The 122,918-nt window shown below is 41.1% G+C and overlaps 1 protein-coding gene across 3 annotated transcripts; it reads right to left on the reverse strand.

The window, feature by feature from the left end:
* Positions 1 to 22,022: 22,022 nt before the first annotated feature.
* On the reverse strand, positions 22,023 to 110,459 carry Tgfb2 (transforming growth factor beta 2). 3 transcript variants are annotated; one of them, XM_070041478.1, is made up of 8 exons: positions 108,705 to 110,454; positions 92,915 to 92,998; positions 57,654 to 57,817; positions 33,374 to 33,506; positions 33,137 to 33,247; positions 31,588 to 31,765; positions 29,331 to 29,484; positions 22,023 to 25,249 (listed from the first exon to the last, which is right to left on the reverse strand). In XM_070041478.1, the coding sequence occupies exons 1-8, from the start codon at positions 109,051 to 109,053 to the stop codon at positions 25,091 to 25,093; spliced, it is 1,332 nt and encodes a 443-aa protein (XP_069897579.1). In that variant the 5' UTR covers positions 109,054 to 110,454; the 3' UTR covers positions 22,023 to 25,090. The 3 variants fall into 3 exon arrangements, with proteins under 3 accessions (XP_069897579.1, XP_069897580.1, XP_069897581.1); XM_070041480.1 differs by having other exon boundaries at positions 25,082 to 25,249; positions 31,588 to 31,650; positions 108,705 to 110,459; XM_070041479.1 differs by lacking the exon at positions 92,915 to 92,998 and having other exon boundaries at positions 108,705 to 110,449.
* Positions 110,460 to 122,918: the final 12,459 nt, after the last annotated feature.

Below are 122,918 nucleotides of genomic sequence, written 5' to 3' on the forward strand. Positions count from 1 at the left end.
AAGGTAAAAGGGGAAAGAATTTCTTTTATAAAGAACTTACCAAAGACTCAGTGCAAATATGGTGAGGGACCAGCATCATGTTGATGTTGCTGTCACTATTACAAACATCAAGGACTCAAGAAAGACTTCCATGAGCCTATAAATGATATGTCTATGCCTGAACAGAAGCTAGACATGTCAACATTGTTATACACAATACTAACAAAGCTTGATTTCCTTCTAAAGATCTCTATCTATTGGATTTGCAATGGTGAACATATTAAAAGAGTCTTCTTTCAGTTTTTCAAGTGACTTTTCCTCCTTGAGTTTCCCAGTACTGAGGGCAGGCAGCAAAGTCTTGCTACAGCTAGCTAGAATTCTGACACCTTAAGGATTTCTCTAGTTCTTCTTGGAGTATTGGTCCTACTCTAATGACTAGTTAACATAAACAAGAATATTGAAAAATGTTATCACTGTGAAGGCAAATAATAATAATAACAACAACGATAATAATAATAACTAGAAGGGACAAGGGTAACGCAGGAACTTGCAGTACTCTCAAATGCAAGAATGATCTAAGAATTGCAGTGGAGTCAATGAACATGAATACTTAAGATGGGTTAGTAAATTTAGAAAATGTAGTAAATGTAAAAACCAGTCTTCTTGAACTTGAACTTCAACAAATATTAAAATATATCTGTACCCTGGAAGCTATCGATTTAATTCTGGGAAGTCAACACACGCATTTGATATTTTTGTTTTTATTTTGTATTCTTTTCTTTCTTTCTTCTTTTTGTACCAACACTGGATCTTAAAATCTGAGCCTGACTCTGTCTTGTTTTTTGTTTTTTGTTTTTCCATCTAGGCCGGCAGTCTACCATTTGAGGTATACCTTCATTTCCATCTTTTTGCTGCTTAATTGGAGATAAAGAATCCCACAGACTTTTCTGCCCACGCTGACTTCAAACCATGATCCGCAGATCTCAGCCCTCTGAATAGCTGGGATTACAAACATGAGCCTATCATCACCTGGTAACATTTTTCTTCAGTTAAGGTCCAAAGTGGGAAATCCATGTAGATCAATGGAGAATTGATTGTATATGACGAATAACTGAGAAATCCCAGTGGGATGAGAGAAGAAGGAGAAGACGAAGCAAAGAAGAAAGGGCCTGTTTCACATGTACTGAGGCTTATGTTGCCTCTAATCACATATGTAATTTTATCTACCATACCGTAGAGGATGCTTACAATAGTCATGGATCACAACACCGGAGCTTTTATTCCCATGGCAAATAGTATTTGAAAATGGAGCTTTGTGCGATTAAGGTTTGTTGGGATTTTTTCCCCCTTTTCACATATGGCAATGTTTATCTTCAAAGTTCTCCTCTTTGGCTCATGGGATCTTTTGTAAAGCAGCTGGTCTTGTGTGGCCTAATTGTGAGATGATTTGTTGTGTGATTCAGTAGCGTTGTTTATTTGTACAGTGGTTCAATGGAATTTATAAACTGCATAATATTGTTCTAGACTGTTTTCTTTTGCCTAAGAAGCCACATTTTCTCCAGCATTCATGACTGCGATGATAATTAGGTGGATCACTCAAGATATTTTCATCCCAACTTCTGTTAATTAATGACATTAAACTAGAAACTCTTGAAAATAAATGGAGAGCATGGTAAGCAGGAGATGGAAAGAGAAGTGAAGAACCAAGTTGAAATCTATCTTCTTTGTTTTGCATTCATTAACCAATGCTCAAATACCACACGCTGTAAGTTATTTCTAATTAGTCCATGCTGTTCTTGCAGAAAGATCTTTCTCTCTCCCTCTCCCACTTTCTCCCCTCCTCTCTCTCTGTGTGACAATACTGTCTCTCTGTCTCTCTATCTCTGTGTCTCTGTGACTCTTTGTCTCTGTCTATCTCTCTCTGTGTCTGTCTGTCTGTCTGTCTGTCTGTCTGTCTGTCTGTCTGTCTGTCTGTCTGTCTGTCTCTCTCTCTCTCTCTCTCTCTCTCTCTCTCTCTCTCTCTCTCTCTCTCTCTCTCTCTCTCTGGGCATATCTGCATCTCTCTGTGCCACTACTGGTACTAGAACTCAGGGCTTTGGTAGCTTCCATTGCTTAGATTTTTCACCCAAAGCACTCTACCACTTGCGCCACATCTCTACTTCTGGCTTTTTGATGGTTCATAAAAGTCTAACAGACTGTCCTGTGAAAGCTGACTTTAATACTCAGATCTCAGCCATCTTAGTAGCCATGATTACAGGTATAAGTCCCTGGCACTAGGCCAGAAATGATCTTGTGCTCTTTTTGGTCAGTCCTGGAGAAGCCATCAGTAAATGGTCTCAATAACTTGTCACAGTCTTCCTATGATACAGTCCTACCAGTGCTTCCATACTTCTAAATTTTCTGACCTTTCCACTCAATTGCTTCTATGAAAAAGAAGTACTGTGTGTTTTGTTTCTGTGTTTTGTTTTGCTTGACTTTCTCCAGTAAGGATATTTCTAAATAAAATGGGAATAGGATTTTTAAAGACTTTTGGAGTTGAAAAAAGAGATAATTCTGGGATCTGAAACCTCATAATGTTAAGATATGCTGAAGCTGGAAAGAATAGTTAGGAGAGAAAGGAATATGTACGTTCGTCCTTTGGTCAAGTGGTTCCCAGCATGCTACTGCTTTAGTGAATGAATCACTGAAACCAAAGTCTGGCCAGATGACTTTTCAGTCCAGTAAATGGTCCTTATCAATAATACCAGATATGGTCAGAAGTCTAGGGCAACACTCACAAGAATTACGTTCTCAGGAATTTTAACATGCAAACTAAAAGTTCAGTTTAATGATTTATTATAGGAGAAAAGAAATCTATGTCCCATATCTTGAGTGCTTGCTTCTCTTATCTAGGATATCCCTTGCCATATACAGACAGAAATGTTCCCATCTACCCAGCTAGTAGACTGAATGATGTTTGGTTGGCATGAAATTAAAACAAAAGGAAGGGCTGGTAAGGTGGCTCAGTGGTAGAGCGCTAGCCTTGCATGCCTGAGGCCCTGGGTTCGATTCCTCAGCACCACATAAGCAGAAAAAAAAAAGCCAGAAGTGGCGCTGTAATTCAAGTGGTAGAGTGCTAGCCTTGAGCTGAAGAGCTGAGGGACAGAGCCCAGGCCCAGAGTTCAGGCCCCATGACAGGACCCCCCCCCAAAAAAAGGAAGTAAATACCTGCAAGATTTTTATCATTTGAGTAAAGATAGGATCAATGTAATTCTCAGACTCTAGCCGGAAACAGCACACTACAGATAGCTCAATCCCAGATTCATCTAGTTTGATCCTTTAAGGGTAAATCTGGAACATCAATCTGTTATTCTTTTTTTTTCCTATGCAACAAACATTTATTTTAAAAGATTAAGGTTATTGTTAACCAACAATATTCTGTCTACTCCCATTACATGCTTATTTGATTCTGTTAATCTTTATGTCTCTTAGAGCATGTTTTCTTAGCCTAACTATATCTAAATTTCCTGGAAAGTTTTGTCAACATCACCCACCTTCAAAATTTACTGAATTACTTATCATTCATCTGGAATGGGTTGAATATATGTTAAGGTCAGAACACTGGGTTGGGTACAAAGGAAGAGTAGATAAACCCTCCTGTTGAAAAGCTTTGGATACAATTCAAGAGATGATGAGCTGTACAAACACAAATTTTAAAAAGGCAATACCATACAGAACATGGCTAACTGGCAAATGCACAGGAGAGTTCAAAGGTCAGATTTTCTGTATTGAATCAAGAAATTTTAATGGATCCAGGGCTGGTGGCTCATGCCTGTACTGTACTGTGATTTAAAGTCAGCCCAGGCAGGAAAGTCCAGGTGATTATTATCTCCAATTAAGTACCAAAAAGCTAGAAGTGGAGCTCAAGTGATAGCACAAGAGCTTTGAGCAAAAAGAGGCTCAGAAAAAAAAAAAAAAAAAGAGGCTCAGGGACAGCGATCATGATGAGTTCAAGCCCAAGGACTGGCACAATAAAAGAAAGACAGTGAAAGAAAAAGAGAGAGAAAAAGAAAGAAAAAGAGAGAAAGATAGGGAAGGAAGGAAAGAAGGAAAAGAAACTTTAACAGAAGAAGGGAGATTTAGGAGAAAGCCTTCATAAATACCATCAGGTTATGGTAGGATTTCTCGTGTAGGAACTATTGACATTGCGAGTCACATAATGTCTTGTGCCTTCAACACTCATTCATTGTAGGATGTGTTTCGTAGTACCCCTGGCCCCTACCCAACATGCCACAGGCACCTCCCCAACAAGTTTTGACAACTAAAAATCTCATCAGATATTATCATATATCCTCTAGGGAGTGAACGCGCCCAATGGGAACCTCTGGGTTATTGCTGCCAATCATCTACATGAATTGTTCAACTGATCCTTATAGATGAGTCATTAAATCCTGTTCTCTGACCTCCCTCCTGAGTATCCCAGTTTTGAGCTAGTAGCATAGCACATGAGTAGACAATGTCAAAGATTGGGTAGGAAAGAATCTAAGAGAACCAGGGGGCCCATACACCAAAGCACATGAATGTGGGTTAGAAATTGAGTTTTCATATTTAGGCTGATGTCTCCAAATTGCTTTAAATGTTTCTATTTGTATTCAAAATTGAGGATTAAAAAAATAGGTTCCTCTTTGAAAATATTACAAATAAAAGGAAAGGGTTAGTCACGATCTACTAATTATCTCACAAGATATCCAAATTTGTCCTATAGGACCCAATAAATTAATATGGGCATGCACCCAGAACAAAAGGTCCTTCGAGTCGGAGTTCACCCCTTCCTGTATTGCCTCAAAATTTGAAACCTAACCTGAGTGCCTGAAAGATGTTATTACATAGCACATTTCAAAATAACAATCACCATAAACAGTGCTTTCACAATCCCTTATATAATCCCTTTCCAGAATGTTCTTTTCCCAGTAGGGTTGCACATGAGCAAAGTCCTAATCATCACCAGGAACCACCATTTTCCCAAAATGCCTACTGGACAAGTCAGCTTGGGAGAAGAAACGGTTATGTACAGAAAGTTGGTAATTTTTCTTAGGATTCTGGAGTAGGTGCCAAGGAAAGAGCCAATGGTAGAATCCCTAACACTCTAGTACCCCATCTAACAGTCCAGGGGGAAAAGTCCCCTTCTGAACACTCATTGTCTCTCAGATACATCTTGTAATAATCCTAAGAGGAAAGGAGAAGGCCCAGTGAGTCATGCAGAAATACATTCTTTAGCAACAAAACAAAAACTGGAAAAAAGAACCTAATTGACCTTTCCAAGTTATACACTGGATTTTTTTTTATTTAATTTGCTTTTAGCTTATCAAACAAACAGGTGCTGTGAGGAAACATGATTAGGTGTTAGTCAGGGCTTCCTTCAGCCTGGAGAGTGTGAGTATCCTGGGGCACTACGGGGCATAGAGGAAGGCAGTCAATTCAGAGAGCAAATAGGATCTATTTGAAGCCTTCACCAGTCTTAATGAGTTTGCTTCCATCCTTTTTATTTTGCTCTTTGCCTAGGTTACTGCACAATGAGGGCAGTGGTGCAGAAACAACGCTGATTCAGAAAGCCAGGGTGCCAGGCAATTCTTTGAGAAACAAAAAATAAAGTAGGATTCTAGCTGTGTTGAGAGAGCAGGCTGGATAGGGCCAATGCCTGGTACTCATGCAGAGGGAAAAGAATCAGAATCTCTTGAGTCAAATAAATAAATAAATAAATAATGCAGAGTACAAAGCAACTTTTTTAAAAAGTGCTTACTTTCCTCTGATTTCCAGTTTCCAGTTAGCCTACAGTCAGAAAGGCTACAATATCTTCTTTTTTCCTCTCTCAAGATAAAACCATTTATGTATAAGGGTTCTTTTAAGCTACTAACAAATGTTAAGAATGATTCTTCAGTTCTTCCTTGCCTAGATTTTTTTATTCATCTATTCCTTTTCTTCTTCTCAATCTATCATTACTTTGAGAGATAGAGAAACACACACACTCATACACACAGACACAGACACACACAGACAGATGCACACACACATACACACAGAGAGACAGAAAAACAGAGACAGATACAGAAACAGAAACAGAGAAAGATCACTTGCATTATAGCATACTCCAAGACCTATTCTTAGATTGATATATAAAGAATTTATTCACCACTCCCTCCAGGATTAAGGAGCATTAACTTTTGGAATACAGTCTTATATGTATTTAAGAGTATTTTTAAGAATGGGAAAACCCGGGATACAGATAAACAACACTGTTCCAAATGAGTTATTTTAAGACCTGAGATTCTGAAGTATATAAAGTAGCAGACACCAAAATGGTTCTCATTCTGATGGATGTGTGCTTTCTGTCTCCTTCATACACCAATCTATACCCTTAGTCTAGTGAGTTTGTGAACACACACACATACACACACCTGATCTATTCATAAAATCCTACTCTCATAATCTGTTTTTATAGCATAATTCAAACCATAATTAACAGTGAAAGTAACTCAGTTTTTCTCAGAGGAAAGGCTATATTTCCATCATGTTTGCATGATAATGCATATATATATATATATATATATGTACCTTGAAATGCTGGCTGTTTCTCCCAGCCCATCTTGAACTTTTGATGGTGTAATGGGGAAATTATGTGGCTGTGAACCTTCTACCATTACGATCAACAACCAATCTCTGCAAAAAATGGACAGAGAGGCCATTGAAAAGAATGGAAAAAAATTCCCTTACATCATATTGCATAAAAAAATCTGCAATGGAAAAGCAACTAGTAACATTTGAAAGTTGAATTCATCTATGTGGATCAGGCGCCACTTGGACATGCAAGAATTGAATACTTATTCCCAAGCAGTGAATCAAGCTAAATATGAAGTAGAGTTTCATGGATCTCTTGCTTTTCACTAATCTAGGACATGCTACCCCTAAAGATTCTAATAGGGTCTGAGATAACAGGTTCTATCAGCTCCATTTCTCTACAACCAATGGTAGCAGACAACTCTGGCACTCAAGGGAATTATTTTTGAGCTGGTTTTATCAAAATTATCTGAGCATGTTACATGCGTGTTACATTAATGCTTTCTTAAAATCTTAGTGAATTATTAAAAATAGCTGGGGTTTCTTTCAAACCAATCCAGAGGAAGGAAGAAGAAAGTGAGTAGAAATGTAGATTAAATAGTTGTAACCCAGAAATGGCTACAGAGGAGTTCTGTGCTATTTTTGCATATGAAATTTTCCATAATAATAAACTTCAAAAAAATTTATGTAGTCATTTGCTTATTCCCAGAATTAACTCGTTTCATCTGCTCCTTCATAAAACACACATTTTCCCACTGCTAAAGGGTACATTGAGCAGCTAACAACCCAGTCTTGGGGCATCAAAGAACAACATAAACAATAAGACACACAGCACCCCAAATCTGGTTTTACCATTTACTGACTAATAGATTTTATGCCAAATTACTTAATGTTCATGAACTGGATCATTTCATCCATAAATGGTGAGAATCATGACCACTTTATCATACCATTGTGAGTATTACAGAAGTTAAAATGTCTAACAGGGTCTTGACAGAATAAATGACTAATAAACAATTTATTTTTCATACGAACTATTGACAGAAAACAAAAGTTAAAGTTACCTCAACGACAACTCATTTAAGCATGTATTTAGCCTACACATATTAAGCACCATTTGTAGGCTTTGAACTGTGCTGGCCACATAGCTGACTAATGCATGACCCTTGCTTTAGAAGATTCCGAACCCTAGTGGTAGACAAAACTTCATGTTTTTAAAAACATTTGGGGAAAAGCTAAAATCAGGGTATGTATGCACAACTCTTGGAGGCCTGGGAAGGATACTGCCAGCTCAGCTCAGAAGGGGTCAGTGATTGGTTAATCAGGCACTAAATCAGAACATCCTACTGACCACTAAGCCCTGTTCCACAGCCTCCTTAGGGACTCCATCCAAACTTCCAGCCAATCCCTTGCCTCCCCTAGCCATATCCAAGGTAACCAATGGACAGCCACGGAAACGGAGCATACACAGTGGAAGGAAACCAGAGCAAATAACCTCTGGCATTTCCACTCATTTCAAGACTGTACATCTGAATTGTTAATAAACAGAGACCAGAACTGTGGAGCAGAAGCATAGCAGATTGGAGGGTCAGGCTTAAGTGGGGGAGTGGGGGAAGAGCGGGCTCTAAGGAGAACCCTGGAGAGGCTGTTTATAGTTAGTGAGAGGGCTTGCCATTGCAGACCTCCATTAGGTATCAGAAGGCTGGCTCTTGCAGTTTCTGCCTTCAGTCAGGGGACAAAGAAGACTTAGAAACTGGAGGGCAGGGGAGGGAGGGATGGAGGGAGAGAGAGAGAGAGGGAAAGAGAGAGGGAGAGAGAAATAGCTGGCAGGGAGGCAGGGCTGCTCAAAGAAAGGCAGTGCTCCAAATAACTGGCCCCTCCTATTTTCTATTGGCACTATAAATACCATTCTAAAATGTTACGGTAACTTAAGGAGTCTCTTTTAGGAAGCATTTGGTGGTGAGTCATCCCACAAGTATGTGTACTGCTGGACACCCTGCTGTGACTCTCCAAAGCTCCTCCACTGGGTTTCTGCAGGTCTAGTGGGAGATAGTAGTGTTGTGGTGGCAAAGGAAGGACGCACAAGGTCACCCTTGCCGCCTTGACCTCACAACTCGCACTCCCCCATTGGTGTCTTGGTCAGGGGACTAATTGGAGAAGAGGAGGAGAGCCAGAAATCTGCAGGTCACAGATCCAGTTTTAAGGGGGGGGGAAGAGATCAGGAACTAAATATGATGAATAAACCATTTGCAGAATAACAAGACCCTCTGGAGATGAGCAGCAACAGACCAAAGGGTGCTCCGTGCAAAGGGATTTGAAACCACTGAAACTTATCCCCAAGTATCCTAGATATGCATTTTCATATGAAATCATTGCTGCAACCATGGCCAAGCTGCCACATTGGCCCCCTGCCTACATAACCTTGACACACGTCCCTTTCAGAGCTCATCCCCACCAACTAATGGCCTTCAATGTCAGCAATAACAATCAAGGGAACACCTTCTGGGTACATCATCCTAACATTTTCTTACACGATCTTACCTTACATGGAAGAGGCTTCCCCCTCTCCCCCACTGTAGTATAAGCAGGGCTTACTCATTATGTAAAGAAATATAAAGCCAAAAACAATAATAACACAGAAAGATAAGCATTAGGTTTATCATGTATGGAGGCAAGGTCTAGTAACCTTTTGGTATACTTCTGTGCTGAATTGCATAGTGAGTAAGGTATGAACTCTGGAGACCATTGCCTGTTTTTATCATCTTAGTTTCTCCTTTAAGACCTTAGTGACTACTCAGCCTCTTATCCTCCCCATCCTTCTGAAACCTAGAACCTATCTCATAGGTTGTTGTAAAGACTGTGCATTAATAAATATACAGTACTTGACAATAGGACCTGATGTTCAAAAAGCAAGTATTTGCTCTTCTCAATATTCAGTTATTCATATGCATATTTATTCACACATATTTTCTTTTGGTCTGAGACCCAGACTTGAACTCAGTAGCTAATGCTTGCTTTTTGCTCATTGTCCAGGACTCCAACCCCTATTCATGCACTTTTGTATCCTATTTGTCACTTAAAATTTAACTAGGCGTAAATTTTTTGTACTATACCGGCAATTTTGCATAAGTATAATTTGTGATATTTCCACTTTTGTGTGTAAACTAATAAATAACATTACAGAAAACACAATGAAGGGCTGGGAAGGTGGCTCAATGGTAGAGCGCTTTCCTTGCATGCATGAGGCCCTGGATTCGATTCCTCAGCACCACATAAACAAAAAGAAAAAAGCCAGAAGTGGTGCTGTGGCTCAAGTGGTAGAGTGCTAGCCTTGAGCTGAAGAGCTGAGGGACAGCGCCTAGGCCCAGAGTTCAGGCCCTACGACCGGACCAAAAAAAAGAAAAAAGAAAACACAATGAAGTACAAAAAGAAAATAATTGTATCATCAACTCTTACTAATATCAGATACAACTGTTAAAGGTTTCATGTTTGTTTATTTATTTATTTATTTATGTCAGTTGTCGGGCTTGAACTCAAGGCCTTGGTCCCTGAGCTTTTGTGCTCAAAGCTAGTGTTCTACCACTTTGAGCTGCAGCACCACTTCACGTTTCCTGGTGGTTAATTGGAGGTCAAGAGTCTCGTGGACTTTCCTACCCAGGCTGGCTTCGAACTGTGATCCTCAGATCTTAACCTTCTGAGTAGCTAAGATTATAGGCATGAGTTACTGGTGCCAGACCATGTCTTTTTATTTTATGTGTAGAAATTTCAACAAAATTTGAGTAATTGACTGTGTACATCTAACATCTATTAAATATGTCTTTGTAAAATGTGAAGTTTGAGACATATAATTTATATAGTATAATTTTCACCTACTATAAACAACAGCTGGGTAATTTTTATATTTTGGCACACTTATCCCAATGTGCAGCCATCAACCAAATCTTAGCTTTATGATACCTTAGTCTTTAATAAGTTATTTGAAGCACTATACAATATTACCTTATATGGTTATACTGTGCAATATCATTACACTTGTAATTTATTTAATTCATTCCATATTGTTAAAGCTAAAACTATTTTTTATTTTTCTGCAATTATAAAGAAAACTGTAATGAATATCATGTGCTTAAAGCAATTCTGATTATTTCCTTAAGATAATTTCTTAGAACAGCATTACTAGATGTGTGCACATATTTATAACAATCTTGGTAAATATAGTCCAAATTGGCTCTAAAAAATAAGTATGCGAATGGGGTCACTCCCACTTAAAAATGTTTTTTACACATTATTAGTAATGTTGAGTGTTATTGAGAAATGAGAAATTTTAATTATTTTTAATTTTTTTGGAGACAAAAGCCTTATTATCTTGCCCACACTGGTCTTAAACTCATAGCTGGAACTGAAGATAAATGCCACCATGACTGGGTCTGTCATAATCTTTTCTTTGCAATGCCAAGGATCAAACCCAATAGCTCACTGAGCTACATCCCAGCCTTGTTTCTGTTTCTTAGTACAGGAAGCAGAGGCTTGAGTTCTATGCTAGCCAATATGATAGCCATCAGCCAACTACATGACTGGCTATCCGTGCTATGTGACAAGTCTGAACTAAAATATGCTTTCCATGTAAATTTTACACTAGGTCCTGAAGATAGAAGTTTTCCAAAAACAAGTGCAACATTTCTCAATCATAAGATGTCGTATCAGTTTTTAAGAGACAGTATTTTTGATGTTCTATGTTAAAAATCCATTAGTTTGAGCGAGGTACCTGTGCCTGTGCTGTTTATGTATAATGTCTTCTGGTTTTGAGTCAAAGACTTTACTGACTATATCCCTTGAACAGAAAATAAGCTAAATTAATAGTACTTTTTATAAATGTTGCTATTTTTTAGGACTCATTATCACCCTTTCCAGGAACTATTCTAGATATGTTATAAATGTAACCTATAAGTTGCAAACACATGTTTTCTTTTTCTTATTTTACAGCTGGAGGAAGACAAACCCAGTGTTGGCTTTCTACAAACAAAAGTGTAGCACATGGCATGGCCTGAATATGCCATGCTAATGCTTATGATTGAGTCTCTTACTTGATTGTGATCCCAAGGATCACAATAGGAAGCAAGCTTCCTAGTGCCCTAGCACAAAATGATACTTTATTCAGCAACTGCCTATAAAAAGAATCGTTTACTTATTATATCTTCTTTTACATATGAGATCATAAAGAATATAACATAGGGTATCTTTTAAATCATCTAAGTCACCCATGCTCCCGTAGCAACTGTTTTTAATCAGTTCTTTATGCTACTTAAATTCATAATCATTTGCTTTTAACATTGAATAATATGGAAAGCACAAATTTAAATCACCCCATATATTACAGGTTGTCCTTGTGTTATCAATGTCTATTGCTTTGTCATATTCTGTCTTGTAATGTAATGTGCTACTGCTGTATATAATAATTGGGCCTTATCCTAGGTTTTTGATAGAATGCACAATAGAGAGAATATGATTTAAAAACAGTGCCAACACAATGCATTGATTATACTATCAAAAACAATGTATTTTTCCTACAAAGTTTAAAGAATGGAATAGGAAAGAATATATTGTACTGTTACAATAAGCCAAAAAGGTTTCATAAGCTCTTTACCAAAATGAATGACAATAATGAATAGTTCTTGGTGTTACATCATTTTCTGGGGTTTTGTGTAGGGAATAGGAAAGACAAATATTGTACTGTTATTAAATGTATTTTATAATAAGCTAAAAAGGTTCCATAAGCTCTTTACCAACATGGACGACAGTAACAAATAGTTCTTTTTGTTACATCATTTTCTGGGGCTTTGTGTATATTTGTGCATCATTCTGTGTTGTTTTTGTGTGCACATCATTTTGTATGAATCTCCCAGTGCCTGTATGATGTAATACTTTCTGTTAGAGTTGCTGCATTTTGAATATTTTAAAATATTAACAAGGCATCTTTAAAAGAGTTCAGACTTGACATTATTTATGTCACTCAGTTAATACATTCCTACAGTTAAAGCTACATAGATACTGAGAGGATCAATATATGTCAGTAGTCAGAATTGGGTCCTTAAGACTAGGGAAATTTTCAAACTTGTGTAACAAAGTTACTGTTTAACTGTTAATGTTGTCAGTAATATCAGTAGCATTGTGTATAAAAGACTTGAACAAGAGTTAATGGGGGGACTGGGAAGGTGGCTCAGTGGTAGAGCGCTTGCCTTGCATGCATGAGACCCTGGGTTTGATTCCTCAGCACCACATAAGCAAAAAGAAAAAAAAAGCCGGAAATGGCCCACAACTGGACCAAAAAAAAAAAAGAGTTAATGGGATTTGTAGTTAGGATGTACTGTGACAACATCTGGGCTGAAGTAATTTTGGTTTACTATATAATTAGTGCAGCATCAGTGTACATGATGATGAATAGAGGGTCATGAAGTAGGAGCAGATACTTTTTATCCCAACCTTCATTTGTACTTCTATAAAGTAAGGGCTGTGCTCAGATTGACTGACTTGACTGGATAGGACTTGAAGCTTTCTTTCCTTCCTTCCTTCCTTCCTTCTCTTTCTCTTTCTTTCTCTCTTTCTTCTTTCTTTCTTTCTTTCTTTTTTTTCTTTCTTTCTGTTTTCTTTCTTTCTTTCTTTCTTTTTCTTTCCTTCTCTTCCTTTTCCTTCTCCTCTTTGTCCTCCTTTTTCTTCTGTGTGTGTGTGTCTGTGTGTCTGTGTGTGTCTGTGTGTGTCTGTGTGTGTGTGTGTGCACTAGTCCTAGAGCTTGAACTTAGGGCTTGGGCACTATCTTTGAGCATTTTTTACTCAAGGCTAGTACTGTAACCACTTGGGCCACACTTGTACTTCTAGCTTTTTGGTGGTTAATTGGAGATAAAAGTCTCACAGACTCTCCTTCCTGGGCTGGCTTCGAACTGTGATCTTCAGCTCTCAGCCTCTTGAGTAGCTAGAGTTACAGATGTGAGCCACTGGAGCCTGGCTGTTTCTTCTTTTGAAACAAACAAACAAATAACACATGCTCTTACTATGCAGCCTAGATTGGTCTCAAACTCATGTGCCTTCTGCTAGAACACTGTGATTCATGACTGTAACCTGAAGATTTGAGCTACTCTATGTTTCGGAAGCAGTCACTGAGCTTGGAAAGTTCAGCCCCAGCTGAGGCACGTCCTAACATTGCCATACCAAAATTACCCAAATTGAGCCATATGAGGTAGCACTCTATACATTACCATGTCCCAACCAGCTTTGTAGGGGACTAGGCAGAGAAATGGTTAAGATAGTAAAAGATCCAGCAAGAAATAAGAAAGCAGCTTCCACTCTAAGGCTCCATGCATGACTCCAATTGGTTCCCTTCCTTGGTAGAGTTTTCCTTTGTGGGTTTTCTTTCTGGTCTGTCGAGGACTTGACCAATAGCCCGTGGAATGTGTCAGCTCTAATTGCCTGTGTGGGTTGGCAGAAGTCATGCCTCAAAACTGGAATGGTGTCACATATAACATAGTGTTTCAGAGGGATAAAAGTGGCCTGGAAAAATGTTTTAGCCAAACATTCCCTAGAAATAATTGTGTTCTGTATGGTGAGGGGCAGACAACTGCTATAGAACCAACTGAGTAAATTTGCAAGATACCCAGGTTTTAGCAGGTGTCAGGACACTGCCAGGCTCTCTCCAGCCCTAGAAAAGCAGGTTGTCTCCTTCCTGCAAGGACATTAAACAAGGTCTACTTGCCCTCTGGGCTACTCTAACACAGTCGTAGCCAGAGAAGCTTTCCAGAAGAAAAGGATACTTGGTGAGTTGAAGACAGGTAAGGGACATAGGCTCGCTTTGGCCTGCACCTCCTGGTTGCTGAGCCATTTACACCAGTGTTGCCTGAATATCAGGCAGTCACTGTCAAGCAAACCTCCCGGGTTAGTGAAAACACGGAGATTTGCCACTATGAAAGATGCTATGCGCTATGGATGGTGTGGGATTAGGGAGAACAAAGACAGTGGTATTTATAGAGCACCTCTTATGTTCCAGGGTTTATGAATTGACATTTCCACACATTTAGCTTGGGAATCTATAAGGCCAGCATTCACATTTTCATGTACTGTCTCTTCCTTCAGAAATAAGTAATGGTCCTCTGTCTCTAATGTACCAAAGCAATGGTTAATTTTAAAAAATATATCATCTTGGCTACCTTAGTCCAATCAACTAAGTAGTTTTAGAGGGAAAAATTCAGGATTCAGTTTCCTTTATACCATGAGATTGAGTTCCTAGACTAATTACAAAGCCAGACCTCTCCAACAGTTTGGGAAGAGACAATCAAAGGCTGCCCCCAGGGAAAGAAGGAGTCTCTTCAAGAGAAACTTTCAAGAAAGTTCCCATAGAAAAACTCAGATCACAGGAAATGTCTAGTTGAGATGATGGATCACAGAGAGTCCTCTTTCCAAACTTCCATTACAACCCTTCAGGCACCATCCTGTGAAAGACATAGTTCTTTTTGCCCTGGGGTACATCTTTTGGGGGAAAAAATAACAAACTGGGATCTTTTAAGCTTCTCATGATTGAGAGTTGACGTTTTCCCAAGCAATCTAACCAAGCCCTTACCATGCAAGGCATTAGGGTTAAAGATGCTTTTTTTTTTATTTTATAGAGAGGCAACATTGCTTTGGAGAGCTCATCTGATATACAAGCATCACTAATCAAAGAATGGAGCCAGGAGGTCTGGGGCTCCTGCAGAATTTAGTACGAGTCTGTTCCCATATGACCTGAAAAGTAACTTTTCTGAGTGAGTCTTTCAAATACCTGCAGTAAGTTACCCACAAACTTTCATCGAGATGGTCCCATATTTGTTAACTTAAATGCAGCTTAAAAAATAATAGTAATTTAGTAGTAGTAGCCATAGTAGTAGTGGTGGTACCTTCTGTGGCTCTTAGAATTGAGTAGGCTCAAGTAGGAAATTCATGCCTGAAGTCTTCTCAACAGTTTCAGGAAGTCAGTGGATGTGACTGGCGTTCTCTGAATGCTTTACTGTTTATTTGTTTGAGAATTGAGGATTGTCAGGTGGGACCTTAGCTGGATGGTAAGTGGAAGACTTCTGTGTGCTGGTTTCTATTATTAAGCATCTTAAGGGAATAGACAAAAGCTAGATTAGTGTGTGTGTGTGTGTGTGTGTGTGTGTGTGTGTGTGTGTGTGTGTGTGTGTGTGTGTGTGTGTGTGTGTGTGTGGCGCGTGCATGCGCCAGTGCTGGAGTTTAAACTCGGGGCCTAGTTACTGTCCCTGACCTTTCTTTTATTTTTTTATTTTTTTGCTGAAGGGTTGCACTCATCACTTAAGCCACAGCTCCACTTCTGGCTTTTTGGTGGCAATTAATTGGAGGTAAGAGTCTCATGGACTTTCCTGCCCAGGCTGGTTTCAAACTAAAATCCTCATATCTTAACCTCCTGATTAGCTATAGGATGGGCCCACCAGAGCACAGCTATATTATCTTCTATTACCTAACTTAGATATCATGGAGTATCTGTTCCACTGTAATCTCAAGCTCTATCAGATATAAGGATGAACACTGTAATCTCAAGCTCTGTCAGATATAAGGATGAACAGATTTAATACATAATGCGGGGCAAGTGTTGGGGATGTCAGACAGGCATATACGATGGACTACATTATGGCAGCCATCTCTGGAAAGTTAAATTTTCCAGTGACTTTCCTATGACTACAATATTTCATTTTCCTCTTAAATGCCATGAACACTCACCCTCTCTTTCAATTCTTCCAATGTCTTATGCCATAGGCTTGAAGCACAGAATCCTGACATCTAAAATATATCCAAGTATGGACAAGGCACAGGTGAAATCCCTCAGGCACAGTTCTGTGAGAACTGTTTCTGACCTGAAAAGGAGGAAAGAGTAACACAAGTAAGGAAGAATAAAGGGATTGGAGTCAACTGGCTTAGGGTTCTTCCGTTAATAAGACGAGAACCAAGGTCTCATTATGATCACAAGGTTGAAGAGTTTCTCTTTCCGTAATTTCTCAGGATACATTCAGAAATTATTTGTGGCATAAATGAATTAATAAAAAAGGAAACAAAAGCAAACCACAAAGGACTTTATGGGTCACCTACTCTTGTGCTTTTGTTTGATTGAAGAGGTTACCAAGAAAGTCAGATGATTTCATTGGGCTCCTCTGGCTCATCATCTGCAGAGTTGGAACTACAATCCTATCTGTGCCCTCCCTTGACTTACCATTTTTGTCCTATCATTACATAAGCTGAACTATGTATTAGGTGCTGGAAACACACATGTCCAGAATAGGAAGCCCTACATTAGGGTAAGAGGCTCTGACCATTCCCAAAATCCAGCACAGCAAGTACAGCAGGGAAGAGACAGAACAGGACAGGAGTCCCATGCTGGTCAAATCATTTATGGACCAACATTTTAGCTTTCCTTCTGAAAAACAGTGGTACAATGGCACTTTTTGTCAGGACCTTGTTCTGAAGCTGAGCCCAACTGTCTACTTTCTTCTGTTCTCTCCATACTTTGTTGTGATTGTATACATGCATTGAGATCTTGACTAAAGGGGCAATGCACATAAACTCAGTGCTCAGTGCCCCTCCTTCCCCGACTACCTCCTGTTCTGCCCCTTTCATTTCCATACTGCCCTGAGGTTCTTCTCTGGTCTCCACTATTCCAGATCCCCATAAGGAGTTAACAAATCAGAATCAACTCCAGCAACTTGGAGTTGGGCTATGTAAAGCTTCACACTCACACACACACACACACACACACACACACACACACACACACACACACACACATTTATATCTCCTTAGGTTTAAAAAACAACCTACAAACCCTACACAAGTACTTCCTTGTGGTTAGCTACCAGAGCCTGTAACAGGGAAAACACTATCTACGATACAATGGAACCTCCCTGTGGTCCACGTCCTAGCTTATATCCATGTGGTCCTTTTATAGGAATCAGAATGCATTTCTAAACACCAGGCTATGAACAAACAACCAAGATATACACATGGCGATGTGATATTCGATACCTCACTAAAGGAACCACCACTATTTGATTTAACATACTGTTCAGTTTTTCTGTACTGTTTAATTTTGTTTCAAATGAAGAAATTAGTGTTACACCCATACTTGGGGGCAAGCCAAGCTGCATGACTTCACATTGCTTTCAGAGCAGTATTGGATTACATAACTTCTCAGCTTGTTTGCTCCCAGTATTCTTTTTGGATTTTTCTATATAATTCAGAATGGAGATTTGGGCCTATGGTGAGGATTTCCATTTCCAGCTCTGGCCAGGAACCTGGTGATGTCACCTGAGGAACACATCTGTATTCTTTCCATTCAGTTGGCATCTACAGCAGAGAAAATCCTGCTTTTGGGGGTGGAGGTGGAGGGGGGGTGGAGAGAGCATGAGATAGTCTATTGGACCTTTTTCTTTACCACTACTACTTTTTTCTTTTCTGTTTAATTATGCCTGTTCTCTTAGGGTGAATGATTTTCCTCATTGTGAGCCCACAACACAGTCTCCCTCAGTACATTCTGTTCCTTTTACTAAGTCTCTGCCCAATTACAGGAACACATTCATCCTCCTCCAAACAGCCATTACTTGCTGAAATACAGAAACCAACTCAAAATGAATGGAAGGAGGAGGAGAAGGAGGAGGAGGAGGAGGAGGAGGAGGAGGAGGAGGAGGAGGAGGAGGAGGAGGAGGAGGAGGAGGAGGAGGAGAAGGAGAAGGAGAAGAAGAAGAAGAAGAAGAAGAAGAAGAAGAAGAAGAAGAAGAAGAAGAAGAAGAAGAAGAAGAAGAAGAAGAAGAAGAAGAAGAAGAAGAAGAAGAAGAAGAAGAAGAAGAAGGAGAAGAGGAGAAGGAGAAGGGGGAGGGGGAGGGGGAGGAGGGGGAGGGGGAGGAGGGGGAGGGGGAGGAGGAGGAGGAGGAAATAATGCAACAAATACACCATATTTACAGGGAAAGAAAAACTCAATCAAGGAAAAACTGAAAACAATCTAGTCATTAAAAAAAACCTCTTTGCCATCTCAAGTTGAATTGTTCATATATATTAATAATATACCCTCATGTTTGTATTAATGATTTGTTCGACTCCATGGGATCTGGTCATTTTGTTCCATAATAGGTAGAAAAAATAACCTGTGTGGCCTCGAACCTGAAATGTTGGCAATATTAGGGGCTTATCTTTTCCTTGCTGAGAACACAGGCTGAAACAGCTGAGACAAAGTAAGAGTCTGAAAACACAGTGACCAGATTTGAAAGGGGATTTTTTTTTCAGTGATGAGATGTAGATTTTATTCGAGTTACAAGGTCATAAGTAGTCTTTGATGGGTACAGAGGAATTTGTTGCTAAAACCAAGAGGACAGGTTTGCCAGGATGCTCTGAAAACTTACATGCCCTGGCTTTTCATTTGCATAAGCCCCTTCCAAGACTCTAAATATCATTTTAGATTTGGGAGAGGGGGGATTATTGCTCCCTTTATATTAGCTGCAAGAATAAAAGGCCTGGATCTGCCCCCTTCTAAGATTTGTTAGTAAGAGACGTTTAGTTCAGCTTATGTCTGGAGAGAAAAATCAATGTCATTTCAAGATCTGTGACTCAGACAAGCACAGTCAGTTTTCAGCTTAAAAAAAATTCCCTGAAGCAAGTTTCTTAAAAATGTCACAAGCGCAATAATGAAGGTTTCTGGGAGCTGCCAACATTTGATATGATAAGGCAGATCATCTTGGAGTAAGTTGCACTGTGCACCTCTTATCAGGGCATTGCTTCTAGGTAATCATCAATTTTTACCTAGGCTTTGCCAATGAAGTTTCTAAAGTGCCTGTGTTGTCTTTACCACCTTTGTGAGTCAGCACAATTGGTAGGTTGAGCCCCATGGCACTGCCCAAATTCAGCAAATGTTGACCCTATAAAAACAGGCTTTCCTGAGCTAGGACCTAAGGTTGTTCAATCATATGTTAATTACAAAAACAAACACTGATTCTACAGCTTATTGGAATTGTAGCTTAGCCTTTATTTATGTAATAGACCTGCTTGTAAATTTCACACCGGTACCAGGCATGGTGCTGTACAATACACCTATAATCTCAGCACTCAGGAGGCTGAGATAGGAGGATATGGGTTAGAGGCCAACCTAGCCTGTATGAGGAATTCCAGTCAGACTGCCCAGTGAGACCTTGTCTAAAAAAACAAAATAAAACAACACCAAAAATTATACCAGAACTGATAGAACTAGAAATCAAGGCGTAAACGAAGGCACATATGTAATTTAAAAACTAACAACTCATGAAATAAGTTTAAGAAATTGGGAAATGACTTTAATAATATACTTCATGTAATCCCATGTCTATCCCATATATAAATATATATATATATATATCACTTAGTCAGATAATGATTATAAAAATGATTATTGAAATATTTTATGCTTCACATATTTTGCGCCAAGTTTTCAAAATTTGGTGGATATTTTATACATCTAGCACATCTCAATTTACATTACAAAGCACATGGTTTGGAGGAGGTCATTTAACCATTGTGATTCAACTCACTTTCCTGTATAATGAAGATGTATAAAAACCCGCTCATATCATGGGATGAAGGGCGAAATTACGTCCTTCAGCAGAGAGCCATGCTTATAGGTGAAGTGTCCACTTATGACCATATTAGGGAGAAGGTCATTTGTCTAGCCACTTTGCATCTTTGAATTTTTTAATTTTTTAATGTTTTTTCTTTTAATTTTAATTGTTTTTTGTTGTTGTTTATGTGGCACTGAGGAATTGAACCCAGGGCCTCATGCATTCTAGGCAAGTACTCTGCCACTAAGCTACGTTCTCAACCTCTCTGAATTGTTTTTGTTGTTGTTGAGAGATTTAAGCAAAACTTAAAATGAACATTCCCTCCCTTTTCAAGCCATTTTTGGCCCATTATAGAGTCAAAAGGTTAATATAGAGAGTTTCAGAATAGTCTCCCGAAGTAGCGATGACTTGATGGTGCTCTGTGATAAGGTTCTGGAGATCTTACACATTAATGTCAAGATGGTGAAGAGCCCCAGACTGCAAATATATCAGCTCATCGCAGCACGATCACCTAGAAACCAAAGCCAGAAGAGGCAGAGAAGTACTGTTAAGACTACCACTTACTGATGAGCAATTATAGAGCAAACACCACGCCACGTGCTTTTCCTAGGTTCATTCACTTAATGACAGGGGTGCCAAACCAAACAGGCAAAATCCTGCAGAGCAGAAAAAGATCCGGTGAGGGGTATAGCTTGGTGGTATAGAGTATCATTAACAAGCAAGCAGGAGGCCCTGGTCCGACCTTACCACCGCCACTGACAGCGAACGATTGAAATGGAATGAATGAGGGATTTTCCAAAGTTGGTAGTAGTGATGTTGGTGGTTCTTTTCTTTTCCTTTAATGCCTTCATGTTGTGAGCTGCATTAACAGGCCTGCTATATCTGATACACACACACACACACACACACACACACACACACACACACACACACACACACACACACACACACACACACACACACACGGACTAAGTTTATTGTAAAACTCTCCCTTTGCCTTTGTGTTGAGTACAAAAGGTCAAAGACAAGACTTAGAAAAAGGAGCTATTTTCTATGAGACTTCAACCCTCCATAGATGCCTTGTTTCTATGTGATGTTTGATGAAACAGCAGGCTCAAACTAGTTCTTTCATTTCACAAAGCAAAAAAAAAAGTCCAGACTGAGTCACAACTACTATTTTTTTTATTAGTTCTAGTTATTAAGAGACTGGAAACTCACTTGAGAAATCTAGTCTTAAAGGTAAAAGCCAAGGAAATGTGCAGGAACAAAATATTGTGTGAGCATGTGTGGTGTGCATGCATGTGTATGTGTTTGTGCATGTGTATGTATGTGCACACAATAGTACCAGGGTAACGGAGAGAGGAGTAGCTGCTCGCAGAGCAACCAGAGCACGTGGCTCTTGTTACATCTGGCTGTCTCAGCAACTATCCGAGTTATGGGGCTTCAGGGGATACTGTCTAGACCAGTGCTTTTGGCCTTGGGGTTGGCAGCATGTAGAACCAGAAAGCCAAATCATGGTACAAATGTCTCTCTGATTTTTTTTTTTCTTTCTGGTAGACAGTCAAGCTGGAAGGAGACTGAATTTCAAACAATTACCAAATCCCAAGAAGATTAATAATAGTAATAAGACGCATAATATAATAAATACTTCTCAAGGTTTTTCTTCAGTTCTTGATAGACATGTTCTGGGAAGCTTAAGCATGTCATTTCAGAAAGGAGCAAAGGGCAGGTTTATGATGCTCTGCTTTTCCAGTCAGGTGTTCTTTTGTTTAAAAGCCTCCAAGATGGTAGTATGTCAGGAAGAACACAGCCACACATAATTGAAATAATTTATTTACCACTAGAGCACCACAAAAAAAACCCAAACATACATAGTGTTAAAATACAGCATAATTGGTCATCAAGATACAAAATGGCTATTCTTATGTTCCGTTTTTTAAAACCATGCCAACCACAAAATTGTACTGCTGCAGAACATAGACAAACTGCTATCCCACCCAATCCTAACGCTTCCTCTTCCCCTCCCTCTCCCTCTCCTCCTGCAGCAATATTCAAATTTTACTTATGGGAAGTAAAGATCTTACAGAACCCTCAAAAACAAAAAAGACTCAAGAGATCTTAAAATAGAGCATTTAAAATATTATCAGTGCATTCATAAAGAAAGACAAAATAATACAAAACAAAAATGTCATTTTATCCAAGAGGAAAATACCTGCAGAAATCAAAGTGATCTACACAGAAATATTTTTTTTAAACATTGAAAGAGAATAAAAAAAATCAACACGCTCAAATCGGGGTTTGAGTTACATCCAGCAAAGGGTTATTCATGATTTTGGCATTTTATCTCTGGCTTTTCTAGTCTACTAACTAGCCAGTCAAATTCTCCATTTTCACTAAGAGCCAGGAAATTTTAAAAACCAACAAAAAAGTATTCCATATCAAATAGTTTCTCTTTGCATGCCTTACTATGCTGTCCTTTAGGTGAAACTGCAAATATTCTATTGTCTTATCTATTCTTTTGTATTTTAATAAGTGACAAGCATCTCCTACCAAACCTGGAGACGCAGAACTTCCTCTACAATGATCTTGTCAGATTATTCTTAAAGCAGAGTAAGTGCTAGCCACAGCGCTAAAGAACCCACACTCCAATGAATCAGAGAATACTTTGCTCCTGGGAGAATTTAGCTTGTGCCCTTTCAACCTTCAAAGAATGTCTATGCAAATTTTAATTCCAAGAAAATAAATGAAATAATTTTTATGCTGACCTGGAATTTTTCCCCTTTTGGGGGAAAATCATCTAAAATGGGTTCTTTTCAATCCTCCCCAACACTGAAAATTTTTAAAAAGATGTTTCAGAGTCTGGTACCAGTGGCACATGCCTGGAATCCTATTTACTCAAGATGTTAAGATCTGAGGATCATGCTTTGAAACCAGCCTAGGCAGGAAAGTCCTTGAGACTCTTATCTACAATTAATTACCAGAAAGCTGGAAGTGGAGCTGCGGCTCAAGTGGTAGGGCATTAGGCTTGAATGAAAAAGGTAAGAGACAGTGCCTAGGCCCTGATTTCAAACCTCAGTACCAGCATACACACACACACACACACACACACACACACACACACACACACACACACACACACACACACACACACACACACACACACACACACACACACACACACACACACATTCACTCACAAAGTTTCCTTTGTGCTGTCTGTTTTTAAACAATACTCAGATTCTGTGAAATATTAATTAAATCAAGTTAGATGAGCCTGAGTTCAAATGCTAAGCCTTTCCTACACTACATGTTGCATACTTGTCTGTCTCCACAGTGTCCCCGTTTCCCATACAGGATATTTTAAATCTGACTTGATTAGGAGCAATGCTTAGAAGATGAAGGAAGACTTCTCAACTCAAATCAATCTGCTTTTAGGCAGTTAAGAAAGAAGGAAAAGTGGACCCACATAACTTGTCATAAGAATGGCAAGAACGGATACTAGACAACGCACAAGAGAAGGTACTGTGAAAAATGTATTTGTAGTGCAAGTCAAAAAACTCAGGATTTTACTCAATAGGACTGGCTAGCAAAAAGAAACATTTTACAATTGTGAATAATTATTTTAAGAGCCCAAATTTTAAGTCCAATCTAAATCATACTTGACATTATTACAGAGTACAAAAAATTAAGGTAAGAATTTACACATTACATGCAGTTAATATTTTGATTTAATAGTTTCCAACAGAGATCTGTAGATGTGTTTTCAATTATACTACCTTTTATGCCCATCTATTTGAATAATACAGTTGAGGCTATATATATATATATATATATATATATATATATATGTATATATATATATATATATATATATATATATATATATATATATATTCCCAAAGGAAAATCCTGTAGCATAGCTCTACTTTTAAGGTCCAAAGTTTGACCAATACATGTCAAAATATCTCCATATTTCATTGGTTTGCTAAACTGCAAAAGAACCATTTACAATTAAAAGGAAGAAAAAATCTAACAGACTTATTCTGACAGAAAGTTTTCTTTATTAACATAGGCATTGTAGTGTTTGAACCTTACACAAAATTTCCTTTGCCAGTTGGTACAAAGCAGGTGGTCCAAGTATCTTCATCTTACTGCAGACCAGCTCTGGTCATGTAATAAGTCACTTGGATATTCCTGCCATTAATGTGACCTCTTTTTTTTTCTTTTCTTTTCTTCTTTCTTTTTTTTTTCTTTTCCTTTTTGTTTTTTTCTGGCTCATTTGAGTTCAAATTCCTTCAGCCAGCCATACATTTCTGGTCTCCACTTTATACACCTGTTTTATTTTCCAAGGGCAATGAAACGTTCATTATATAGTAACACACAATAAATAACTCACGCTTAACTCTAAGGCTGGGAAGGGTGGCTGCTCATTTCTCAGCAATATAGAAAAATCAAGTGAGGTGTGGGATAGCAAAGGTATGGACAAGAACTCCACTGAACAGGTTTTCCTGGTTTTTGTTTTGTTTTTTGATTTTTTGTTTGTTTTCTTTCACATAATTAACACTTACAAATTCTTCCAGTGTTTATTTTTTCTTTAAAAAAAAGATTTTGCTTCTTGTGTCTCTCACTTAAAAAGGAGGTGAAATGTAGAATAAAGCCTTCCATTTTGTTTTTGTTTTTTTTCAATGCCAGTTTTAACAAACAGAACACAAACTGGTACCGCTTTTTCTAAACATTTTTAACACTGATAAACCAAGGCTTTCTTGTGTTTTCTTGTGGTGAACATCATTGACATCATCATTATCATCATTTATCATCATCATCATCATCATCATCATCATCATCATCATCATCATCGTTGTCATCGTCGTTGTCACTGTGATTTTTGTCTGGTCACTTGGCCGGGAACCTTAGCTACATTTGCAAGACTTGACAATCATGTTAGAAAGCTGTTCGATCTTGGGGGTTTTGCCGATGTAGTAGAGGATTGTTAGTGGCTCCAAATCTTGGGATACACAGCAGGGAGAAGCAGAAGCTTCTGGATTGATGGTGTTATACAGGCTGAGGACCTGAATGGACACCACAGAGCAGACATGATATAGCGACAGACCAAATACAAACAAAAAAACAATACTTTTAAAGAAGCATTTCAGATTGCTTTGTAAATCAGTCACAGCACTGAACAGACAATTTTAATTATTTGGCATTAAATTTTTTTGACTTAACTTTCTGGTCAGAATGGTATGTGTCTTACACAATCACCAATTTGAGTCTTTCCCCATAGATTGCTTGTTTGCTTGCCTGCCTGCCTGCCTGCCTGCCTTCCTTCCTTCCTTCCTTCCTTCCTTCCTTCCTTCCTTCCTTCCTTCCTTCCTTCCTTCCTTCCTTCCTTTCTTCCTTCCTTCTTTCCTTCTTTCTTTCCTTCCTTCTTTCCTTTCTCTGTCTCTGTCTCTGTCTCTGTCTCTGTCTCTGTCTCTGTCTCTGTCTGTCTCTGTCTCTGTCTCTGTCTCTGCCTCTGTCTCTGTCTCTGTCTCTGTCTCTGTCTCTGTCTCTGTCTCTCTCTCTCTCTCTCTCTCTCTCTCTCTCTCTCTCTCTCTCTCTCTCTCTCTCTCTCTCTCTCTCTTCCCCCTCCCCCTCTAGTATATATTAAACAAATGATTCTGTAAGAATCAACTTGGATAAACTTGCTGATTCAGTGATTTTTCTTCTTTTTATTTTCCTTGGTAAGTCTACTCTGATTATTGCTCTACTATACCCGCTTTCCAAGCCTCTTAGTATTTTATATTGTTTCTACCCAAATGTGTAACTGAAGTTGTTTAGTGAGGACTCATTTTAAATGGTCACCTATATGAAGAGCTCCCTTGTTACCCGGGATTCTATAGTCTTTGTACTCTGTAGTCATGGTAAGTCTTCCAACAAAACAACTCAACAAACATGGGAGACCCAGAAAAAAATGTGCATGGAAAAGTAGAAAAATAGGATGCTGTATTCAAGTCCCATTAGAACTTTACCCTTGGGTACAGGAAAAGGCACCTGTGTGCAAAAATCTAATCTTCCTGTGTTAAGAATCTTCAGTGGCAGTATAATGTCACCTAAATTTAAATTAAAAGATAAAAAGAAAGAAAAAAGGAAGGAAGAAAAGAAGGAAGGAAGAGAGGAAGGAAGGAAAAAAGGAAGGGAGGGAGGAAAGAAAGAGCTCATATCATGTAATCCAGACTGAGAAAGGTAGGATTGCCATTCAAAACTAGTTTGGGCAAAAATTTGCAAGAACCTATCTCAATCATGAAAAAGAGTGTATTCAGGTCCAGTCCAGTGGAAAAAAAAACAAGACTGTACTCAAAGGGGCTGAAGGCATAACTCAAGTGGTAGAGTGCCGGCTTACCAAATACAAGGGTCTAAGTAAGTTCAACCCCCAGGATTCCCCTGTCCCTTCCCCAAATAATCATTGATCATTTTTCATCCATTGCTTCATAATTATACGGTACGAAGAATGACATACAAAGCAGTGCACATTCTGAATTGTTTACTTTGCATTTTCTTAAAGCCATAATAATATTAACCTTCCATGTGGTAAATGGTAGTGGTTAGACTGAAGTTAATATTCTATCATTAATCTTGAACCTTTATCTCCATCTGTCCCAGAGGGATTTGTGAGTTTGACTAATAGAGATATAGAGCCAGGCACTGGTGGCTCATGCCTGTAATCCTCAGCAGGCTGAGATCTGAGGAATTCAGTTCTAAGCCAACCTGAGCAAGAAAGCCCATGAGACTCTTATCTTCAATTAACCAACAGAAAACCAGAAGTAGAGTTGTGGCTCACAGTGGTAGAGCACTAGTGTTGAGCGAAAAGAGTTCAGGGAAAATGCCCAGGCCCTGAGTTCAAGCCCTACAACCAAAAACAGAAGTATGGACGTTCTCCACTGACATTTCCAAGGATGCCATTAATGTGTTAGTCAAACAACAAGTGACCTTTTCCTCGAGATTCACTGCAATTTTTCAGCCTAAGACAGAAGATCTGTTCAGCGCAGCAACACTGACTACTTTATAAAGCTCCCCTGGCTTCTTGGGTAACTGTCCAAACCACATATTTGTGACCATCATACTTATTCTTCCTCTCTCCTTGAAAAACAAGCATGGTCTCAGCTTCCACACACTCCCTCTGTGTTTCACAGAGGAGAATTAGGTTTCTTCTTGGCAACTGGGCCCTGCCCACATTACAGCTACTGCTGCCGCAGCCCAGATAAAGCAGCCTGGCCAGAGCGTGCAGACAAAAGGACAAGCCTGCGCAAGTGCTCCTCACGTGGCCAAACACATGGTAGTCCAGAGTGCCAAAGCCTACGGGGGACCTGGGAGAAGGGCTGGAAGAAGGGGAGCCATATTCGTCAATTTCAACTCCAGCCTCCGCAGGCATTTCTAAATAAATATACTTCGTATTCTACTAACACATGATTTTTCATAAGAACCAGAGAGTGATTTTTATAACTCAGATTGTCTAAAATAATTGATAACCCCCAAACTCTTGAATCCAGCTGAATGCATTATGTGATCTTTTTGGCCGGGATTCATTTTCCTACCCTGCAGTGAAGGCAATTTTTTTAATGCCTCTTTAATAGGGAGATTTACAGAGGCATAAAGAACAAAATAGAAACCTCACATGCAGCCACATTTTAGGAATTAAACTCAGTACGATCGGGTAAACCAGGGCCTGGCTATAAAACAAGACATCTGAGCCCTGGTTTGTCACTAATTTTCTTCTTTGATCTTGGGTAAGTCATCCACATCATCTAGACACAAAACTTTTACTCTTTTTCTTTTTTTTAATGAAAGGTTTGAACAAGAAAATGTGTGAAGGCCTTCCCATTGGTAAGATCCTAAATCATGAGCCACCAAGAGAAAGCATATGGACAAGTATCACTATTATTTTGCCAATCTGGGCTGGGAACCCATAACACTCAACCTGGAACTTGCCTTCTGAATTCAGCCTTCTATCCTGAGCCTCACTGATTAAACACTCCAATTCTTGTGTACGTTGAATTATATTAAACATGACAAAAACACTAATATTCCAAGGCAATTTCATATATATCAGATTTCTTGTATGGCCTTATTATTTCAAGGATGGTTTTTAGTATAGATATTCCTTGGGGACAGGAGAGAAGAGTGTGGCTGGAGAGATTCAGAAAGATTAAACGATTTTTTAATTGTGATACACTAGGAAATCCGTATCACAAAGAATCAGCTGCAGTCCCCAATATTCTTTTTTTTTTTTTTTTTTTTTGGTCAGTCATGGGGCTTGAACTCTGGGCCTGGGCACTGTTCCTCAGCTCTTCAGCTCAAGGCTAGCGCTCTACCACTTGAGCCACAGTACCCTTCCGGTTTTCTGGTGGTTTACTGGAGATAAGAGTCTTTGGTCTTTCCTGCCTGGGCTGACTTTGAACCCCAATCCTCAGATCTCAGTCTCCTGAGTAGCTAGGATTACAGGCGTGAGCCACCAGCACTTGGCTCCCCAATATTCTTTCTAGTATGACAATTGCCAAGCTTTTTTTATACAGATCTGAGTCTCTTCACATCTTCACTATACACACAACCATGATGGGTATCTTGATTCAGAAAGGGATATTTTTTAAATTTCTTACCTATCTGTGCTTTTAGCTATCAAGAATATAAAACAAGCCAGGCTCCAGTGGCTCATGCCTGTTATCCTAGCTACTCAGGAGACTGAGATCTGAGGATGGCAGTCTGAAGCCAGTTGGGGCAAAAAAAAAAGTCCATGAGACTCTTATTTTTCAATAAACTACCCAGAAAAAGGCAGACGTGGTGCTGTGGCTCAAGTGATAAAGCACTAGCCTTGAGCGAAAAAAGCTCAGGGATAGTGCCCAGGCCCAGAGTTAAGCCCCAGGACTGGCAAAAAAAAAAAGAATATAAAAGGAAGAAAACTTAAAAATCCTTCCAACTTGCTTCTGACCTACAGCTTTAACTGACCACAGTGTTACATTCCTCTTATTCTTCATCAATAGAAACTATGTCCAGCACCCATTCAGGTGACAAGGCAGGAAGGTACCATTTCAATTGCAATTCAGTTAGAAATACAGCCAAGCAGGTATACCTGAAAACATAAGAATGGAAGAGGTAAGTTAACCAAACACTTACCCTGCTGTGCTGAGTGTCTGAGCTCCATAAGTATGGGCATGCACCAGCACAGAAGTTGGCATTGTACCCTTTGGGTTCGTGTATCCATTTCCACCCAAGATCCCTCTTGAAATCAATATAAAGTGGACGCAGGCAACAATTATCCTGCACATTTCTGTTAAAAGAAAAATCAATGCAGACTTTTAAAGATGATTTCCTATCCACCTCACCCCAAAGTAAAAAAGAAAAAAATACAAACTAACAGAAGGATTATTCACATATGCAAGTTACATCTAATGAGCAAATATCATGGGCCACATGTTGATGGTTTTATTGTAATCAAGGGACCTTCATGGTAGAAAGTTGTGGAGATTCACTAGACTACGTTCCCTTATGAGTTCTCTACCCTGATTGCGTTGTCTGTGAGTAAGAAAGTCAACCTCACCCTCAAATAATTAGACATAAAGAAGAAGGTGATGGAAAGGGACTAAATCCTTTCAAAATAACCTTGTCTCCCTTGCTACTTTACATTTAAGAAATTCAACAGCTATTTTCAACCTGATATTTTCCTTTGAGAATATATCCTGTATTTTACCATCTGCTAATTGGTCTAGGAATCACAAAAATCAAAGATTAAAAAAAAAAAATGGGGGCTGAGGGAAGTGGCGCTGTAGCTCAAGTGGTAGAGCGCTCGCCTTGAGCTGAAAAGCTGAGGGACAGCGCTCAGGCCCAGAGTTCAAGCCCCACGACTGACAAAAAAAAAAAGACTTAGTAACTCAGACCTGTGTGAGCCAAAAGCTTTCCCGCTTTCACTATATTTGATGTCAGTATAACATGTGGAGGAGATGGGGACAAACAAGTCGTTTAAGGATTCAGGTGGACCTGTTGCAACAATGAGAAGTACAAAATGTCATGTCAAAACCAGCTTTACAATGTTGGTGTGTGGGGGGGAGGGGGGTATGATTGGGTGGGGGGGAGGGGGGAGGCTGGGAAGGGAGGTGAAGGGTAAACAAAGGAGGAGGCTGCAATGCTTGGTAAGAAATGTATGCATTATCCTGCCCATGTAATTGTAACCCCTCTGTACAGTATGTTCTCAAATAAAATAAAATTAAATTAAAAAAAAATGGGGGCTGGGAAGGTGGCTCAGTGGTAGAGTGCTTGCCTTGCATGCATGAGGCCCTGGGTTCGATTCCCCAGCACCACATAAGCAAAAAGAAAAAAGCCAGAAGTGGTGCTGTGGCTCAAGTGGTAGAGTGCTAGCCTTGAGCTGAAGAGGGACAGCGCCAAGGCCCAGAGTTCAGGCCCCACGTCCGGACACCCCCCCCCCAAAAATGGAGTCTTGCAGCATCACAAGTGGCTCTGACAACCAAACAATGCCATTCTCTTAGCTGGATGCTGGTGGCTCACACATGATATCCTGGCTACTCAGGAGGCTGAGATCTGAGGATCACAGTTCAAAGGCAGACCAGGAAGGAAAGTTCATGAAACTCTTAACTCTCATGAACCATCAAAAAGCCAGAAGGAGAACATGGTTCAAGTGGTAGAGTGCCAGCCTTGGGTGAAAGAGCTAAGGGACAGTGCAGGCCCTAAGTTCAAGCCCTAATACTAGTGCACATTCACATACACACACAATGTCATTTTCCTTATGGCCTGTAGTAGCCTGAGCACAGAAGACCCTGCACTGCCCAGGACTCTCAAAGTAAAGATCCTTCTCACCAAGCTTAATAAGAAAGAATTTTCTCCCTCCATGAATTCGTGTGGGAAGAAGAAATAAGTTCTTCCTCTATTTCCTCATTTCTGTCTAATCCTGTAGCCTATGGCATGGCCAACAGGATTCTGCTGCTGTCTCATTGCTGCTATTGTGAAGATCAGACCACAGACCCTCTAAAGAGTGGGCAAAAGTCTCAGAAAATGCTGGGCTTTCCTGTCTTACCACATCAGTGCCACAGATCTCAATAAATACTGACTTGGTAGGCAGAAAGATGCTGAGAGCTCATGTTCTTTTTCAATACCAAAGTACTTTTGAGGAATTACCTTTGGGAGGTCTCGTTTGCTCCCATCATGCTTGATTTAATACTAGAAAGCTGAGGAATATAACAGTAGAACAACTGTTTTTAACCTCTGTCTGGAGGGTGATATTACAAGACATAGGAGCTTTGCCATCCTATACCAGGCCTTGAGCAATGAGTACCATCCAGGACAATGGCTAGAAGAAGAATGCAAAGGCAGAACAAGGGCAAACCGATGGAATCATTTGGTTGTATTTTCATTTCTTTACCTAAAGCAATAGGCCGCATCCAAAGCACGCTTCTTCCGCCGGCTGGATTGTTGTGACTCCAGTCTGTAGGAGGGTAACAACATTAGCAGAAGATGTGGGGTCTTCCCACTGGTTTTTTTCCTAGTGGACTTTATAGTTTTCTGATCACCACTGGTATATGTGGAGGCACCATCAATACCTTGAAAAAATGCATGTGGGTAATCAACATTTAGCTTTACCTTCATCATACATCATCAGCTACATATTTTCTTTTCCTCTATTGTCTATTGTCACAAATAGCAGTAATGACAACATAACGGTGGCTGGCTAGAGTCATTTCCCCCATGGCAACAGACATGGTATAATAGGACTCCTGCAGGTAGTAATGAACACCTTTAAATAGGGCTTTTGTTGGCAGGCAGTTCAGGGTCCAAGGCAGAGTCAAAGGTCTTCTATAGGTTCTATGGAAGAAGACTTTGACCCCTGGTCCAAGGGCAATGTAGGCTGTTTCTTTTCATCAGTCCTCAGTGTAGGCCATGTCTAAACTCTGGACACCAAAACACAGCCATAGACCATGCCTTGTGACCTGCTGGTTCATGCTGGTCCTAAGACTGCTAAACACAGAAGACTTTCCTAAGAAACACACACTGAGACTCAAGTCAAACAGAAGTCACCCTTACCTCATGCTATTTTGGGAGAGCTAGGAAGAAAGGGCTTTTTCATTTATATTATGGCAAGCCCAACATTTTCCCTGATTCCATCTGAGATTGAGAAACTAGAGCTCCCCAAAGCATGCTCAAGAGACTGCCAGTTTAAGCATTTAATCTCCCACTCAGGAGAATTGTGGCTTGGTTGGAGACTGAAATAAATCTCTCAGCCACTGGGAGTATTTTTCCATGACCAAGAGCTACGGTAACCCTCCTAAAAGTACACTGAGGTCATGAGTGATAGAACTGGGAGAAGAGAAACCCATGGCTTCACCTGACAGCATAGGTTGGTGCTACACCAGGCATGTGGCAAAGAAGGGACTTCCGCTCACCTCTCCTCTCCCAGCCACCACTGGACACAGCGAGTGACTGGAACCCTTTGTCTTGTCTCATTTTCCCTGCATTTTGGCTAATTCCCTTGAAGGAGAGCATGGGGAAAACTGAAGGCTTGTTGGACATTGTTTAAAAGCTATTATGAAAATCCAGTAGGAAAGCCACTTAAACTATTGAGTGTAGGCTACAAAAAGGCGGGGTAATCTGATCGATGAAAGGTGAGCTACAGAACCTAAGGAATGAGAAGACTCCTTCTTTTTTTTCTTCAATGAAATCTATTTTTCAGGTGAATGAGCCAGTTAGTATTGACCCATTTATCATCCAGCATTGATAGAGGAAAACTGGAAGCTCAATTTTCTCTAATCTTTTCTATGGTCTTCCTCCAAGCATATCATGACCCAATGAATGACATCCCATGCCTCACCAACCAATCCTACTTGGACATGTGAATTAACTTTATCCAACAAGACATTCTCATCATTCACCTCCCTCCCCCACCACACTTTGGCAGATGACCAAGTTTCAATTACCTGCGAATCTTGCTTCTAGTTCTTCACTTTTATTTGGGATGATGTAATTATTAGAAGGTACAAATGTACAGCATGGACAGTGTAAACTTATTTTAAATCCCAGGTTCCTGTCTGAAAAACAGTAAGTCAGAGAGACCATTTGTATGTGTGTTCACACCCTGAAATCTGTCATTGATATACAATAACTTTGGGCTGCTGATCACATGACCAGGAGAGGAAGAGAAGATGGTTTGCAACCTTTATGGTGAAGCCATTCATGGACAGCATCTGTTACGTCGAAGGAGAGCCATTCTCCCTCTCCTCTCGTCTTTACCACTTTGCTGTCAATGTAGCGCTGGGTTGGTGATGTTAAGTCCTTGGATTTGAGAATCTAGAGCAGAAAAGAGCAAGGACACAAAGCTCAGTTGGCAAACTGACACCATAACTAAACCCAAACCCTTACCATTATTCCAGTTCATTATCTAAAATTAGTCACCTAGTGTATCTACATATTATTATTCACGACTATATACATTCTGACATAACCCTAGGTCATTGGACATGAAACAATGAGCCACTAAATCAGCTGAGTGTTATGAGAAAGATGACAGGAACTATAAAGAAAGAGACAGTAATTATTTGACTTTGCCTTGTAGGATTATAGCCGTAAATCCAGGCTATTAAGTTAATGGTCTTGTCCTGATTCCCTATTTCTTTAATTTGGGGGACTGGGTACAGGGGACGGGCAAGAGGGACGGACCCATGCTCACCCGCTGAAGTGTTTGAATTGTAAATCTCCCTCTAATAAAGAGAGTAAAAGGTCCTGATCTTGTTTCCCAAATCTACAAGCATTAAAATATGTGACCTACCTTCTCTTTGGGGGTAAGCCTCTAAGTGGGAGTTTTACTCTCAAAATGACTTGCTGTGATTTATAAAGATATTCCACATCCTGTAGTCTAAGCGTGACTTTGGGCAGAAGTCTGGCACAGTGGGCGGATGAGAGACAGAAAGCAAATCAGCCTGAGCACTGACATTGAGACTTTGGAAAGATACCTCTAGTTCAGGCAAATAAAGAACAACTGCAGTATGTTCTTGGGGAGGGAATATTAGAAGTCGATTTTAATAATTCTATCTTGGAACAATAGTGTTTTCTAAGAGATCATGACCCTAAGACTCCTGGAGCTACAGTAAATCCATTCCCAAACCCAGGAGCTCAAGCCCTGGCATTTCACATGCCAGGTTCACATGCCAAGTTCCAGGGGCTCAAGCTCTGGCATTTCACATGCCCTCCCCAACCCTTTGATGATTCTCTGGCTTTGAGGCTTGAACTCATGCCTCACATTCTCCCCACCTTGCTAGCTCACAGCTGGTATTCTGCCACTTGAACCTTGATTCCAGTCCTTTTGATTTGGGTGCTAGTACTAGGGCTTGAACTCAATGTACCACACTCTTGCTTTGCTAGTGCTCCTCACTTGAGCCACACCTCCATTTCTGCTTCTTGCTGGTTGATTGGAGATATAAGAGTCTTGTGGATTTTTCTGCCCAGCTAGCTTCAAACCTGGGTCTTCAGATCTCAACCTCTATGAGCCACTGGCACCCAGCCAAACATTTTCTTTTAAGTATAGGAAAAAATATTCATAGAATTGGACTCTTGGTGTCCTTGTTAATTTCAGACAAACTCCTCTACAATGCTGCCTCTAGTCTGAATGAACCCCACCAAATGACAAGAAACTAGGGCAAATCATGTCCTGTAGAAGACAAGAGTTTCCTCTGTGAGTTAAAGCAAAGTTGCATGACTCAAGGGCTATGCACAATGGGCTCTGGGCTTGATGCACCTTATTTCACTTCATTTAATCCTTATAACATTCCTGTAAGGCAGATTAAGGAAATGGAAATGCAGGGAGGATGTGAAGCCACCCCAAGTCATTTTCCCACTTGAGTGCTGGATTTTTGAAGACCAAAAACATTATGAGAGTCAGAGCTGGATCATGATTCACTCTGACCCCTTGCCAGATGTCATGAAAGCACTCAGCAACAGAGCAGAGATCTTCAACTAGATTACAGCCAGCATTGGTACAAGATGAAAATGAACACAGTGGAATGCATGCAGTTAACACTGACATAGAGCTGCAACTTTAAAGACTCAGCTTAAAACCAAACCAAACAAACAAAAAAAGACTCAGCTTCATGTCAGTCAATCCTCTGAGAATCAAAGCTTGCCCTGAAAAGAATCCCTAATTGGACAAATAAGTCGCCATTTACTCGATTCAAAATAAATGGACATAATTAACATAGTAGGGAATAAAAATGGAACAATGGTAGAGAAGAAATTTCTGGACATTTCCATCTGCCTTACTGGCTACAAGTTAATAAAATACCCACAACTTATGTTTCTCATCTTTAAATTTTTCTACCTGACCCCTAATCACAATGCTTTATTACATAAAGCTGTGTATATTGGATATGCTCCTAATTCATATCATATTTGTCTTATCCTTCTTTAGAACTAACATACTAACTAGAATTTTAAAACATTTTCTATAGTGAATTACATATGATTTTATAAATTATATATTCAAATTAAATATACATACTATATCAGTGACTATGGCATATATCAAATACACATAGTATTCAGCCTCACTGAAGACAGATTTTAAAAAAGAACTCATGATTAGACCTGGTGCCAATAGCTCACTTCTGTAATCTGAGCTACTCATGAGGCTGCAATCTGAAAATTGTGGTTTGACACCAACCCATCAGGACGGTTCCTGAGATCCTTTAAAAAAAAAAAAAAAAATATATATATATATATATATATATATATATATATATAGTAAAAATACTGTACAGAATGGTTACAATTACATGAGCAAGGTAATGAGTACATTTTTTATCAAGCATTGTTGCCTCTTCCTTTGTTTCCCCTTCCCATCCCTTCCCATCTCCCTCCCACCCCCCCTCCCCCTCCCCCTCCCCCTCCCCCTCCCCCGCGTCCCCCCCCCCCCCCCCCCGCACCAAAGTTGTAAAGTTCGTTTTTCAACATATCGTCTTGTAGATCTCATTGTTGCAATGGGTCCACCTGTATCCCTATTTAAACAATTTGTTTTTTTCCCTTCCCTTCCACAAATTATACCAACATCAAATACAGTGAAAACACGGATTATACTGTGGGGGAGGGACATACAAAGCAACAAAGAAATCATCTTATAAATATATTTGAAATAATAGTAAGAAAGAGAAACCACTTGAGTCCTTATCTTGGAGTTCATTTCACCTAATATCAACTTATCTGACCGTTTCTGCTTGTCTCAAACATACACTAGTTATTGCAAATAAGGGAAACCATGGGACCTATGTTTTTTTGGGCCTGACTTACTTCATTTAATATAATTTTTCCAAGTCTTTCCACTTCCAAACAAATGTGGCAATGTCATTCTTTCTGATGAAGGCATAGAATCCCATTGTGTATATATACCACATTTTCTTGATCCATTTGTCTACTGAGGGGTATCTGGGTTGGTTCCATATCTTAGCTATGGTAAATAATGCTGCAATAAACACAGTTGTCCTGGTAGCTTTAGGGTGGTCTTGCTTGTGATCATTTGTGTAAATGCCCAAAAGTGGGATTGCTGGGTCATAGGGGCGCTTTATGTGGAGTCTTTTGAGGAACCTCCATACTGCTTTCCAAAGTGGTTGACAAGTTTACACTACCACCAACAATGAATTTTTCATCTTTTTGTTGGAGTCAAGGAGATTCAGTCTTGCCTAAGAATACAGTTACAAAAACCAAGCTGCAGACTAGCATTGAGACTTTGGAAAAGATACCTCTAGTTCAGGCAAATAAAGAACAATTGCAGTATATTCTTGAGGAGGGAATATTAGAAGTAGATTTTAATAATTCTATCTTGGAACAATAGTGTTTTCTAAGACAGATTGTGACCCTAACTAAGGCTTCTGGAGCCATGTACGGTCATGTCCTTCAGCTACATGATTTTACTTATTGTTCTTTATTTTTAGATTTTTTTTAAACTTCATTATAAAGGTGACATACAGAGGGGTTACAGTTATATAAGCAAGCTAATAAGTACATTTCTCTTTGACCAGTGTTACCATCTCCCTCATTTTTCTCCCACTTTGCCCCACCCCAAGTTGTAGTTCATTTCCAACATAGTGTCTAGTGGGTATCATTGTTGAATTGCTTCACCCATTGTCCCACCATTTCTGCAATTCCCCTTTCCTGCCCCAAATCAGATAAACTTTATAAGAAAAGTGTACAGAACCAAAAACTGACAACAGCAAATAAACCAATTGAGAAAAAGAAAGAAAAAAGAAATAACTGTAAACAGTACAATTTAAAAACAAACATAACTCTTGTTTCCATTTCTTGGAGTTCAGAATGTTTACACTGCTGTTCAATTAATCATGTCCAGGTATAATCCATTGGGTTTACATGTAGATTTATTGGCACATTTTAATTATTACAAATGAGGGAAAACATGGAAGAATGACACTCCCCCATTGGTAAGGAAATGGAAAGACTTGGAAAGCATTATCCTAAGCAAAGCATTCAAGACCCAAAACCACATAGGCTGCCTGGTTTCCCTCAGATTCTTATCTCCAATTAACCACCAGAAAAAAAAAACTGGAAGTAGAACTTGGTTCAAGTGATAAAACACCAGCCTTGAGCAAAAAAAAAAAAGCTAAAGGCAGCACCTAAGCCCTGAGTTCAAACCCCAGGACCAACACACACACACACACACACACACACACACACACACACACACACACACACACACACACACACACACACACACACACACACACACACACACACACACACACACACTCATCATGACTACACTGACCAAATAGGTGGAAAGATACAAACTACCAAAACTATGGGAATGATCTTTACCTCTTAGAGAAAGAGCGAAGCTGAGTTCTCTTGCTTTCAAAAGAAAGCCAGAATCAAGGAAAAAGACCCCCAAGTTTTTTCAGTTTAAATCTCAGTAAAGACTCAAGAGCAGGGAATTCTCTTTATGGAGCACTGGAAGGCTCAGAGGCAGGACAACCTCAGACTCTTTCACCCGGTGAAAGGTTTTTATAAAAAAATTCATTTAATATTCAAGAATAGCCTATGCATAAACAACTCCAAAAAAGACAGTAAGCCTCACAATTGTGAAATAGAGAAATGACTTTTGTCTCGTGGGTTTATTGTCTTGAACTTTATGAGCAGAGAGTTCTTAAACCCACTTGTTGCAATTGAACTCTATTCTTCTTATCCAGCTTTTGGTGGAGACAGGAAACAGCTGCTTTCTATCACTCAGAGAGTATCCCTCATAGTCTCAGAGACTATTAATAAGTCCTCTTCACCATGCTTGCTTCTTCTCTCTAAGCTAAAGAAACCCCATACCTTTAGACCTTTATTCACAGGGCCACCTCCCCAAGCCTTTTATCACAAAGGAAATTGCTGTAAGGTAAAAGGATTCCTCCTTCAGCTATGTGATTTCACTTCAGAACTGTCTAGTAAACCTTCTCATTGCGGGAGAGGGGAATGAAGTTATAATGGTCAATGCATAACCCCTGAAACTGGAGGGTTGGGAGGGCTGGAAAGGAACACTGAAAGGGATGCCATTGATGAAGACACACTGTGTGCACTGTACTCGTAAACTGGCAAGTTGACCTGAAACCCCATTATACAACTACTTAAAGATACTAAATATAATGTAAGAAAATACTCTAATCACATCTCAACCCAGAATATTAACAGCCACCTGAGAGCAGGTGCAGCCTCCCGCATCCTGTACACAGGGTTTAGCTCCTGTGTACCACCCCAGTGACGTGAGACTGGAGGACATGGAGGGGGCCGAGCCTGCTGCCAGACTCCTGCTCCTTTCCTACATTCAAGAGGTTGCAGGAAAAAGACATCAGCTGGGCATCAGTGAATCACGCCTGTAATCCTAGCCACTCAAGAAGCTGAGATTGGAAGATGGTGGTTGAAAGCCAACCCTGGCAGGAAAATCCATGAGATACTTATTTCTAAATAACCAACAAAAAAACTGCAAGTGGAACTGAGGCTCAAGTGGTAGAGAGCTAGCTTTGAGGGAAAAGGCTAAGCAAAAAAAGCTAGGGAACCATGCCCAGACCCTGAGTTCAAGCCACAATACCAGCATAAGAAAGAAAAGAAAAAAGAAAAGGGAGAGAGAAATGGGAAAAGAAGGTAGGAAGGAGGGAGGGAGGGAGGAAGGGAGGGAGGGAGGGAGGGGAAGGAAGGAAGGAGGGAAAGAAGGAAGGAGGGAAGGAAGGAAGGAAGGAGGGAAGGAAGGAAGGAAGGAAGGAAGGAAGGAAAGAAGGGAGGGAGGGAGGGAGGGAGGGAGGGAGGGAGGGAGGGAGGGAGGGAGGGAAGGGGAAAACACCATTAGACCAAGTGACTTTCCATTTTGTTTTAGCCTCTGCTGTCCACTGTTCTTGAAATACGAGTATTGAAAGTTAACAGGTTTGAAATAAGAGTATTGAAAGTTAACAGGTTTTTCCTCATTGCTTCTGTCTGTCTATCTATATCTGATCAAAACAAAGATAAAAAGTTTCTACTATTTGTAGTAGAAACTCTCTTCCCTGGCCTCCTTTTGACCAACCATCCCTGTCCTCTAGCTTAGTGTTCTGGTGTCTGTGCTGGGTGAGCCCACAGCATGCCAGAGCTCCTGGCTGGGAAGTCAGGCTCCAAGCTTCTCTCTGGTCTTGCCACGGAGTGGGAAGCAAAGCAGATGCCAGCTGTTTGTATGCAGCTCACGGCACTGAAGACTTCTTATTCAATTGCGCAAGTGAATTAAACAGAAACTGATGAAATTGCAGGAGCAAAAGTAAAGAGCACTGTTACTTCTGTGAATGGCTAAATGTCTTGGAAAGTCTTCACAAAGATGAGTCGCTTTGAGGGGAAAAATGGTTTTAGGGGAAGGGGGAATAGTTTGGCAGTTCCACAAAAGAGTAAATAGAATTACTTGTGCGATCCAACAATTCTACTCCCCAAAGAATCCAAAGCCAGGCCTCCACGTTTGTACAGCAAAGTTCATAGCAGTATTACAATAGCCAGAAGAGGGGGAAACGAAGCAGATATCCATCAATAAAGGTATGGGTAAGCAAAATGTATTACATACACACAGTGGAATATTAGTCAATTGGATGGATTTGAGGACATTATGTTAATTAAAAAAGACAGACATAAGAGGACACTAGAGGACAAATGTACGGTTTCACTTGTATCAGTGACCTGAATAGACGAATTCACAGATGGACAGCAGAATAAAGCTTACCAGTTGTCAGAAAGATGTTAATGGGTACAAGGTTTTTGTAAAACCCTGGAAATGGATAGCAGTGTTGGCTGTACAACACTGACTACACTGGAGGCCACTGGGTTACGTAAAGCAGAAACTCTGCATACATTTCACCACAATGTTTTCACAATTTTACCTGTAAGAGAGACAGCTATCAAATAAATAACCACAAAACAAGATGCTGAAGGTCTCGAAGGGTCCTGACTTCAGATCACTTAGAACTTGCTAAACTTCCTCACTCCAAAAATAAAAAAGGAAGAAAGAAAAAAGAAAAACAGAAGTCATATACGATCCTTAATGGATGTTTTATGCAAAACATACTACACAGATAGGCGACTGGAATAACGATGTCAAAGAAAAGCCCTTGGCCTCTCATTAGCTATCTCAGCTGGAGTCATGGCTCAAGTGGAGAATGCTTACCAAATCAGGAACCAGGCTCTGAGTACCCAACCTTAAAATAAAAATTTTTAAGCAAATAAGCAGAACACTTGCTGGGCACAGTAGCTCATCCCAGCCATCTGAAAGGCACAGATCCAGAGGATCACAGTTTGAGACCAGCCCAGACAATAAGTTAGCATGACCTCAATAAATGAGCCAGGCATAGTGGCTCACATTTGTAGTCTCAGCTATGAAAGAGGCTTAGGTAGGAAGATTGCCATCTGAGGCCAGTCCTATTCAGAAGTAAGAACATACCTTAAAAATAAAATAGAAGCAGGGCTGGGAAGGTGGCTCAGTGGTAGAGCGCTTGCCTTGCATGCATGAGGCCCTGGGTTCAAGTCCTCAGCACCACATAAGCAGAAAAAGCCAGAAGTGGCGCTGTGGCTCAAGTGGTAGAGCCCTAGCCTTGAGCTGAAGAGCTGAGGGACAGCACCCAGGCCCAGAGTTCAGGCCTCATGACTGGCAAAAATGAATAAATAAATAAATAAAATAAAAGCAAACAAACAAACTAGAGGGTAGGGCGCCTGCCTAGCCAGCCTAAGGATTTCAAGTTCAAATTCAGTACTGATCACACATATAAATTTCTGTTTCTGTACCTAGAGTCACATAGATTGATTTCTCATATGTCTTTAAGATCTTCTACTTTAACTCATTTTTTTCTTTAATTCAGGAACAACAGCTCCTGGCTGAATTAGAAGAAAAGAGGGCTTCTGATGCATAAAGGTTACAGCAGCCAGGAGCTGGTGGCTCACACCTGTAATCCGAGCTACAGGAGACAGATTTGAGGATCACAGTTCAAAGCCAGCCAGGGCAAAAAAGTCCATGAAACTGTTCTCTCCAATGAATCACAGAAAAAGCAGGAAGTGCCACTGTGGCTCAAGAGTACTAGACTTGTGCAAAAGGAGCTCAGGGACAGCACCCAGGTTCAGAGTTCAAGCCTCAGAATTGGGGCTTGAAAAAAAAGTGACAATCAGCTATCTGTGACCGAGACACCCCACAGAGGTATGGAATGCCACCTTCCTGCATTACCTTGTGCCAATGGATGCACTCTAATGTAACACCGGGAAAAATACCCACAGAGCACCCCTGGCAAAGTGCTAAGCTCCTTGCTGACCTACAAAAGCCCTACATAAGAGTATTCATTCATTTCCCTCACTGAAATGCAGCCCACCAGGGAGGAGACAGAGGTGAAACTGGTTCGTTTTACCCAGTACTTTGGGGGTTATGAAAAAAAGAAGTAACAGTCTACCTATAGAAAATTATAGCCAGAGGGAAAAAAATTAGCCTTAAAGCAATAATGCTGTAAAAGCAAGTCAGGATTTGGCTTAACACCAAGGTGTGACGTGTCCTATATCCTATGAGACAGGGCAGCGCCAGAGGAAAACACCAGAGTTGAATGTTACCTTCCATCTTCAGATATAAGTGGCTACATGGGAGAACCAAGTGGCCAATCCAATCAGACTTCTTATGGAAGGAGAATTTGATAATAGGGAGGGAGAGAAGAAAAAAAAGTCCCAGGTTAAGTGGTGTTGGTCCATCCTGGTTTGAAATGTACTTCGTGTTATTGTTTGTTCTTACTATTGTGTTCTTTTATTCTATTGTTTTTGATAGTATTGGGGTTTGAACTCAGGGTCTCACACTCTCTTGGCTTACTTGCTCAGGTGGTGTTCCACCATTGGAGCCATCCCTCCAGCTCTGCTTTTGGCTGGTTTATTTTATTTTATTTTTTATTAATAAGGTTTTAAAATTGTGAAAATACCATACAGAGCGGTTACAATTACATGAGCAAGGTAATGAGTACATTTCTTATCAAGCATTGTTGCCTCCTCCTTTGTTTCCCCTAACCATCCCTGCTCTCCCATCTCACCCCACCCCTGCCAAAGTTGTAAAGTTTGTTTTTCACCATAATGTCTTGTACATCTCATTGTTGTAATGGGTCCACCTGAATCCCTATTTAAACAATTTGTTTTTTCCCTTCCCCTCCCCAAATTATACCAACATCAAACCTTATCTGCAATAACTAGTATATGTCTGAGACAAGCAGAAACAGTCAGATAAGTTGATGTTAGGCGAAATGAACCCAAGATAAGACTCAAATGTTTTTTCTTGCTTATTTTTGTTTCTAACATATTTATAAGATGATTTTTTGTTGCTTTGTATGTCCTTCCCCCACGGTATAACCCCTGTTTTCACTGTATTTGATGCTGGCTGGTTATTTTAAAGATGAGATCTCGAGGATTTTACTGTCCTGGCTGGCCTGGAACTGTGATGCTCTGTACCTCATCTTCCTGAATTGCCTAGGATTACAGGAATATCTAGGATCACCAAGGCCTGACTTGTACTTGGTGTATTTGATGTTTAAATGCCTTCCAATGCTTCAATGTTTGTAGTGACTTGAACAGAGCCATGAGCAAATGCTGATGTAAATGCTCACTTATCCTGGCTCACTTGTGAACATTACCCCACTAATCTGCCTGGCCCCAAGTTATTCCCTTTAGTGTCTTCAAGCATGGAGAAGACATGTCGGAAAGCCATCTGTTCCAGTCCAACCAACTCATTCTCTCCTCTCTCTTTGTCTAAAGGCCTCTTGTGACAAATGAACTCATGACTTTACAAGAAAGGTTACTTTGGTCACTTTTGGACAATCCAAATAGTTCAGATTCTTCTTTATCTTAGACTTAAAATTTCCATCAAGTAGTCCCAGCTAATAATAGTTGTCTTTGTCTCGCATTTGTACAATCAGTTTAGCTTTCCAAATAAACATTTTTGTTTCCCTTACGGGGTAGACATCATGGCCTCATTCCCTACCTTCTATAACAAAAAGACAATAAGGCTGACATGCGATTTCTCACTACCAAAGCCCTGCAGGAGAAAGCAGGACTCAGAGAGGACAGTTTTCCAATGTTGCCTTTTGCAAGTTGTGAAATCCTTTCCTATCCATGGCAGTCCCTATGACAAGATACAGTTTACCTAAGCATCTTCCCTCAGGAAAAGTCCATGGTGCTCCATTATTCCTGTCACCCCATCCCACCCCTTTTCTTAGTCCTTCTCAAAATTAGTTCCTCCAAAAATTCCACCTCAGGTCTAGCAGAATATGGAGAATTCATGGGAATGTGAGCTAGGAGGAACTGCGCTTCCCTTGCTCTGGTCACTATATGCTTTTCTTTACCATCCTGGAGTTTGAACTCAGGGTGTCATACTTGCTAGGTAGGCTCTCGCACTGAGTCAGCCTCCACTCCATCTTTGCCCAGCCCCAAGCCTAGACCATAATCCTCCTTTGTTGCCCTTCCCATTGTGGGTGGGATGACAGGTGTATGCCACCACACCCAACTTCTTCCACTGAGATGAAGTTCTGTGAGCTCTTTGGGTCCAGGCTGGCTTGGGAACATGGTCTCCTGACCTCAGCCTCCCCTGTGGCTGGGATGGCAGGCATGTATCACTGCACCTGGCTGGCCACTACTTTTAATGCAAATAATTTGATTTGGGCAGGAGTTACATTATACCATCACGTTGACGCAAAAGGGTTTTCTTTCTTTTTTTGTAAAATAAAACTTTTGTTCTTATACACAGACTGTTGTTAAATCCAATTTTCCATTCCCATTCCTTTCTGGAATGATGTGGAATGAAGAGAAAGAAATAGAGAAAGGCAAGGAGGAAGGAAAGATTGTTCTCCAAGTTCAGCCTGCTTCAGAAACATCTTAAAGGTTCCAAACACAGATTACTGGGCTCAATCCCCATAGTTTCTGGTTCACTAGGGGAAGTTGGGACCCCAGAATTTGCATTTCAGACATCTTCCCACATGATGCAGAAACTGCTAGCTTAGAAAGCACTTTTGACACTATGAATGTAGTGTATACTGATGAAATTCACTCTCTAAACACAAATTCAAATGACTTATGTGCCTTTGACAATTTTGAATTCTATTTTTGATTCAGGTTTCCCCCCCCCCTGGAACTTAAGCTTCCTTTTTTTGTGTCAGTTGTGGGGCCTGGGCACTGTCCCTGAGCTCTTCACCTCAAGGCTAACGCTCTACCACTTGAGCCACAGCACCACTTCTGGCTTTTTCTGCTTATGTGGTGCTGAGGAATTGAACCCAGGGCCTCATGTATGCAAGACAAGCACTCTACCACTGAGCCACCTTCCCAGTCCAAAGCTTGTTCTTTGACATATTAAGTTAGCCTTGCCTACTACATGGTACCAGCAATTCAACATCCATTGGCTTCCTCTGGGCAGTGATCATATTAAACCATATTAAACACCACAGGGCCCAAACCAGACCCTAGATTTTTACTGGCTTCTTGGCTGGTTGGCTGTTTCTTCTATCGACAATGTGGTGTGTGTGTTGGATACACACAGATGAGAAGTCAGGAGTCCTTCTCACCTAGGCCCCCGCCCACCCATTCCCCTTTCCTCAGTGGTCCCTGGGGTGATCCAAGTATCCATGGGGCTGTGTTAAGTGTCCTAGAGAATTACAGGTGTACTGAAGACAGTCAGAGGTTCTGGAGTCAGGCAAAACCCATGACACTCCTTCCTGGAGTCATGATTTTCAAGACTACCTTGTATATTTGTTGAATGGATTGAATAACATAGGAAAGTCCAGCCCCAGTCAGAGTGCTTGTATTCAATGATGGTGAACTAATGTTGTAATTACACTCCTTATCTGGCCAAAAATCATTTTCAAAAGATTCCAAATAGATTCAGGATTTCTTACTTTATGATATAACACATGCCACCAACCATCCTGTCATCCTGGATTCACCTTCCATCCTGGGAAACGTAAGCTAGATAATATCGCTACAACAAATTCTCTAACTATCCTAAATCCTTGTCTTCTTTTTTGCTGGCACTGGGGTTTGAACTCAAGGTCTTGTGTTCATTCAGCTTGCTCACTTGCTCACTTGGCTGTCACTCTAACACATGAACCACATCTCCAGTCTGGGTGGGTGTTGATTATTTGGAGATGGAGTCTCTTGGCCATCTCTTCCCAGCTGCCCTCAAAGCCTTGTCTTCTGTATCTCAGCTTCCTGAGTAGTTAAGCGTCCACCAGCACCTGACTCTAAACTTTTGTCTTTAATAACCACATCAAAAAGCCTTCCTTCCTTCTCTCTCTCTTTTTTGCCTTTAAAAAATTGTTATTATGGGGCTGGGAAGGTGGCTCAGTGATAGAGTGCTTGCCTTGCATGCATGAGGCCCTGGGTTCAATTCCTTAGCACCACATAAGCAGAAAAAGCTGGAAGTGGTGCTGTGGCTCAAGTAGTAGGGCACTAGCCTTGAGTTGAAGAGCTAAGGGACATTGCCCAGTCCCAGAGTTCAGGCCCCATGATCTATAAAACAGTTATTCTAAAGGCAATGTACAGAAGGGTTACAGTTACATGAACCAGGTAAAGAGTGTATTTCTTTTTGGACAATGTCACCCCTTCCATCACTCTCTCCCAGTTCTTCAACCCCATCCTTATTCTCTTCTCTGTTTTTACACCAAAAACAAATGAACAGTCCTCAGACCAAAGGACAAAGGACCTTTTTTATTCTTACGTTTTAAACCTGGAAGTCCAGCTTTTCAATGAAATGCTCACTTTCCCTGTAAAGTCAGATTTCTTTATCTGCATTCCCTGTATGATTCCTGGGTAGGCTGGGCCGCTGGCCCAGCATACAAAGGGGTTTTAAGGATGACCATGGAATGGGAGTAACTGTCCATCTCCTCCCAAAAGACAGAGAAAGCAAAGCAAAACAAAACACAACCTTCTTTAACTCACCACAAACCCTTATAGTCTAGTTTTACTGGAACTAGCAGATACACAGGAATCAGGAATGCATCTCCATATCTATTGATTTATCGTGGAGGAATCTGTCTCTCTGGGTTGAAATCCTGCTAGTACTCTTCTTCTCTATCACACAAATGAACACACACAACTGCTCCTGCGGTGTCCAGTGGTTCTCCATGAGAACAACTCATTCCTTAACACACCACTCAACAGCCACACTCCAGAAAGCTTTCATGGACTGCAGATGAGTCTTCAGCCCTCCATGCCAAAACAAATTCCTGCTAACTAGAGGTAGAGATTATCTCCTAGTTAACTCCTTCACCAAGCAACTGCAGAAACTCCAGCATGCTTCTGAGGCTTCTTTTACTTATGTTTTCATGTATTTTATAGTTTATCTCCTCCTGTGTAGTTCAACAGATATTAAGTACCAGCTGTGGACATCGTGAGATGGTCCCTGTTTATCCATGAGTTCCTTGCACAGTCAGGAGACAGCAATGTCTCAACAAAGATTAGAAGCAGTATGTTCAGAAGGCACAAATGAAGGGACAGAGGTGGGGCATTTACCCTAGCCCAGTGAGGATAAAGTGCCCCAGAGAACAGAGAGAGTTAGGAGATAATCATTAATATCTGACAATACTGGTAAGGATACAGGACACTCAGCACAGTTCAGGTGATGGAGATGTGTTGACTCATCAGAAAGAAGAACAAGTACACCTTCCCCTTTCTCTTCCATGTCTTCTTGCCCTGTCTAAATGTGTGGATCTGAACACATGGAGCAATTGTTTGCCAGGTTTACTGGCACTGCACTAGGTACTGACAACTGGATAGCAAAATGTATCTGTGGATACAGAACTTTGTATCCAAACATCTGAAAGCTAGATGTGTGTAATCAAGGTTTGGCTAGGTCCTGCTTTCTTGGAGGCCTCTGGAAACAGTCCTTTCATGACTCTTGCAGCTTCTAGAACTTGCTAGCAAGCTTAGAGTGAACTGGCTTGTAGTGTGTGTGTAATGTCAGTCTCTGCCCTGGCCTTTGCATGGTATCTTCCACGCATGTCTCTTGGTAAGCATACCTTCAAGGACCTACCTTGTACAGGATGATGTCCACTTCACTAATTACATGTATGGTGACTCCATTTTCAGAGGATTAAACCTCCAACAAAGCTTGGAGGACAGGAGTCAACTCTAACAGCGAGTATTCAGAAACTCTTCCGTGTTCAACCTGACTATGAAATCCTTTAGTGCAAAGAATGTTCTTTCTAACTCTTGCTTGTCACTCCTGCCTGGTAAAATTCTCCTGGACTAACAAATTCTACCAGAGGCACACATTTCACCAATGGACAAATAAGCCCCTGAACAACCCATTCAAACATCTTTGACAAATTAAAAACAAAACAAAACTTCTTAGGATTATGTGCATACTAGCACACCTACCAGAGATTATCAATATCAACTGTCAATATTTTTAGTGGCACTGGGCTTTAAATTCAAGGCTTCTCACTTGCTAGGCAAGTACTCTACTGTGGAACCAAGCTCCAGCACTGATTTTTGCTGGTGATTTTTAAGTAAGTCTCTTGCTTCCTGCCTGGGCAGGTGTTTTGACCCAAATCTGCCTATTTTAGGCTCCCCATCTGTAGCTAGAATGGCAGGTGAATGCCACCATCCTAGCTTCTTCTGTTACACCACACCTAGTTTATTCTGTGGAGATGGAATCTCACAGACTTTTCTGCCCAAGCTCACTTGGAACCATAATCCTTACAATCTCGGCCTCCAGTGTAGTTTAGGATGACAAGAGTACACCACTGCACCCTGAGATCTTGCAAACTGTCTTTGTCTGGATGGGTATCCAATTTGCAACTCTCCCATGCTCAGCCTCCCAAATTAGCAAGTATTACAGGCCTGAGCCATCAGCACTCAGCCTTCCCAATCTTCAGTGAAGGCAATTTTATACTGTGTTTTATCCTTTCTACTTATTACATTTTATCAGGAGAATGTAAACCAGGGAGAAAAGAACAAGAGAACTTCCAGGAAACAAGTGGGTCTTTCTAGAAACTCAGAACCGTGTGAGGTGAGTTTTTTCCTACAATGCACAGTTGTAGGTAGCTCTTTCTTTCTCTCTCTCTCTCTCCTGCTCAGCTCTCCTTTCCTTGAGCACAACAGACCACTTTGGGGCTGCCTAACACACCACCTCACTGTGTGATTATCCTGAAGTGGCTCAGCAGACCCGTGCTTATCCATTACCTACCATCGCTGTGTCTTGTAATTGCCATGTCAAGACAGGTCATTGCTTGTTTCTGAGAGTAGTGGGTACCTGTAAAAAGCCTGCACAGCTGGCTCCCATGGAGCACACATCAGTTTCAGAAGAAAGCAGCAAGGGAAAACACAGATAGCTGCATTACTGTGCCACTGTATTAACTCTCCTTACAGCTCAAAGACATTCCCACAGATAAGCCCCTGTGTAACACACATCCATATGTAAAGACAGAGTAGGGAATGCATAGATCTTTTATGACCTTTATAGAAATGTCAGGAGATATGCCTTCAAGACACACACACACACACACACACACACACACACACACACACACACACACACACACACACAGCACCAAGGCTCTCCTCCCGATGAAAACACCTTATAATTCTCTATTGTTACCCCATCTCTGTTTCATTCTCTACAGATGGGCCTTTGTGCTGACTGTACATGTGCATAAACAAGTAAATTCATTCCTGCAGGTCTAAGGGATGAAGGACTCCTTTGTGCAAAAAGAGGGGTGCAGATGCGGCAGCTCCACTGAGCTCGTGAGACAGAGCCTCGTGTGGGAACTGCATAGTAGAGACCTGAACCGAATGGAGTCACACCAGAGCCAGCAGGAAAAGAGATCATGCCGTGCACATATGATGGTGAAGTCTGAAGGGAAATGAAGTCAAGACCATAATAACCCTTTCTTGGAGGAAGTCCCTCAGTCCTTAAGGACAGCCCACAGCCTGGTGCTGCGGATTCTCACAATTATTCCGCTGTTTGCTGTCCACGGAGGGACAGAGCCTTGGCAGCTAGCCTGTGTTCTCTCCACGTAGCTGTGTCTTCTGATTTTCTTAGATGACTTCCCCCCTTCAATTCCATTCTAACGACACTAACACACAGGTATTTGGGGAACACAATTCCAACACCTTGTTCCTATTTCCTGGCACCTATAAGATGCATGGCCTGTACAATAATTTAATTCCCAACTTGTATTCAGTTAAATATTTTAATGTAGGGGGTATAACTATACAACAATGATTCTAAGTAAATAAGTAGATAGCCTGTTTTATTTGCTAGAAAGATATAGATCTTTGTTTTACTCTGTTTTGTGTTGTTATATCAAAGTACTTGAGGCTTTTTAAAGGAAAGAGGTTAGGTTGGCTGATGCTTTTGGAAGCAGAAAGTGGAAGGTCTGGTCATCACACTTGTCTGGAGTCTGGTGAGGGATTTCTAGCTGTATCACAACATGACAAATGCTATCACATGGTGGTAACATGTTGAAGAGCGGCAAACAGGTGAATAGAAGAGTATGTGGGGTGGATTGCTTTAAAGCAACCTACTTTCAGGGAAGCTTGCTCAGTCCTGAAAGACCAAACTTGCTCCCACAACATAGGAAGCAATTATTTTACAAGGCGGCACCACCAAGGACGTAACTACCTCTTCTGAGGCCTACCTTTTACAATCTGTCACCTCTCCAACACAGGAACTTTAAGTGACAAACCATAGCAAGTGCCCAAGAATATCAGTTATTACATAACTTCCTTTTATTGAACTTACATGTGATGTTATCTATACCACCAAAATTAGCCCTAAGTAAATAACAGAAAATGAGTAGGTATGTACATTTTATTTTCCATATTTAGAGAGATATCTTTAAAACAAGTGTAAGAAAGTCCCCAAATCTAAATAAACTACTTTTATATTTTCTGTCAGCCACGGGTGGCTCACATCTGTAATCCTAGCTACCCAGATAGGCGAGATCTGAGGATCACAGTACAAAGCCAGCCTGGGCAGAAAAGTCTAGGGACTCTTATCTCCAATAAACCACTTAGAAAAAGCTGGAAGCAGTGCTTTGGCTCAAGCCTTGAGCACAAAGAAGGCCAGGGACAGTGCTCAAGCCCTGAGTTCAAGCCCCAGGACTGGCAAAAAAATCTCTTTCTGAAGTTAAATATTTACTTTGACAACATCTCTGGTACTTGAATCTTAGTTTGAAATTTTTCTTCAATTCACCCAAAAGGTACTGCTAAACTCCTATGGAGTAGGCAGGGCTCTAAGAATTTATCTTTAGAAAAGCAAGGGACACCACAAACATCAGGAAGGAACCGGAGATGAAGGGCAGCTCGTGCTTAAGAGCATTCAGGGCAGTACTATAGAGTGGACCATTTAGGGAAGATGTTTGACAGGGTAGCCAGGAAAACCTCCCCTTCCCCCAAAGCAAGAGGCATTTGAGGAAAGATGTCAAGGTCTAAAAAGAGCCAGCCTCATGTATAGTCAGGGAATAGCATGCTGGGTAGGCACCATAGCTCTCAGTCTTAGCAGGAAGGAATGTACAGGGTTCAAGAAATAATAGAAGTGCCGGGCGCTGGTGGCTCACGCCTGTAATCCTAGCTACTCAGGAGGCTGAGATCTGAGGATCTCGGTTCAAAGCCAGCCCGGGCAGGAGAGACCGTGAGACTCCTATCTCCAATAAACCACCAGAAAACCGGAAGTGGTGCTGTAGCTCAAGTGGTAGAGCGCTCGCCTTGAGCTGAAGAGCTGAGGGACAGCGCCCAGGCTCAGAGTTCAAGCCCCACGACCGACAAAAAAAAAAAAAAAAAAAAAAAGAAATAATAGAAGTGATCCATATGAGTGAAAGAAGTGATGGTCAGGGATGTTGGATGAGGAACAGGTTAGAGACAACTTCATCACACACAGTAAGGACAGTTGCTGAGCCTATGAAATAAGAAACCATGGTAGGACTTTGAAGACAGACTTTTTAAAATTTTTATGTTATTTTAAAGAATGTCCATGGGGTAGGTACAGTGAGATGTTTTCCTACACTTGTCCATTGTGTAGTAATCAAGAGGGTGTGTTCATCCCCTTGAGCATTTACCATTTCTTTGTGTTGAGAACATGGAAAGTCTTCTCTTCCTGATACTTAAAAAATATACAACTATGGATCTCATGGGAGTGGAGGGTAGAATAATGGTAGTCAGAGGCTGGAGAGGGAAGGGAGGAAAAGGGAAAGAAGAGAAGCTGGTAGATGGTACAAAGTTACACCTAGACAGCAGGAGCAATTTCTAGTGATCTATTGCACAGCTAGGCAAGCAGGGGATTTTGACCAATGTCTTACCAGCAGCTGCTCTGACTGCTGTGATGCAAGTGTCTGAAGGAAACACAGAGATCCACAGAAGGCCATGCATAAACAGCCCAGGGAAAGGACAAGAGCTGCGTGAGCGTGGGAAGGAGCAGCAAAGAGGTGGGAAATGGCCCACTTCTGATAGATAACTAATAAAACCTGAGAACATATCAGCTTGGTTATCTGAAACACTTGATTAGAACTTTGGCACTTTTCCAAAACTAATCAATACGACCTTTCAAAGATTCAGGTTTTGTCACTGGTGAACGAATTCCCAAAGAACTCTGTTCTGAAATGCGGTTCTACAGCAGTGTCTGCGTATCATTTGTATCAAAAACGTATATATTCTCTCTCCACCAGCAAAAAAATACACTGTCCCCAGAAAAACATGGAACACGTTTTGCTCTAGTAAAGGAAGAGTTGCATATGGAAAATTGGCCACATGGGAAGAAAGACATTCTTATTAAAAGTTCTTCCACTATCCCACCTCCTTCTGTGGTAAAATATAGTAGAATGGAGGGGTTAGGAGAAGAAGTAAAGACATCACTGCAGTAATTCTTCCAAAAGAGAAGCCACTGTGGTGGGAAGGGCCTAACCTGCTATAGTTGTTCATAGAAGACTGGGTAAAGCAAATAGAGCAGGAAGATGATGGTTGTGCCCCATAATTGGACTCTGCTCCATTGCCAACAGGAGATGGGTCAGGCCTCCTCCAACAAGGCATGATGGAAACCTCCATGGAATAGCTGTGGAATCACTTGAAGGGAAGTGCAAAGTTCATTCTTGCACCCACTCCTTCTTCATCCCACGTGGCACATTTTAATAATAATATGTGGTCCTCAGAGGAAAACTCATTGGGCAAAACTTTACAGGACAAAGTTTAGCTGCAGACCATGATTTCTTAGGACTAAAAGCTACGAAATGAAAGAAGACAGAGAGCAAACTGAGGGGCCGACTGTCTGCGAAGTTTCTACTCTGAGATGCTGGCTAGAAACTGACTGAGACCTCCACACCGAGTGAGAGCGGAAATCGCCTTTAGGAGACCCCATAATAAACTCTTGGAAGAGCAACCATGAACCTGGACCCTGAGACAGTAGGGCCAAGGGGGAACTTTTATGGTAACAGATTTTGAGCCAATTTGTAAATTGAATAGACTTATTTCTTACAAGAGTTCAAACTCAATGCCTTGGAAATTGAAAGAATAACAAGAATATAACCTCGGAGGGGTGGGGGGAGGTTCTGGGCTAGGAGTTCGCACCACTCACTCCATGCCTTATAAAATCTGAGCTAAGAAGGTGCTTCTATCTGCATTTTACTGATGTGCAAAGAGCCTCAGTAGGAGGAGGCCCTCAGACTCTGAAAAGGGGCTAAAGCAAAATTTTGAACCTACATAGATCCAACTCTGTGGTAAAGGAGCCAAGAGCATTCCTAGGGTGGGGCCTGGGAGTGGAGGGCAGCAGACTGCCTAGCTTGCAGTCCTGACTCTGCTCTTCCCTAGCTGCATGGTCTGGGTAAGTTATCGAACTTCACAGGGCCCCAGAGTACTCATTTGTCTAATAAGGTAAAAGTAGCAGCCACCACATAGTAAAGATTAAGCAACTCTTCATATAGGTGAAGAAAGCACTTACCACAGTTCCTACTACACAGTAAGCACTGTGTTTGTTAGCAGTAATTAGCTATTATTATTATACAATCATTAAACTTTCTTTCACCACAGCCACGTCACATTACTTTTACGGCCTCCTCTGCTCACATTAATAAGTAGACTCTGGTGATACCACAACTTTGTGCAAATAAGTAAATTTCCTTATGAGGCAAGCATGCCTTTTGACCAGTTTGGAAAAAAAAAACCCAGAGATATCAATAGTCTTTGCAAACCAAGTGTTCCTCACACCTCATGGATATCTTTGTGAAGTGGTTACTGGTTGTTGTGCTGTGTGTGTGTCCACCATGCCTCCCAGGCTGGGTCAGTATGAAAAGGGTTGTTGGTCGCAGAATTATTTTCAACCAGAGCACAGCATAACTTCTTCTTCATTTTTTTTTTATCCAGTAGCACACTTTTTGCAAGTCTAATTTAACAGACAGCTTTTTTGGCTGACCTCTTTTTATTTCACACCCCCTTGGGCAATAGAAGAAATGAAAGCTGAACTGTATGTGTATGGGACAGAGAGAGAGAGAGAGAGAGAGAGAGAGAGAGAGAGAGAGAGAGAGAGAGAGAGAGAGAGAGAGAGAGAGAGAGAGAGAGAGAGAGAGGGAGGGAGGGAGGGAGGGAGAGAGAGAGAGTCAATATCATTAACTCCACTCGTGCTGTATTTCCTGCAATGATAATTACCTTACTTTTTAGTCTTAAGACACTTGGATCTCTTAGAAAGCAGGTCTAGGCTATTTACCTTAAACCTGCACCAGAATGACTTAAGATATTCGTTTCAGAATCTTTTCCAGATGTGAAACATACAGAATTCCTATACAGGAGTTCTATAAAGAGTGAATGATCCGCTCTTCGAAATTATTGTTTACTTATTTAGCTTCAGAAACAACAATTTACTCTTTGACCTTCAAATCACAAAACAGAATAATACACATGTTCAAAGCAAATTAAATAACTAAACAAATAAATGCATATAAATGAGATCAGGATTTAGCCACTATTTTATATATTTGCAACTGATCTGGTCTATATACAAGATATCATCACATTTGACCAACTAGTTACTTTTGAAAGTAGAGTTCACAAATCATTAAAATCCAAGAAAGGAGTCAGAGAAAGCAGAATGACAGCTGTGTTTTATTGGACTCTGCTCAGTCAAGCTTTGATAAAGCACCACGCAGCAAAGAACTTCCCTTGCTAAACTATTGTTTGGCCCTCATTCTCTATAAAAATGACCCAGACAAGGTCTTTGACAGACATGGTCAAGAAATGTAGGTTCCTTTTCAATCCACTACACATATTTCACCTCAATCCATTCATCTTCCTCTGGTTGACAAAGACCCACAATCTATTAAGCTGACAACCAATATTAGTGGTTTCTCATTAAAACCCCCTATAAAAGGTGACAAATTTGGTGGATTTTTTTCCTCTGATGCTTTATGATAGATAAACCTAATACATTGTCCTGCTTCCCCAGAGTATTATTTTTACATGCTGTTATTCTGGAGTTAACAAGTTTGTCAGAAAAAAAAAAAAAAACATGGTAACTGAACTGACTTTCACAGAGAACTTAATGCAATGTTCTTCCCCTTAGATGTGTCCAAGATAAAAATTCAAATCTAAGAGGTGGAAGAAAGGGAATTAACCTTGTTGGGCACCCACTCTCCCCTGAATTCATTTCACTCACAACACACACACACACACACACACACACACACACACACATACAGGAAGTCAGGAATTACTAATGCAAGCTTGGTTCATAAAGGGTGGATGCAGGAATGACACACCCAAGTCCCAATGTGTGACATTAATTAACCAAGCATAATGGAGGCAACTCCCACACAACACTGTGTACACCATTTAGCCATACCCATTCCTTTCTCTGTCTAATCTTCCCAGATATCCCTAGAATAAGTATCACTGGGCTCAAAGGATTCTCTTTGAGTCGGGCAGATGACTCAAGACCCTCAGATTTATGTCTTTGCCCATTCAAGGAGCCAAAGGGCCAGATGACCCCCAAATTCTCTTAACTGTTGCTATTATGTTGACACAGTTTGAATGTGTCATCTAAGGGTTTATTGTGAATTAGGAGCTTGGTCCCTACTTTGGCAGTGTTAAAAAGTAGTGAGTAAATTAAGAGGTAGACTCTCCCCAAGGATGAACTAATTCAGGCACGGTCCTCAGCAGACACTAGAGGAAAAATGAACTGTGCAACTTGTGTGCAGGGAAGGGGGAAGAGAAACTGGGAGAAAGTGAAGGAAGAGGTGACGTTGTCCAAAAAGAAATGTGCTCATTACCTGACTTATGAAACGATAACCCTTCTAATAATGACAACAAAATAGTTTTCTAAAAAAGAGGTTGAGTCTCCTTTTCTGCTCAGTGCTCTCCTTTGGGATTTCCAGGTGCAGTGACAACAAACTAAAAGCACAATCTTGCACCTTCGGCTGCATCTCCCCAACAGACAGATTTTTATCCCGGCTGAACTTGTTTTCCTGTCATACTGGCTTTATGTTAGCCTAAGAAGATGCATTAAGAGTGAAAGCTTTCCAAGCAGAGGTTCTAAAGGACTCATATACAGAGAAATTAATTTTCATCTGTATACATGTTGACTAGTTAAAAACCTGACATGTATTCTCCAAGTCCCCTACACAAAGTTCATTTATGTAATAAAATTGCCCGTTTTCATAAATATAAGGAGAATTTTCACCCTATTCATTCAAATTTCCAAATAAGTATAATCCAGAGCAACTAGAGCATATGGGTATCAATCCTTTTCTTATTTCAAAGTACATCTGCTTTTCAACCACATTGTCACACATGAACATCAACATCAAGTTCCCAGAAGTCTAAGTCCTCTTTAGTGTCCCTCTCATGTCCTCCCTGGAGATCTGCCTTCTTCTGATCTCTTCTTATCTTTTGGCAGTGAGTTCCAAGTCACTGATACTCTCAATAAATCCACCATTGACATCCATAAGAATACAGGGATACAGTGTTTGCCAAGCATATACAAGGCTCTGGGTTTTATCTCCAAAAGTATAAAAAAAGAATCTGTCATCACAAAGCTGATTCTTCTGCCAATAGTGACCCCTACATCCTGCCTTAATATATATAAAGATACTTCAAGTATCATTTCCCTGGAACCATCTCTCCAGCTCTGCCCTTATACCAACACAGTGTTCACAAGACATTATAAGGTATCTGGTTGTGTGTTTGCATATCTGCCTACCTCCCCAGAGTCAGGGCTTTTGAACAGTGTTTCAGTGTGCTCAAGAGCTGCCTGGGGAGCTCTTTAAAATGTAGATTCTGATTCTGTGGGTCTGGTATGGAAGCTGAGATTCTGTATCTCACATAGCTTCTAGGGGATACTGAAGCTGCTATCTTAAAGATTCCACTTGAGTAATAAGCTTTGAAGAATGCATGTGAAATGTTCAGAAACTACTGGGTACATGAGAGAGGGCAGAGGTCAGGGCTGCTGCCTTCATAGAGGACAGAAAGTGTGTCGGGAGAAGATGGATTAGATGGAACAGAGAGTGTCTGAACAGAAAAGGAAGGAGGAGAAAATCAGTGAAGAGATAGGAGGAAGCAAGAAAAAGGGAGGAAAAAACTTTCAAAGGCCAGGGAGGCAGAAGAAATAAGAAGGAAGAGAAGAACAAAGGAAAGAGATGAGGAGAAATGGGTCAGATGACTTCTATTGGTGGAATCTTGCCTACAGTTTATGTCTTTGCAGATGAAGAGTTTGACTTCTGAACAAATGCTCTCCAACCGTGGGTTCTCCAGCCATCCATGCCACAGAAGAGAATATACACATAGCTTCACTGTTTTGTTCTAAGCTCTCCCTTCGTGAGGAATCAAGGACAAGCTACTACTGTAAGTAATAAATGAGGGCCCACAGCATGACTGTGGATGCACACAATAGTTTCTATCAGCTAAGAGCATCTGCAACAGCACAAAGTCATCTAGCTGATGACCCCTCAGAAAAGCCCCAACAAAAGTTACCTGATACAGTTCAATCCGTTGTTCAGGCACTCTGGCTTTGGGATTCTGCAAACGAAAGACTCTGAACTCTGCTTTCACCAAATTGGAAGCGTTTTTCTCCATCGTTGAGACATCAAAACGGACAATTCTGAAGTAGGGTCTGTAGAAAGTGGGCGGGATGGCATCTGTAAAAGGTTAGGGCAATGGTTGAAAAGGATAAAAATCCACAGTATAACCCCCCCCCCAAAGAAAAGATCACAGCAGGAAAGCATCCTGAAAAAATCAGAAGGGAAATATCTACAGAATGATTTCATTTCCAATGGTCAATTTAATACCATTAACAATTTAACCAAGGGGGAAAAAAAAGAATGAGCTAACACAAACATGTGCATTTGGTCACAGGAGTAGCAGATTAACAGAGATTAACAAACCACTTGTAACTACATTTGAGGGCAAGCAGTTAACCCTGTCCTTTGAAGGTTGACAGAGGGTGTAGAAAATCCTAGATGGTTAGAAACTGGAACAAGTTCATGACAGTTGATGCCTGCAGAAAGCTGTCAAGCTTGCATACACTAATCAGATGTGCCAAGAAAATAGCTCCAAATGGCAAGCAATTCACCGGGTTTTTTTTTCTTTTTTCCCTTGAAAATTTGGTATCTAAATACTTTATTTTTATTTGGGCACCTTTTTGTATCTTTTCTGGCTTCAATAGTTTGGGGTTTTCACACACAATGCATATGATCAAATGAGAGCTAGGAAATCTGGATAAACTGGTTCTATTAGATCCAGTGTTAAAACTCTCTTTCTCTGTCTCTCTTTCTTTCTCTTCCTCCTCCCCCCCCCCCATCCATGCAAGTACTGGGACTTGAACTCAAGGCTTGGGAAATATCCTTTAGCTTTATTTCTCAAGGCTTGTGCTCTACCACTTGAGTCACAGCTTCATGTCCAGCTTTTTGCTGGTTAATTGAAGATAAGAATCATGGACTTTCCTGCCCCAGTTGGCTTTGAACCTTGATCCATAGATCTCAACATTCTGAGTAGCTAAGATTATAGACATGAGCCAGGGCTCTTGGCTAAACATCTGTCATTCAGGATAATGGCTGCTGGTAGGATGCAATCCTAACTAATAGAGTCAACACAAATTACTTCAGTTACAAAATGATGTCGACAGAGTTCAAGACAACTTCAAGTTCATGGGCTGCTTAGTTTTGCTTTTATTTTCTAGCGATCTGAAATTACCCTTGAATATTCAAGTGAGGGATATCCAAAGTCTACCCCAAGACAAAGGCAGGTTAATACTATCCTTCTGCTTTTATATTTTATATCTAATATCCACCTCTGGTGCACCAACACTGGACAGCCCCTTCTACTACAAATATACTTGTACAAATCTTCTTCCACATCTCCTGCAAATTTACCTTCCCCATTCCAGAAAATTCCATCTAATCTGGTGGCTCCATATCTTTCTAACTTTTGTTCTATTATGCTTCATTACACGTAATCATTCACAGTTGTTTGTTTCTCTACAAATGTTTGTATTACTTTTGTACTCTGCTTGTTTATTGTGTTCTCTCCTATGCACATTTAAGCATATTGAAACTGTTTTCTAATTCTCCCTGATTCCTCTCCCAGACACCAACACACACACACACACACACACACACACACACACACACACACACACACACACACACACACACACATTCAGGACAAGACTCTATATAATAGTTCACCAAATATCTACTGTTTGTGTAGTTGGTCATTAATGGGAATCTTGAAAGACTCGGGTATTCAGCTATGGGCAAGGCAAACTTCTTATTAAATAAGCAATCTTGCTGATCTTAAACTCGAAATAAATACCTTTCATGATTTCTTAGGAAATTCATGGCCTGACAATTACACTAAGAATAGAAGAAGAGGAAAAGAGGAAGGAAAGAAATAGGAGGAGAAGGAAGAGAAGGAGGAGCAGCAGCGGCAGCTAGAAACATGTGGCCTTTTCCTCATCTAAAGAGCTCTGCATTTTTATTTTTCCTTTGTGTAGACTTTCTTCCATCCTTTTCCCATAGACTTGAGACTCCAAATCCAGGCTCATAAAAAGCTGTGAATTCCAACTCATGGTGTGCTCCATGCTGGTTTCATAAAACAGCTGTGTTATAGTTGATGACTTTGTAGATGGTGAACCGTTACGTTTCAGAAATCTACCAACAAACCACAAGCCCCCTCCCCAGTCTAAAGCATCCAGATTCTGGAGAAAAAGAATAGTATTCATGCCCTTCCAGTGATGACCCCATGATGACCCACTGCCTCTCAACCCTTGGAATAGCTGGTGGGAAGTTATCAGGCCATTAAACGTCAGTACCAACGTGGAGGTTTATAAAGTCCCTTAGCACAGCAGTCTGAGAGGAAGCATCTTTTTCTCCTTTGGAATATGTCCATCCCAGTGATTAGAAAAGCTGTTCCCTCCTAACCATGTGCATCTAAAACCAACCCAGGTGCCCAGAGTGGTCTAAGCAGGACTGGGGCCAGGTTCTCTGGCTTTGGGTACTTTTTTAGCCAGAACTTTCCACGGGCTGAGTGGCTCCATTCATCTTCATTTATCTTCCCCATTAGACAGTAGAAGCTTCTAACATCCTTTGTCGGGGGGCGGGGGGGGGAAGCATCCTGGGAAGAGCAAGGCTACTTTAATGTATTTCCTGTCATCAGCAACAGTAAACAACTCATTCAAGCACCCCCATTTCTGTCATGGAGGTCCCATGGTCTGTTCTGCTTTTGCAGACACCCCTTTTTCACACCCACCTGCCTCAACTGTATCCTTCCATCAAGTTAGTAAATAAGTGCTCTGGAGATTTATTTTCATTCTCTTTGGTGTTTATTAAACTGTGAACGAATTTTTTTTTGCCCCTCTCTGGTTTTCTGCCCATACACTCTTCCTTTTTACGGCTGCCTTAGGCCATGGGGTCAATTTTGTTTCTTCTTCTTCTAAGCAAATGGTCCAATGATCCTGTCATAGGCTTTTGAGCTCTGGAGGGGCATGTGCAAATATTTACAAGAGTAGCTTGATAGTTAAGTCATTGTTCTGCTCTGCTCCTCTACATGGCAAGCAGTGCTCCGTTGCACTGTCTCTTCAGAACTATTTAGGAGGTTTATATTGTAACTGTCTGATCAAAACAAATCTGCATTTGGGTTCTTGGTTTATAAATAGAAGCAGGACAGCGTGCTGTGGAACAGCCCTGACCACTGACTCTGCGCTGGTCCCATCACCCCAGGGAAGTGACCAAGCCTGGAGAAAGCACCATGTCAAAAGCACAACAGAACCTGCTGACTGAACAACTTGCTATTTTCAAAGGCCAGTCCCAGCTGTCCCCTGCTGTCATCTGCTATGGGTCACAAGCCAATGCCCCCACCCTGGATGATGGGCTTGAGCAACCTGCCACATGTCTTCCCAATTGGGAGGGGAGAAACATTGCTGTGAATTGCTCTGGCAATTCACCCTTCAGTGCCTTGGGAGACATGGTGCAAGAAGCTGAAAGGAGCCCATCCGCAAGCAGCCAGGATAGGCTATGGGCTCACTCTCTCAGCTCTGGGCGCCAGAGTAGCAGGGTAGGTGTTTGATGGTTTGCACAGCCCTGATCCACCCGCTTAAGTCTTGGAGGGATGGAGCTTTTTTCCTCTGCTTCCTCCAAGAACTCATTCCCCACCCCACCCCCTCCATTCGGAATGGGAGTTTTCTCTGAAGTTTTCTGTAATTCCAATCCCAGTTCCTACTCCAGTGCCAGGTGGTCAGGTACTTGTGCCTGACCTTGGCCAACTTACCCACACTCATATCCTGGCCCTCTCCTTCCTCTCAATTTCTGACCCACTTTTTTCAGTTCAATCAAATTGATTTTCCTTCCACCCTTCTCAACCAGCTGGCCAGCTCTGTTCCTGCCCCATGCTTTCCCTCTCAGGGAAAATCTTACACAGAGAGATTCCATGTGTCAGTAAGTGAGTGGTGTCCTCCACATCTCAATTTCTGGCTTCATACCCCTGCTAAATCAAAGTTGGAGAAATGGAGCGGGGAGAGGGAGGAGGGATTCTAACTTCTTATTGATTTCCAAAGTAACAGTGTACAGAGAACTGAAATAGAGTATTGAATCATATACAACTGTATGAACGTTATATGTTGATCTGAATCTGTTCCAAACTATTGATTCACTTATACATTTTCTCTTCCCTTTGTAAGTCCCTTGAGCTCAGAGAATTTTGCCGACTGTTCTTTGGGTCTTAGGTAGCACAAAGCTGGGTTGGCAGTCATAGGCCCAGAGCAGGTGCAAAAAAAAGATTCCCCATGCTCATCAAAGCCTCATTTTTTTAGTTTGTAATACTCTGTGATCACCCTCTTGAAATCTTTAATAATTTTCTCTTCAAATTCATGCTTCATAAGGTCTACCAGAGAGGAAGGCTGAAAACGCAGCTCTTGTGCTAATCCGCCTCCCCATAAGTCTTCGCCTCCTATCACTTAGCCTTGAGCGTTCCTCATCTCATGCAGTCTTTCCTGGTTCAAACACCTAGTGACCATGACTATCCTCAAGAACTAGGGATAGGCATATAACTAGTGACATGTCAGGGCAGGACATGGTGGCGGCTAGCTGTTTCAACCGAAAGCTGGCAGTGACACAGTGTATTCAGTGGGGATGACTTGGTAGACTTCCAATCATGGATCAAGTACATCTCATTGCACGGCATGCAATCATATGGGCTGGAACAGTGGCTTTATGAGAAGACACATGCCTGGTTCTAGAAGGTATGAATCTACTGGCTGGTGTCCGGGTCACCCAGCAGCTGGTGGCTGTACATTCTCAGCTGTACAACAGGGTCCTTAATTAAATGCTTCTGAGAGTCTCTTTCAGTCTGGGGGTATCCTTGTACCCAAAGGAAAAGAATTGCAAATAGCCCATTAACACACACACACACACACACACACACACACACACACACACACACACACACACATACCAGCACACACCAGATATGGAGGGGGAAGAGAGATAGAAGGATAGAGCAGAAAGGCATGAAAACAAACAAAAAGTTGTACATGTATTCCAGAATCTTCAACAGCCCTATATTATTGAGTTTTGAACAAGAATCTTTCCCACTATTTCCATTTCAAAGAAAGATGCTGTGAATCCTGCACAGAGCCTGGCTACAATGATGATGATACACAGATCCCAGTATGTGCAGCTAAAGACCTTTAAGGCCATCTCCCTTCTAACTCTAAACCAACCAGAGCTTGGCTGAGTGACAACAAGGACATTCTGTGGTTCCCCAGAACTTCTTCCTTCATCTATATAATGAGGTAAATACACAGTCAATGATGCTGTCAGGACTGCATGAAGAAACAGAGGGGAAAGTCGGAGCCCTGAGCCCAGCACAAATTTCCACTTGGGTTCCTCCCTGTCGCCATTCCCATAGTGCAGCAAAGATGCCAAGTGGCCACTGGGCCCTCATGCGTGCCCTGGGAGAGAAAGTGCTCCTGCTGCCTGACAGACTTCATTAGAGGATCAGAGGATGAACAGAAGCAGCTGAGTGTCCTGGGGCAGTGAATGAAAAGCTGTGTGCTCCAGTTCCTCTCTGCTGCGTGGAAACAAATTAGTCACCGAAGCGCTCTTGCAGGCTGGTCACCACCTCCCACTTGTACTGAAAGTGCTGACCGTCAGAAAGGCAAGACAATTCCACCACCACCACCAGCCCCAATAGCTCCAGATGAAGCCATTCCACCTCCCACCGCAGGGCTCCTGTGAGGACATCTTTTAAATGAAAAAGCTCAAAACAAAAACAAACCCTAAATCGAAGAAAGGTCTTTTAACTTCACTGGCATGCGCCCCAACAGAAAAGGTAGTCATGGAAGCAATATGCCCAGGATTTTGAGTACTCAGCCCCTAGGCTGGGCTGGGCATCGGTCACGTATCTACTGCATGCTCTCTGTTGAGCTGACTGCAATGTTCGGGTCTATGATCTCCATATCTGGTACATTGGCTAAAGCAGTGGTTCCTCAATTGAAGTTCTAGAATCACAGCATTGGCTTGGGATGTGAATCATGCAGATGGTGTTGACACCCATCCTCCCTGAGAACCACTGAGATACAAGATGCTTACTGACACCTTGCTGATGAACCAATATTAGTTAATAATAACAAACAGATTGGGAGAGCCAGGGAATAAGAAGAAAGGAATTTTAGTGTGTGACAGTCACTTTCTTGGAGTCAGCACTGACTAGATTTTCCCAATGGAAACTTGTTACTGGTCTTATAATCCTTGTGGAATTTACAAAAGCCCAGAAAGGTCAACCAGCCAAGGTGAACCATGGAAAGTGTGGGTATGCAAAGGTTTTTAGGAGCTGGAGGAAATAGTGCGTCCTGCCTGAGATAGTCACCATCCACTTGAACTTCAGATCCAAGCTAGTCTTCCTGTGAGAGGCTTGAGTGACACCTGGGTCTTTATGTAAGTGTTCTCAATGAACAATGATGGGGACGTGTTGAGTGTTCGGCCAACTCGTGGGGAAAGTCTAGGTACTCTAAGATTAGAGAACTGCTAAAATACAGGCTAAAAGAAAAGAAAGCCACAAGAAACACAACAAAACAAAGGTGAAGCTAAAGTTTTCAACCAGGTATGACCCATACAAAACAACACAAAAAACCAGACAGAAGACTGCTTAGGGTAGGGCCCCTTGCACCCTGGCTGATTGGACAGAGATGGGCTCTTCTAAGCTTACTCAAGTGATTCTACTCCCTTCTGGGAGAGGCACAGGTAATGCTGAGCCCGGAGAAGAGAGGACTTAGAGAGAGCACATCCCTTTGGAGATTCAAGTACTTTATCAGCTTGCATATGGAAAGGTCTTTCCTTCTGTGGATGCACAGAGCCCTGTTGAGGCTCAATATAGAAGGACATTTCTAGAAACTTAGGATACGTTTAATATATATATATATATATATATATATATATATATATATATATATATATATATATATATATATATAAATGAGCCAGACACTGGTAGCTCATTCCTGCAATCCTAGCTCCTCAGGAGGCTGAGATTGGAGGATCACAGTTCAAAGTCAGCTGGGCCAGAAAGTCTGTGAGACTCTCATCTCCAATAAACCACCAAAAAACTGGAAGTGGCACTGTGGCTCAAGTGGTAGTGCACTCGCCTTGAGCTGAAGAGTTCAGGGACAGCACCTGGGCCCAGAGTTCAAACCCCACGACCAACAAAAATAAATAAATGAATGAATAAAAATAAATTAATTAATTAATGACCTCACTATCTTCCAAGGTGGTAAGCTCCTTCCTCAGTGGAAGAGTTCATGCACTAGCAAGATAAAACTGGAACTCCAGTAGGCAGTGGGTTTCCTGGACCTGGGTGTAACGTGAACTAGGGGCCTTGCAGCTTGCTCCCAGCTCTGTCACTATGTCATATTCACGTGATGCCCTCAAAAAGTTATTTTTCTTCTCTAAATCCCACTGTCTGATAATTTTCACCTGCATCAGAAACATCTTGTTAATATCCTAGACCTACTCAGTGAATACCAGGTGATTCCTCTCTCGCTCCCAGCACTGGGGGTTCAATTCGGGGCTCCATAGTAGCTAAGCAAACACTCTATCACTTGAATCGTGCTTCCAATTATTTCACTTTTGGTTTGTTTTTCAAATAGGGTCTTACACTTTTTCCCAGGCTGGCCTTGAACCATGATCTTCCTAATGTCTGCCTCCCAGGTAACCAGGATTACAGGTGGATGTCACCATACCTAGCATTACCAGTTTTTGTGGGGGGTTTTTTCACATTAAGTGTCAGAACTCCTGCTCACACTGTTCACTGGTTTGACCACAATGTACTTGGCCTGTCTTCTCTTCCAATTTCTCGCTGTCATGAACTAGGGATGGAGGGAAAAAAAATGTCCACTGGACCATCTCCATCATAAAAAGAATCCAACTCCAAGAAGCCCTTCCCATTCTGCGATAGCATTATATCCTTCATCTGGGCAAAGAAGATCTTTTAAATCCCATTCTGAAGATGAAGAAAATTAAGCATAAGGTAAGTAAAATAACCTTTAGCTAAAGTCAAGGTGAGGTTGGCCTTCCAAGCAAAAGCTTTACATTGCAATCCTGTCTTCTATGCTGAGACTCCCCTAGGTGGAAAGCAGGAATATCACCACAGGTCAACATACCAGCCCATGCACTGATGAATGGTTGCATACAATGCTGCGGGTCCTCCACTACAGATCAGATCAGCTTGATCCTGCAATACCCATTGAGAAACTTCACTACAAGGTCCAGTATTGTCCTCAGCCTCTTACCAGAATGCTCTTGAATTAGAGAGCTGAAGGCTCACCTTGTGAACCTTCTTCTCAGTAAGAAAAACTTTGCTAATATTGGTATTGTCTAGGATTGTTTGGACCCCCATACATTTTATGCCTAGTGCCTCAGCCCCAGTAGCATCTACTGGCTGTTTTACCCAAACCATCAGAATGAACAGAACAACCCTCCATGTCTCTTCAGAAATGACTGCACTTCCCTGCGGTTCACCAGTGACGGGTGTAGAATTGTGACGTGCTTGAGAAGTGTAGTGGCCCTTCATTCCTGACATCCCTAGCTTTGAGGGAAGTAGTTTGGGGTTCGTTACATAGCCCTCAGAGTGCAGCAAGACAAGCAACCCACCAAATGGTTGGAGGGCAATAAATTAGCTACTATTTGTATGTACATAGACGCGGCCAGCAAGAAACCAAGACAATTGTGTTTTGGGGTTTTCTGAAATTTGTCTTGGCACACTGGATATGGATTTTATTTCACTACCACATCCCAAACACTGCTGACATTCAAGTCACAGCAATTTAACACAAAATGACTGAGAAATAAACAGCGCATCGACCGTGGTTTCTGATTTTCTCTCTGGCCATCCCACCTATTAAATGTAACCCAGTACCAACGCATCTGCAATTTAAAGTGGGAGTCTCCAAGGGTGGGGGGAGGTGTCAGCCTTGACACACTGCTGGCAGTAGGGACCCCTAATTGTGTCCGCATCAGCTTATGTGACTTGGCCTTCATCATGCTGCTATTTGAGACCATGCATTCTGTCAGCGAGAGTGTTTGGGCCCCTCGTTACACAGTGCAAACGAAGTAAAATAACAGTGGTGCTGGCCCACAGTGTTTGGTTTTCTTGAACTGTTACAGACACGGGGTTTCTAGTTTCTGTTGTGAAATTTCCATCTTCCCGCTAAACTCCCACCTACTTGGCAAGAGCCATGGGGCCTACAGTTCCTCCAGATTTCCCATCAAGCTCGGGGGGGTTTTGTAGCATGCACTGGGGCTTTGTAAGCAAAAGCTGTGGGTGCTGAAAGGCAGGTTACAGAGGCTGGTGACAGGCCGGTGACTCAAGCTGGGGAGACTCAGAGGCAAAGGAGCATGAAACATGGGCCCGGATGGGCCCCCATGTGTGCACAGGTGGACAGTGACTGTGACAAACCCTTCCCAAGGAATTTTACCATGGTTGGTATGTTTGTTTGTTTCAGAGATTGTTGTTTCGGTTTAATTTTTTGAGGCAGGGTCTCACGATTGTGGCTTGGCCTAGTCTCAAACTGGCTGTGTACGGCAGACAAGCCTCGAATGTCAATCATCTCATCTCACTAAGTCCCTAGTGCTGGGGGGTTACCAATAAGTACCACAACATCCATACCCAGAACAGACTATTGGAACAGCTTTTTTCAACCACGGTCTTATCCTTTAGAGAATTTTTTGCTTTTATCTCTCTTCCTTCTTATTCTCTCTCCTTTCTTTGCTCTATTTTCTTTCTCTTTCCTCTTTTTTTTTATTTTCCTTCAATCTGTACTTTCATTTACAGATATCCAAGGGACAAAACAGTCACTTTTTTTATCCACCAATGACATTTAAAAAGTCCATGACCCCACAACACAGTTGTCATTACAATTATTCCAGAATTTAGCAATGGCTCCACACAACTGCAGTAACAGGAAAGCAACATGTGCTGATTCCTTCAGTGACAGTAACTTGGGAGAGAGAAAAAAAAAGAGGATATCATGCTTAACCCCTTAATAAGAACCACACTTTATTTTTCTTCCTTTTTTTATAGATTGAGAAATGGAGGAGTAAAATCTTTCCAGGATTACATCAAACATTGGCAAGGAACAGATTAAAATACAATGTCAATTAAATTGACATTCTTACTCAACGTTGGACAATCTTTCTCATCTCTACAAATAACCCAAACAAATAAACTCTGGCATTCCCTTTTCCAGAAAGGAATTCACTTTCCCTGCAGCACTGCAATGATTGGTGTGGACTTTTGACATGCTTAATGTGTGTGGAGTGGCTCATTGTTAGCCTGAAAATCCTTCCCTAATATTTATAAAATTTTAGCAGTGATGAACACAATGGCCAATCCATGCCTCTTGTACTGTGAGTTTTCCTTTGTGTCTTCTGTAAGCTTCTCACTTGTGGCCTATTATATTTGGGGCTGGGGAGGAAAGAGGTAGGGTAATTGCTTAATTTACTTAGGAGCATTGTGCTGATTTATTGTTTTGCTTTGTTAATAAGCAGCAGGACATACCCTGCTAGACTTGCAAACTGTTTACCAACATAATCAAGAGAAATGAGCCGTTATTACTAGAGTATTAAGCTCATGGTTTGGAAGTGAGCAAACATGAATAGGAATAGGTAGTTTGGATTATCCAGTTTAAGAGAGCAGTAAAGTGAATACAGTGACATTCAGTTTCTCTGCAACACTTCATAGTAGTAGAAATGAAGACAAAGAAAGGCAATGCCTGCTGCCAATCAGGTGTGTGCTCTCAATGTTAACTCTTACTATAGTTTGATCTATAATGAAACAAAAGTTATTTAATTGTTGTCATTTTTAGTAAATTTTGGGTTTTTTTCCACACAAACCATTTTAGGACACTGTCATCTTATACTTTTGTCCTAGGGTTTTTGTTGTACAAAATTTACAATATACTGCTATTTGATATATAATTCAATTTACTGGATTTGATTCCTTACTGCACATATGCTGAGGAGAAACTTGTTAAGTGTTTTTCAGGAGACAGGTTTGCAAAATCATAAGGGTCTATTGTCTATGAACATTAACCCTCTCTCTCCCTACCCTGAATTCATAGATAAGGGACAAAGTTTCTAGAACTCATTTAAGCTGGGCACCAACCAGTGGCTCACAACTGTAATCCGAGCTACTCAGGAGGCTGAGATCTGAGAATTGTGGTTCAAAACTAACTCAGGCAAGAAAGTCCACGAGACTCTTATCTCCAATTAACCAGCAACGAGTTAAGTAGAGGCATGGCTCAAGTGGTAGAGCACCAGTCTTGAGCAAAACGAGTCAAAAGAGAGCCTGATGTCATGCTTTCAAGACCCCATATTGACACAAGTGGATATAAACTAAATCCACACCACAGATCCTCCCCTGTGCATGCATTCACTTCTCTAGGCCCTGCACAATGTGCTGCTCATCTCTAGGAGAGACGGCCATGTCAGCAAGAAGGGGATTCTTGGAGATATGAAGTCACACACTGTCACCGTGATGCAGTTTTTGGTTTGCTCAGTGGCACATCTTCAAGATGGATTAGCAGGAAAGCCGAGCTACACTGGAAATAGCCAGTGGATAGGAAAGTGAAACGTTCTAGAGTCCACCTCACCATAGAATGTCCATGCTCTACTCATCAGAATATTTGCTTCTAAATATGCATCTTTCAAAGGACGAATGGAGAGTTTAAGTGGTTCTGAAAAATGACAGCTAGCTAGAACAGAAGGATGGCAGAAAGTAAGAAATGCTTAGAATACATTTTTAGTTACCAGATGCTCAGATTCGCATTTCCATTGACAACCTGTTAGTTCCCATAGAACATCAGAGGTTCAAATGATGGAGGTTTCTGAGGGTTGGTAGGTATATTCATTAAGGGTGTACACTCTTCCCTCATCCTGTTTGTACTGGCAATGAAGCTATGGGCAACTAAGATAGGGGAACATACAGGAATTATAGGAATCTAGATGCACTGTGGCATGAACGAGTTCTGGAATCGAGCCAGGGGTGTTACGCTTGTTTGAAGAAATCGTGTTCATGTGGGTACTAAGCAGTTTTCTATCTTTCAAGGCTGTTCCATCGTTTGTGAGAGGAGGAAAAATGGGCTTTAAGAATCATTGCAGAATTAAACCATGGTGAAGTCTTATAAAATGTTTAAGTATGTGATATTTTCATTTAATTGAACTAGCCAAGAGCAAGCTCTACAGTTTAGTTTCCATCTCATTATTTTTTTATGTAGAGAGAGCCTAGAAATTGTCCACATTTTAATCTGCTCTGAAGGAACAGGAGAGACACTGGAATAGAAACGTGACTGAAAATAACAGCCAGAGTATCCAGAAACTAAATCCAACCGGGTCCAATTTATTTGAGACTTCAGAGGCGTTGGAACGAACTGTAATGTTGAGAATGGAAGGAGAACTCTTCAGAAAGAATGAGTGTTTTCTTTGGGGGAAAGTTTAAGCTCTATACCATAGCTCTCTGTTCTCTCTGTTTTCTTTAGGAGCCTTGAAGAAGGCCTTGAAGAAGGCTTTGTGACAAGGGTCAAAACTCAGCCAGCCCCCTTTTCTCACAGGCAATTGGAAAGGCAGGAACAGCACAAACGTCTTTATTGAATCCCAAGTCAATGGTTCTCCTATGTGTTAAAAGCATGTATTTAGACCTTTTCAGAGGAAAGTCCTAGCAAGAAAGCCAATGTTTTATCAGTATGTCCCAGGGAAAGTGAAAAACCCTCCCAGAATGCCACAGTGAATTATACACACAGATATAACTAGAATAAAAGAGTACACAGAAGTATAATGATGGAAATTTTACATAAGACTATCTCAGGGTTCACCTACATATTCACATAGCCCCTGAAGTCAGCAGAATGATTGTAGGAGTCAGAGCGAGTGAGTTATGGCACTGAAAACATCCTTTTCTTGCCATACTACATTGGTTTAATTAGGCTATTTTTTAAAGCCAGGCAACCAACATGACTGAAAGATTTCCTTGTGTCAGAAAAGTGAAAAAGTAGCCAGAGCCATCATCTCATCAACTGATTTAACATTTGTGTGTACAAGAGTATGAAGGAAATCAACAGTCTACATTCCTCATATGATTGATTTGCACTCACATATACTGCACTACAGAGTCCTGTGCAAAACGGACTAGTCCTCACAGGGGCCAACCTTGATAATGCCTCTCACTTTCACCCAGTGCCCTTAACACTCTGGAAACTCTCTTTACCAGAGAAGGAATTGAGCAGCTACCCAGCTGTGACACTGTAGAGATGACAAGGGCTAGAAGGGATCTGCATGCATCTACCGTACTATATCCATGAGCAGCCAGGATGCTCATAGGCCAATCCTGAAAGTTCAAGTTCTGAATTAGGGGTGGAAGGTTCTTTTGTAAGTTTTCATCAGCACAGGGGTAAAACTTACCTTCTTCTTAGCTCTGTGTTCTAGATCCAGGCCCACCAAACATCCCTTAGAATGCAGCAGGTGCTCAATAAAAGTAAAATAAGTCCTTTTTCAAGCATCAAAGTCCTATAAGAATCAATGTGTCACTATCCCTGAGGTCTGCATATTTCTATGTATTCTTTCACCCGATAACTCTGCAATATCTTTGTCATATCCCCCTTTTAGTGTGGAGGAAATCACGATTTAGGGGTACGACCTGGTTTGATATAAATAATTCCTGAGACTTCTTAGTGCTTGATGGCCTTTATACGCCAAATTCAGGAATAGCTTCAACTATGTGCTAGGAAACAGTCAATGGAACAACAGAATCCCTTATAGCATGCCCTCTAAATGGAGTGCGCCAAGAAGGCCAGTTTGGAGATGCCCCTCCCCCCTCCACATCGCTGTTGGGAATAGCTATTCCCAATACCAAGTGCAGAAGCATCTTCCAGCATGTGCACAGCAGTCTGAGGGGGGACAGTGACTGGACAGAACCAAGATGGAGAAAATGACTGGCATTCTAGCTGGGATCATTCTAGCTCAGGGATCAGCCCCAACACAGCTCACCTCATGAAGTGACCTCTGTAAGATGCTTTGGGGTATAACCTGGAGGTGAGGGGGAGAGGTGAGATAGGAAGAGAGGCAGAGAGAAAGAAAGAAGAAGAGTGAGAACACTGGCGTCCTCACGCTTCAGCAAGGAATGGAGGTTGTCTGCTCTATCTCCCACGGTGGGTGAAGAGGAAGCTGGACCACAGTCAGCTATAGCAATGGGCAGAACAGCAGATGTGCTATTTAATTACCAGCATCAGTGACAAGGCCACTTTTTTGGTACTCAAAGCATTCTACGAGTGTGCAGAAATGTACTCTGCTTTCTAGATCTCCCTCTGAATGTAGAGGGACAGGCTGGGTCCGCATGCCCCTCTAGATGGCCCACCTTGAACAGGTAACTGATACAGCTCAGACGTGGACAGGGTTTTTAAAACTCCCTGTGATCTCTTGTCTCCGTTTTTTAAATGAATTGACTATACATTCCTTTTTGTAGGTAGGAAAGAAACTGAAGAGCTGTAAGGAACAAACATGCCTTTTTCATACTTGCTCTTTATATATACTAGGCCTAATTCTACACCTGTGTCTCCATAGTGTATGGGTCCTCTGACTATAGTTTCTGTTCCTGCAGAGAATCCTACATGAAGCATTGTTCTCTGCAGATCTTTTAAATCCTGTCCATTTCCATGTGGTATCACACTGGTGGGAATGAGTTACAGAGAGGAAGAGAGAGCAAAAGAGTCGTGAACCTCATGCATGTTTAGGTATTTAAAAATATCTCAGAGAAGGATCGATCCTGGAACCCTTCAAAGCATGTTGTAACTCCAATATGTAAAGGTGGCTGACACAACCTATTTTGTGTCTGCAGCCTCTAATCAGACCACACTTTCTCCTAAGGCTAGTGTGAGTAAAGGGAAATGCAAAGGTCCGATGTGAATGAGTCTTGTATGGTGTGGACTGAGCTATGAAGGGATATGAAGTTCACAATACAGGAGAGTTTTCAGAAGCAAAGATGGAGAGGTTAGTGTGGTCTGCCTTCTCTATAGATTCCATATGGGCATCAAGTCAGGCCCTTCTCCACACCCACAGCACACCCACAAGCCCTCCCCCCGACGCCCCCACACCCCTCAGTTCCCTCATGTCTAAAACGATGTTGGGTTTGACTAGGATTCTTCCACCCACAGCTGGTAAAGATACCACTGCTTGCCTCTGTGGTTACTAGGATTCAAAGCCAGGAGGCCCAACCTTGCTGCAGCCCACTTTGCCTTTTCTGCTGATAGAGAAATCACAGCACTAACCAAGCCTACTTCTGTGCTTAACCTCTAACCCCAACCCTTCCTCGCTTCACCTCTAACAGATGAAAAATCTTGACAAAGTTCAAGTACCCCCACCGCTACCTTGTTCTACTCCATACCTGAGTCCATGGAAGCATGTCCAATCTCCAGACCAGCCAGGTGCCAACATACCCCCTAGCCCTGTGTTCCTGCACCTGGAAACCCTTTTATGTTTGGCAGATTCAGTTCTTCCATGAGTCTGCCCGACAGACATCTTCAGTGGAAGATGTTCCAGAACAGATTCAGTTTCTCCTCCCTTCGTGTCTTGACAATATCTATCATCTTGTCTATGATAGTTCCTGTGTTGATAGATGTGAGAATCTAAAGAACAGGAATTCATGCCCATTACTGTATCTTAAACAGTGATGATATACTGGCACTTGCTTCTAAGAATTGCTGCAAGGGCTAGATGTAGTGGTACATGCTTGTAATCCCCAGATTTAGGAGGCAGGAGGATCAAGAATTTGAGCCAGCCTGGTCTACAAAATGAGACCTTTCTCAGATTAAAATAAGAAAAAAGAAACAAAGGGAAGAGAAGGGAAGGAAACAAATGGGAAAGGAAGGAAGGAAGGAAGGAAGGAAGGAAGGAAGGAAGGAAGGAAGGAAGGAAGGAAAGAAAGAAAGAAAGAAAGAAAGAAAGAAAGAAAGAAAGAAAGAAAGAAAGAAAGAAAAGGGAGAGAGAAAAGGGAGAGAGAAAACATAAGAGAGAAGACAAAAACAATCAAGTAAGGATTTAATGAGGCATCAATATGCGTGTGCTACACCTTCAGTATAAGCTTATAATAGTAACAAAATGGAGGAATCAAAGTGAAGAGTGTTGCAGCTAGTTGTAGAGTCTGTCATCAAGACTATCCCGAAAAGGAAACTAGCAGAGGCCACAAATCTCCATAGCAGCAAAAAGTAGAAACAATGTGGGTAAGCCATCTCTTTCTGTCTCTCCCATGGCCTCAGGTGTGCTCTGCTCCTCAGCTTGTAGTGTTAGTAGCAGGAGCTTGTGGGCAGATGTGTGCATGATTCATTACGATGTATCTCAAAAAACTACTCTTGGAATCAGGAGACTTGTTGACTTATGGGATTCACTGATAAACAAGTGTGCTATCCATACAGTGATATTACTTTAGCAGTATCCACAAATTTGAGAACTTGGTACAAAGTCCTTCTCAGACATCATCTTAATGACACCTGTCCCATATAAATGTCATCTTCTTAATACTCAATACTTAACACAGTGCTAGATAATTTCCCACTGGTAGGGAGAGATCTAGCAGAAAGTCACTAGACAACATCATGGAACTGAAAGGGAAAAGTGCCTGGAAGTTGAAAACAAAGTCTATCTGGCCTAAGTCCTCACTTCGTGTCCCTTCTGCTGCTTCATGTCCTTTCTCCCGACAAATATTTGTTCTGTAGTATCTCAAGGATCCGAGAATGGAAAATCTTAGAACAGCCCATGATTAGTACAGTCAAGAGCCTTCTAAGAGAGCTGCACACAAAAGAAGCTAGAGCCAGCCCTGGGCCTTCCGTGACAAGATTCAAGGACAGATCTGGATAAGCAGTGACTCTGTATTGAGAAGTATTTGGCAAGTCTAGTCATAATTGAAAAGACAAGGAAGAGCCTGGAAGCTGAGTTTATGAAAAGTCAACAGTGATTTTGAGGATTCCATGAGGCCCACATTGACCCTTCACCCTCCTTCACCAGCCAAGACCACACTTGGTGTGTGACTTTTCTCTTCTTTTCTTTTTTCTTTCTTTCTTTCTTTCTTTCTTTCTTTCTTTCTTTCTTTCTTTCTTTCTTTCTTTCTTTCTTTCTTTCTTTCTTTCTTTCTTTTCTTTTTTTTTTGATCCTGACTCAAGGCTGTCTGTTGCAGCTCAGGAAAGAAATGTGAGTTTTGGTTTTGACATGTGGTCATGTCAAACCTTTCGATAGAAATCTCCCAAACCTCATGGTCATGGAGATGAAGGGTTTCTACCAAGGATTGCCACCTCTTATGAAGAATTCTTACTTGGGGAAGATGCAGATGTTCCTGGGAACTGAGATGCATCACAATGCTCCAGCCAAATTCACACATGGCTGTGCATGTGAAGGGACTCTTATAAAATACAAAGTGTCAAATAAGTGGACAATGTCATTATTGCATTGAGTGTGCACCCCCAGCCCAGCAGAGGTCTTTCACAGACAACAAATAATGTGCTTCTAGGAGCTTATCAAATCCCACAGCCCTAAAATATTACCAATCCTTTTGCTAGCCCTTTTCTCCTGAGACAACAGCAAGTGAAGAAGCAATACTGAGCACGGGTACTGAAAGCCACAAATATTATAGTCTGAAATTTAAATAAATTTTAAACTTCCTCTATATCATTTTTACAGGGTGTTTACAAGAGCCACAGAATCTTCAGAAACAGCAATCTCCATGGTGTGGAAAGAAGGAAAGACTAGAAGTGGAGATGTGGCTCAAGAGGTACAGCACTAGGCTTGAGTGAAAAAGTTCAGCAACAGGGCCCAGGTCCTAAGTTCAAGCCTCCAGGACTGGCACATACATGAAAAGAAAATGAATTCTGTTCAACAAGATTCCAAGAACAAGATACAATTGACTCGTGTCTCCTCAACAAACATCCATTTTCAAAAGGTGGGATGAGTAAAGCCAGGCATAATAGTATATCCTTGTTTTCCCAGGACCGGAGAGGTTGAGACAAGAGGAGCAATAATTTGAGGACAGCCTGGGCTCTACAGGGAATTGAAGTCTAACTGGCTCAACATAGCAATAACCTAGCTCAAAGAAAGGAAAAAGTGAGGATGAATAGTCAAAAGAGAAATAGCATCTTATACTGTCATACCTCTGCACATTTGGAATGATTGAAAAGGAAAGCTCAGTGAAGACCAGCACACCTTGGGGCAACCAGAGGTGACTTCTGAAGATGATCTTAGCATGCTCAACAGACTTCTGAAACCCGACTCTTCTACCCAAAGAGTGACTGGTTCACTTCAAGTTACTCCATCTCTCTTCTACTTTTAGATCTCAAATAATGGCAGGGGTGGGGGGTTGGGAATCAGTCTTTAGGAACTTGTTCTTGGGTCTCAATTCCTGTGCTGAGAAGTCCATGGGGTGGGGGCGGACAGGGGGAGGAAGGAATCTGATTTTTCAACCGAGGAAATTCCCTGATTCCATACTTTGCTAAGGAACACAACCTATCATTCAAACTCCAGCCATTAGGGCCATAGGATCCTGCTGAGTCCCAATGTGTGTCTTAGTATGTGTGTCCTCTGTGGGGTGGGGAGGGGCGGGAGAGGTGACTGCTCTTCCCCAGACAACACTTTCCACATTTGCTTTTATAATTTTCCACTTTCCACTAAAATCACTGCATTTGGGGGAACCAGTAGCTGAATGAGGGTCTTTGCAAGGGGCCCGGGTAAGGAGTTTTTGCTGTTTGTCTTTCCATCCTCCTTGGAAGACAGCCTTGTGCACCACAGGAGGTGGAGGAGGGAGTGGGAGGCCACCTTCCAACACGTGGGCTTGATTTTTACACAAACGCTTTGAAAGAATACTATTTTTTGAAAGAGTTCAGGACACTGAGAGCAGCCCCCATTTAATGAAGGAAGGAAAGACCAGGAGGCAGCTTGGGGCCTCTTGTTTTTGGCTGATCTGCAGGGATATCTTCAAATTTTATTCATCAGATGAAGTGATGAAAGTATGGGACCAGTATCTTCAACTTCGAAACAATTTACCCTTCTGCTAACCCACAAATGAGCACACAAGCATGGTGTACACACACATGCACTATCAACATGATCTCATTTACTAGCTCTATTTATTGGCACTCAAGAGTTCAGAACAGGCTGTCTGGAGTTCTGCCTCAAGATAGTGCTCCTTTAGGAACATCACAGAGAGCTGAGCCTGTCCAGAGTTTTAGGGTTCCCTCTAGTTTGTAATCTTCTCACTGGTGCAGAGTGAATGTGCTGCTGGAATGAAGCTGTTGTGAATTAACACAAAACAATTGAAAGGCAGGATGTGATAAGCCCAGCTCCTGATTCTGGCCCCACATGTGGCCCTTAGCAAATGTTTTCACCCTTTGAGCTCCAGGTTCCATGCATGGAGATGGTAATAGCATCCAACTTATAGGGAAGTCGGGAAGGATAGAGAATAAAAGCCAAGAGGAGAGAGGGGTGGGTACCTTTGCTCATCTGGGCTCTCCTGGATGCATTAGCATTCCTTACTCTGTACCAGTTTCACTAAGGTAAAACTCCAGAATGACCTTCGAACAGCACAGAACTCATCTTGAGTAGTCTGCTTCACTCTGTTAGAAATAATTGCTCTGTGAATAAATGAGGATACCAATAATGTCTACTTCAGATAATTTTGAAAATAAAATAGAATTGGGAAAGGAAACATCTATCTCTAAGCCTGGCACATAGCAGGGACCCCAACCTGTTAGACTATTATTTCTTCCTAGATGCAAAGTTAGCAGCAAAGAAACTGTTTATGGCAAATCTTTGGTCACCTTCCCAAGCTACCTATTCATTCAAGGGCCTCTTAACACCAAGCTCACTTCCCAGCAGCACCACTCACCCCCACCCTATTCAACTCTGCTCTTCCTTTCCAGATGAAGTACAAATCTGGTAAATATTACACTTACAAGGTAACAGGTCTGGAACGCCTGGCATGTCAGGCGGAGTGCAGTTGCTTCTTGGCATCCAGACACATAGACTCTACAGCCTAGGGCCAAACTACATTTGGCTGCTTTGTGCAATTCAAATAAAGATATTAAAAAATCTTCCAACTCTACAAACATTTGTACTGTTTGCTAATCAGAAGGGTTAGCTTTTTTAAAAAATGATCTAAAGAGAACTTGGCATGCTGATTACTCTTCCTAGCTTCAGAATCTAAGGAACTTGGCTGGTGTGTACTGCATGCAGGTTTCTAACTTGATACAAGAGTACAGTAATTTCTATATTTTAGACCAGGTGGAAAACTTTTCCTTAAAATGTCAAGGCCTAGGCCATTTTCATTCCAGAGTTTATGCCCTTAACCATTTACAACATATGGTTACTCTGGTTTATATGGTTGGAAAAGGAATCGAATTTCCATCTAGTGGTGAAAATGGCAGTTTTGGTGGGTGGGTGACTTGGATCTACCATTTGATTCACTGTGACAGAATTCCTGACATAAGTAAAGAAGGAAAGGTTTATTTTGTTCAAGGTTTCAGAGGCTACAGTCCATCATAGTAGGGAGGGTGTGGAAGGGCAGCTCCCATCATTTTAGACAGGAAGTAGCAGCACAGAGCAGTAGCAGGAAGTGTCAGACAGGAAGTAGAGTGGCCAGTAACAGGAAGTGGCCAGAGAAAGAGATAGTCCTTAAGGCCACACCTCCAGTGAGCCACTTTCTGTAGCAAGGTCCCAGTTTGTTCAGTTTACAACCTACCAATGATCTATTGAATTTTTTAATTGGTCGAGATTACACCATTAATCCTTTAGGATTATTATATCTGTGCCCTTGTGATCTAGTCATCTCTGAAAGTTCCTTTCAAACTCACACAGTGTGAGCTTTGCTTACCTACTATGAGTTTCCCAATCCAATCAAGCAAACAATCAAAATTAACCGTTATAGGCAAAGCAGTTGGGTTTGGACTTAAGCCTCACAATTACTTGAGCCACAGCCCTAAGCCTTTTTGCTTTAGTTATTTTTTAGGAAGGGTTTTAAATTTTTGCCCAGGGCTTTCCTGGACACTGATCCTCCTATCTGTACCTGCTTTGTAGCTGGAACCATAGCCTTGGCCACTGAAAAGGATCTAAATGAAACTTTATTGGTTGCTTTCGTTTCCGCATGATGATCCTCCTAATTTTTACCTCCTGAATAGCTGGGATTACAGGCATGAATCACTACACCCAGCATGAGGAAGTTCTTTAATCTCTGTTTTGTTTTTCTCATACTGCCAGGATCAAATATATCAAAGTCTCTGAAGTGTGTACTTTGAGCCCAAGAAATACTACATAAATATGTTATTATTGTTGTTGTGATTGGCTGAATACCAAGTATGGTAAAAGGAGCAGGAGAGGTACACTTATCAAAATGATCCTGTAAGCAAAAGAAGTAAAATGTAATTGGATATTTCCAGACCTGTCTTTCTCTGTTATTTAAGAGATGTGGCAACAAATGTAAAATATGATTACTGAACTGCCATTGGACTTCCACATCTGCCTTTCCAGATCAGATACTAGAACCAACTGAAGTTCTCAGGGAAGTACAAATAGAAAGCAGAGAACATTTTCAATACGTCTCATTTTCCCTTCCAAACTCTTCACTTCAGAACTTTAATATAAGACTCTTCCCAAATGGCAAGTTTGAGGAATATTTAGCAACACTGAATATGAATATCAGGAAGGAAGAAAGGAAGGAAGGAAGGAAGAAGGGAGGGAGAGAGGGAGGGAGGGAGGGAGGGAGGGAGGGAAGGAAGGAAGGAAGGAAGGAAGGAAGGAAGGAAGGAAGGAAGGAAGGTCCTCATATGTTTAAAGAAAATAGTCCACATTTCTCCAGTCTCATTTTACATTGCAAGGTAGCCCTGAAGCCAGCTGTCCTCTGGGGGTGGTGGAAGGTCCTGCTTCAGGGACATGGGTGACAAATGGACTCTGCTGGTCAACTCCCAGCCTGGCTTAGCTGGCTGTGAAGGTGCTATACACTGAGGGTGGCAGCTACAGACCCAAAGCGGAAGCAATGCTGATATTATTTTTTCATTTTTTTCTAAACTTTGAAAAAAATATCACTTGCTGTTTTCAAGGTATGCCAACATGAGGGGTTTTTTTCAGCTGGAATTTCTAGTTTCTCTATAGGTTCTCAGAATGGAAAAGCAAGAAAGCTAATAATGAATTTGAAATAAATGACTAAATGAATTAATGACAGTCTGTTCAGCACCTAACATATGTAAGCCATCTTTATATGTTAGGTCATTTACTTCTCTAAAGAAAGATTGTTTTTTTAAAAAGATGCTGTCGTTTTAATTAATCCACATTTAGAGAAAAGGAAAATGAAGTTCAAAAGGCAATTGGTGAGAGGGGCTCAGGACTATAATCTTAGCTGCACAGGAAGCTCGGATCTGGAAGGCAGTGGTTTGAAGCCAGCTCTGAGAAGAAAAGTCTACAAGATTGTGTCTCCAAACTAACCAGCAAAAGCAGGTCTGGCTCAAGTGATACAGAGCCAGATAAACAAATGTAAGGCCCTGAGTTCAAACCCTAGTGTTGGCAAAAGAAGAAGGAAGGCAGGAAGGCAGGAGAGGAAGAAAGAAAGACACAAAGAAAGAAAGACAGAAAAGGGGGCTGGGAGGTGGGTCAGTGGTAGAGCGCTTGCCTTGCATGAATGAGGCCCTGGGTTCAATTCCTCAGCACCACATAAGCAGAAAAAAAAAACCAAAAACAGAAGTGGTGCTGTGGTAGAGCGCTAGCCTTGAGCTGAAGAGCTGAGGGACAGTGCCCAGGCCCAGAGTTCAGGCCCCACAACTGACAAAAAAAAAAAAAAAAAACATAGAAAGAAGGAAAGGAAGGAAGGAAGGAAGGAAGAAAGGAAGGAAAAGAGGGGGGTGGCAGGGGGAGGAAGGGCCCAAAAGGAAATAAAGGGGAAAAAAAACCAGAAAGAGAAAAGAAAAAATAGAAAAAGGTAACTGATCTCCTTAATATTATACTATCAGGATTTTGCCCAGGTCTCTTGTATGCAAAATCTGTGTTTTCTTTCTAGTAGATCACAATCTAATTATGACACGCAAGAATCATTGTTGACTCAGAGGTGAGTCACTTTTCTTGGCTTATCAACAGTAAGTTGGGATCGACAAACCAAAGGTTGACATCTTCACAAAGTTGAAAGGAAGGGACCACCGTCTGTTACACAAAGCCAAAGAAACAGAGAGCCCTATTATATGAACTCCTCTGTCTAGACAGATGACTAAACAGGGGTCCCTCCAGGGTTAGACTTGAATTTCCTCCATTCAGCCTGTTGGATATTTAGCAATAAAAAAGAAAGAAAAAAAATCTGTTTAAAGACTGTCGTACTAATCCCCCCAACACACACACACACACACACACACACACACACACACACACACACACACACACACACACACACACACACACACACACACACACACACACACACACACACTACCCCGAGAGTAGTTTAAAAGTCGTTTCCATACAGCCAACATGTGTTAAAGTTTCAAGCAGAAATTAGCTTGAGACAAGAAGAACTCTAAAAATATTTGTGCTGTCTGGCTACAGACCCAAAAACACTGGCCTAACTGTCCCTTTATGGCTCCAGTGACAGCAGTTTGAACTCACAGAGGGACTAGGGTCTCATCCAGGTGTCTCTGTAGCAGGGGATAAGAAAGCATTGAAGTTTGGGCTTCTCATTTTTCACATGAGCTGGCAAGTGATCTGTCTCCTGCTCCTTGAATGCCCTGGGGATGCTGAGCTTTTTCTAACTTATAAGATGAAAAATACTACTTAGTGGCAAGAAAAAGGTTTTATTCTTGAATCAAGGCTGAGACATATAAACAGAGGCTGGTGATGATATCTTCATAAAAGCCTATGATTATACTATGCTTGATGTACATAGCATTCCTCCAGGTAGGCTATTAGGAGTTGGCTAGCTGACCATCAGGCCCCATGGAGAAATGGGAAACCTAACAATTGACTAAGGCTGCTCATTATCCAAGATACCTTTCTACCTTTGCAGGGTGCAGGGTGGTATTTCAATGATGACTCATATTTGAAAATTCATTCCTTCCCTCATTTAAACAGTTGTTGGTTGCCTAAATATGCAATATTCCTTCCTATGTATGAGGACCAGCAGGACTCAGGAACCAGCTAAGGACTTTCTAGAGTCCTGGGCCATTGATAAGCACTCTAATTCATGCAGTTAGCTGTGTGAAGTGGTGCTTATCTGTAATTTCAGCACTTGCAAGAAGTAGAGGCAGAAGGACTCATGAGTTCCAGGGCAGCCTAGCCTATACAGTGATTTCAAGAACCAGCCTAAGCTACATAATGGGACCCTGTTTCAAAAATCAGTAACAACAAGAGGGAAAAAAAGGAAAGAAAATCAATGAAGTCATTTAAGTGAGAAGTTTACCAGCCTGTAAACCAAATCAAACCAAAAACAGTGGTCAGATTAGAGAACAGAATGAAACTAGCCAGCCTGGGAAAGATAATAAATGCAAGGACGCATACAACCTGCATTCAAAGTCATATATGAAAAAAATCTATTTCCATTCTCTCAATGGGAATGCATAATAATGTGCTTTGGGTCATGGTTTAATTCTAATACAAGCATTCCAACTCATAGGTTCTTCTCTGTGTCTTTAATTTCCATAGGTTTTCAGGAGGAAAATATGATATTTAAAAGAAAAAAGATTCAAATATATCTTTTTTCCTTTGCTAATATATACAAATATATAAGGTTTACACTCAATAACTTTTCCTTTTTGAACATCTCATCCCTTCAAATATATTTTCATTTAAATTTTAAGTTTCTCCTTTTAGAAAATTGATTACTAGGATGAACTTTGGAGTCAAACAGACCAAATTCAAGTCTGGCTCTGCCACTTAATCACTGTATGAGCCTCTAGAAATTACATGTAGTATCTATAAGGCTCAGTATCCTTATCTATAAAATTGAGAATACTAGTAGTGTTCACGCTTATGTGGAGATTAGCCTAGGACCACATAGAACCATTAGTAACTGATGTTCACCATTCTTCTTTGTTATTATTAAATACATGCATCAAGACCCCTGTCCAAATGGATACATTTTCTACATGCAGAAAATCACTCAAAATAAAACATGGATAGCTAGACAGCACCATATTTTTATTAAAAGCTATGAATGCCCCTCAAACCAAGGTTCCCATATCTGGTTATACATTAAAATCCATGGGGTAGCTTTTTAAAACTAAAGATGTCAAGTCTCCAAACCAATTGAATTCCTCCAAATTCCTGCAGGTAGACTCTAGCATCAGTAACATAAGCAATACATTGAAGCTTCCTTTGCATGATTCTCTGGGTACCAGAGCTATCAGAAAGAAACCACAGCCTTGAGACAGGGCAAGTTTCCCAATTCGGGACCTAAGTGACTTCTGAAGCCCAAGTCCAAGTAGGCCATGAGACCAGCATACTTGGTAGGTTAAGTGTCGCTAGTGATTCACCTATTTGGTTTCTGACAATCTGCTCTTTTCCTAAAAATCACACTGGAGTTAACAATCTTTGAAGTCACAGTGGCTGCCCTTCTCCAGGGAGCTATTTTCATAGTGTCTTGATCCCAAATATGGACAATGGATAAAGTACTTAGCAAACTTGGGAAAACAGCAACATAGACAAGGAAAAATAAAGAAGCAACCCCTGCTGCTGATGTGAATGCACATTCAGTCAGTTCTACTTCAGAGCAAAGATACAACCCAACTGAATATTAGAAAAATATGGTCTGACCATTTAGATTTCAGAAGGATCCAAAACCAATTTAGACTCCAGTTGGTGGACAAAGTTCACATTCAGCAAAACAGTTCCAGCAATTGCATCATACACACAACAGGGCAATTCAGAAATACAGATGTCCAGCCATGTGCAAAACAATGCTTTCATTTTTGTCTTCTCTTTCCCACTACTGACCCCGAGAGCAGGCAGGAAAAGCTTAGCATCTGTTGCTACTAAGAATAGGCTATGGAGATGATTATTTATGAACTTGCAAGCAGCGTGCTACCTTGCAGGCTTAGGGGCTGTCAGAACAGACAGCTGTCACGGAGTTGAGGGTCAGACAGCAGATACAGCTGTGCCAGCCAAAGGTTCTTTCCAATTTGCCCACTGGATCCAATAGGTAGGAGGATAACTAAATGGTCTCGTTGATGGGTCATGCTCAGGACCAAGGTTTGGGTTATAGCAACTGCACGGAAGTGACATAATACATAATGTTGAAGTTGACGTAGAACTCACAGGAAAGAGAGAAACAGCAGCAAAACCATGCTCTATGAAATAGCACCTAGAGACATACTCTCACAGAAACTTAGCCTGAATGCTTACTGTGGACAACATCTACCAGATACTGCTGGGCCTGTTAGAACCAAGGTAGCAGTCCGGGGCCTGGAAGCTAAGGAATGTCCCTGATTGTCTTGGGAGAAAGCTCATATTTCAGTCTTTCCCTGACATACATACATCACATAACAATGTCATATAACACATCAGGTCTTGCTTCAGAAACTCGGTACTTCCAATTGGCCCTGTGATACTAGATGAACTGGTCTGGATTGAGAGGACAAGTCATTTATAAAACTGGAGGGAAATAATTTCTGTGTCTGTCCTAAAGAGCCAACTTCCTATGTCTTTAGCAAATTTCCATTATAAAGTGTCCTATAATCCTGCAGATAAACCAACAGTGTGAACCTAATCATGTCTCAACCCAAAATATTGAAAGGACTTTCATCTTTGTGGTGGTGCTGGTATTCAGCCTTGAACTCAAGGTCTGGTTACCTTAGTTTTTTTTGCTTTAGTTTTTTTTGCTTTACCATTTGAGCCCTAGCTCTACTTTTTGGCTTTCTGGTGGTTAATTAGAGAAAAGAGTCACAGACTTTCTTGCCTGGGCTGGCTTTGGGATCTGAGATCCTCAGTACTTAGGATAATAAGTATGAACCACCAGTGACCAACTTGAAAGTGTTTTAACATGGATACAATTTGACAATTTTCCCCAACTCTTCCACCTAACCTTTAGTACACTGCATCATTTTCTCAAAATTGGCTACCTTCGCTCTGTGTTGTCTTCTGACTCTGTTAACATCAGGCATTGCCATATGCCTTGTTTTTTCATATTTTGTGGTTCTACCATGGATCACTATGACCAAATTAGAGGATGTTCCGTTGGCCTGGATTCCAAAAGAACACTCTCCAGAGCTCAGTCAACATGCAAGGTCCCCACCATGATGAATGAGAGAGACCTTGAATTTATAAAACCATGAGATACTTCAGAGTTCCATGTGCCACAGCACATCACTCCACATAACTTTATTATATAAAGGCCAAGTATGTCTTCTGAATGTATCAACTTTAAATAAATAATAAACTTGACACACAGTCCTATCTTCATTCTGAATATTTGAAAAGAGTTCTCTTGGCTGGGTGCCTATAAACCTATAAACCTAGCTACTCAAGTGGCTGAGCTCTAAGGATAGTGGTTTGCTACCAGCGTGGGAAACAGAAGTCCATGGGACTTTTATCTCCAATTAAACCACCAAAAAGCTGGAAGTGGAGCTATGGTTCAAGTGGCAGAGTGCCAGCTAAGGGACAATATTCAGGCCCTGAGTTCAAGGCCTAGTATCAACACACATGTATTAGCAACAACAACAAAAAAGAGTTCTCTTATAGAAACACATCTTAAAAAGAAAAAGACTACATTAAACTTTCCTTGCAGTTTCATGATGCATGAAGATGATAGTCATATGAGCTCACACCATGAAAGGACAAATCTTCTCCTTCCAGAACACATAAAATAGCTTCCTATTGCTGCTTGGTCAAGAGACTACAATCTCAAAGGTTATCTTTGAAGCAGAAAATATCATCTCCCCTAAGACGACTTCCTTCACCTCTATAGGCCAAGTTAAGCAATTCTTTTGGCTTCTGCGATGTCTTACTTATAATCAACCACACGGTGTTGACATTTTGTTTTTGTTTGATTGGTTTTAGTCTGCTTGACTTCCTGATCAAGTTGTGGCCTCCATCCATATGAGGGTCTATTCTATAATCCTGTATCTATCACCTGGCACCCCATACAGTCAGTTGAAATTTCTTGTACAGTTGGACGAAAGAGTAGAATCAACATTCCAGTATAAAGTCTTATTGTTCAAAACTTTAAGAATTAGAAAGCAAACTCTGGTCCAATAGAAATTTCTTTGACTGATAAGAGACATAGTTTCACAAATTCCTTGGCTTATGACTTCATTGCAGCGTTTGTGGGGTGGGGAAGTACTTCTATAACCTAAAACTCACCCAAACACTTACCCTAATCCTCACCCTCACATTAGCCCTCACCCTAACCCTAATCCTAACCCTAATCCACATCCTAACCCTCACCCTCACCCTAACCCTCACCCTCACCCTCACCCTCATACACTAGGCACAGCTGGACAGATCCCGATTAAATTCAGACTTTCTGCTTCCCACAGAGAAAGGTAGTCTATCATTCTTGTAGTCCAAAGTGTGTGGTCACCTATGATTTCAATGTTATGAGTTCCTGGTCACAGTGGACAAGAGGGCTGTTACTAGGCATCACAGCAAATACAAATGTTACCAGCTGTCACTGTACACTTTTCAGCACAAGACAGAAGGCCTAGAGGGTTATTTGAACGTATAGAAGGATACAGAGCTAACTTCCTGCTATGGTGGAAGGAGGTGAGTTGCCAATAACTATTTAAAAGCAGCCAAACAAAAAATGATATAAAGGACCTACCAACTACTTGCTAAAAAGAACAAGTTCCATGCCAATGCCTTACAAAGACCTCTTCACTCTTCCTTTGGCCACCCTATACTCCATTCTCAACAGCCAAAGTAGACTTTTGGTGAAAAATCAATGGTCTTCCCATTGTATTCAAAGGAAAAGCCACAGATCTTAGATGACCCACAATACCCACAGGAACCCTCCCTCATTATATTTATGGGGATTGGGGAATGAAAGCAATTAGTTGACCCAAGATTTCACTATGTTTCCCAGATTGGCCTCAAACTTGTGACCTTTCTGCCTCAGCCTTCAGGATATGAGGATTATAGCCTTATCCTACCATTATCTTTCTAATCTCATTTCCTGAGACACTTTTTAATAATCCTAGAACATGTCTAGAACAGCCTAGTGGTTCCCATTGCCAGAAATGTTCTTTCCATGCAAACAACCACTCTGATCTCACCTCTGCTTAAATGCCATCTTCTTAAAGATACCCACCACCTTTCCTGTTTATTGAAGATCTCCATTTACCTATCCTATCGCTTCAGCTCATTCTACTTATCCTTCCTATAACCGTTCTATCATGTGTCTTTATTTTTCATTGTCTATCTTCCTTCACCAGGAAGTAAGCCCCCCTTCCAAAAAAAAAAGATCTTTTCTTTTATCTTCACTGGGGGTATCAGTTGTGGCTCGTATCAATGCCTGATACAAGCAGACATTCAATAAATACTATTGAGTAAATGAGTATCTCAGAAGGATGCCTTCTCTTGACCTTGGTCTTTTCTTGAGTTTTGTATACAGTTGGCATTTATTTTCTAATTACATGATGTAGAGATGTTTGAAGCTTTGGTGAGAAATGAACTTGGTCATTCTTCTCATACTTCAATAGCTACAGAAGTTATTTAGTGGTGCTAACATACAAGAGAACCAGATATAGTAGGATATAATAATACATGGATTGCCCCCTGAAAAAATTATAGTAGTTACAGAATGTTCATTATTATCTGGTGGGATTCAAAGTGCCAGCAGGTCAGAAATCACATCAGAATACCAGGAGACACAGAGTGGCACAAATCAAATATCAAGTAACTTATCACTAAATTTACTTTTTAATACTACAGTCAGATTCCCACGTGCTAATATTTCTGCTCAAGAAAAACATCATTTGGAAAAAGAAAGGCTGAGTTTGGCTGAGATGATAGAGTTTACATTCCATTGTCGGCTAGTTCCTAAACCTATGGAATGTGTCGGAACGGGATTCAGGCCATAAAAAAGATGGCAATGCTTTGACTAAACATTGCCTTGGGGGAAGTATATACGAACTTATACATTATATAATAAGTGTCACACATGCATTGAATATTCATTTAAAACTCCCCTTCTCCATGTGGTAGTGTCTGGCTGTATTCCGAGCACTTGAGATGCAGAGGAAGGAGAATCATGGGCTTCTAGGCCAGACATTGTCTCAAAACACCACCAAGAGCCAAAAGCCAGTGCCTCACTCCTATAATCCTAGCTACTAGGAAGGTTGAAACTTGGAAGATCAACATTTGAAGCCAGCATGGGCAGAAAAGGTAGGAGATTCTATCTCTAAAATAAAAGCAAAAATCAATGTTGGATTCATGACCCAAATGGTAGTGCAAGAAACCAAACCATGCAACTTGAGGTCCTGAATTCAAACTCTGGTTACTGGCATGCATAGATAGATAGATAGATAGATAGATAGATAGACAGACAGACAGACAGACAGACAGACAGACAGACAGACAGACAGACAGACAGACAGACAGACAGACAGATAGATAGATAGATAGATAGATAGATAGATAGATAGATAGATAGATAGATAGAATCCACAGCATCAACAACTAATCAATCCCCTGTCATACTCCATAGTTGCTTTCTGAAGGCACTTGAGTGAAGGAACTCATTCCTGCACATGATTCCAAGATGGGCACCTAACACATGCTCCTCATCATTATTTTAATTCCTTGAACACCCCATAGCACTCCTCAGTGGTGGAAAGTGAGTAGGGAATTTGTGTGACACTGAGTAACAGGTCCACACCATGTTGGTATATACAGAAAAATGAGACACACAGGGAAAAAATCAGCCAGGGCTGTGGATTCAGGATCCTGTGCTTGCAACATCAGCTGATCAAACAGAGGTCCCGCTGGATTGGAATCTCCTCGGTCTCTCTGAATGGACCATCTGTGAATCAACAGATCTGGGTAATCAAAGCAGCGGCTGCTTCCAACAGCTGCACACCAGGCTGAGGTCAAGAGCATCAGCAAGGTCTATTGAGATAATGCCAACTCCCCAGCTTCCCCATCCTGCCTGCCCACTTAGCAGGCTGAAAACAGGGCCTGGAAATCTCCTTTAAAGATGTCCAGGGGATGCAAATATAGGTCATGCTTTAAATGCCATCTTTAAATTGCAATTGGCCTACTTAAAAGCCTTTTGCAGGCTGGGCACTAGTGGCTCACGCCTATAATCCTAGCTACTCAGGAGGCTGAGATCTGAGGATCATGGTTCCAAGCCAGCCAGGGCAGGAAAGTCCAGGAGACACTTATCTCCAATAAACCACTCAGAAAACCAGAAGTGGCGCTGTGGCTCAAATGGCAGAGCACTAGCCTTAAGCTGAAGAGCTGAGGGACAGCTCCCAGACTCAGAGTTCAAGCCCCATGACCGACAAAAAAAAATTAATTAATTAATAATAATAATAAGTCTTTTGCTTGGTAAATACTTTAAACACTGGATTTGTCCTTGGGACTATTAATCTATTCATTCATACAAGTTGCCTCTCTTGCTTTGAATTCCTTTCTCCCTCCCTTCCTTCCTTCCTGCACTTTTTATTTTTCTTGGTCTTACTGGGAATTGAACCCAGGGCACTGCATTTGCTAGGCAGTTGCTCTATTACTTGGAACACAACTCCAGTCATCCACCCTTCAGGATTTTTGAATTGTGTATCAGGCAGGTTAACCTCATTTACCATTACTATTGTTGATGATGCTATTGTTAATTTTATGGGATTATTAACTTAAAAGGAAAAGAAAAAAAATCTGCAACCACATGTCTGTAAGGAATGACTACTTTCATTTCCCAGGTTATTTTATTTAAAGCTGTTGGAGCATCCGAGTCACAGGTCCCTTCATCTGTGTCAGAACACACACCATTGTCACCAACACTCAGGTTAGAGAATGAATGAGAGATGCACGAGGCACCACAGGCCCAAACCTGCCTCCAGCCACTGCCTGTACCCCCTTGGAATGGAAAATGGTTCACACAAGGTGACATGGATGGCCGTCGAGCTGCCTGGACTGAGTGACTCCACTTAACGAGTGTTCAGAATCGTGTTCAGCATGGAGAAATTTACCCTGGCCCTGGACTCTGGCCCCCTGGCATTTGCTCACTTACATTTTTATGCAATTACTATTTCTAAGAACAGAGACCAAAAAAAAAAAAACCCACAGAGCCCCACTGCTCAGTCGTCTTGTCTTGCATGGAAGGTCAGAGAGGGGTCTGCAGACTTTTCCCACAGTCCTATCAGCTGAAGGAGGGATGGAAGAGCCCTCAAGTGCAGGGAGCTCACATGGAGCTTGTGCCTCAGTTCCATCCACACTCTCCAAGATGCTCCTGATTTTCTCAGACATGCAGAAGAGTGGGATGGGTTTCTGGGTTTCCAGTGTTTATCTGCCAAAGAAAAAGGGAAGCTTGCAGAAATTAAGTGATGGGAAACAACCCTAAGCAAAAGGGAGTGTCTGAGAAGAAAAAAGAGGAAAGGCCTCTTAACATTACTATGGGAGGAAGGGAAGGATAAGAAGAAACTTGGTCCAAATTATAGGCATGGAAGTTAAAAGGGAAAAGGGGCCAGGCGCCTGTGGCTCATGCCTGTAATCCTAGCTACTCAGGAGGATGAGATCTCAGGATCGCGGTTCAAAGCCAGCCCAGGCAGGAAAGTCTGTAAGACTCTTATCTCCAACCAGAAGTGTCAATGTGGCTCAAGTGGTAGAGCGTTCACCTTGAGCTGAAGAGCTGAGGGACAGTGCCCAGGCCCAGAGCTCAAGCCCCACGACCAACCAAAGAAAAAGGGGGAGTGAGGGGAAAGGGCTGGAAAGCAATGAAAGGGTAAGCAAGTTTGGGGTCTACATGACAGGATGGAAAACATTTGGGTGACACCTGAATTCAGGTGTTGAGCTCATCATTGTGGGTCAATTCTATGACAAGAACAAGACATTTACCTTTCTAAACCACCACAACTTCCTGAAGAAAATGGAGACGTCATTAAGGTTTGCTTTTTTTTTTTTTTTTTTTTGGTCTGGTTGTGGGGCCTGAACTCTGGGCCTGGTAGCTGTCCCTCAGCTCTTCAGCTCAAGGCTAGCGCTCTACCACTTGAGCCACAGCGCCACTTCCGGCATTTTGCTTATGTGGTGCTGAGGAATCAAACCCAGGGCCTCATGCATGCAAGGCAAGTGCTCTACCACTGAGCCGCCTTCCCAGCCCCTGCTTTTTAATTAATTAATTCGTGTGTGTGTGTGTGTGTGTGTGTGTGTGTGTGTGTGTGTGTGTGTGTGTGTGTGTGTGTGTGTGTGTGTGTGTGTGTGTGTGTGTGTGTGTGTGTGTGTGTGTGTGTGTGTGTATTGAACTCAGGGCCCAGATGCTGTTTCTTCACTTTTTCACACAAAACTGGTGTTATACCACTTGAGCAAAAGCTCTACTTCTGGAGCTGTTTGAGTGGTTAGCTAGAGTCTCACAGACTTTCTCCCTTTCCCCCTCGGGTAGAATTAAGCTTTAAACTTTGATTCTCAGATCTCAGCCTCTTGCTCTGGTGCCTGGTGGGATGGTCATTTCCTGACCAACCAATGTGTGCAGGAGCAGGATATGTGTCATAGGTGCCAGGGACAAACCTTTCACTTCTGTTTTTTCCCTTCTCTTTTCCTTTCCAAACAATCAGTCCATGAGTAAACAGATGTTGAACCCTTGGTTTAGGGCATGAAAGAAAATAAAAATTCAGAGCTTAAAAACCTAAGCAGAGCTTTACAAGCATGGATTGAACTTTCATTCTTTTCATTTATATATCAGTGTCTAGCCACTTTGAGGGCTTCTGTACTAAAATTAATGCATGCTATCAATTGATTCTGGTAGGTCGATTTTTTTTTAAGTCTTTTGTGAGAGAGACTCCATTTTCGGCCACTGTCAAAAAAAAACTGTACTGATTCCTAAGAAGCAGAGTTAGGCATGAAGAGTTACAAAATAAGTATATCCAGTGAAGCAGGCTTCTCCTGGGACAGTAAAACCATCTCCCTGTCCCTATCTAGTACATAGCCAAGCCTCATCAGGGACCTCAAAATCCATGCCAATACTAGGATTATGTGTGTTTCTTTTCTTCCTGAGTATGATTTGGGAACAATTTAGCTGGAGATTTCCTTAAGTGCTAGGATCACTCAAGTCCTATTCTGTGCTGTGGATCCATTGCCCAGCATTCAATAGGCATTCTAAATATGGTGGTGGAATTGATTTATGGTCCCAAGCAGAAAGCAGAAGAAACCTCTGTCTTCAGTGCTCCACAGTCTAATACATAGTCTTGTCTCTGAGGAGCTTGTACTGGGTTTGGGAGGTCAGGGGAAGGTGGTTTGAGCAAATGGCAAGCTCCCAGGCCCAGTTAGCTAACTGGGCTGAAGATCTAACCTGACAATGCATTTTATCATGTAATACAGACATGTTATATGAAGCTCGCAAATAATGGCTTCACCAGGACTTGCTCACAGACCTCCCTTTGGAACTCAAAGGAGAGAGAAATCTTTTTTTTAACTTTTTTTAAACTTTGGTTCAAGAAACATTAATGGAACTTGGAAAATGGAGGTGCTGAGTGGAGTTGGAAGAAACGGGGTAGAATGATGAAAGGGATGATATTGATCAAGATGGATTGAACTCGTAAACTGACATGTGGAATTTGAAACCCCTTTTTATAACCACTTAAAGATATAATCAATCAATCAATCAACAAGTATCTATACAAGGATAAAACATTAATTAAGCAACTACTTTGTATCTGGAACAGTCACACAGATACAAAGAAGATATAAAAAAAAGGGACCTTCCTTTTATATTCAAGTTATACTGTTGAACCTTCCAAAGAGTTATCTGCCATGGTGGTCAGAAGTTCACCATTTAAAAATCTCTGTGACTGTAGAACACCTGTCTTACACCCACAAATCATTATGCTATCAAGTCATAGTATTAACTTCCAAACTACTCAACAATTTTTTTTCCTCATGAAACTCCAATCTGAACATTTCTAGAACAATCATGATGGCTGAGCTACCAGGCTGCATTGCCAAATCCTATCTTGCCTCTGATGAATTCTCCCCTGAAGACAGATAATAAAGAAGGACTTGATAGCACCATGTCAAAGGAGGAATAAAGTGGATGAGTGTACTCACCAAGGTACCCACAGAGCACCTGGGACTGTCTGGTGCACAAGCTGCCCACAGAGCCAGAAGGTGTTGTAACAACTGGGCAGACAGCTAGGAGTTTTAAAAAGCACAGTCATTAGCTATTTTACTGAAGAGAGGCCTGGCACAGAACTATACAAAGATTCAAAGTTGAAGAGAGACTCATGAATGTCCTTATCATCCACCCCCTCCCCCAGAATATAAAATCCCTGCTACCCAAATCAGGGGGCTCAACGCTCAGAATCCATGGAGGGGGCTGAGCCCACATCTCCTGGCAGTCAGACTCCCAAATTCAGTTTCTCCTTCCACATGCTCTGTCACTAAAGTCATAGTGTACAACTTACATCCTCAAATGGGGAAATAAATATCTTAGAATGTACTAAAGATGAATTGGAATCCTTTGACAAGACAGCCTACTGGTTAAGGAAAAAAAAATATTGAGTTCTCATTTGGCTGGCCTGGATTTCAGTTCTTGAAACCACCTGTCAGCATTTGTAAACTGCATTATGAAAACTCTCTCTTGAATGAGTCAAAAACACAAACTGTATTGGTTTGGAGCTGCTTTGCGACAGTTTCAAGAGCTAGAGCTCTTTAAAATCCATTCATTTAATTTATCTTTTGCCCAAGAGTAAGACTATCCAGAAATCTTGGATTTCATTTTCTTTAAAGTAACCGCAAGCAATTTTGACATTGCCTACCTTATTCTTAGAGAAAAAAAAATACTACAAAAAATATAGCCTGGGCCATGCATTCAGTTACTCAGGAAGCTGAGATCTGAGAATTGCAAAAAAAAGTCTGAGACTCATCTTTACTTAACCAGCAAAAAGTCAGAAATAGAGAAATGATACAAACGGTAGAACACCAGCCTTAAGCAAAAAAAGCCAAATGAAAACTTGAGGGCCTTGAACTTGAATTAAAGCCCCAGTGCCAGCACAAATTAAGTAAGTAAGTTAGTAAATACATAAATAAATAAATAGTCTAAGGGATTTCTGAATATTTAAAGACCTTAGTATCTTCGGAAGGATTATCATACATGTGGACATTAAATCACTGATCTTCCTTGAATTTGGGAATCTGAATTTACTCAAACCTCTGTATCTACAAGATGAAACACAGTTTATCTATAATCAAACTAAAATGTTATATTTAAAAGGTGATGGATGAATGCAATCATATTTGTTATCTGACAGTGATGATAAAAATGAGCACTGACTACATCCCAAGCCCAGCATGATACAATTCTTTCCTAGCTCCATGCATACATTTTGAATCTAGCACAAGTTCTATTTTACCCAGAATGGTAACATTGCCACCATTCAAACCTGAATAAACCTTCTCAATTTTTTGGGGGGGGAGGGTCAGCCATAGGGCTTGAACTCTTGGCCTGGGCGCTGTCCCTCAGCTCTTCAGCTCGAGGCTAGCACTCTACCACTTGAGCCACAGCGACACTTCTGGTTTTCTAATGGTGTATTGGAGATAAGAGTTTCGTGGACTTTCCTGCCCAGGCTGGCTTTGAACCTCGATCCTCAGATCTCAGCCTCCTAAGTAGTAAGATTACAGCCATGAGCTGTCAGCACCCGGCTTCCAATTTTTTTTTTTGCCAGGCTTTTGCCTATTACCATTCAATTTTAAAAATGGATAACAGCTTTCCCCATATCCTGTAACTTACCATCTTCAACATTGAACCTACTAACAAAATCCCACACATATAGTCTCACACATGTGTGGATTATACCTTCTAGAAAGAACATTATATATTTTCTAGACAGAATTATTTTTGTACCAATACTGGGGCTTGAACTCAGAGCCTAGGTGCTCTGTCCCTTAGCTTTTTTTTTTTATATATATAAGTTTCCTTTAATTTTGACATTGAAACAGCAGAATGAATTGGTTTGTGGCTGAAACATCCTTTTCTCCCCCCATGGGGCAGAAACCTGGAGCACCCATCTATTGAAGGAACAAACTTAGAAAGTCTGAGCCAGCTGCCCCACCCCCACCCCCAACCTGGACAAAGCCAAAGACAGGCTTAAGGGCAGGAGGAAGGACACAATCAAATACCTGCTGGTGATTTCCAGTAAGGTACAATTCTCAAAGTTGCTGTAGTTACAGAAAGTGGTAGCATTCACGTTTAAAAAAAGAAGAAGAAGAAGAAGAAAGTCACAAACAGTAGCTCTCCAGCCCCTCCTCTGATGTGAATTCATAACAAGCCATTTGTCACTCTGAGTGATGTCTCAGAAGGGTCTCAGGGGAGTGGGCTCTTTTCACATAGTCTGGCTTCAGGAACCAGGATCGCCTAATGGTGGTAGAGGTTATTTATTCACTCTGATGCATCATTTCCTAAAAATTCATTTCCAACACCTTTACCAACAGTGGCTTACATAAAATCTGCACAGAAATGTCTCAAGTGATCCTCCAGCCCCTACAAGGTATATCAAGATTTAAACACCTCCCCCCAACACATTGTCCCTTAGCTTTTACAGCTATATATCTGGCTTTTTTGGCAGTTAATTGGAGATGAGTCTCATAGACTTTCCCCTCCCAGGTTGGCTTTGAACTGAGATCCTCACATCTCAGCCTGTTAAATAGATAGGACTATAGGCCTGAGCCACTGGCACTGGCTGGAATGTTCTTTAATTGAGATATATGCTCTGCATGGACAATGTGGCATGGAAGCCAGAGGCCCAGTACCAGTGTTTCCATGAGCAGGGTAGCTGTCAAGATTGTCTCCATATGTTGATTCCTGCTTCCATCAGCTCCCATATGTTGCCTCCAATAAGCATCCATACTGTTTATTTTTAGAGCTTTCACTACAGTCTGCTATAAGAGAAAACTCTCTCTCTCTCTCAAAAACTAATCACAAAAGGCAGGAAGCTACACTGGGTAAAAACTGTTTATCACAAGATTTATAAGTCAAACAAAGTTTTCTCATTCATATCTGACCTTTAAAAAAAGATGTTGAAATTTATCCTGAATCAAATCTCAAAGAATGTAACTAGAGTCAGAGAATGCAGAGTGAGTTGCTTGGTTCACAATGCTGTTTCTCTCAACTATGGCTCAATGCACTTCTTGGGGGTGGAAGGGAACGGGGGTGGATTTAAGTCCTTTTCCTGGGAAACAGCACCTTCTTCAGGCCAGTGTATGTTGTGGTACACTCTATGATCCAACAATTGCATTCCTGGGCATTTATTCAAAAGATTACAGACCTGGTTATAGTAAAGCCACCAGTACAACCATGTTTATTGCAGCACTATTCACCATGGCCAAGCTATGGAATCAGCCCAGATGCCCCTCAATGGATGAATGAATCAAGAAAAAGTGGTATATGTACACAATGGAATTTTACTCATCCATTAGAAAAAATGATATTGTACTTTTTGTAAAGAGATAGAAAGACTTAAAAAATTACATTAAGTGAAGTAAGTCAGACCCAGAGAGACAGAGGATCCATGTTTTACCCTATATGTGGAAGCTAGAGTTATCTTATAGACTTACATTGGGTGGAATGAAGTGTGCACAAACACATTAACCAAAGTATGGTATATTCAAGGGAAAATTAACTGTAATCTCTTAGAAAGGCAAAGTCAAGGTTCAACAAAATAAACACCAGGAAATGGGTACTTGAAAGGGGTAGGATGGGTCAAGGGGAAAGGGAAGGATAAATAAAGAGGAGAAATGGAGAGAATGCAGTCAAGAATTCAGTGTGTATCCTACAAAATTAAGAGTGAGGGAAGGGATGGGTAGAGGAGGGATGCATAAGAATTTTGAAAGGGTGACTATGGGTGATACAGTTCATGAGACAGAAATAGTGCTATAATTAAAAATTATGCATAATTGATTTCTTTTCTTTGTTCTTTTTTCAAATTTTTAAAATTATTATAAAGATGATATACAGAGGGGTTACAGTTACATAAGTCAGGTAAAGAGTAATTTCTTTTTGGACAATGAGGTGACTTCTAATATAATTAAACAACTATAATGTGAACCCTAAAAGTACTAGGTTTTATTTTTTAACCTGTAATGACACAGTTAAGAAACAAACCAATTACAACCAATGAGGTTATTTTTCTTGACCCACTGGTTGGATTGCTTTTGGTCAAGTGAAGTTTTGTATAAAATGGTTGATGATGCCAAGCACACTTGTAATTCTAGTTCTTCATGAGGCTGAGTTCTGAGGATTGTGGTTTGAAGCCAGCCCAGGTAGGAATGTCCAGACAGGAAGGTCCATGAGAATCTTATCTCCAGTTAACTACCAAAAGGAAAGGGAGCTGTGTCTCAAAGAGTAGAGCCACTACCATTATGCATAAAAGCTCAAGAACAGTGCCAGGCCCTGAGCTCAAGCCCCAGGACCAGCACTGAAAAAGAGAAAAAAAAAGAAAGGTTATAAAAATTATAAGTCACAAAGATCTGGATCAGTGGTTCTCGAACTTTACCATACAAAAGAATTTCTTCCCAAACCTTTGTCTCCTCCATTATCTAGATTTTTCTTTTAAGGTGGGCTCTAGAAACCTTGCACCTGTCTAAGAATGTCATATGATCCTCACACAGGTGATTTTTTAAAAAATCTAGAAACAATGAATAATGTTTACTGACATTAAAAATTCTCAATAAGATTTGAGTCAAATTAGCTCCTAACCCAATCTTCCCTACCTCTTCACACAGACATGTAATTTACTGCTCTTGTGACTATAACTCTATAAGTGAATACTGTCATTTTCTCCCAATGGGGAATTATAATGAATTTCTACTCTTTTTAGAGAATTACCATAACTGCTATTGAGAAGGAAAACTGGTCCAAATATATAATGATCTAGGATCAGCTTGCCTTAAGACCTTTCTAGAATCTAAGTACTTGGACAAAGAATTTATGAAACTAGATATAATTTTATACATACTATTCATTACTGATGGTGATACTTTTCTGACAGTGAAATTCTTTTGAAATGTTTCTAACACAAACTATCACACATCACCTCAATCCATGGAGAAGAAAAGTACAAGGTTAGTAGGAATAAAAAGTAGCAATTCATGGATCTAACCAGTGACAAGTCATTTAACAATCTAAGGCTTAATAGTATAAAGAGCTTCAAATGAGTGACCAAAGGACTTTATCAAACCAATGTGACTTAAAACACAATGACTCAAGATGTCTCAGGTGGAAACAAAAGGCAGCAAACTAGTATTATGGAACTTAAAAGACAACTCTAAAGGTGAGACCATATAGCACCTCAGGCAATAGCTATTATTCAACTTTGGCTCTGTCTGGCCACTTCCAGGCAAAAGTTAGGATTTCACAAGGCCTTTCCTTTCTCTGTCTCTGTCCTTAACCTGCAGAGCCTGAATGCTAAAATGTGCCTAAATATAAAAGATTGGATAATAGAAAGCCTTTGGCCTAGCTCCTTGGTGGTCTAGTGGTGAGGAATCAGAAAATCCTAAGAGTTTTCCAAAGGGATAGTTCCTTCAGCAAATCTCCCTCTTCTGCAAACAAATGTCCTCTGTCTGTGATGAGTTCGTTTCCCTTCTAAAGTAGAACCAGAAAAATTAGTCACCTTTTTTTATGACTTTCTGAGCCAGCAGCTTAGCAACAAGAGTTCATTATAAAAGAACAGAAATTATTCTAGTGGTGTTGCTCTAATGTCAGAGCAGAAGTGAATAAAAAGGCAAGCCCGTGGACAAGGAAATGGTCGTATAAACAAAAGAGCCCCCCCAAATGGAAGGAATCTGGAGTAGACAGAATAATCTGTTATAATCTTAGTCTATGCAGTACACATGAACAAATACCAAAGACACCGAAATGAATTCCAAACTTAAAAATTTAATGCTATTTCTCAGAATGTGCCTTCCCATTTTTGCTTTGAGAATAATAAATATTATGACGTTCCTAAAAATCCATACGAACTCCTTTTTCAGGTAGGAAGATTTGCAAAGAGTTCTTGACTTGTATCTTTCTCAGAACTAAACTCTGCATTCTTGTTCAGAAGATGAAGTAACAAATAAGGCTCTTAACACAGCCTAAAGTTATGAATGAATGGTTATCTGTAAACTAGCTTGTCAAGAGAGATGTGGTATTTGTCAGTGTGCTGTGGGTTAGAGAGAAAGCCAGACGAACAGAGCCAAGATCTAAATCACAGCACTTTCCTTTTCCTTTCATGAGCCTGGAAAGATGCTACAGAATTCTCTGAAACAAACAACTCCACAAGGCCACTCCTATTCTCAAATAGCTGCTCTGTGACTTTTCTTTCAAAAAAAAATGTCATGTCTCTTCTCCAGGAATAACCTGCCTCTCAGTTCCCAACCCAAAAGGGGCCAGGAAGGCCCGGGGCAATAGGGACACTCTCTCCCTGGGAACTGAGATGTGTGGAACAGGCTAGTGTGAGAGAAAGCAGCTGCCTGTGGAGGGCTGGCAATGCATTCAAACTATTTTCAGAAGGTTTGGGCTTCACAACATCCAGAAAGCATTTTCCATCTGCCTTCAGTTTCTCAAGTCACTGTGGTTAAAGGAACATCTCAGCCAAACATTTCCAAGTTATCAGGCATAACAAATGCAAGTGCTCATTTGAACAAATGAAGGGATGGTCCCAGTCCACACAGGATGGTTTTCTCAGCACCACAAAACTTTCCCTTCCTCTAAAGGACACCAAGTCTACTACCTCTTAGGCCAACGTTTTCTGAGAGCATAAAATGTCCCTAGGTTGTCCCAGGAAAACCCAGACTAGAAGAACTCACTGAGAGTGACTATCTTCCAGTGCTAACAGTGAACCAAGACCTTAGGATGGCTGCTTCTTTCTACTGTCAACACTCAGGTTTTCATTTCCCCTCCTCAAATCCTTAAGTGTGTTTCTTGAACTGTCTGGCTCTTCGTCTCCTGGAATTTCCTCGTCATAGGTAAAGCCTGACAGCTCACTGCACCAAAGGTGAAGTTAACTGGAATCTACACAGCTTCTAGATAGGGCTTATCCTTGGAACCAAATGTCCTGATTCCTTCAAAACAGGGACTCCAATCTGGGCCCTTGTGGCTCATGCCTTTAATCCTAATTACTCAAGACACAGAGATCTGAGGATCTATTTGAAACAAGCCTGGGCAGAAAAGTCCCTGTGAGACTCTGATCTCCAATGAACCACTCAAAAACAAGAAATAGAGCTGTGGTTCAAAGTGGTAGAGTGCTAGCTTTGAACAAAAACAGCTCAGGGACAGTGTCTAGGCCCTAAGTTCAAGCCCCACAAAAGAAAAAAAATTACAAAAACAAACTAACTAAAACAGAGACCCTGGCTGGGAATGTGACTCAGTGGAAGAGTGCTTGCCTAGCATGTATAAAGCCCTGGGTTTGATTCCTCAGTACCACATACACAGGAAAGGCCAGAAGTGGTGCTGTGGCTCAAGCGGTAGAATGTTAGCCTTGAGCAAGAGAAGCTCTGGGACAGAGCCCAGGCTGTGAGTTCAAGCCCCAGGCCAGGCAAAACAAACAAAAAACAAAACAAGACAAAAAAACCACAGAGACACCCCCACACACACCGGGAGGGAGGGGGGCAGATGAGAGCCAGGGAATCTGTGAAGAGGACTGGGAACAGGCCCACAAATGTCAGAAGCATTTGCTAGAATGCTTCTTCATTTTCTTATCTTTACAAATGAAGAAACTGAGGTCTAGTCATATGAAGGGGCCTCCACCCTGGCTACAAAGCCAATAACAACAGAGCCAAGACCTGATATCAGTGGGACAATTCTGGTAACTTGTGTTGAGAAAGCCAAGCTGCTAACCAAACCCAACCACTTCTTAACAGATGCCAAAGGCCTGTAAAAGGACTTCCTGTCATCCATGTTATCATTTCCCTTCCAGCCTCTGAGATAGTTTAGGTGTCATTGCCTTTTGGGGTGCGATTTTTATGATTCCAAAGTCCTTATTCATTGCACAAAACCATCCTACCTCCCCAAATTATTCTCTGAAAAAGACAGGGGAAGTGCTTTTCATGAACATTTGTGAAGAAGAAAACAAGACAAACAAACAACAACAACAAAAACTGAGGGAAGAAAAATACCAAAACCAGAAACAGGTGTGTTGGTTCACTCTTATCATCCCAGCTACTCAGGAAATGGAGGTTAAAAGAACTGGAGTTCAAGGCCAGCCCAGGCAAAAGGACTCTATCTCAAAAACAAAAATATAAACCAAAAGAGTTTGAGTATAGCTCAAGTGTTTAACTGTTTATCCAGCATTAACAAGATCCTAGGTTCAATATTCAACATTGCAAATATTTAAAAACTACAACCAGAGTCCTGATAAATCTCAATTTTTACATCAAGCATAGATAGATATAAAAGTTGGGTATGTTGGGAACAAAAAAAAAGACCCAAGCTTTGTGCAGGACTTCCATAGTACCTATCAGGTACATTTGCTCTGCCATTACAATGAGCAGATCATGCCTCATCTCCTTGTGGGGACACTTAGAACCCACTGAACCTTTGGGTGGTTCAGTCCTATTCTATAGAGAATGTTCATTCACTTGTCAAACATGGACTGAGCAAAGACAAGGTATCTTTTGTAGAACAATAGAGAAGTTAGACTTGATGCTTGCTGTAAGGATATTTATACACCAAGGAAGAAGGCAGCCCAGAATACAATAACAAAAGAAAGAGGCAAAGACATACATCAAGATAGTAAGAGTTTAGAGGAAAATCTAATTAAATATGACTACAAAAATTGAGCCTCCATGCAAAAACCAGAAGTGGAGCTATGGCTCAAATGGTAGAGCACTAGCCTTGAGCACAAAGAGGCTAAGGGACAGTGCCCAAGCCCTGAGTTCAAGCCCCACAACTGACAAAAGAAAGACAGAAAGAAAGAAGGAAAGAAAGAAAGAGGGAGGGTGGGAGGGAGGGAGGGAGGAAGGGAGGAAGGAAGGAAGGAAGGAAGGAAGGAAGGAAGGAAGGAAGGAAGGAAGGAAGGAAGGAAGGAAGGAAGGGAAAGAAAGAAAATTGGAGTCACTCAAGGAGGTGCTTTCTTTCTAAGTCTAGAAGAATGTTGAAAGCGCCTAGGCCAAGTTCAAGCCTCATGACTGGCAAAAAGAAAAAGAATAGGATTTATCACCCACTAAAAGAAACAGAAGAAACAAAGGCTCCGCCTCATACAAATAAATGTCCCATTTGGGTGAAGGCCAAGATGAAGTGGCAAGAATATGGCTTTCACAAAATGCTGAAATAAATATACGTGGGGGGGGGTAACAATGCTCAATGGGAAATGGTCTCATGTAACTGTAAACCCTCTGTACAGTATCTTTACAATAAAAAAAACACAAAAGGGAAAAGAATATGACTTTCAGGTAGGAATTTAATAAAATGAGGAACTACACGAGAGAGAAGACTCAGACTTTGAAAGGTTTTAGATGTTATCCAAGAAAGTTCAACCTCGAAGAAGCATACAAGAAGTAAAAAAAAAAAAAAAAAGAAAGTTCAGCCTCAGACTACTAAATCTCAAGGTCTTCTTATAGGATACATTTCCAGCCTTGCCATTCTCCACGCCCTGCCCAGGAGAGGCAAAAGCCACCTAGAGAATCCTGAGCAAGGGAACCAGACCTACTGAATAGAACATGCAAAGATGGGAATGAGATCCCAAGACCTCCTCGGCTCCTGGGAATGGCCCCTAATGCATCACTCTGAATTATGTTTCAATGTCTCTTAACCGCAGGTCCTCTTTTATGATCTAGTGGGATGTGGGAGTCAACTAGAGTGATAGTGTTTCTTTAGTGGTCCATAAAATAACAGCACATCTTCAAGTAAATGGTGTTTGCCATGCAAAAGCCTTCTAGGTGCCAGATAGCTGCATCCAGTGCTTCTTGATACCTGTCACGGATCCTTCACAATCCCAGGAAGCAGGTGGCCCAGGAAAGAAACTGTAGCCCTTTACACTAACAGCCTGGAGTATAACCCACAGGACCATGCTTAAGTATTTGCCCAACAAAAAGATGGTCATTCAGCCAAGGTGAAAGGCCAGAAGACAAGAGAGATTGTGAGGCAGATTGAAGGTATGTTTATGCAAGGTCAAGGCCATCCAGCCAATGCAGAGAGCAATGTGGAGGAAGAGGCTGTGGAGCCAAACACTCACTCAGGCTATGAAAGGCTAAAAAAGAAATAAAACAACCACCTACCCAAAGCAGCTGATGATTACAGCAAGATGCAGATTTCTTCTAAACAAATGGCAGAAGCAAACATTTCAGTCTAAACAAACCCATCAAAGAATCCCCAACGTGTTATTAAATGTAAAATAAAATACCTGCAGAATACTGAATTCCAATGTGAAAAAACTATCTTTGTTTTTTTTTAATTGTTTTAAGTGCACCATATGTTTTCAAAATGACAATGGAAACATTTGTTTATCTCAAGCAGAGCCACATTTCATCAAGCTGCCGGGAATCTGGGAAGTGGAATACACCCTTAAGCAGAAGACCTGCCTAAGCAGAGCCAGCACATATGGTAAACTGAAATTCTCTCTCCAGGATCCCGCCAGGATGGGAAATGCTACAAGACAGCTGAAAGGCTACCTTCAGAGAGTCATGCTTGCTGTCCTTAACCTACAGTGGCAGGGGGAAGGAGTTCAATTGTAGTGAAGGTCATGATACCTCCCTCCCAGGGTCAGGTTCCTCCATTCTATTTGTCAGAGCTTTCTAAGAGAGGCAGCCCAAAGTGTGTTGTAATCTCTGGGTGAAGGCCTAGCAGTTTGTGACCTTCTTGATTCTCACCCAGATTTGATGTGGGTTCAACAGTGAGTCATGAGTTCTTTATTCCCATCTCTGTTTCCTCTAGGAACACGGATCTGTCATCCTTTCATATCTTTATAGGGAAGCTGATGGAGGAGGTTACATCAGTGGGTCTGCACCAGGGAAAAGTCACTATTCACGAAGTGCAGCGCCTGTGTGTGGCACTGGATCACTGGGGGACACAGGAAGACTCCACCCTCTTTCAGGTGGAGTCTCTTCAGAAGACAGATGAGGCTGATGGGTTTCACTTGGCAGCAAACACTAACTGGTTCAGTTTTAAGCTATATATTTCCTTTGAGGGTTTACCTCTAGTATGAAAAGCAAAAAATAAAAAATAAAAAAGGGAGATCCTGAAGGGAGAGAATGTGGCCAAAGTAAATGTGACCACAACTAGGTACTAGAGGTAGACGAGCTCTGATGTAATAGAGAGATTGGTCTGTTGTATATTAAGAAGTCAATCATTTTAGAAGTCAGCTAACTCTGTTTTTGATCTCTTTTCCACCTTTACTGTTTCTGTCTATGCCCTTTTTATTTCTTACACTCTCACAAAGACATAATCTATTTTTAAGCTACAAAATAAAAATTGTACAGAAAGCACTACTATTGCAACCTACTCATATTTCTTTCCATTTGGAAACTGGTCCAATAGACCAGCAATTTGTATGCAGAAAGATATATTCACGAATAGAATACTAAGGCACGTTTCTCAAACCATAGTGCCGTTGCTAGTCATTTGAAACAAATTCACTTGGAAAATTATAGAGGAAATACAAAAGGAGATTGCAGTGATAATTATCATTGTATTGTATTAAATGTTTAGCATTCATGTGAAACTTATAAGGAAAACCTCATGGTGATTTTCCAGGCTGTATATTTAATCTATCTCATTTGATATGATAGAATAAACCAACATAACTATTCACTATCTTTGCCTGCCTAGATTAGGGATTCCACTCTTCATTAATTCACACTGCTTATTTTATTTTACTTGAAAGGAAAATCCAAGATAATTCTTCATTTCCTTTTTCTGTATGCTGGCTAATATCACTGCTGCTGACTGAAGTCCCTAATGAAAGGGCCAACATCATTAACTGACGCTAACTGAATGAGAAATTCATTAGGTCACAAGAATAGTCTATATAGACCATACTAAATCACCCATACTATATTTAAAGAACTGAACTTTCTGGTTATTCTCCTAACATTTTCATTCTAATATCATTTGACCATAAAGATATTTAAATCTTTATTAGATATTAAATCTAAATTTAAATATTTAAATATCTTAAAATGACACTGCTAAGAGATTTCATCTACCCAAGATAACCACCAAGATACCAGCACTCTTCACAAGAGGCATTATTGACATTTGGGGTTGGATAATTCTTTGGTAAAATTGGTACAGGGGAAGGAGGAGGGCTGTTCTAAACACACCTAGAAATGGATAGAAACATTCCTGGCTTCTACCCAAAGAAGGCCAGTAGAATCACTCCCTATCTAGTCCTAATAGCCAAAAATGTTTGCAGACCCTGCCAACTGTCCTAGTGGAGGTGTTGGGGTGGGGTAAAAGGAAGGAAAGTATGGCATAAACTCACTGTAATTAGAACCACACTACATGCCAACTGTGTTGTAGAGAAAAGGGGTGAGGAACACAGGTATGGTGGAATACACCTGTAATCCCAGTACTCAGGAGATGGAGGCAGTCTGAACATACACAATGAGAAAGATCTAAAAAAGAAAAATCGAGATTGGGGATGTGACCCAGTATTACCATTGTTTGCCTAGAATATGCAAGGCTCTGGGTTCAATCCCTAGCACTGCCAAGGAGAAGAATGAAAACATTTTTTTAACTGTCCTCAGCTTTATAGGTTTTAAATTTCAATTATTTGGATTCTTCCTATAAAGTTGTTCTCTGTGAATTTCTAAAACCTTGTGCAGTTTAAGTCAATGTGTCTTGAAATTCAACTGTTCAAAGTCCACTAATTCCCATTGGGCAAACTATTGGGAAACATCACCAGAACTCCACTTTGAGCCTTAAACTAACAGCATGTGAAAAGATCAATATGAATAAATTCAAAACTAATCAGACCCCTTCTTTAAATGTTGACACAGTATTATTTATATCCCATAAATACATTCTTGACTAAAATTCATACTAGGAGCTTGGCACCTGGCCAGTTCTATTCATATTTACAGTATTTATATAGTACATTTGGCCAAGGATAATATTTAAGACAAAATATGCCTGAGGGCATATACAATATCTCTATACTTTTATTTTTAAATCTCCACATTGCTAAAAATATTTAGTCTGAACTTTATAAAATGTCCCCAGAAAGGGCTATCAGCAATTGGTAATGATATATAGCTCATTGAGTATAATTAGAGCATATTTGTAATACTTGAGCTAAAGCCACTCCCTGAACACTAATAAGTTGGTGGTTTAAAAAAAATGAACCACTGATCTTTCCCATGCCTTCATCTCTGGAGCTTATGACCCTGGCCTAATTCACTGTAAGAAATGACAAGGCATGCAAGCTACTTCCCTGTACCCAAATCCGTGAGTACTGAGTTCAAAGTTAGGCAGTCCCTCATAAGGGTTAATAACAATAGAAATCCAGGTTGCACTTTCAATTTGCTTTCAAAAATATGGTGGGTGAATTTGTTTTTCTTCCCCTCATCCCTTATTTTGAAAGAGTCCACTAAATTCCAGTACAATTAGAAAGTGCTAAGAAATCAGTTAGCCTAGTTTCAATAAACTTCTGCATAGTCTTTACATTGTTGTATGGAATCTATTAATAAAGCTCTCTGTTCCCAAGCTTCCATGCTAAACACTGGCTTCCTGGAGTGCCTATCAACAACTGAGTGTATATATTTTTATTCTAGGCTTATCAGAGGTTTTAATTTACTCTGATCCACACTCTGATCTTAGATGCCATCCTTTGAAATCTTACTAATAGTGTGGGGAAGTTTTCCAATTTGTTCATAATACCAATGCCAGGTCTCAGCTTATCTTCCTCTTTCAAACTGAGAATGAGGAATGAATGCCTTTGAGAGTGATTTTCTCCTTCCTATACAATAATGAGATCAGACCTCCCTGTGTTGCCAACACCCTGGCAATCTACTTGATCTTTTGCACGCAACCATTAAAGGATGCTATTCAGGTCCTGCATAACATACCTGCCTGTCTGTCCAAATATCAACAGAACCCATGCGCACACTAGAGAAAGCCAAGTGATTCAACTCTCCTTGTTCAGCCTCAATGGTTTTGGCCTAATTACAATGAGCTTCTTTCCTAATATTTCCTTGGCTCTAGTCCACATAGAAAACTTGACTTCTGGAAGAGCGGTGGAGAATAACTGGGTGGGAGTGCACTTAACCAAGGACTATTCTGAATAGTGCCATAATTACAGTGATAAAATCATCCTTCTGGCCAGGATTCCGTACATCCACAGTGCCATTGGACAAAAAGAAGAGACAATACAGCAAAAGAAAGGTGGCCAGAAAAACTGGGGTTAGTTAGGCACATGGGCCCACATTCCTCGGCCATCAGGCACAAGACATGGCAAGTCACATAGCTACGACTTGTCAAACTAAAAATAAATATTAAAAAAGAAAAGCACCACCCTGCAATTAAAACCTCTAGGCTAAAATTACCAAGATGGCTGTATTATCTATTTAGGTAAGTCACAGAGACTTCACAAAAGCAGCCAGCAAGTATATAGGGCATGGGAAGGGGAGGAGAGAAACAGGCAGCCAATGAAAAGTTTAAGACATAGGACTTGGAATACACAACTGTTGAAGCAGATTTTTTTTTCTTTTAGTTCTTCCTGGTATTTAACCCTCTCAGGTATTACTGGATACTGCTGCTGCCGATTCTTTTATTATTATTATTAAGAACTCTGAAATAACTCTACACTGTCCATCTTCCTTCGCCCTCCCTCTCCTTAAAAGAACTCCACAATAAATCATTTCACTCCCATGGCTACTGTAAGGCCAGCTGGTTTTTGAGGACACAGACTCAGGAGCCAGAAACAACAACAATGACAATAACCATAATTTAAATATCAGCTGTCTTTCCTCTTTCACATATAAGAAGGTACGGAGGTCCCAGTAGAAAGTTAACGAAGGGTTAGAAATGCAAACTCAAAGTTGTAAAGGATGAACAACATAGTGGAAGGGAGAGGGGAGATCGGTTGTTGTTTTTTTTTTTTTTTTTTTTTTTTTTAAAGAAGGCAGCTTTAGGTGGATTCTAAGAAGTATAACTTGAAGTAATGAAACCTTAAACTTGGTCGGCTCGGAGGTTGTCATGGAGGTGATGTTAAAGGGGGAATGTGGTTATAAGAGCTTGCCTTGGGGGAACATAATCACCTACCAAGGCAACAGATATACCCAGGATTGATTTTTTTTTCCTCGGGGGGGGGGGGACCCCAACCAGGCTTTGATGGGCTGTGATGCTGATGCCTTTAGGGGGTGAGAGACAAGAGGGAAGGTTTGGGGGAATCCAGCTGATCGGTCTGCAAGAGAAAGGGGGTCTTTTGGAGAAACTGGTTTGGAATTACTTTTTAACCCTTTTGCACCTCGGGAGAAAGAGGCAAAGAAAACCAGGGACCTAAGATTTCCTACTTTAACTGCCCTTGGGTTTCAATACAGGAGGACAGACTGCAAGTTGCAAAAGACTGTCAGGGAAGAGTCAATGCGGGGACCGGGGTGGAGGGGGGGGCACCTTTCAAAGGACTGGAGGTTGGGGGAAGGGAGATGGAAAAAAAAAGAAAAAGTAAGCTTTTTCAAAGGCTGGCAGTCTCCAGCACACGACTGGAAAAGAGGTGGATGGGGAGGACCGGGAAAGGAGTGAACTGGGACAAGGAGAGGGAAGGGTGACCCCACCCCACCCTACATCCCCCCCTCCCCGCGCGCGCGCGCACACACACACACACACACACACACACACACACACACACACACACACCCCTTCCTCACGGTTCTGAGAGTTTCCACCGGCTAGCCCCCGGGGGTGGTAGTGACAAACGGTACTTACTTTCCGAGGGAAAGTAGGACGGCGGCATGTCTATTTTGTACACCTCCTTGGCGTAGTACTCCTCCTCGCTCCTCTCGCGCTCGCAGGCGGCTGCCCTCCGGCTGGCCTTCTCCTGGAGCAAGTCCCTGGTACTGTTGTAGATGGAAATCACCTCCGGGGGAACCTCCTCGGGCTCGGGATAGTCTTCCGGAGGGCTGGTGAGCTTCAGCTTGCTCAGGATCTGCCCGCGGATCGCCTCGATCCTCTTACGCATGAATTGGTCCATATCGAGTGTGCTGCAGGTAGACAGGCTGAGCGCCACCGTGACCAGATGCAGCAGCAGAAAAGCGCTCAGCACACAGTAATGCATGGTTTTGGGGGGGGTTATTGTTGGGTTGTTGTTGTTTGAAAAGTTTTTTAAGTTAAAAAAAGAGAACTACTGATCAGGTAGAGTTGTTTTTCATAGGAAACGTTCGAAACAATCAAGAGTCGATGCCCAATAGAAAAAAATGTATTTTTGAATTCCTTTTTAAGAAAAACACCAAAAATAAAAACCCACCAAACCCACGCAGGTCGTTCCACGAGTGAGCAGAGGTGGGATGGGCAGGGCAAGTCTGGACTGTGGGGAGTTCGGAGTTTGTTTCCCCCCCTCCCCGGAACGATGAGATGCGGAGAGAGAGAGGGGGGAAAAAACCAAACAGGCGAGGAGCGACCTATTAGGCAGAAATAAATTTCAGAGGAAGAATGGGAGTTCAGTGTGTCAGTCTCCGATGCGGAGTGGCGGATCTGAACTCTCGGCTCCTCAAGCCAAAAGCCAAGAGATGAAAAAGGTCTCCGGGGCTGGCAGCTGGCGAAATGACAGGAGGGGACGCGGATGCAGCAGACCCGGGCTGCAATTTATATATTTAAAGGAGTGGAGAGGTTCGGCCCTGCCTTCCACTGGCGGCGCAGAGAGCTGGAACCCAGGAGCGCACACGTGTGTGTCTGAGTGCGCGCGCGCGCGCGCGTGTGCGCGCCTTGGGGAGTGAGCCCGGCGCGCCCCGGGGAAGCGGATGCGCTCTGCTTGGCTTGGGCCAGGCGCTGCTGCGGAGTCGGTCCCGTGCTGTTCGTGGAGCGGAGGTGGTGGGCGGGGGCCGGGGGGCGCTTAGGGTCGTCGGCGAGAATCCTGCGGCTTCGGAGGAGCCCTGAGCTGTGTGATCAACCCCACCCCGGGCCAGCGCGCACCCTGATCGGCTCGGCTACTCCACCGCCGCCGCCGCCGCCGCCGCTGTCACTGCCTGCGATCGTGTCCAGCCGCCAGCTCCCTCCTTCTGCGCCCTCCTTTCTCCTCTAGCTCCGAAAGGCGACCAAATGGATCGATCAATCGTTGGGTGGATGCACGGACGGAAGGACGGACGGACGGATGGATGGATGGATGGGCTGCCGCGTTCACCCCTGCACACGGCAAAAGCCGCCCCTGGGAGGCGCGGCCGCGGGCGAGCTTTATTCCTCCCGGGGCTGTGTAAGGCTCCGCGGACCCCCACACCCTCTCCTGGCGTCCAGCCACCTGCACTTTTCTGGCTCAGGGGAGGTAGGCACTTGCTACTCTGAAATAGACCGTTTCTTTCTCCTCCTTACTGCGGCCTCTCCATTTGTTCCACAGTGGCCCCCTAGACCGTTATACGAGGGTCCCCACCCCTCTGCAGCCAGCCCGGGCGCCCCAGCTGTGCGCTCTCTCTCTCTCTCTCTCTCTCTCTCTCTCTCTCTCTCTCTCTCTCTCTCTCTCTCTCTCTCTCTCTCTCTCTCTCTCTCTCCCTCCCTTCCTCCCCTTCTCCTTTCCTCTCTCCCTCTCCCTCTCCTCTCTCCCTCTCCCTCTCCCTCCTCTCCCTCTCCCTCTTCTCTCTCCCTCCTCTCTCTCTCTCTCTCTCTCTCTCTCTCTCTCTCTCTCTCTCTCTCTCTCTCTCTCTCTCTCTCTCTCTCTCTCTCTCTCTCTCTCTCTCTCTCTCTCTTTCTCTCTCTCTCTCTCTCTCCTGGAACTCTAGCTTTCTTTCGGGTCTGCAGGAGCTCCGCTGAGTGAACCTTCTGCTGCCAGCAGATAACATCACGATCTTGCAGGGAGGAGAGATTTATAAGTTCTCTCGGAACCACGTGTTTGCCTTCAACAAAGTGACGTGCTAGGATTACAGTCAGAAGTCCTCTGGTTACTTACACCGCGGGCTCACCCCAGCAGTAGGGGAGGGGGTGGAAATGCGGGCGACTTTGGGGGAGGGAGGAAATGGAGGGGGTGGGTGGGGTGCACCTTGACAACAGGACTCCCTGTATTTACTTTCCATAGGCATTTTGCACTGGGCTCCTGAAAGACAAGCTGTCAAGCACTCCGTTTTTGCTTAGTGTGGCTCATTCACAGCCTTGCACATCGAATCCCTGCGTACATGCATGTGTGCGTGCACACACAAACACACACACACACACACACATGCCCCTATTTGAGGGAGCACCAGCAGACTCACCAGCCCTGAGACTTTCAAGTTAAGATCCTTTTCAATTTGAGATTCCTAATCTACCCTCCTCCTTTCCCCCCGTTTTCTAGGATTCCATGCCAGGATACTATCACCTTGAAGCCTATTTTACTAGTGTGTTTACAAATCTAGCCCTCCAGTTGACTTGTTACCTGGAGAAAAACAGCCTTAATATTTTTTTACCTAAAGAGTAAGTTACATCTGCTGAACTGTTTTGAATTTGCTACCCAAGCCACTTTTTTGTTTGGCTGCTGACTCTTCACCACCTTCCTAGACCAGACATTATCAACCAACTTCATTCTTTCCACAGCATACATCCAGGAAACTAGAATTTTCAGTGCTTGATGTCTGTTACTACACTACTCATAACTTGACATTTTCTACTTCAATCTAGTCCAAATTAGAGGAATACAAGAATAACTCTTGCCACTGGTTCAGTTTTCCCCCTTTCTTTGACTTTACCTTTAGTCAAAGTCAACACTTTAATTTTAGCATGACTCTGTGGCCTTACTGACTAGACAGATGATTTAAACTGGAAAATGTGTTTGAGTTTTTCCTCAAATTCTAGACCTCTATATTATTCTCTACTTCAGATACTTTCTTACTTCGACAAATTCTTTGTGAAAAGTCAAGACTTTTGGAATTTACACTCTCAATGTATAGGGAGCCTGTATTATTCATAAACAGGGCTGAATAAATAACAATAAACATAGACTACACTCAAATGAACTGTATTATTGTTACACAGACAGGAAGACTGAGGTGAAGTTGACAGTATTGTTCAGACCATGGTAGGTAGCAGACCTGGACTGTGCACTCAGCACGTACTGTCTGAGAACACATTGGTCTCCAACACAGATAAACAGGGTTCTGAGGTCAAGTAGGTCTGGAGATGCTGTGGGGGAGTCTACTGACCTTTTATAGCCCATGATTCCCATCACATTAAAAGGTACTGCAAACCCTGAAAGAAACCTTTAACTCTTCTATTATTTTCTGAACTTTCTGGAACATGGGTTTTTACCCCCAGTAAACTCCCATGGTAAATCTCTGGGATAAATAAATATAACTTAATTTTGTATGATGCTGAAAATGATGTGTAAATCAGAACCCTCCTTCCTGGAAGTCTGCTTCACACTTAGGCAATTTAGTGAAGACAACCAGCTACCATCCCAAGAGCCTCAAAACATAATCAATCAAGAGCTACTGTCAGGCTAGTCATGTTATCAAGTCATGTCATCCCTGTGAGTTCTGCACACTGTTAATCTAACAATATGGAGAAGAGAGGGAAAGAATGTTAGAGTCCTATGCCTAAGGCAATTACAGGACAGAGCAAACACTACAAACTAGAGCTACTATGTGCTGATGTCGCTTTAGAATATGACTGGTTTTCCTGAGTAAGCTGCCAGAATATTCTGCTGACCATGTACAAAAGCTTTCCCTCAAAATAGTGAGCATCTCACTCTTAACAGCGTAGACTATTTTGGTGATCAAGACACAGATGCACCTTAGGCTTCTTACATGGATTCAGATTAGCAACAAAAGTCCACCCATATTACATCTAAGATCCTATCTTAAACACCTAAAAGCTGACAATGGGTCCCCTCTTCCCAACCCACATCCCACCACTTTTGTTCAAAACAGCTTGCTGTACACTTACCTTTTATTCAATACCCCTTAGACCTAAGGCCCTTGACCTATCATAAGAGGTAGCCTTAATTTCCCTAGAGCCAAAAAAGATCAGAGAAGGGACTGGTGAAATCTTATGGTGAGGGCGCAAAGTGGCCTGAGTACAGCAGGAGAGTGGCCTTCCACCTGGCAGGAGAGCTCTTTCAGGATAGAGCAGGTAAGACGGCAAGAACTGTCTGCATGGCTGGCATAAGTGAATCTTGTCTTCTATTGAATAACTCTCATAAGGCCTTGCCATGGCCATATTGAAGAGGCAAATCTGTCACTAAGTTTATTAAAACTGTACATGTTAGAGACTCTGCACAAACTACATAGAGAGGGGGAAATGAACAACGTACACCAGCCTGACCACAAGAGTATAGTGGTTAAAGGGCCTTTGTGATCAGACACTTGTTAGTTTCTTCTTCTGTGCAATGGGAACATTTAGATAGTACCAACCACATAAGATGACTGCCAGGATTAAATCACACAAAGTACAGAACATAGTGCTGTAAACCCTGGTACTCAGCTTGTGCTCATTAAATGCTACCTATAATTACTTTATCATCCCTCCTCTTCATTTCTTCAGGGAATCTGAAATAAAACATACTTGACTCTATTACACAGACATGAAATGCAAAGCCAGGGAAAAACCCCAAAAGTGTTTGCATCATGGGAACCAGGTCTAGTGGCACATGTCTTCAATCTCAGAAGTCAGCAGGCTGAGGCAGAAGGTTCATCAGTTCAGACCCTGTCTCACAAACAAAAAACAAGCCAAAATAAATAAATAAAGGAAAATAAACTATATTTCATGGTTATGTCACCTAGCAATTTCTGTGGATAAGTATTCTTTATTTTAAACATTATGGCATTTTGCCATAATCCAGTGCATCAGTGGATGAATGAGACAAGAAAATACACTTTTGGTGAAAGAACACTAAATGACCATTCAAATATAGTTTAAAAAAATCCAACATTAACTCTTGTTTATTCCCCTACAGTGGAATGCCCAGGTTTCCAGGTCAGGGAAATGGAAAGACAATGCTTCCGGCCAGTAGCCCATCCATTCATTAGCCAGTGAGTATTCACTTCAGTCATGTGGAATTCGTACAAGAAGCTAGAGCAAACTATTCATCCCTAACTTGGAGTTTTACCCTTAGTGTCACAGCAACAGCATCTGCTACCTCCTTCCTCTCATCCAGGGAAATAACTCTGATATTTTCTTAATGGTTTCCAGCATTAAAAACCAAAGACTGGGGAAAAGAAATACATGATTCTACTGAAAACTATTGTGCTACAAAAAACCATTTATATTCTTATTGATAACTTTGATTTTACAATTCTAAACTAATGACTAAGGCCTGGGCTTGTAGCTTCTAAATACAGCATTTGCCTAACACAAACAAGGCCCTAGGCTTGATGCTGTAGGCTAAGCGGAAGAGGGAAAGGAGATACAAGCTAGATGATGATGATGATGATGATGATAATAATAATAATGATATGCTCTGGGGCTTGAACTCAGGGCCTGGGTGCTGTCTCTAAGCCTATTTTGCTCAAGGCTAGCATTCTACCACTTGAGCCACAGCTCCACTTCCAGCTTTTTGGGCAGTTTATTGGAGATGAGAACCCCTGTTTTCCCAGTATCTGATGTTGGTATAATTTGGGGAGGGGAAGGGAAAAACAAATCGTTTAAATAGGGATACAGGTGGACCCTTTGCAACAATGAGATGTCCAAGATGTTACATCGAAAAATGAACTTTACAACTTTGGCAGGGGGGAGTGGTGGAGGGGTTGGGGGGGGGGAGATGGGAAGGGATGAGAAGGGGAAACAAAAGAGGAGGCAACAATGCTTGATAAGAAATGTACTCATTACCTTGCCCATATAATTGTAACCCCTCTGTATGGTATTTTCACAATAAAAAGCTTATTAATAATAAAAATGTTTACATTTTTTTTAAAAAAAAAAAGAACCTCAGGGACTTACATGCTTGGGCTGGCCTTGAACCTCAATGCTCAGATCTCAGCTTCCTGAATAGCTAGGATTACAAGTGTGAGCCACCAGTGTCTGGCCTACATTTCAAGTCTTATATACATTCCTGTGAACAAGTATGCAATAACTATAAAATAAGTAACACAGAAAACTACATTAGAGTAATGAAATGGAGAGGTTAGTGATTTCCTCATGAAGAGTAATCTAATTACTATTTTCTTTATATCTACTGGTTAAGAAGTGAGAAGGAAATATGAAAGAACCAAGCACCCAGAGGAAACAGAAAAGAGAACTTGAAAAGAGGTGGTAAAAAATAAAGTGATAAATTCAAGTGATAAGGGATAGAAGACACAGGATGTATCAATAGGCTTGGAGGAGGGGTAAAGATAAATCCACCCCATAATAATAATCTTTAGTGGGAATACTATTGCACCCTTTGGAATTGTGATTCACTGGATGATTCTTCCTCGTGGCTTTTGGGCCATTCATACTTATATTTTTAAATCTCACTCTTTAAGAGGTCTAACAAGAGGGTGTCTTCCTTTGGAAGGCATATTCTCAAGGGACTGGGCTTTTGTCACCCAGGATCTTCCAGAATTAGTGGCAGTTTCTGGTTTCTTGCCACTGGCAAAATGCACCCACTAAAATAGCATTTCATGGTTGATATAAATAAACAAGCATATGGGGACAGCTGTTAAAGACACAACGACATGGGTGCATACTTAATAAAATGCTGATGCTAACCATTTTCCTTCCCATTTGGGCAGTGTTTGATTCTTCACTCACAGAATCTCCTCCAGCTGCACTTACCCACCATGGGGTATGGAGACTACATAGAGCAAGATACCAGCATGAGGTTGGTTGCAAAGGAGGAGGGGTTTGTAAGTAAAGTATTTTGGCCAAGTAAAAATAAAAATATAAAAAGGAAAAGAGAAGGCAAGTGATAGACATAAGATTACTATGTTCTCATAATTAAGTACAATGAAATTCAAGTATTTTTAAGATGCATAATTTTTAGACGAATTTATTTATATGTTATCATCTTGGATGATGACAGCAAAGTTACAAGCTCTTATTTCAAGCAATGTGGCCTTTCTGCTTCCAAAATTAGTTTGCAATTAAGAAAGAAACCAAACAAAAAACAAGGGTCAATAGGAACTGCATTTAAAAATACCTGTGCTTTTTATGACAGATGGAAAAACTTGTAAATAAGTACTTTAAGAAGCAAAGTATCTGTAGGCATTTTTAAAAACACAGCTCTAGAGAAGGTTTTCATTCATTAAACACAAGATTCTTGACCACAATGACAATTATTTCAAGTCTTAGAAAACAAAGTTCAAAAATTCACAGGCTTAGTTCTTATAACTAGGGTGACCATGTAATATATCATATCATATAGACTCAAGCACCTCTGGAAGTAGAGAGGATGCAACTCATAAATATATTAAAACAAGAGGATGAAACAAGATTCTTCCAGATAGTCCACTATTTAAATGAAGCCACTTTATACTCATTCATATGTTAGAATATATCAGACTTCCATTTCTATTTGTTTTGAATAATATTTTATTTTATTTCTTTCCAAGCCTTTTTCTTTGCCTACATATTCTAAAAACCTTATCACAAATACATTTTGAAAATCCTTCTCCAACTTTAGCATTCCAATGAAGCATTGGAAGAAATGGTTTGTTATGACTCTGGAGACACGAACGCTAATCTCCTATGCAGAAAGGAAGAAGAGAACAGATACAGAATACAATAATCATTAGGAATGAAGAAGCATTTCATGTACTATGTACAGAGTTTGGGAAATTAACTTTTTAGATTTTGGAACATAAACAAAAAATATAAAATCTCAAAAGTGAGAAGTTCTGCCCTCTCCCCAATTTAATGCCAGTACAAAAGACAGGAAGTATTACATGCTGACAGGTCACACGATAAAACTTTTCATGCTGATCATTCCTAATAAACCACTACTTCAAAAACATAGCACCTGAAAAGGCACACACTGAAAGAATTGTTTCCTGCTAACTTAAAATGTTTGGGGGATCAAAAATCTCTACAATATTTGGTTTCTCTTTAGATTTAACGTATCCCACATCTGCATTTTCATAGTTCCAAGGAAACAGTAACAAGTGACCATAAACTAAAGGAACAGAACAAAAAATGGCTGTGTCACTGTGACTCTTACAACTCAGTAATACACAAAAATGATTTGGACTACTGGGTAAATACAGAAAATATGTTCTTGGTATTTGTTTCTTTAAGAGGTCTTTGTCTTATAATTTTAAATTAATTGGGATCATTAATGACCAGCCATAACAATTAAATTTGATCAATGCTATAGTAATAAGGATTATTTAGAAACTAGTCACTCACTTGTGGTAAAATAATAAGTTATAACTGTACCAGCTTATTCAATGACAGCCTAAATCATGCCACCTAGAGGAGAGGAGTGGTATGAATTACAACTATATTTTGAGAACCCCAAATTATGTCCTTTTTACTGAGTATTTTCATCACAGTTCATTTAAATTAATTTTAAAAAATCAATTAATCACACCTTTGAGTTATCTCATATCAGTAACAAAACACAAGGAACCACAGCAAAATAAAATTCCAATCAACAGAACTATTGGAGACCAGTCCAGTACAACAATAGTTCCATTATCACAGCACCCAGATAATTAAAATGTTATTTAAATTATCAGGCAAGAGCTATATAAATTCCCAGTAGCACAGTACATAATAAAGTGATAGCATCAATCAAAACTCTGAGATGATAGAACTCTATAAACTTCCACTACCAGGAAAAGCTTCCCCTTCTGTTACCTACTGTCTTCTCCCTTCCACTGTGAGATGTAACTGAGACCAAAACACTGAATACGCTCTTCATTTTTCTAGGGCAAGAGTTCAATGTTTAGAAGCTTGTTTGCTACAAGACATTGGCTATCTAAATTGAGAGGAATCAGTGCTGTGTATCAACTCTGTGACTCCAGCCTAGACCTGACCACACTAGTTGTGTGTGACCTCAGGCAAGCCTGTCTGCCTGCCTACTGTCTGCCTGCCTACCTACTCGGCTATGGAGAAGGCTATGAATTAAAGGCATTATAAAACCCTTCACTGTCTGGCATATGATAAATGATATGATACATATATAACTGGTTGCTACTATTACTTGTTCTGTTCTTTAACTTGAGTGAGTGATGAGATTATGGAAGATGGATGAAAACAGTACTTTGAACACAGTAGTGCACCAGTCCACAAGGGATGTTTTAACACTCCATAGAGGATGTCTGAAAGTGGATCCTTGTTAGTTTGCCTTTGATTATACCTGGATATCTACAATAAAATTTAATTTGCAAATTAGGTACAGTATGGGATTAGCAATTACAAATAAACCTGAACACACTAATAAACCTGAATATAGACGAAATCATAGCAACCTCAGTATGTTTTATTTTTCTCTTTCCTTATTAGGTCAAAAATTTTACCTTTTTATTTAAAGGAAGCACTTATGGCTTCTCTTTGGCATGAACTATCAGCATTAATCTTTGTGTACTTGGAGGCCTATACTAAATAAAAGTAGGGTTATTTGAATGTATGTACTGCAATGCCACACAGCTCATTTGCTAGCCAAGATGGCTACTAAAGGCAGTAGCTATATACAGTAGACAAAAGAATGATTCATGTCCCTAGAAGGACACTACTCTGAACAACACGTGACAACTTTAAAGCATGACTTACTTCTAAAAATTTCCATTTAATATTTTAAGACCACGGTTGACCATGAGTAACTGAAACTTCAGAAAACAAAAACCACAGATCAGGATGAATTACATGATATCAAGAAAGGAGACTGCCACTTGAAAATACACTTTTATTAGTCAAGAGGCACATGAAAACAGACACATGGAAGAAGAGTCAAAACTGTTTGTTTACTGTTCATACTATTACATAAAATTTAAAAGACAAAGTAGAAGTCTAGTATGCAGGACTCTATCCAGTTACCCAACCCATCTCTTGCTGAACCTCAGAAGAGTTCTACTCAAGATTTAACATGGGTTCTAGAATGCAGTTATTAATAACCTCTCTTAGTATCTCATTAAAAGTCAGGATTACTTCTCAGTGTGACACTTGACTTTCTAAACTATCAAAAATTATATAATTACATTTTATCTAATGCATTCTGGCATTTAAATTTTGTTTTTATTTCCCACAATATTGGCATTTCAGTGAACATGTGTGACATATGTTTACATGTCCCTACAGAGACCATCCTAAAAAGCAGCAGAAAAACAGAAGTTTCATAGCTGACATAAAGACCCTCAGATCACTAAACATGTAGGCTGTTTAGAATTTTTGACTACTAAACACAATGTTATAATGTAGCTCACAGAGCATTTTCTGTAACCAAGATCTTATGTAAAGAGGGCTTCCAGAAGTAGGGACAGTAGACCTCAGTAAGTGGCTACTACCTGTCATAAAACTACTTTTGTGTAGAGCATTCTCTACCTAAAAGAGCATTTACAACTATGTTGACCAGAAGTAAATGGCAAATCTATGGCCCAGTATCTAATCCTCTAAATGCCTACCAGAGAACATTTTGAGACCCAGCTACACTATGCATGTTACTCTAATTCTTATACAAACCATAGACTGTGACTCCCCATCCACTAATTTCACAAAGTAAGGTATTTTATGGTGGTAAGAGTCAGTTCTGATTCCGAAACCATGCTGTCATCTAATAAGGAACGCTGGGTTCTCTTAAAATATCCAATGCATATATAACATCACTTGTTAAACAAGTGTATTTGAGAGTCCTATTAAGGGGTAAGATATGGCTGTCATGACTCATGCAATCTAGTTATTCCTAGCATTGCTGCCATTGGTAGTGAAGGATAAGATCACGCTGAACCTTTTGAACTATGAGCTTTTATATTTATAGCCGATTTAAGAGAACTCAGTGTTACTGTACAAAGACAAATATTACTCTTGTGCTGAAACAGCTCTGATGTTACACTTGTTTCTATTCAGTATTTCAGGGTAACTGCTGTCTGGCCCGGTTCCTTGTTTTTAGACCTGATGTCACCCCATTGTTTATGTCCTATCCATGGATCAGGGAGATTCATTTTTACCTAACACTGAAGCCTGGCTCAGCAGGCACAGAAGGTGATCAACAGCTGCCCGACCACCCACGTACTCGGACATAGCTCTTAGCTGTCTCTCCATTGTGAGCCCCAGTTGGTCCTGACCCCATACAAATTTGGTGTTCTCACTTTGATGTTTATGAAGCGATTGCATTAAAAATGCAGGATAATGAGTCAGGGGTTAGAGAAACTGTTATTTATACAAATGTGGTTAACACCTCATCATTTTAAATGGGCTGTGCGAATAACACTCATTGTGCTCTTTGTTTTCTATTTTCTCCAAATCTGCAACTTACATTTGCTCTGGCAGTATATGCGGTATGGACTGCAACAGAATAAAACTCTTAAACCACTTCAGGGTCCTGCAACTACAGGCCGTTCTTCAAGAAGCCTCTCAATTGAAGAGGCCCCCACATACAAGTCTGAAACATGGGAGACCAGTACTCACCTGGTGTCTGTTACCTGTGGCTCTATCATTGCTCAAACTTGTCTTTGTGGTATATCACAAAACCATTCTTTCAGAATATGGCAGTAAGCTTTGAGGTATGGCACAGTCATTCTAGAATCTCCAGGTGATCATGCTAAAAACAAAAATCTATTTATAATTAATAGCGGCCTAACATTTAAGGACAACAGTCAGCCCAAGCTATAATTTAATTATGAAGCAATTTATTTTTTCCAAAACCAGTTAAAAAATAAAAAAAATTCTATCAATGAAATTACACTCGTATTTGTAATTGCCTAATAAATTAAATCTTTAAAAGTTTATGGGAAAAGTTCAAGATAAAAATCACTGTATGAGACTAACTACATGCTTTTTTTTAAAAAAAAAAGTGTTATTCTCTTTATTGTTGGAAGAGATTCAATAGCCTTATGCTGCTTTGCAATTTGGAATTAAATAAAATTAAAGAGACCGTTCCTCTGTATTAACAAGCCACATTTAAAATGCTTAGTAGCCACTAACACTGCCAATATAAATCTTCCATCATCACAGAGGGTATAACAGAGACAAATCATAAGGAATTATGCCTGATTAAAATGAGTACACACTCATGCTATTGAGGGGATTAGGGAGGTAAACAATGGTAGACCTGGTATTCTCAAAGTTAAGGCCAAAAAGGCCCACCACACATAAAGATAAAAAGCCAAAAATCCTATCTCCCTACTTTTATGTTCAATAAACTAGGTGAAAAATATTAATGATTCTCCAAGCTAGGAAATAGGAATCTACAATTATTTAAGAATGATTAGAAGATATTGTCTATCTGTATAATTCTGAATAAATTCATTAGAACTCAATGTTTTGTTGAAATATTATCCAGTTCTCTAAATGTCTTATATTTATCTCCAATATCACTCTCTGTTGCTAGAGGCTTGATTAGTATACTTAACCAGATTTCAGAAGAGCTCACCTAATGACAAACTTACAAAGCCTCCTGCTGTGGGTAGTCAGTGTCTAACTCATCTACCCAACTGGCCCCAATTCAGACTGACATGGGAAGGAAAGAGAAAGGCTTTGTAGGCACAAAGTTCTCTTCTTGTTTCCAAAATTCTGATCTGTCAATTCACCTCAGTCTTCATACACATTCTATCTACAGGGCTTAACAGCCTCTAAACCTACCACCAGGAGAAGACAGTGGGGACAAATTCTAATTATACTGATTCCAACATATGAATCTGAAACAAGAGTAAGTCAGCTCAGCTTTTCTCACCAAAAAGTGTTCCCCAATAAAAGCAAACACATTGAGCACTAATATACTGTTATAGTCACAGCTCTAGACAAGAGACTTCATTATTCTAGCTACCTTATAAACAACCTAGATTCCATGAAAACAGCTTTATTACAGAGGTTGACTTGTGTGTGTGTGTGTGTGTGTGTGTGTGTGTGTGTACACGCACCAACCAATCCTGGCACTTCAACTCAAGGCCTGGGCACTGTCCTTGAGCTCCTTTTGCTCAAGACAAGCTCTACTTCCAGCTATTTTTGTGATTAATTAGAGAAGAGTCTCATGGATGTTTCTGCCCAGGGTAGCTTGGAACCATTATCCTCAGATCTCAGCTTCCTGAGTAGCTAGGATTACAGGTGTGAGCCACTAGTGCCCAGCCAAAGTTTAACTTTTAGTAAGTAATTTTAAATACTGGGAGATAAATGGCTTATATCACTGTTTAAACTGCCACACTACTCAAATAATAGAATAAGACCTTATTGCAGACATTTTCATCAACAAACGAGACTCAACTTTTTGGCCTTTACTGCACTAAAATCACTCCTTATTTTGCCACAAACAAAATATTCAAGTAATTCTAGTATAATGATGCTTACTCAAAGCTATCTAAATGTTTGAATTAACTTTCAAATTCCATTAATATGAGGTAAGAAATATGGGAGCTAAAGTTAGATTCTATCTATGATACAAACAAATGGTTTTCTACTAAAAACTACGCATAAGTATATTCTCTGAGAAATTACAAAAGTTGTCTAGTGTGGTGGTACATACCTGTAGCCCCAGCTCCTCAGGAGGCTGAGGAAAGAGAACTACTTGAGCTGAGCATTTGGAGGTTTGCCTGAGCAGCACACCAAAATTCTACCTAATTTTTTAAAAATTACAAATGTTAAAAAAAATACATAGTACATTAAATGCTGTTTTAAAAACTCATGTGAAACAAATGTATCAATATTTTACACATAACCATACTCTAGTTATTAAAAGATTCTGAAAACATTAAACTCCCTTACCATTTCACTAATGACTCAAACATATATATTAACAGAAGTGTATTAATTTTTTAAAATGCACATATAGCCAAATGACAGTAGTTCACATCTGTAATCCTAGCTACTTAAGAGGGGGAGTTCTGAGGATTGCCACTCAAAGTCAACTTAGGCAGGAAAGTTGATGAGACTCTAAGCTCCACTTAATTAAGCAACAAA

The sequence above is a fragment of the Dipodomys merriami genome, unplaced genomic scaffold, assembly GCF_024711535.1.
Source record: "Dipodomys merriami isolate MVZ:Mamm:240054 unplaced genomic scaffold, mDipMer1.0.p SCAF_31, whole genome shotgun sequence".
In the NCBI taxonomy this organism is placed as follows: Eukaryota; Metazoa; Chordata; class Mammalia; order Rodentia; family Heteromyidae; genus Dipodomys; species Dipodomys merriami.

Coding starts and splice junctions, on each gene's coding strand:
- Tgfb2 (XM_070041478.1), bottom strand. CDS start 109,053: ATGCATTACTGTGTGCTGAGCGCTTTTCTGCTGCTGCATCTGGTCACG. Junction 29,485..31,587: donor GATGCGGCCTATTGCTTTAG/GTAAAGAAATGA, acceptor TTCTTTTAACAG/AAATGTGCAGGATAATTGTT. Junction 25,250..29,330: donor CAGACACTCAGCACAGCAGG/GTAAGTGTTTGG, acceptor GTGTCCATTCAG/GTCCTCAGCCTGTATAACAC.